General features: G+C 40.1%; 2 protein-coding genes and 1 long non-coding RNA gene across 3 annotated transcripts; 2 read left to right on the top strand and 1 right to left on the bottom strand.

Moving 5' to 3' along the window:
- Nucleotides 1-12,496: 12,496 nt before the first annotated feature.
- HSDL2 (hydroxysteroid dehydrogenase like 2) lies at nt 12,497-31,005 on the top strand. Its single transcript, XM_069001781.1, has 11 exons — nt 12,497-12,558; nt 15,319-15,482; nt 15,897-15,995; nt 16,118-16,232; nt 21,121-21,224; nt 22,149-22,247; nt 27,091-27,285; nt 27,796-27,867; nt 29,452-29,640; nt 30,136-30,264; nt 30,709-31,005. Exons 1-11 carry the CDS (start codon nt 12,542-12,544, stop codon nt 30,819-30,821), a joined length of 1,296 nt encoding a protein of 431 aa, XP_068857882.1. The 5' UTR covers nt 12,497-12,541; the 3' UTR covers nt 30,822-31,005.
- Nucleotides 31,006-36,839: 5,834 nt separating this feature from the next.
- LOC138103288 (uncharacterized) lies at nt 36,840-44,195 on the bottom strand. Its single transcript, XR_011147689.1, has 3 exons — nt 44,131-44,195; nt 42,239-42,275; nt 36,840-37,389 (listed from the first exon to the last, which is right to left on the bottom strand). It is a non-coding gene; the product is annotated as an uncharacterized lncRNA (long non-coding RNA).
- Nucleotides 44,196-61,893: 17,698 nt separating this feature from the next.
- On the top strand, nt 61,894-106,627 carry PTBP3 (polypyrimidine tract binding protein 3). Its single transcript, XM_069000787.1, has 15 exons — nt 61,894-61,962; nt 65,389-65,481; nt 76,578-76,649; nt 79,216-79,379; nt 80,222-80,368; nt 83,349-83,513; nt 86,957-87,067; nt 89,216-89,390; nt 92,481-92,558; nt 93,205-93,335; nt 95,949-95,982; nt 96,608-96,700; nt 97,228-97,444; nt 98,480-98,557; nt 99,260-106,627. The coding sequence occupies exons 3-15, from the start codon at nt 76,625-76,627 to the stop codon at nt 99,390-99,392; spliced, it is 1,551 nt and encodes a 516-aa protein (XP_068856888.1). The 5' UTR covers nt 61,894-61,962; nt 65,389-65,481; nt 76,578-76,624; the 3' UTR covers nt 99,393-106,627.
- Nucleotides 106,628-110,774: the final 4,147 nt, after the last annotated feature.

The following is a 110,774-nucleotide window of genomic DNA, read 5'->3' as shown; positions in this document are numbered from 1 at the left end:
AACACCCAGCTATGAGGACTCAAAGTCAAGGACAGCAGGGTGGGTGGCAGTTTCCTCCATAACTGCAGGAAGACAAGTGGTCTGACTTGCAGAGAACTGGTGTGACAAGTGGAGCTGGGGTATTACAACACACTCCTAGCATGCTGGTGGTTAGTAAATAAGGAGTCCTTCTCTCATGGCCATGCAGAGGGCTTTGTATCCCTGTGTTTTCAGTAGCAGTGCAGCAGAGCTGCACTGGTCTAGGCAGGATCAGAATAAAAGCCATTAAGCACCTCTGTAGACACCAGCTTTCTGTCACTATAGTGGTATGCTGCTATTGGGAAGCTCCTTGGAAAATTGCAAATAAATATGGAAGTGAATAAGTTTCTTGTCTGTTAGTTTGGGGTTTTTTTTAGGTTTCCTGTACAAAACACTGGAACTGTAATGTTTGAAAAGCAAATTCATTTACTAAGGCATGGCAAAGCAGCATCAGAACACGATCCATTTGATGATGCGTTTATTTAACAGTGGTCCTTAAACAGGAAGACCAAGCAGGCAACTTCTCCCTCACACCCGACAACTTCTTTTGATGTAAGGAAAGGTTTTAAAAGCAGAATCTGTGAAGCATCATATCTGCATTCCTGGAACACCTGTCATTAAATACACAAAATATCTCAAAGCAAAGCACTGCTGGTTAATTTGCCCTTCACTTATCTGCCAGTCCAAAAATTACTTGTGGGGGCACTGCATGATGCCATAAGATTTTGTCACTTTTGGAGAAGATTTCAGAACAAACTCACTTTTAGTAGACCGTGGTCCTTCATCTCTGTCAGTCGTTCGCCACAGCATCTAGTTGCATCCTGCTCAACAGTATTTCAGCATTTGTAATCCTGCTTTTAACACTGATCCGACATCCCTGCTCCATAGGTCAGAAACAAGGGCACTAGAAGGATCCACAAGAAGGGAAGGCATGGTTTGTTCTGGGACACTAATGAGACACAAGCCCACAAGGAGCCTGATTCAAACAGGAAAGCTTGAGGAGAGTGGCCTTCTGCTCCAGCTGCCTGGACTGCTGGCAATCCCTCTACTGGATTGCTAGGATAGGTGTTGCAAATACTTCTCTGCCTGACCAGGGCAGGGCAGACTTACACGAGTGCTCAAGCAGGCGTCTTTCTGGTCATGTAGGAAACACCAGACTGAATTAAAAGGGGTGACCCGGCAAGGAGTGTCCTAAGCTTGTTTCTGAAGTAGAAGGTTGTGTGGGAGAACCTGAGTAGCAGGGATTCAGGCATCACAGTGCACTGCAATGGTTTTGTCTTTTTCCAGTAATCACTGATTATCCGAAAACTCCTACCCTTCTCAAACTCCCTTTGAAGGTTCAACGCCCAACCTATAGCACACATGAGGGTATGCTCATTTTTCTTTGGATATCCTGAGGGAACATGGGGGAGTAAGTACCAGCACTAAAGACCACCCAACTCACAGTCCCTGGATTTTTTATGACTGCAGTTATTCATCAACTTTAAAAAAAACCAAAACAGTACAAAATAATACCTAACTTCAGGTCAGAGCTAGGATCAAAGTGAGTTAGAGTGTGATTGATTAAATGCAAAACAGATAACAGCTTATGAAAGGTTAGAGACATGGTAATGCCCACGAAAAATACCCAGCCTTTGGGTCACTTCTAAATTTTTCATACCCTGTCTGGGGCAGCTAACAACCTGACAGAACTACCTGTTAGCTTTCTCCACTGAGAACCTCAGGTTGTCACATTTAGCAGCCACCTTTCCTTCACCTGTGCGTGATGCTGAAGGATGCAGTGCAGATATCACAAGGATACTTTGTGATTTACAACCAAGCATATCAGAGCAGAACTAACTCGCTGCTGGTCCTTCCTTTGTTAGTTTTGCTGCTAGGCTGCAACTAACAATTAGTGTTAACACAGAAAAAGGTATATGAAGATCAGTCCCCAGGGTGCCTTTGGAAATTCTATACTGCTTCACCAGAGGCTTGAAACACCCCTGAGAATCCAGTCTGTGTGTTTTCAGAGTTGTCACCACACAATTCTGTTTTGTATTAAATTCCTATGAGTTTTGGTGGAACAGGACATATCTGTGGCAACAGCAGGTGAGTGTCAGCTCTTGCATGAAATATACAGGTAAAGAAGAGCAATTTAAACAAAAGCCTGAATTGTGAATATGGTAAAAGTGTGTAATACCAGCTCAACAAGAAGCACACTTGAAAGCAAGCAGGAGACTTGACACGACAAGTGTGTGCTAATTATATGAGGGAGATTTGTCTGAATGTACAGTGTGTAATTTCTCTACATAGGATAAGGACAATGGGATGTTTCTGTCTAAGAAACCATGGTGCTTTTGCCTCTGGCCTGTGGCCTCAAGTTATTCCCTAATGTCCTTTAGAACACAGAGAGTGGCTTTAAAACATAACTGGATCATGCTCTTCACCCAACTAACACTGCTAGCTATGAGTTCCTGAGCTCACAAAAGGGGGTGGCTCTCTGCAAATGATATATGAAGGCTGTAGCTGACCCGCAGTGCATCTATTTCTGTTCCCCTCTTAATGCTGGGTTGTGAGGGCAGAACTCCTGTTTTACAGGGTGCCTTACAGAGCTCACAGTGCCAACACAAAAAGATGGAGGGTGGGGGAAATCTTTGAAATGACAGGACTAGAGTCATGCGGGAGTTGAGTCTTTGCTCTGCCACAGAAATCCTGGGGCTATTTCCAATCTCTCATGCAATTGCCCATCTGTAGCAGAGTCTCATATATTGTGTCTGTGGGGGGATCTCTTTTTCTTCAAAGAGAAGAAAATAACTGCAGACAAGGTTGTAAACATGAAGATGGGGAATTATTTACTTAAGATATATCTGACTGTCACTGTCGCAGGAGCATTTATTCCTCTGGAAAACAAAATAACCAACTGAGCCAGTGTTTTCTCCCAACCTGGGTTGAAGCAACCATGGTATTATTTTCTTCCCTCCCTTTTTGGCCTGGTGACTTTCAAAGTTTGAGAGACCTGTTTCAGTGAATAGATGTGATCTAGACACTGCTTTTACAGTAAAGTCTGGTTCTCAAAATTCCCCTTTGTCAAATGAATTTGTTAAGTAGAAATAGTAAGCTATATATAAAAAGAACTGACAATATATGAATATGAATAATATGAAAAGTATGAATTATGTTTCTTGGAAAAAACCACCCAGCACACTGATTTTGTGTTATTTTTTCACCCAATACCACATCTCACACATACTCACAATCCAGGTTGTGACAAAGAACATGACTGAAGCTAATGATATTGTACTTATCCCCCACCCTGCTAAAACTTTAACCATTGATGAAAAGGTCTGCTTTCAGACTTGTTTCTTATGCCATGTGGCTCCTATCAGTGAGAGAAAGTGAGAACAGGGAAACAAGCTCAAAATTACTGTTCACATGTAAGAAATTTGATAGAACCCACTCTTTCTTTGCTTCACTGTCTAGTGAGCTAACCATAGAGCTTGAGCTCAACCATGCCATGCTGAAACAGTGTGCACACTTTTCTGCCTCCTTGGTTGTTAGGTTCTAATGTGTAGGCTTCCCAGTCCAACCTTGTTATCACAATTTCATTTCATAATACTTGTTTTAGCACTGAATAGCAAATGCCACTGCTGCACACAGACGTGCACAAGTGACTTCACCTTTGCAATGCCAAGTGCCTTCTGTGCACCCTTCAGGGCTCAGCTATCCCTTGCAGCCCTGCAGCCTTCCACCCGAACTGCTGTGTCAGTCTTTCTCCCTTCTCCTTCCTATGCTTTTGCCTTGGGCTTCCACTTGGGCAAGTTTCAGTGGGTTCTCATAGAAAGCAATTGCTCATAGTCTGAGAATCTCCTCTTTCTTCCCCTTGTGCTTCCTATCTGTTTGGTAACTTTAGTTTGTATAAGGGTAAAAACAAGAGTTATCAAATAGAAAAGCAGATAATAATCATGTAAATAACTTGTAAGCATTACCAGCCATAAATATGCATGAAGTGGAGTGACTGACACACACCACCTGTGACTGCTTAAATGTGATACTGTCAGCACTGACAGCATCATATACAGGAACAACCAAGAGGTAGCCTAGCTGGGTCCTAAAACCAAGGGCAGAGTTGACAGAGGAGAAAGACTGACAAGAATAATTATAGTCACTTTCCTCATCTTCACTGTTTGCTGACTCTGGAAAGGACACTCTTCTGGGGGCCACATTGCTTCACTTCTTGGCTGGCCACTTGTCAGGCACTTCCTTCTCTTTCTCTTCTTTTTTCCCTACAGTAACTTGAAGTTGATGTGTGGACCCCACTGATAAAACTGTGCAGGTAAATGTGTCTCAAAGAGGTGTGATGATACTGTCCCCAAACAGCTGGCAAGGTCTTATTCTCAGCCCCTGGTAGAAATGGTGGGAAGCAGAGCTACAGTTCCCCCTCCCCCCCCATAAAAGACACTGACTCTGTGTATTATTGCTTGAGCTTGCTATATGTAGTTAGTTAGAGCTTAACTTTGCTATTCAAAGCACCATCTGATTCTAGGACAGAATGCTGCACTGAACTAAGATTAAGCAACACTCCATTATATGGACTATATGGACTATATGGATTATATGGACATTATATGGACATTATATGAAGATTCACTGGGTTTGATTTTTGTCAAAGTTTTAAGTGTTCAGGCTAACCTTCTTCCAAACCAAATCTCTCCCTGACAATAAAGCATCGTGCTCTCTGATTATTTCAGTGGTTCAAATAAATATGACAGGTCCTGGTGCTCTATCACCTAGATGTACACACCCTCATTCCTGTTCTGGAGCAGGGTCTTTATACCAGGACCGAGGGAAGAGATGTGAGAGGCCGCAAGGCACAGACTGTGCTGCCTGCTCCCTCTGCCGGCACCGCCTGCTCCAAACTCTGGCAGAGGACCTGGACCTGCTGAACAGGTGGAAAAGAAGACGTCTAAACAGAGCCCTTGAGCACATGAGGCTTACATTTCTTTCGCAGTACAATGAGCCATCAGTCCTGCTCACTACTGTCAGCAGCCTGCAGATCGTGTCTCTCTTATGTACAACTTGGAGCTGTTCTCTTCATTTATCATCCCCCAGAAAACCTGTACCTTTCTCTCCAGTTACTCACAGAAGCAAAACAGTCACAGTTTTTTTAGTCACTTCATTTTTATGGGCCTCGAAATTGGTGAAATGAGCAATAGAGAAAAAAGAAACACACTTCTGACCTCATGTAAAAATCCTCTGCAAAAGGCAAATATCTGCAATAATTCTTCTACTACAGCATCCATTGTAGGTCTTGTCCTAACAGTGCACAGCGGATTTTTTTCAATAATTCAAGATCATCAGCCTTTTAAAATAACATCTGATAGGGGTGGTCAATTCATACAAGCTTTGTGAAAACCAGTACAGGACAGAACAAACACTGTTTGTCTCCCAGTCAGAGGAAAAGTTAGTGCTGACTTCAGCTCTTACCATACACCAGAAACATGGTGAGCATCCCATAATCCTGGGATTAGAACTCACATCTCATTAGATATCAGGTAATTTATAGTAGAGAAAACATTATAAGAAATAAAGTTCTATTAGGTTTATATCTCACAGTAACACAGTACAGTTTGCAGTCAGAAAAAAAAAAGTGAAAATGATGAAAGCTGTCCTTGAAACACCAGAATTTTGGGACATAATTTTTCTTTTAAGTCTTACAGCAAGTTATTTAAAAACCCCATGTTTGCTGTTGGGTATTATAATCAACCTGAGTTGTGACTTCTGTAGCAATTACAAAATCTATTGATCTTATACTGCAGCAATGAAAAATGGTGGTTTAAAACAGCATTGTAGTTACGTAACAAAGGCCAGTATTTTGCTAGTGTTTATTTAACAACTAAAAATTTAACTATAGCAGCATCTTTTCAAGACTCAGTGTTAGCACCATTCACCTATATTAGTAGAATTTCCTAATGTGGAAGCCATGAATGGCTTTAGCTCATCTAAAAAGAAGAAACAGAATCATCAGAAAATGAAAAGGATCTGGGCATAGGCTGTGCACAGGAAACAGTAATATCCCCAGAGTAAGATTTTTGAGTTCTTTTGAAATTCTGTTTTGAAATACATTTTACAGTTTTATCCACGTGATAAAAATGCTAAATCAGACTCTGTGATTAAATCTCCTACAATTCCAATATCTGAATTTTACAAGGTATTTCCATATATCTGTATCTATCTATATTTCACAATATTGAAGCATTTTGCTGTAAACGAGGAGGCTGATAATTGAAATAGAATTTACTTTCCCAGTCCATTTATAAAAACATTTCTGGTTATAATGATTAACTTAATGGATAACTTCTTTTTTTCACGATTGATCTGTTCTCTTCTGACTCCATTTTGAAGTTTGTTAAAGAAGGTTTGGAGATGTTTTGAATAGTGATACTTGTGGAAGTCACACTTACAAAAAAGTGTAGCAATTTAACATCATGAAAGTTCTGACATTGACTCCTGTCCAACATTACTTAACCAGTAAATATGTTTTCTGGAATGAGAGAACACTCCATAAGAGGAACAAATTACATCAGATATTATATGCTGCTACTTAATGAAATTATTGGATTATGACTGATTTAACTAAGAAAAGACCATATGACTCCGATCACTCAGGGGAGATGAAACAAATCAGGTTATTTTCCTACCAAGTCATCCTGGTAAAAGCAGTGACACAGGAAACACTGCTCGGAGATGTGCAGAGCAGAAGCCCAACACATTGACTGGATTCTTTCTGAAGCTAGCCTGGCTGCTAGAATGTCAGTAGCTGGTTAATAGAAGCAGGGCAAGCTTTTGCACCCTTCCTGTTCACAGGACATGAGAGTGCAGAAAAATCCAAGCCGTTCTTGCCTACCCGTTCCCTTGAGCCACAAGAAGCCAAAAGCTCCTCCAATCCCAGATCACAAAGCCAGAAGCCGCTCTACTGCCCCGTCAGCAGAGGCTCTTCTGGGCACCGGCACCTGCGTCCCCTGACAAAGGCCTTTGTCCCTCACCTGTGAACATTTTCACAAAGTCGGCACTCGACATGCTCATAACCACATCAGCTGTCACAGGAGGCTTTCCGAAGCCAGCGCTCCCACCCTTGGTCTTCAGGTCAATATACCAAGTGCCTCCACCATCACCTGGGCGAGAGCGAAGCGAGCTGAGAAGGCAGCAGAGAGCGCGGTCCCTCCCTCTCTGTTGCCCCCGTCGCACGGCCGCAGCCGTGTGCCTTTGGAGCGCTCCCATGGCAGTCCGCACGCCGGCGGATGCTCTGCAAGAAGCCGCCTCTTGTCCCCCGTGACGTCCCGAGCACCACGTGCTGGGGACGTGGCCAGGAGAGCCCAGAGGCTGCGCTTGGCTCACAGAGCTGGTGGCAGCTGGCGCTCCTCCTGTGGCCCCGAGAGCGCCCTGTCTGTGGCCACACCACCCCGGGGCGGGCGGCAGCGCCGGGACAGAGGCTCCGCGTGCGGCACGAGGGGCAGCAGCTCCCGGCGCCTGCCCAAGGGGGCCCGGAGAAGGAGCGTCCCACAGAGGGCAAGAGGAGCTGCTCTGCCTTGGGACCGGCCTCCAAAGGCTTCTGTTTGAACATACCCAGCGCCTTTTGCTAGGCAAGGCTGCACAAGCGATGGTCTTACCAGATAACTCAAACTGAAAGACACCTTGAGTACTTCTCACATACTCTTCAGTCATTGCCCCTTGAATAACTCTGAATGTCTCTGCAATAGGACCCGATGGCTCGGCTGCAGCAGATTCTGTCTTAACCTTGGCTCCATCTGCTCCTTCCTGCTGATGTCTGCTTAATTTCTTCTCCTCTTTGAATGCTTGGGCAGCACCTCCAAGAAATTAATTCTTCTGCAAAGGCTTCTAAACTCTAAATCAATTTACTGCTTTTGTTGCCAACTTTTGGAACTCTCTAAATAAACAGGGACAAGAGGTAAGATTAACATGAGAGAATTCACACATTAAAATCTACATAAACCTGCCTATCTAACACATAGTTAGCCCTCTCTACTGCATAACTGCTTAACTTGAGCAACCTTATGCAGTACGTGTCACTGCACCTGCATGGGCCTCTTCGGTACTCTCTAGTGGTTGGTCCCTTGTGGTGGTTTGGGGAGATGCCCCCTACTCAGTTTCAAGCAAAGTTCAGTTCAGGACGTGCAGAACCTCAGGCTGAGTGTCAGAGAAGATGTCATCTTCTCAGACAACTGCCAGGCAGGTCATAAAATACAAAAGCTTCCCACAAATATTGAGCAACATCTGTTTAACCCACCTGATAGCATCTTTTGACATATAAATGAGGGGTTAAAGGGGAGAATGATACCATCAACTTCCATCTGCAACAGAGATCAAAGGAAGGGACAGGGACAGCAAATTCTGCTTCAAGACTCAGAGCTTAAAGATCCAGAGAATTTTACTTAAAACACAGAGAATTCTGCTTAAAGACATCAACTTGACCAGCATTTTACTTTACCACAGTGAACATGGACATCTAACAACAAATGACAGCTTTTGCAATTTACAAAGCAAATCAAATTGAACAGTCCTAAAAATGCTGTTGAAAGTCTCCTAGGTGTCTTCAGTATCAAAAAATGCTTAGGTCTCTTCTGTGCGTCCCTAAAAATAACCTGCACTGGGAGCCCAGGGAATTAACACTATCCATCCCTGGCAGAAGGGTCCTAGGGTGATGCTCAAGGGGTATTTTCAACAGAAAGGAACTCCCAATTTTGCCTCCTCTGCCCTTGCCTTATCCCTATTTTGGCACTCCTATAAAACCTATTCTGGAGAGCATTCTTAGTTGCTCTCCAACTTGACACACTACAATTCTGAAAAAGTAAAAACAGTGCTTTAAAAAAAAAAAAATCTGTATTTCATCTAAGACTGTAAATCATGTAAATTTCATCTAGGATGCAAGACAGACTGGTTTTGATATAATTCAGCAAGACAGATCATATGACTCTTCTGCAAAATGTGCTATTTTTTGTTCTATTTCTTTTTCAGTAATATTCACCAGTGACCTTCACTATAAGAAAGCATTCTTCAAAATAAGGTACTGATCATAAACCATGAATGTTACCAGTGGTAGGTAACATTCTTTGACTAGCTTTAAGTACATAGGGTCTGCAGCCACTCCCATATATCTCACCCTCCAAATGAGAAAAGAGGTTTTGGCAAATAGCTTGAATGGAGTCCAAATTCTTGGACTTTCAAGAGAAAATTCTTCGTTTTTCAAGAGAAAAACCAAACCAATCCACTTGAAATCCAGAGAGCTTTCCATATTACCAGAATTGATCAACTTGTATATACAGTGGTTTTCCTACTACATCTTTCTATCTTCACTGCTACCATCAAAACTAGAAACCTTTCAAAGTTGCAAAGAAAAAAAGTTTGAAGTTGAGAAACCATGTCTTTTGCCGGTATGTAGTAAAAAAAGAAATAGTTATGAGTTGCAGAATTTCAACCAATTTAATTAATTATCATTTCATATAACTGTGTAATTATTTTATTACTAAGAAATAAAAACAAACAAAAACTCACCTCAACTCTTCCTCACAAGCCTTATTTGTTTCTAATAAATTCTTATTTTTTTGCCAAACTCGGGAATTGATTTTACTAGTAGTATATCCATGAGTGTCCTTAACATTAATTGTTAGATATCCAAATGTTATTTAATATTCCAATCAAATAGTGGGGAGTTTAAAATTAGTATTTTAACTATAATGGTTCTCCTGCTAAAAACTATCTTCTTAATATGTTGAAATAACAGCAATATTCACTAGGGTGCACACTTGTTAATGAACGAGGGAAACAATTTCATGCAGACCATGGGATGGGCATACCAGTGAGCTATGCCCCATGCGTGCTGTGTGATCTTGTACAAGTGGTTTTCCTCAGTTTAACTCACTTCCCAACTTTTCACGTTTCTACCTATTTCTATATTCATATGGATATATACTCATTAAAAGAAGTGCTCTAAGACTTGAGCGATGCTAAAAGGTTAAATGTCACTCAAAAACACGGGAGGCTTGAAGGAGGCAGCAAGTGTGTTGGGATTGTCACATGAAGGACACGCAGTGTTTTCAGAGCCGACTGCTGGCCTGAAAGGTCTTCTCACTGTCTTGAGGACACTCGGAGCCCCTCTGACAGTGCTCGCTAGGACCTTGCCCGCCACCTCCTCCCGCACGGCGGCGTTTCCTCCTCCCCGCCCGGGCTGCGGCCAGGCCAGCCCCGGCTGAGGGCTGGCAGTGAGGCGCAGCTGGCGGAGGGCGGCACTGGCGGAGCGCGCTGCGCGCAGGGGCAGCGCGGCAGCCGGGGAGGCGTCGGCGCTGCGCGGCTCGGGGCGCTGCGCAAGTTAAAAGGCGGATGGATGGGCAAAACACCCGGCCCCGCGAAATTAAAGGAGTCGCTCCTGAGCGAGACGGGCGCACCACGTTCGCCTGCGAGCAGCTGGGGGGTCAGGGGCTCAGCTCCAAGTGAATGCTGCACCATCGGAGGGAAGGGCGTTTGGGAGAGCAGGGGGGTCCCCCCTCGCCAGGACCGCGGGGTTTCTGCATCGTGGAGAGCAGAGCACTGGACTGCAAGCAAGCGTGCTCAGCCCACGGCAATCCCGTGCTCCCCCCCTCAGCACCCGGAGTGAGGGAGGGTGAGCTGCGGGGCTGCCGCATAAGCGAGCACCAGCAACACTGCTGAAACCCAGCGTTCGAGCCTTCCACTTTCTGTAGCGCTGTTCAAATGCTTTCTGCCCCTCATGCTACAAAAACCTTCGAGGAGGTAAACTGACCCTTCTGATAAAGAAAAAAGCGCCGTCACTCCAGTTCTCCTATTACGTACTGAAGAGAAGGAAAGAAAGCCAAACAACACTTGAGGGAAAGAAGGTTGAACCATGATGCCCAGGGGCTTCTCCTGCAGGTACTTCTGTGCATGGTTGAAAGCGGCAGCTCTCTACACACAGACACAATGGCTCACTTCCATGGAGCACACTGCAGGCCTGAGGCTTACGGTCTGGGCATGCAGCTATGGCAGTCAAGCCCTGCCTTGGTCATTCAGGCCAAGTGGCTGCCGGGAGAATGAAGGAAAAGTATGCCTGAAGACCTTAGCAAAGCACTTTCACTTCCATCTGTGCAGGATGTCAACCGGGAAAGCAGGTAGCATGGAAGATGTTATAGTTGCAAAGTGTTCAGACAGCCCTTGACCTCTCCAGCCTGCTCATGGCTCAGTCCTGCGGGAGTCTGCAGCCCTGTGAGACTGTGAACTGCTATGAAGCAAACTAATAACCACCATTATATCAATACACAAGGACTAGTGCATCTGCTCAGGCTCACTTTGATTTCTGTTATAGTAAAACCATCTGTCTCAATTCCTCCAGCAGGTTCAGACCTACTAGGTGATTTCCCCTTCTGCCATCAGCTCCCAGTGAAACCTGAAGCCCTCTCAGGGTGCTGCACAGAATCTCTATGTGAGAGCTGAAGGGGGAAAGACAAACAAAAGGTGGAACCTGGTGGAAGATTTGCCAACCATAGTAACAGGTGGGCAGCATGACAAGGACGGGAGGAGGTCAGAGTCTTCATTGGGCAACAGAGGGAGGAGGAAAAGTTGCATGTACAGGGCGTGGAGGCGAGGGCTGACCTTGCAGTTATTGTGAAACAAGAGAGGAACTAGGGGAGAGGTTGAAGGAGAGGATAGGTGTGGCTGGGTGAACAAAGACAGAGGCTCCCACTGCAGGCTTTCCAGCGAACAGGGAATCACAGAATCATTAGAGTTGGAAGACACCTCTGGAGATTATCTACTCCAACCACCCTGTCAAGGCACAGTGACCTAGAGCAGGTCACACAGCCTCCCTAGGCAGCCTGTTCCAGTGCTCTGCCACCCTCAACATAAAGAAGTTCTTCGTCATGTTTAAGTGGAACTTCTTGTGGCTTAGTTTACAGCCACTGCTCCTGGTGTCTCTGGGCACCACTGAAAAAATTCTAGCACCATGGTCTTGGCATCCAACTTAGAGATATTTATATGCATTAAGGAGATCCCATCTTTAGACTGAACAGGCCTAGCTCCTGCAGTCTGCCCTCATGACAGAGATGCTCCAGGCCCCAGATCATCTCTGTGCTCCTCCACTTGACTAACTCCAGTAGCTCCTTGTCTCTCCTGTCCTGAGGAGCCCCGAACAGGACACAACACTCCGGCAGATGAAATGGAGGCAAAGCTCCAGTGATTTGAGTGCCACTAGCAAGAGATCAAAGCAAAATTTCACGCATCCGGCGGAGAACGAAAGGATGCAGGAAGCCTCCCACTTCCACCCTTCATCCCGCGTACGCCTTTTTCCAGTCTCGGGGTTAGCTCGCAACCGCTGAGCCCACCACCCTCGCTCCTCGGGGCAGAGCGGCGGCGGGAGCGGCGCCGGAGCTGCCCCTGCCCCGCCCCGAGCGGCCGCGGCGGCTGCGCAGCGGAGCGGCCCCGGCCCGGCCCCGGCCCCGGCCCGGCCTCCCCGCGCCGCCCCGCGCCGCCCCGCGCCGCCATGCTGCCCAACACCGGGTAAGGTGCCCCCGCCGCGCCCGCCGGGGCTGCGCGCTGCCCGGGGGCTCTCGGGGCGGGCGGGCTGCGGCCGGTGGCCGCCGCGGGGTTCGCTGGACACCCCTGAGCGCTGTCTCGCTGCCCCCGAGCGCTGTCTCCTTGCGGGGCGTGCGGGACCCGCAGCCGGCCGAAGGCGAGGGGCTGTAGCCGAGGACACGCGTGTCCCCGCGGGCCTGCGGGGTCGGGCCGGCCGAGGGGCCCCGGGCAGCACCAGGGTCCCGGGGCGAGCAGTTCGGGGCGTGTCGTGGGCTTGAACAGCGCCTTGTAAATCAGGCAGTTTATCAGTAATTTTGTATAGAACATTTATATTAAAGTATAATTACTTATTATTATTACTACTATTGCTGTTGTTGTTATTGCTATTTTTGTTACTATTGTTGTTGTTATATAGTAGTATAGTATTCTAGTACTGTCTTACCTGGCAGTCAGATTTTCATCCTGTATAGGATCTTAATTTAGAAGAGTTTTTCTGCCTTTTGGCTTTTCAGAGGCCAGTACTGCTGACAGCTGGGAAGATAAGTTATTATTTGTTCCCCTGTGTTATAAACAGGATTATTGAATTCCTAACATCTGTGTAAGCTGTGAAAGTGTCCCTGATGTGACCTGAAAGTCTTTATTGGCAGTCATCTGTGGTGGGAAAGGAACCAGTCTTAATGAAGATTCCCAAGACCATAGGGCACAGACGTGAATTTGATGTTTTCTGTCTTATTAGCAGAATTCAACTCTCATGGCAGTGATGCAGATGTGACCTTCACAATACAGGTCATAAGAAATTTTAGACAGGCACATGCATTATAAACTTTAAACTATTGGGCTGCTAAGTGAATTAAGAAATAAATCCTTAGTCTTCCAAATATGACTAACTAATCTCCATCCTCTGAGCCTGACTAACCAACCAGTTTTTTACCTGTGAGGTTGCATACACATCCAGATTATAGCATCATGTCTTAAATATGCAGCAAAAATATTGTGATGGTGTTGAAAAATTTGCATTCACCCACTCCATTGAGCAAAGGGCCTGCTTTTACTAGCAGCGTAGCAGAAGTCTCTGAGCTCTTGATGCCCTTCACAAGCTTCTGCTGCAGGTGAACTTCGGTTTTCCTGATGCCACCCCAACATGCCCTGGTAATGTTTCTAATTCCTTCTTTGTGGCCTGTCTTTGCCCCCACTCCCTGTATCCTTTCTTGGGAGCTGAGTCACAAGTTCCCTGCATAGCCCTGCTAGTCTCCTGGTACACCTGCTTGTTTTCCTGAGTAGACCACTCCAGCCCCAGGCAGGGCTTACAGCCCCATCAGCTTTTCTCTGCTGCTCTCTCCTTCAGAACTGCCTCTCGCTGGACCCCATTTACCTCTTCCATGACTAAGGTGAATTCTGCTGACCTCATATTGGTTGGCTGAAGGTAGAAACTAGATTCTGGCCTTACTTTACTGAGTTTTACACTTTGACTATGTATTCCAGTCATAGTGGAATGTGCATGTGACTGAACTCCTGGCATTAGGTTTCTGCAGTTCACTGTTCTGTTTAGAATATTTTTCTTCCTGTGCCTTTCTAAGACTCAATTACGTAGATAAAAGCTGTTTGAAATGGCACCTTCAGGACATGATTGACTTTCTGAGATCCTGTAGATGCCTAGCCCTGCCTCTGCAGGGGGAGATCACTCCCCCTTTCTGCCCCATTACAATTTTCTGCCTTCTGAAAGCAAACATCCTCCTAGAGAGGGTTTATGAGATGGATGTTCTAAGGTTAGAGGGGAAAAAAACACATCTGAAACAGGTAGGGGAGAAACAATACAAAGTTTGGCCCAGTCTGAAAGGAAAACTAATGGAAGCTCAGAGCATAGGCTTTTATGACATTTGTGGTGCGAGCAAAAAGGTGAAGTCACTGTTGCACATAGTATATATTAATTCTTCAACTGAAGTTAAAAACCTGAACCTCCTGGGTTTTGCCACAGTGTTACAAAAAGCAGCATGAGCTTCATGCACAGCACTGAAACATACATTCCTACATTTGAAAAGCCTGTTGTCTAAAAGGCTTTATCATTGAATGTTTTTGTGGAGTTGATATTTCTCTTTTCAAAAATTCAGTGATACTGTGTTGGCCCGACATCCTTCTTAGGCTCTAAAACATGTTAGTTTCTCTAAGTTGATTGGACCTGTTTATTTGGAGGACCCATTGGACTACATGCAGTTACTGGGAAGGTGTTGAGGGTAGAAGAGTTAAGAGAAAAATTGCTATTTCTGAAAATAAAGGTTTTGGCATTTGCGCATGGCATTGTGGTTCCAGACTTGGTACTTTGTACCACATCGAGACATCAGTTTTTTGTGTTTAGAGCACTGTGATTAATAGGTTACAGAGATCCTGTGTAGGTGTGTCTTGTTAGAAACTGGCACTTTGTTTTTACAAATTACTCCTTTTCCACTGTTGCAGAACATAGCAGCTCTTTACAAAAAAGGAAGAAATGTAACTGGGTGACCTGTGTAACCTTCCTGCTTTATAGTGTTTGCAGACTTGGGGTGTGGTACTTCAGTGGTACTTTTCTGTAGCTGTAGTCATCTCTTTTGTGTTCCCAGGCTGTTTTCTGAGTAAAAGGATGGAGGCATTTGTCAGGTTGGGAGACTGTGCAAATTACATTTGCCCTTAGAGTCTGAAAAAAGTCAAATTATTAACAGCTTCTGCTTTATTGTCCTCTTCTTTACCCTCCACTTTCCCCTTCACCTTTAGGAAACTGGCAGGATGCACTCTCTTCATCACAGGTGCGAGCCGGGGCATTGGCAAGGCCATTGCTTTGAAAGCTGCCAAGGATGGTGCCAACATTGTGATAGCTGCCAAGACAGCTGAGCCCCATCCTACTCTTCCGGGAACTATCTACACTGCTGCAGAAGAAAGTAAGTTGTAACAAATGAAGGTGCTGGGTTGGATGTATACCCTTGCTTAATTATCATATCAGAGTGGAAAAATGCATAGACTGTCTTAGTTCCAGTTCACATTTACTGAAATAATCTTAGTGCTTCTCTTGCCTCCCAGGAATGCTGTAATGTTACTGTAAGGAAGATGGGTCTGTGTATATAAATGTAAAAATGCTATGCTACTTGAGATATATGAAATAAACATTCGCAGTGTTAAGATTTGGTTTTGGCTTCCTTGTTCTTCATACAGCATGTTAAAAGGTCACAATTTGAGAGTGTGATTTTCAGTGGCTTCTTGAAGCATGTCACTGCCTGAGAGATTCTCAGAAAGTTCATATTAGTTGTCCCATCTGAGAGTAAATTTTTAAATTTTTTAAATTTTTAATTATGCAGTTGAAGCAGCTGGAGGAAAGGCCTTGCCTTGCATTGTTAATGTGAGGGAAGAGCAGCAAATCATTAATGCTGTGGAGAAAGCTGTGAAGACTTTTGGAGGTAAGTTAAGGTGTAGGGGAGACATTAATGGGCAGATTGTTCAAACAAAAAGAAAAAAGAACAGCCTGCCCTATGAATTTTGTCTTCAAATGCTAATGTGAAATGGCTTACTTTAAAACCAGGGATTGATATTTTGGTGAATAATGCAAGCGCCATCTCTTTGACGGGCACTTTGGAAACAGCAACAAAGAAAGTCAATCTTATGATGGATGTCAATGTACGAGGAACCTATCTCACGTAAGTGCTGAGAGAAGGAAGCAAAGCAATTGTAACAGAATGTATGGTGTTATTTCAGCTTTTCTGAGAAATTCTGTAGCTGTCTTGCTGCCTTAGAATTTAAGTGCAGATATTCTGCATGTGCTCACAGGAAATTGGTCAGGTATTGGTCAACTGATATAAACTAATATTTCCAAGAATTATTTGCGAGTTGGAGTGAACAGGAGCCTTATTACTGCAGTCATTAAATGTTCACAAGCCCCTCTACGTGTGAAGGAGAAAAAACTACTTTGTTTCAAATGAAGCCCCAGCTTGGCTTTGTTAAATGCTGATGCTGTTTCATTTCAACCAAAATGACTAAATTTTTGCCTACATCAAGTCAGTATCCTATTTGTCAGTTTCTTTCTCAAAAGCATCTTTCTCATCTTTAGAGATGTTATATAACTCACCATAGTTAAAAGAGAAATGTTAAAGACATAACGTAATGATCCAAAGTGTTCTCCACCTACTTTCAGCTTATCAACTCTTATTATTTATTTAAATTAACATACCAAGATTTGATTTCACAATTCCCGGGATCCTTATTTTGCACATTTTTGGAGGTGGATTTAGTAGGTTGAATCATCTTTACATTTACAGGATGTCATTTAAAGTACCGTCTTAAAATTAAGACTCTGGTTATCACAGGGTTTAAAAAAAAAGGCCCTAGGATGATGCAGATTTCTAAATTCAGGTGTTGCTTGGTGTAATCAGAAAGTTTTGTATCAAAGTATTACCACAGAATCAGTGAATAGTTTGGGTTGGAAGGGGCCTTTAAAGGTCATCTAGTCCAATCCTCCAGTCTAGAATAGTCTTTGTCATTCTCGTTTGTGAGAGAGTCTGGTTGCCAGCTGTATTCAGTTGTATTGCTGTGGCAAGTTCCATCTTCTCCTCACCACCCAAGAGCAACAGTGATTTTCTTGATGTTACATCTAGCTATTCCAAATTAATGGGGAATTCTCAAGTGTATTTTTGGTCCTATTCTGCCTTGAAAAGATTAAAAATCAGATTATGTGTGCTCCAAGTGGAAGAGCATAAGAAAAACCAGTGCCTCTCAAGGGAGTGGTCTTTGTCATTACTTTTGTAATTCTCAATTGAGAAAACCTAGTGAAGGATTTTCACCCTTTCTCCTTGCTTTGTATGTTGATTCTGATTGTAATTTGTAGAGACCTACTTTCAGTTTAACGTTCAAAAAATTGCAATAGCTTAAAATGGTGTGGATTTTTTTGCCTGTGTAAAGGTGGTAGTAGGGAAGATGTCCCATCTGACAGAGTATACCTGTTGACATAGAATCGTGGAATTGCTGAATCATGGAATTTTTGAATCATGGAATGGATTGGGCTAGAAGAAACCTTAAAACATCGTCTACTTCCAAGCCCCCTGCCATGGGCAGAGACATCTCCCATAGACCAGGTTGCTCAAAGCCCATCCAGCCTGGCCTTGAACACTTCAATGGGTGGGGAATCTACAATTTCTTAGGCCACTTGTCCCACTGCCTTACCACTTTCAGAGTAAAGAATTTCTTTCTAATATTTAATCTCAACCCACCCTCTTTCAGTGTAAAGCCATCTCCCCATGTTCTCTCACTCCACACCCTTGTGAAAAGTCCCTCTCCCACCTTCTTGTAGCCCTTTTAGGTACTGGAAGGCTGCAGTAAGGTGACCCCAGAGCTTGCTCCTCTCCAGGCAGAATAACTCTCAGCCTGTCCTTGCAGGAGAGCTGCTCCATCCCTCTAATCAATTTGGTGGCCTCCTCTGGAGTTGTCTCAAAAGTCCAATGTCCTTCCTGTTCTGGGACCCCAGAGCTGGATGCAGTGTTCCAGGTGGGCTCTCACCAGGGCAGAGCAGAGGGGCAGAATCCCCTCCCTCCCCTGCTGCCCACGCTGCCTTGGATGCAGCCCAGGACACGTTTGGCTCTCTGGGCTGGGAGTGCTCATGGCTGGGTCATGTCCAGCCTCTCACCCACCAGCACCCCCAAGGCCTTCTCACAGGGCTGCTCTCCATCTGTTTATCCCCAGCCTGTGCTGATACTGGGAGTGTCCTGACCCAGGTGCAGCACCTTGCACCTGGTCTTGTTTAACTCATGAGATTCCCATGGGCCCACTTCTCAAACTTGTCCAGGTCCCTCTGGATGGCAGTTCTGAACTTCAGGTGTGTCAGCAGCACCACTCAGCTTGGGATCATCTGCAAATTTGCTGAGGCTGCACTTGATCTCTTAATCTGTGTTGTTGATGCAGACATTGAATAGCACTGGTCCCAATACCAACCCCTGAGGGACACCTTTTGTCACTTACGTCCATCAGGACGCTGAGCCATTGACCACTACCCTCTGGATGCCACTGTCCAGCCAATTCCTTATCCACTGAACAGTCTGCCCGTCAAATCTTCTCACTGCAATTTAGAGAGAAGGGTGTTATGAGGATCCCTCTCTAAAGCTATACAGACTAAATGACACCTGTAGCCCTTCTCTTGTCCACTGATGTAGTCCTTGCATCATAGAAGGCCTTATGGTTGGTCAGGGAGGACTTGCCCTTGAAGACCCTCTGACTGTCCCAAATCACCTCCCTGTCCTAGGATCACCTCCTTATTCTAGGAGGATCTGTTCCATGATCTTCCCAGGCACAGAGGTGAGGCTGACAGGTTGGTCGTTCCCAGGGTTCTCCTGTCCACCCTTTTTAAACATCATTACAATGTTTCCCTTTTTCCAGACACCTGGATCTTCACCTGATTCCACAGTTTTTCAGATATGGAGAGTGGCTTGGTAACTACATCAGCCAATTCCCTCAGAACTGTGAGATGCATCTGATCAGGCCCCATGGACTTGTGTATCTTCAGGCTCCTCAGATGGTCAGAGGAAGCACTTTGCTTAAAGTAGGAAGCACTTTGCTCCCCCAATCCCCATCCTGCTGTCCATCCACTTAAGAGGTGTGGGAAGAGAAGACTGAGGCAAAATAAGTTTCGAGTCCCTCAGCCTTCTTGTCATCAGTTGTCACCAGTTTTCCAGCCTTGCTTATCCCGGGATGTGTGTCTTTTCTGACTGACACACTTGAAGAAGCCCTTCTTGTTATTCTTTGGATCCCTCATAAAGTTCAGCTCCAGCTTCACTTTGGCTTTCCTCACCCCAAACCTACACAACCAGCCTGTGCCCATATATTCTTCCTGGGATACTTGTCTCTGCTTCCACTGGCTCTGCATTTGTTTCTTGTCCTTTAGTTTGACCAGCAGTTCTGTACTCATCCATGCCAGTCTCTTACCTTCCTTGCCAATTTCTTGTGCCATTGGATCACTAGCTCTTGTGCTCTATGGGAGGCGTCCTTAAAGATCTGTCAGTTCTGTTCTGCTCCCTTGTTTCTGAGGGCAGTGTTGCAAGGGTTCCTATTGACTAATTCCTTGAAGAACTGGAATTTTGCTCTTCAGAAGCTTAGGGCCCTGACTTTGCTCTTTGCCTGACCCATTTCCCTCTGGGCTGTGAGCTCCACCAGTGCATGATCTCTGCAGCCCAGGCTGCCTCCCATCATGGTGTCCCTGATTAGCTCACTTAGGGTTGTGACCATCAGGTCCAGTATGGTGTCCCTTTTGTTAGGGTTATTACCTGGATTAAGGAGTTATGCTCCATGCATTCCTGGAATCTCTGGGATTGCCTACAGCTTTCTCTGCTACTTTTCCAGCAGATATTGGGGTGGCTGAAGTCTCCCAGCAGGACAAGAGCCTGCGAGTGTGATCCTTCCTGTAGCTGGAGCAAGCAGGTCTCATCGATAGGCTACCCTTGGTCAGGGACCTGTAGTGACACCAACCACAAGGTTCCCTTTGTTGCCTCAGTCTCTTGCTTACCCACAGGCTTTTACCTGCTCATTGTTGATCTTCAGTTCACAGGTTGTTCTTCAGAGATGGCTTGTCACACTCAATCTGCCTCTTGATGCAGGGGGCAACACCTCCTTCTCTCCTTCTTCCCCTGTCCCTTCTGAGTAGGCTGTAGCAATCAGTGGATGCAGCCGAGTCATGGGATTCATCCCACCAAGTTTCAATAATGGCAGCTAGGTTTCTTGGTTCCTATGCATTAAGAAATTGAGACATCTGTTAGTGAACTGCTGCTGAAAAGAGCTGAGACCCTAAGACAGTTAAGCAAGTGGTAAATTATTTACTTTACTACTGTGGTGATTTTGCTGTTGAAGGTGTTGAAGTTGTTCCCTTTGTGGCTGAGAGTATGCATGGGTCCTGTTGGAATAGGTGAATAGTTGGTCACTAGTGTGGTGATGTTTTCACCCTGTGAAGCTTGATTAAAAATTCTCAAGCAGAGATCAAATACAAACATGTACCCTAGTTCTAGAAGTGAAGTCAAAAGACAATTTCTGTAAAGTAAAAGTTCTGATTTACAGAGATGTGTAAATTCAAAGTAGAATTCTCTCAGTGGAGGTTTTCAGTTTTCTTTAAAATATTTATAATAGTATTCTGCTATGCAGTATTATTTATTCAACATGGTTTTAAAGAAGAAATAGGTATGGCATCAGAAGAGAATATTTTTATTCTGCACTGTTAATTTTGGTTGTTGCCTTGTAGTGTTTTGTTGCCCCTACCAGAAGTATTACAAGGAGATGATGGCTTCTGAGTATCTGGAAAACTAGCTTTAGTCAAAGCTGATGCACTGGTTGGAGAATGTGGTTCAGGTTGCAGGAATGAATACTAGGCCAGAGATAAGTGATCTGGGACAGATTTTGTTTTGTTGTTCTTTATATCATTTAAATATTTGATATGAGGAGAGGGTTTGTCTTGGGCTCTTTATGAAACTACTGGTCTACTAGTATTGTTTTTGCTGTAGTTATTGGTGTTCCATAAAAGAAGAGGAGACTGATATGTCTGAATCTATCTTTCAGGTCTAAAGCATGCCTTCCCCACTTGAGGAAGAGTAAGAACCCCCATATTCTGAACCTTAGCCCACCCATGAATCTGAATCCCATGTGGTTCAAAAATCATTGTGGTGAGTAGCATTCAGAGCCTTTGTTGTTGTGAGAAACATGTAAGTACCTGGTAAAGTGTGCAGTAGTGCCTGAGCAGAATGCCAGATCATGTATCTTTAGCACTATATACAGAGTGGCACTAATGGTTCCTCAGAGCATTTTGTACCTGACCTACAAGAAATTGTTTTGTGGGAAAATGTAGGGCAGGTTTCATGGCATCATCCATCTTTTTTGTCTTTAGGGTAAGTCTGTGCTTTTCTATGGGAATTTTTAGGATTACGTAATATTTTTTTCTCCAAATAGAGACTGAAACCCAAAATTTCTTTTCTTACTGATTCAGCTTTACTTTTTTTACAGTGGATAAAGCTCAGTGTTGTCTTTTAATATGGAAGTTACTTTGAGGTGGAAAAAGAACTCCAATGTAATCTTGAAGTTAGTGTTGCTCATTTTAAAACTGCAGAAAAAACTTTCTATTTTGGACACTTGTCATGTTAAACTCCAGCAAGTTCCAGTTCTTTCCCCAAAAAAGTTTCCCTTCTCAAAGTAACAAGGATTTAGAATTTCTGTGTCCGACCCTTTTGTTTTCTGTAGGATGCTAGTTTGGTCCTTAACAGCTAGTATGCCTTAGGCATCTTGAAAAAAATTGATCACTCTTGTCAGTGTTCTGTTTATAAAAAGTGTGACAAAATCACCATGCAGCTAGGCTTAAGTTATTTTTGGCAAAACATGTGTAGCTTTCATTTTCTTTGCAATGAAAAGACATCAGAGTACAGTTTGTATCTGACAGGGGTGGGAGGTCGAAGGGACTCTAGGAAGGTACTGTTTTGTCTGAAAGCCCTGAATTTTCCATGTGAACCAATTACCTGTTTTACCTTCCTTTCATTATTAAAATTACATTTTACATAGAGTGTAAACTTCTATCTTTTTTGCACTTGTTGTCTTAGCTTATACTATTTCTAAATATGGGATGTCCATGTGTGTCTTGGGAATGGCAGAAGAATTTAGAGGAGAAGTTGCTGTCAATGCCTTATGGCCTAAAACAGGTGATTTTTTTTTTTTTAATATTACTAAAATACTGACTTTCTGTGTTTTGTCTGCTAAAGCTTGTTTTATTTGACATTAAATATACTTCAGACTTCTTCTGGAATAGATTCAGGTGACTGAGCAGTTCTTTTATATATTCTTTTTTCATCCTGCATGGGTTCTGGTTTTCATTCCTAGTTGTCACTAGACTATTGACACTTTGATTTAAACTCATGTTCTGCTAGTTTGAAACCACACAGTTCGTTGAAGCATATGTGTAGTGTTTGGCTTGCCTAGGCTTTTTCTGATGCACCCATTGTTTTGGTTTGGACAGAATCACAAAAATATTAGTGTGCTTTCATGAGTGGGAATTGAACATCTGTGTATGTAGTACTATTTAGAATTCCTTGCTAGTTAAATTGCAAGAGCTTACTGACAAGATAGATACCTCTGTACATGCGGAAATAATTTTTAAAAGGCCTATTCCTAGAAGTTTTGGCACAGTGCAATTCTGTGAAGAGCTGTTCACAGAACCATCTGATTGCAAATTACAGGAAATTAAAGAGCTCTCTGGAAGAAAAATGGCTCAATGCTCCCATGTTTTATTAGCTTCAATTTGTTTTCTCTGGGTCAGTGAGGATAAGGGCTGCTGTTTGAGGTTTGGCCAGCTGTTTGCCAAGGAGGCTGGTCTTTCCTACCCAAATACATCTATGGCAGAAATCATACTGATGTTAAAATCAATACCAGACAGAGGGTAATCCTGCCCTTTAGTGGTGTTAAGCCCAGTCATTGTGGTAGAAGACATTACAACAGTGTTTATTTCCTTAACTAGTGCAAGGAAGAAGGAAGAGGAGATAAAAATATGAACCAAAATCCTCTTCTGAGGATGGTGCTCCAGTTTAAGAAGTGTTTGTACACAGACAGTTTTCAGTGTTTTCCTGTTAGGAGCTGCAGGTCCCTTTTAAACTCTAGTGGGAACTGGAACTCTCTGATCTACTTTCTCTAAAGTGAGAAATACAAGAAAAACTTAACTGTTTCAGACAAAATCAGCTGAATTTCTTAGCTTAAGTGCTGTAGGTGATCATCAGTTTAACAGCTGGGTTGGTGTGCCTGACAGACTTGGTCCTTTTTCATTGGTCTGGATGCTTGCATCTTAAATTCTTCCAGTAAACGGATGCCTCATAATTCTGCTCACTCTGTGCGTTCTACCCATAGAAATATTTTGGTAAGAGATTGACTTCTAAAATTATATCATTCATGATAATTACATCATCACAAAACCTGTACTATGTTGAAGAGAGTAAGGTCTTCTTCTGTGATGTACTGAAGGCAACTACATGCATATAACTTCAGAATCTGGATTGCTTTCTGGTGGAGTCAAAGTTCACCTTTCAGGTTTCAAGTGTGTGTTGTATTTTTTTTATTTCTGAGGCAGTTAAAAGAAATATGCACTTGTTTCTGCATACTTGCTTTTTGAGTGCTGCAGGAAAACCTCAAAAAATTTTCAGTGGAGATTTCCCAGGGTCTGTGTCATCTGCAATAGAACCAAGAAACCTGATTCTTGGTCTTTAGCTCCCTAGACCTCACCCTTCCCCCCGTTTTGTCTTTAAAATGGCACTGCTAAATGGGTTTTATATCTCCTCAGAATCCAGTATGTGGGAGTAACTTGGTTTCTCATTAACAGAGGGTGACCTTTTACCTATCATTGTGTGTTTTTTGTCATTGGCTGATTTAACAATGTATATTGCCTGTGAGAGTTAGGGACAGTAAAGGAATTAATCCAGAGTGTCCCCTTCTGATAGAGATATGGTATGAAACTGCAGACAACCAATTTGACTTACTTTTTCATGGAAAGGCTGTTACAAGATTACCTGTGTCTTGTAAATGCACATATTCATGTGCTGCATAGACACATTATGTGCATCCCTCACAGCTTTCTTATTCCACATGTGCTGGAAAAAAACATCCACTACTATTGGGGAAATGAGTCAGTGGCTTTATGGGTCCTGTTAAAAGCTAAAGATTTTTTTTCTGCAGAGACCAGCTGGTTATACTAGGTATTTATTTTGCAATGTGGCTGTTTTCCCCCACCCATCTGAATAATTTGATCTCCTTTTTTTTTCATGGCAAGGGAAAAGAAGAACCTGGGAGAATTTCTCCACCCACTCACAATGGAAATTTTTTCAGAGGGGTGGCTAACTTTATAAGCAGAAGTTACATTAAGTCTTGCATTGCATAGTTGAATACATTATTTCTTTCTAGTTTTGGCTTAGGCTGCAGGACTCCAAATATCAGTAGTAGTACCAGTGTCTCAGATGTGGTCTGGTATTAAAGAATGTCTATGATTGTATTAATAAAACTTCTACCAAATCTGACATTCTTATGTGGGGAAGTGGGAAACCTAAACTAAATAAAGTTGTATCTTTCTCTTGAGAATTACAGTGCTGCCGTGTCCTTGGTAACATACCCATACCAGCTAAAGTAAGAGGAGAACACTGTGGGAGCTGGTACTGGTTACAGAGTGCAGCTAATACTTGTTCCCCACTGGATCCTGCAAAACGTGAGGCTTGGAAGTGCAGGAAAATGCCCTTTACAGATGAAAACAGTATATATTCTAATAAATGCTTTTTTAAATAAGGATTTCTCTCTGTGAGATGCTGCAAAGAAATAAAAAAAGTAGTTAGGCTTTCTATAAAATCAAAGGTATACAAGCAGAGCTTTTTATTTGCAGAAATCATGCCTGCTCATTCAGTGATGCCTCCATGAAAACTGATGTGACATCAAGTATAAAAGAAGATCATAGATGATCATAATGTGTGAATTCTTAAGTAAAAAAAAATGTGCTTTTGAAAGGTTTATCTTCCAAAAGTGAGAAAGTAAACTTCTTTATTGTGGTCATCTAGACAGATAGTGTTACAGATTTCCACGGTGTCTGAAATACAGTTGCAGAGTTCCTGATTTAAAAGTCCACTATCATCTCATACAAATATGTTTACCCTCAGTGTTAGTATGGATGCCAGATCTGTTCATTAACCTGGTTCTTTAAACACGTGAAGGTATGTTGGTAATAAGATGCCAGAGTTCTGCATTTACCTAAAAGTGAAAGAGGACGTCTGTCAAAAGGGCAAGGGGCAATCCCATCACTAAGAGTGCAGAGGAATAATTGAGGTGTCCTGGGACAGAACTGGAAGTCTCTTCATGTGCATTAGAGGCAAACCCACATCACTTTATATGAAATTGATGTAACAATGTACAGCCAGACTATGAGACAGTGCTGTTTGAAACCTTTTTGCTTCAATATATGCAAATAGGCTGACTGTGCTCAGAAAAATAATAGTTACCAGTAACAGAGAAGTGGCAGATCTGTGGGCCACGAAAAGTGAGCAGCTTAATGAATCCTTGGAATAAATATATTAACATCAACAAAACTCAATAAATTTCATCATGGTGTTTGAGAGAAATATTCTCTGAACTGTTGGTAGTTACTAAAAAAAATAAATCTTGCAGGGCAGATACCATTTCAGAAGACCAAAAAAAGGCAAATTTATTGACTTTTTTAAAGATGAGAAAAAGACCTAGGTAGACCTACATGTATGTACAGTATATCTATTTGTCACTTTTTATTTTGATGTGTATTTATAGCCGTTCACTCAATTTGAAAAAAAAAAGAAGCAGAGGTTGCTTGAAGGTAAATGAAACCTAGACAGTAATTCTCATCACAGAAGACTAAAGTAATGAAGTCAACAAGGACATCTACACCCTTGGGCACTCTTGTAGAAAACACTTGGACAGGAGCTCTCAGGCCAGTGCTGAAGACTTCTGTCCTTTTTCCCAGTACCTACTTTGAAAGATGAATGATCCTGCTAAGATATGTGTGTCCTGCACAGTGCCTATTTATTTGCTATTTAAGGAATGTTGGGATCATTTCTGTATCAAAATTACTTTGCATGGAATGGAAGCACTGAAAGGAGGACAAAAATTTGGTTTATCCTTCTGCCTCCCTGATCTTCTGGCCCCATATGTAGGAAAGGATTTGTGAATCTGTCTCAAAACTTGGGGATAGAGCATTGAGTTTTAAACAGCAGATGGGAAAAACTAATGAAGCAGAACATATGATGGAAAAACAGTAAGATGGCAAATGTCAAAAGCTACAACCAGACAGCCTTTCTGTGGAATAGGATGAAAAAAATGGATACCTCAGCCTGGAACAGCAAATCACAGGCTTAGACAGCAACATGCCACGATGTTAGTAGCTTCCATGGGAGAAACATAAAGAAGACTACTGGAATGGCACAGAAGTAATAGAATTGCTAAATAAAAGAAGCAGAAGCCAAGGATATGTGGATTTTATTCTTACGTCTAACACAGCCTTTCTGTGAAATACTGAACAAGTTATGTGAGGTTATGTTATTTGGTTTCTCATTAACTTAGGAGAAACACCTTAGTAGTTCATGGGAGTTATCAAAAGACTAAAATTGAGCATCAGCTTTCAGTGTGATAATCACCAAAGCAAATGCCTCTTTATAACTGGTGTGTCATACATCCACTTTGAGGAAAACAATGGTCCTGTTAGTTTTTCATGGGCTGAATAACTTGGTGGAAATCCAGGTGAGATGATAAATAAATAGAGGGATGTGAATGTCATAAAATGCTCTGGCCTTTTTGATTCCTGTAATAGTATCCTGGGTTTTAATTGTTGATTGTAAAGAATTGATAGTATGATTGGTAGTATTTCACAGCTTTTGACTTCCTAGAATTTCCTTTTGCCTGAAAGGAAAATAAAGTCTGTTTACTTATGAAAGAAATGAGAATTCCATATCATCAGTGTTAAAGCTTTGTTTTCATACCCTTCAAACTTTCTAGCCATACATACAGCTGCTATGGATATGCTGGGAGGAGCTGGAATAGAAAAACAGTGCAGGAAAACGGACATCCTGGCAGATGCTGCATATTGCATTTTGACAAAACCAAAAACTTTCACTGGAAACTTTATTATTGATGAAGTTCTGCTGAGAGAAGAAGGAGTTAAGGATTTTGATGTTTATGCAATTGCACCAGGTAAAAGAGATCTTTAAGGTGAGAAGTAGGTTCAGGAAGGAGGGGAGGACATATGGAGAATATTAATACAGTTTTGTTTCCAGGGGCTCTTAAATTAGTTTCTAAAAGAAGTTGCTTTGCCTCAGCTTTGAGAACATGCCTTACTGGAAAGCCCATATGGATCCACTGAGAGTTTAATAATTAAATGTCTATTAAATTAAATCAAGAACTTCTTTAATGAAAAGAAAACCTACCTGCATTGCAGGTGTATGTATTATTATTTAACAGCTCATAGATTTTTAATGCTTTTCTTCTCTGATGTTCTTCACTGCAACCTTAAAAGCCTTCTCAGTCAGATTTTAAGTGAACAAAACTCTAAACATGTTATTTCATGCTATGTTTTTCCTGCAACTTGTAGTTTATTTACTTATAAACTGAAGTACGGTACTACTTGACTGTAGTTTCAGATGAAATGGATTCCTGCTGTGCAACTTTACTTGGATTTACTATTACATTTTTCCTCCCTCTTAGGTCACCCTCTGATGCCTGACTTCTTCTTAGATGTTGAAACTGACACTACAGCTATGAAGCAAGAAAGATATGGTAGGGAAAGCACTGTGTATACAAGTCCATAATTTCCATAATGAATTTCACTTCACAATAATGAATGCCCTCTGTTTTTCATTTTTCTCCTATGAATTTGGACTCAAGCTATTCAGCAAAAACCCTTTTCTCATTTGGAGAGTAAGATTTATGGAAGTGACTGCGTACTTAGAACTGGGGAAAAAATAGTATCTCCTGGAGGACTTTCATGGTGTAAAGTCAATACATTATTTTGAAAAATTCTTTTTTAAACATCTGAGTTGTGGTAGTAGGGAGGTCACAGGTAAATATTGCTGGAAAAAGAAATTAGACTTAAAACAGCATATTTTGCAGGAATATCTCCTTTGCCTTGCTAATTTATACAAAAGAATATGACATAAAGCCTCCATGGCTTCTTAGATGAAATGTGCACAATTTACACAATAAAAATAACTCTTGGAGGAAATGTTGTTGCAGTGGGGTCTCCTGCAGCATGCATTAGACAGCAAGGCCCATGGAAAGAAATAGGAAGCGTTTCTTGATAGAAGTTTCAGAGATCTTTATTTTCCAGCCACCTGGCCCGGGGACTGCCGAAGAACTCGGCAATCACAGGACAACCAGGGTCCTCCCCCAGCAGGGGAACACAAAATAACCAATGGGAAACAGGATTAAGGGTACATGTGACCAGAGAGCAGGGAGACCCCGTGCCTAGGCCATGCCTCTACCCCAGGGTCCCCTCTCCCAGGAGAGAACTGTAGTGTGTCAAGTTGGAGAGCAACTAAGAATGCTCTCCAGAACAGGTTTTATAGGAGTGCCAAAATAGGGATAAGGCAAGGGCAGAGGAGGCAAAATTGGGAGTTCCTTTCTGTTGAAAATACCCCTTGAGCATCACCCTAGGACCCTTCTGCCAGGGATGGATAGTGTTAATTCCCTGGGCTCCCAGTGCAGGTTATTTTTAGGGACGCACAGAAGAGACCTAAGCATTTTTTGATACTGAAGACACCTAGGAGACTTTCAACAGCATTTTTAGGACTGTTCAATTTGATTTGCTTTGTAAATTGCAAAAGCTGTCATTTGTTGTTAAATGTGCATGTTCACTGTGGTAAAGTAAACCATTGATCAAAGCAGTAAATTGATTTCCACCTTAGAAGCCTTTGCAGAAGAATTTATAAAAATATGCATGTTCTTTACAAGACAGACTTGACAGAAGTATTTTGGGATGAAAGCAATGGTTAATAAAGACACTGATTTTTTTTCTTAATGTTGTCAGGAGTAGTGTATAGATTACGTCAGAAAACTGTTGTGTAAGCATCTGTAATAAACTGTAAACAGCCAGAATTAGAATTTTGCTGTGGTTATATTTTCACTTTTCTTTTGATCTATCAGGAATTAAAATTTATTGCAGAATTATGTTTAGTGATGTACACCTATTCAGATTCCCAAGTGGAGGAAGCATCCTTTATCAGTGTTAATACTGAAATGGTAAAAAAATCATTTTCCCTACTTTGAAGCTTAAAGCTTTTCAAATGGAGTTCTCTGCTCATGTTTTTACATTCATTTTTAAAGTGGTTTGCATTTGAAAGAGAAAAATAATCTTTCTCATAGGTGCTGCCCAAGAGGAGAAGAAATTAAGCAGACATCAGCAGGAAGGAGCAGATGGAGCCAAGGTTAAGACAGAATCTGCTGCAGCCGAGCCATCGGGTCCTGTTGCAGAGACATTCAGAGTTATTCAAGGGGCAATGACTGAAGAGTATGTGAGAAGTACTCAAGGTGTCTTTCAGTTTGAGTTATCTGGTAAGACCATCGCTTGTGCAGCCTTGCCTAGCAAAAGGCGCTGGGTATGTTCAAACAGAAGCCTTTGGAGGCCGGTCCCAAGGCAGAGCAGCTCCTCTTGCCCTCTGTGGGACGCTCCTTCTCCGGGCCCCCTTGGGCAGGCGCCGGGAGCTGCTGCCCCTCGTGCCGCACGCGGAGCCTCTGTCCCGGCGCTGCCGCCCGCCCCGGGGTGGTGTGGCCACAGACAGGGCGCTCTCGGGGCCACGGGAGGAGCGCCAGCTGCCACCAGCTCTGTGAGCCAAGCGCAGCCTTTGGGCTCTCCTGGCCACGTCCCCAGCACGTGGTGCTCGGGGCGTCACGGGGGACAAGAGGCGGCTTCTTGCAGAGCATCCGCCGGCGTGCGGACTGCCATGGGAGCGCTCCAAAGGCACACGGCTGCGGCCGTGCGACGGGGGCAACAGAGAGGGAGGGACCACGCTCTCTGCTGCCTTCTCAGCTCGCTTCGCTCTCGCCCAGGTGATGGTGGAGGCACTTGGTATATTGACCTGAAGACCAAGGGTGGGAGCGCTGGCTTCGGAAAGCCTCCTGTGACAGCTGATGTGGTTATGAGCATGTCGAGTGCCGACTTTGTGAAAATGTTCACAGGTGAGGGACAAAGGCCTTTGTCAGGGGACACAGGTGCCGGTGCCCAGAAGAGCCTCTGCTGACGGGGCAGTAGAGCGGCTTCTGGCTTTGTGATCTGGGATTGGAGGAGCTTTTGGCTTCTTGTGGCTCAAGGGAACGGGTAGGCAAGAACGGCTTGGATTTTTCTGCACTCTCATGTCCTGTGAACAGGAAGGGTGCAAAAGCTTGCCCTGCTTCTATTAACCAGCTACTGACATTCTAGCAGCCAGGCTAGCTTCAGAAAGAATCCATGTGTTGGGCTTCTGCTCTGCACATCTCCGAGCAGTGTTTCCTGTGTCACTGCTTTTACCAGGATGACTTGGTAGCAATGTAGCAGCTGAGATTTCACTGTGGCATTATGTTTTCCTGTGCACAGGCTTTCTCCAATTCCTTTCATATTCTGATAATTCTGTTTCTTCTTTTTAGGTAAATTAAAGCCAACGCTGGCCTTCATGTCTGGAAAATTAAGGATTAAAGGAAACATGGCTCTAGCAATAAAGCTCGAGAAGATGCTTTCACAGCTTAATTCTAAACTGTGAGGGGAAACCCATACTAGCACAATAGTGGCCTTTCATATATAACTGCAATGCTGTTTTAAATTTTTAGTCCTTGTTTTTCTGATGCAGTATAAGTAATATTGATAAAATGTGAGATTTTTATAGAAGAAATAACTCACTCTGATTAAGAAGGTGTCGATTAAACTAATTCCTTCCTGAGAATACACTTAGGTTCCAGGTGTTTTCTTTAATTCTGCTTCTCTGGACCAATGTAGAACACCTGAACTGAGTTTTTCCCCCACACAGTTGTTTGTAGACATACCCCATAGAAAAGGTGGGTAGAGCACATATCACCCTGCAGATCTGTGCTAGAAGTGCTATGCAGAATTTACTAAGCTGGCTTAGAAGTAGAAGCAATGTAGTCAGTTTAACAGGGCTTTAATTTCACCTGGTAAATTAGTATCTCAATTTTTTCTTTTCTTTCCTTATTTTATTACTTACACAAGTTCTCACACCTCTGTATTGCACTGAGTTAGGCTGCACAGCCATACTGAGTGATAAACAGGTTTTCTTCTTGTGCAAAGGTGCGCTTGCACACATGCATGCTTATGTGCTGTCTCTCTTCCCCTACCCCCTACATCCCTGCAGCCAGTCTTTTCCCCTTCCTTCCATTTGGCTGGTAAAGATTTAAACTCATTGGTAAAAGGACGCATGCCTCCACTTTGTAAGTGCCCGAGTACACACATGGGCTGCAGCTTCATGTGACAGCATCTGCAAAGCCAGGTGGACCAACATCTTAAAAATGTTTATTCATGGTGGCCAAAAAACTGCCCCAAATCTGGATCGTTCATTCTTCTGAGCAAGCTGAGAAGGTTTCAAGGCTTAGGATTTATTTCTTAATTAACTTAGCAGCCCAAAAGTTTACAACTTTTTAAAGCCTGTGCTTGTTTAAAATTGCTTATGACCTGCATTGAGAAGGTCACATCTGTATTACTTTCGTCGCAGTTCACAGTATCACAGAATGGTCAGGTTGGAAGGGACCACATTGGGTCATCTGGACCAACCTCCCTGCTCAAGCAGGGTCGTTCTAAAGCACATTACACAGAATTGTGTCCAGATGGTTCTTGAGTATCTCCAGTGAGGGAGTCTCCACAGCCTCTTGGGGCAGCCTGTTCCAGTGTGCAGTCAAGTGCACAGTAAAAAAGTTCTTCCTCATATTCAAGTGGGAATTCCTGTTCATCAGTTTCTGCCCATTGCCTCTTGGCCTATTGCTTGGTATCACTGAGAAGAGCCTGAATCCATGCTCTTGGCACCCTCCTTTCAGATACTTGCAGATATTGATGAGGTGAGGCAGTTGAATTCTGGTATAAAACTAATTCACCTCTGCCCTTCAGTCTCAGGAATCTTGAAAGAGAGTAAGATGGGTTCCTTTCTCACCAGGCACAAGGGGCTGAGGGTGCTGAAGGAGGGAGAGAGAGAGAGGAGGTGGCTTACCCCATGTTGGGCGTTATGGTAGCAGAGCGAAGGGTGGCTCTAGCCAGGGGGCAGCACCAGTGGGCTGTAATGTGGCCGCTTCCAGTCCAGCCCCCACACTGGGCTGTGCTCAGCGGCTGTGCTCAGCTGGGCCACCAGCACGGCCGTCAGCCCGAGGCTCTGTTAGGTCTGCGTGCCCTAACTAGCTACCAGTGCCACTAGTCCCAGGAGCTATGCCCAAAAGTTTCAGGCTCTACTGGGCAGTGTCTGATTGCTACCCCCATCGTGGTGTCTGAATTGGTCACCACTAAGTCCCTGGCTACTGGCCTGCTGACTGCAGAGCACTGTCAGTCTGCTGAGATCTGCCAGCTGAAGGTAGTAGAAGTGCTTGGCATACACCAGGACATGGAAGCAAAGGCTGTACATGCGACAGGAGGGAAAGAAGATTCAGCGCTGGAAACTAGAGTCTTCTGGAGGAAACCAAACATCTCAACTGATGGTTATAATGCATGCATACTGCTGGCTGCCGTTAATAAGTAAGTCCAGTGCTCTGCTCTCCACGATGCAGAAACCCCGCGGTCCTGGCGAGGGGGGACCCCCCTGCTCTCCCAAACGCCCTTCCCTCCGATGGTGCAGCATTCACCTGGAGCTGAGCCCCTGACCCCCCAGCTGCTCGCAGGCGAACGTGGTGCGCCCGTCTCGCTCAGGAGCGACTCCTTTAATTTCGCGGGGCCGGGTGTTTTGCCCATCCATCCGCCTTTTAACTTGCGCAGCGCCCCGAGCCGCGCAGCGCCGACGCCTCCCCGGCTGCCGCGCTGCCCCTGCGCGCAGCGCGCTCCGCCAGTGCCGCCCTCCGCCAGCTGCGCCTCACTGCCAGCCCTCAGCCGGGGCTGGCCTGGCCGCAGCCCGGGCGGGGAGGAGGAAACGCCGCCGTGCGGGAGGAGGTGGCGGGCAAGGTCCTAGCGAGCACTGTCAGAGGGGCTCCGAGTGTCCTCAAGACAGTGAGAAGACCTTTCAGGCCAGCAGTCGGCTCTGAAAACACTGCGTGTCCTTCATGTGACAATCCCAACACACTTTCAGGTGTCATTGGCCCTGTCCTTTGAGTAGTGTGTTATGTATGTGTTTACACGCTTCCCCTGACTCAGTTCCATTAACTCTTATGGGAAAATCTTCTCCACTACCTGTCTCACACTGTTTAGGAACATGTCTTTGGGGAATACTAGGTTTTGGCTGAATCTTCCTCTCATCTCGCCACTGAATAAACTGTCTCTGTAATGTACTTTTTTTCTGGAAGGAAGAAAAACATCAGTTATTTAATTTCTTTTCCATCTAAGAGACTTTCTCCTTATGGTATAAACCTACATAAGCTCATTTAATTAATAAATATTTCGACTAATTTAAGAGACATTACACCAGCCACAGTGAATGTATAGTATAGGCTTCCAGGTACTCCAGAGACAGTGGAAGTCTATTCAATACCACTAGCACTACAAGAGCCACTCCAGGGGTAGTACATGTGCTTTTAATGACTCTGCAGTGATTCTGGCAGGGACTATTCAGCAGCAGGAAATTAAGATATCAAGTGCCTGGCACAACATTTGTTTGTTCAGTATCAGGACTTTGAACTGAATTATAGAAGATTGCAGGTTTTTTTAGAACTGGAATTTGCAAATGGCAGTACATTTCATCCATCAATGTTTTAAACAGCCAAGTATCTACCTTCAGAGCATCTTCTGTGGAACAGCTGTTTATACAGACAGTATTATTTGCTACCACTCCTTAACAAACAGTCTGTTTAACACAGCAAGATTACATTTTCAGCTTACAAGGATGAAAATATTAACAACTTGTACTGCATATTGTAAAGTTTTATATCTGTTACCAAAATGGGAAAACCAAGGCAGTTTCATGAATAAGTTACAGTAAGTTATCTTGCACATTTCATTTAGCAGTTCATCAAGATTCATTTTAGTGTTTCCTTTTAGGATTTATTTTTAGCAGTGATACAGGCACAGGAGGGGGACTAGTCACCATATCAAGCATTTGCATCTGTTTCAACTGTTTCACCTTAGAGAAACTCCCCAAATTACGGTCCTAGTTAGTCAGAATTCCATTTATTTAATAAAAAGAATGTTTGAAATCAAGCTTTACTCACGACTCAAATAACCCATCTCTACTCTCTTGCTTGTGGCCTTATATTGGTTTCACATCTTGCACCAGCATTACCACTGCGTGTGCTCTAAGATTGTCCTTTTTCTCTCTTTTGCCTATACACTGTACTCCAGGCTTTTCCGGAACAGTCCAGGGCATTTGATTATCCTTAACTTATGTCAGTGTCCTTTCAGAACAGAGGAAGAAGGAAAAATCTGCCAGCTCAAGTCTTTTTTAAGCTATCTAATGGGAGATAAACTTTGATCTGGTTAATGACATCAAAGTCTAGCCAAATTAGTTCAGGTTTGTATCATTATCAGGTACTCCTCACTGTCTGTGACCACCAGTGGTCTACATGTGCATCCACAACGTGGCTCTCACAAAGGGGAGTAACCTACTTTACACACAGGCAAATGCATTTTTTGCAGCCCTTAGTGACACATCACATTGGGCAGAGGCAGAAATATGAGGAGGCTTAGAGAAGGTGGCACAAAGCACCACTATCAGGTGCCCTTGCAGTGTTACTCAGGGCATTATGAGGACCTTTCTGTCATGGAAAATGTATTTGTGGGCTCAGAGAGAGACACCTGTGTGTCATCTGTGGAGTTGTGAAGATCGTCCAGGAAATCATGATCTGGGATCTGATGAGAAGATGAAACAAAACATGGGCACTTAAAGATAGTGTTGATGTTCTCATGGGCCAGGTCTGTTCTCCATGATTTTTCTATTTAAGATTCCTACTCCTCCATATTTAAGGTGACAGGCAAACTACAACCAGAAGAAAAACAACCTCTTGCCAGCTGAAGCACTCCCAGTCTCTTCCTATCTCTTCTGACTCACAAGGGTATCTGTGGCTCAGCTGTGCTGGTGTAAAACTGTGTGGTCCTGCTATGAACCAGAATGGGAAATCCAAACAGAGAAATTAAGTCTTTTTTCATCAAGTTAAGGTATACGAATTCTGCAGCTTTGTTAAAATTTAAAAAAAAACAAAACCAAAAAGAAACAACAAAACCCCAAAACCACAAACCAAAAAAAACCAACCAAAACCCCAAACCCACAAAACACAACAAAATCTAAGCAAAATAGCAAAAAACAAAACAGTAGAAAAAGTTAATTTTTTTCCATAACAGTAGGAAATAAATAATGGAAGCTGGATATATAAAGCTGGGCATACATGGGTCTTTGTGCAGAACAGAAAATATACTGTGAATGTATACCCCTTCAACACTAACACTGCTACATTATTTTAAATTACTTCTTCAGTCTGCGGTTCTGATTTATCTGAAGTCGGCAAAGTCTTTACAGCTAGTCATATAAGAGTTTACTCAAATGGACATTTCAAACTATTTGGATAAAGCATTTCTGTCTGTAGGATCTCCTCTGTCCTAGAAGCATCTCCTTGCCATCTGCTGCTCTTGAGAATCTCCCTCTGATGTTCAGCTGGGTGCGTTTGTCCCAAAGACCTTTAACCTACCACAGTGCCCATGATGCCTCACTTAACCATGCAGCTGACTCAGATATTCTGTTACACTGGGATGATTAGTGTCAAGGTCAGTTATTTTTTCCTCAGAAACAGCTGGCTTAATTGCATGTGTCCTGTGATTATTACTGTGCAAACAAAAATGTGGAATAGCAAATATTCTGAGTTAGGATAAGGACAGTTAAAATGCAGAATTCTATCAGAATTCATTATCTAGTTAGGAACCACATTTTCCACTGCAAGTTATTTCATTATCAATTCTAATCAATTTTTGAATCCTCGAAAAAGGACTTCTATGATCTTGCTGCTATGGAAACATCTTTCTACACATTCCATAGTCTAAAATCGGTGTTGGTGGAAAGGATTGAGAGAAATGAAGTTCCATAGCAATGTATGAAAGCTTCAGAAACTTATAGTAGGATAGAAGGCTAAAGAGCTGTAAAATGGAAACTGCAGTCAACCTCATTAAAGCTTTTGCTGTCATTCAAGCAGTTTTCCTCTTAATGGCATGAATGAAGAATATATGGAGTGCTGTGGTGTGGTATGGTATGACATGGTAATGGTTATGGGTATGGTGTGGGATGGCATGCCATGGTATGGTGCAGTATGGTGAGGTATGGAAAGACCATTATGCTCACAAGTAAAGTGCACAAGCCTGCCTTTACATGTAATAGTTTCCCTTGCCATATGAGACTGTGTGTTAGTAATTCACCTTTGATAAGGGTTTTCTGTCTTCTCTAGGGAATTTTTGAATCAGTCTTTAAGGTCTAATTCTCTAGTTTTTTCTGTTTAAAACATTACTTCAGTGCTTACAGGCAAGACCCCCTTTCTCATATTCTTCTATCTAGTTTGGTCATACTGTGCAAGTCAATGAAGTTTATAAAACCTTTGAGTCTCACCACCAGCCTGACAAAGTGAAGCACGTGTGGTGAGCGATGGCTGCTGTTTATTTTTTTTTTTTCTTTTTCAAAGATCTTTGCAGTTGGCTTTGAGGAGGGGAGCTGCTGCTCTGGAAGATGTGTGGAAGCTGGGGAGGGGGCTGCAATGATTGACTCGGTAGAGCATGGTGCTAATAACGCTGAAGTTATGCGTTCAGTCAGCCACGGGCCATTTAAGAGTTGGACTCGATGACCCGTGTGGATCCTTTCCAACTCAGAATATCCTGTGCCTGTGAAGATCCTCTGAGCATGGCACGATGGATAGCTAGATCATTCTGTTCTCTCCCATGTACTTCAGGAAACCGGGAGGAGGAGGGAACGACACAGAATTTGACCACACGGGGGTGCGCGTGAGTAGCAAGGATGAGGCGGTCGTCGGCGTGTTTCGGGAAGCCAGACACTCGCGGGTAAAACCTCACTGTGCAGGGATTTCCGCTGACTTCACCTAGCAGTCAGTGAAAATAATCACCAGATTGCCTATATGTATTCTAGAAAGCACGGACGGAACAACTTCATGCTCGAAAAGCAGTCCCTTAAAAACACCACGTCAGACCTAGAGGATTTTTACCTACAACAGGAAGATAAAAGATCACATTTTATCACTTGGATAAAATAAAAGAAAACCAAAAAATCCAAAACCAAACCAAATCAAGCCAAACCAACAAAACCCCAAAAAACAAAAACCAAACCAAAAACCAAACCAAAAAAACCCAAAACCAACCAACCAACCAACAAAAAAAAAAAAGGAAGAGGGGAGGAAGGCAGTGAAGAGGCAGCCTGATTTCATTAGGAGCTAGTTTAGGGATGCCAGTCCAAGACACATCAAAGATACCCTGAAGATCTTAACTTTCATGTATGTACCGCTGCAACAAGGAAATGTTCCCTTAACAGCTAGCATAATGAGGACAATGCAGCAGCAGAGAATTAATCTGCAGAAGAGATCCTTATTGATTTCTTAAGCAAAGCAGAAAGCAGATCTTGCCAATAGCTCAATAGGCATGAAATTCTAAACAAAAAATTTTCAACAGACAGAGGAAGCCAGTCTGGAGCAACAGCATTCTGCAAAAATATTAATTATTAAAACTCATCAAAGGAAGAAGTGAAAGATATTTGAAACAGCTTGAAAATAAGTAACATCCATCAGTTTTAAAGCTGCTGGAGGCACTTTGTGCTGTTTTCTTCTCAGCCTGAGCTTAAATGAAGAAGAAATACATGAACGTGGGGTTTTTTTTTGGGGGGGGGGGGGGGGAACACAAGGTCATCTTGACCTATCTCACAGATAGAGCATATTTCTAAACCCTTGATGTTTTTACCTGACCTTGAAGATAAAAGAAGAATCTCAGAAGGACCATGCAGTAGAGAACTGTTTTTAAGTTATGAGAAAAGTTTAATCGTTCTTGACTTGAACACTTATGAATAAGGTCAGGAGGCTTAAGCTGAAAACATTGCAATAATTCCAAGGAGAGAACATCAAAGTCTCTTCCTTTTTTCTTATTAATCAGTAGATAAAGGAAAGCCTTCCATGATTTAAAAAAAAAAAAACAAACTAGTGGGAGACTTAATTATTATTAATTTGAAGCCAGAAGACAAGTCATACATTCAAGAGCTAACAGGTATGACTTTGATAAAGCAGTGGTGAATATGTAAGATGTGTATTCTCTTTGGTAAAATCTTGTTACATTCATTCAGCATGTATTGGCTGAAGCCAAGAGAAACTTTTTAGGAAGATATACTGGTAAGTGCTTTGGCTTTGCCTCTTGTTTTTAATAGACTAAAACCATGAAACCTGTAGGGAAAGAGTTGTACAAAACTATTTCATATTAAAAGATTGAGTGGCATTTCTCAGGGGTTGGTGTTGGGACCAGTGGTCTTTGAACATCCTTGGTGCCACAGAGAGTGGGATCGAGTGCACTCTCAGCAAGTTTGCCAATGACACTGAGCTGTGTGGTGTAGATGGTATGCTGGAGGAAGGGAACGCCTTCCAGAAGAACCTTGACAGGTTTGAGAGGTGGGCTTATGCAAACCTCAGGAAGGCCAACAAGGCCAACTGCAAGGTGCTGCACCTGGGTCAGGGCAATCCCAAAGACAAACCCAGGCTGGGCAGAGAATGAATTGAGGGCAGCCCTGAGGAGAAGGACTTGGGGGTGCTGGTAGCTGAGAAGTTTGACATGACCCCACAATCTGCATTTCATCTCTGAAAGCCAAATGTGTCCTGAGCTTCATCGAAAGCAGCGTGGGCAGCAGGGTGAGGGAGGGGATTCTGCCCCTCTGCTCCTCTCTGGTGAGACCCCAGCTGCAGTGCTGCACCCAGCTCTGGGGTTCTCAACAAAAGAAGGAGCTGCTGGAGCAAGTCCAGACGAGGGCCACAACCCCCACCATGGCAGGGGGCTGAACTAGATTTGTAGTGTTTTCCAAAATAAACTATTCCATGATTCTGTAATGAAGATGATGATCATCTATTTTGACAGAGGAAATAAGGAAAGTCCTAGTTGTACACGTTGATGAATACTACATCCATGGTGTCTAATCCTGCTAACACTTAAGTGCATCTTTGCTTCCAGTGTTTCAAACATCTCAGAGACACTCATAAAGCTGAGAGTTTATCTTTTGAATGAGAAATGAATGAGAAAAGAAACATTTTACCGATATGATAGAATTGTTTGGTTCATAGGAATCATAGCAGGATAAGCTGCTATCAGACTTAGAAATTTGACAACTTCATCTCCTACAGGTTTTCTGAATTCGTATATAGGATATTCTTTAGCTGCATTTTGAAAAAATGTCCAAATTACCATTTTCCATTTTCTATGCAACTCTCTCAGCCTCTTTTATAACAATATTACAGTTCCACCAGGCAAATGGATTGTAAAAAATGTGCTGCATAGCAGAATGCTTTTGATTTAAATGTATAGCAAGAAATTTCTGTGAAATAAAACCTGCATTAACAAAGCTGGCACTTGGCCACAATTGACTCTCTTCTGGTTGCTGCAGCCTGTACCACCTGCAAGGTTGTTTACTTATGGAAACAGGTGGAGCACAACTTGTGCCACTGCTGTCCTCGGGAGCCTCTGGTACAGGTACAGAATATATAGCCTAATCTCAGCTTCACGCTGCAGATCTTTTGTGTCATTTCTACTTGTTATAGAAGGATGACTCTTACAAGTGTAGTGCTGTAGCAAATTGCTCTAATACTTAGAGAGAATTCCAGTTTCCTACTTTATCTCATTTGTTCCTCAGCCTTCATACAAAAGCGTAACTGTCAGCGATGTCAGAGAAACATCCAAGTGAGGGAGTGAAGGGGTGAGGGAAGGCTACCTCGCTTCAAAACATTCCACTAACATTTGTAATTAGAGTCTACTTTAAAAAAGACAACAAAACACCTCCTTTGCTTACATCTTGAAATGAACTGTCAATGTAATGATATCAGAGTTGCTGCATCCTTGGTCTTCTTGGCACGTATGCAAGGAGGAGGGTACAATGCTTTCCTCCCTCATTCCTTGGACAAAGGATTAAGACTATCTGACTTTTGTGTTAAAATTTAGAAAAGCAAGTTATGATGACAGTTACTATGCATCCTAAACACAGAGAGCAAGAGAGTATTTGATTCATTAAAGGTTCTCTGTATAATTTTCTCTTCGATAACTTGCAAATCAAAGCTTCTAATTTATTAGAAATTGACAACAAAAATGGAACATTGTAGCTTTCACAGCAGTAGAGAAGATAGGTACTATAAACAGAATCAATCAGTCATTCCATGGGGTTAATAGATCTCAAGTATGGGTGAGAACCACAATTAGAACATGTACTATGAAGAATAAAGATTTCAAAAAGAAGATATTATGAATCATTTACTTAAAAAAAGACAAAAGTCAAATTAAAAGCTAGAACCAAAGAGAAACTTTATATATTACATGCTGTTTCTTTTGCTAACAGGTGTTTTATTTCTGCAGTGATGGTATAATAAGTTACAAGTTGTTAAGCAGGGACACTGAAAACCAAATATTTTCTGTGCAGCATTTCCAGCATCAGAACCAGAGATACCTACCTAATTGCCACCTTAAAACTTTAGCTCATCTCCGTTAGAAAAATAATTCATATTTTACAGTTAGCATGCAGTTTTAACAATGGGCTGTACAAGAAGGAACAATGCAAATAATCTGTATAATGTCACATACAAGAAATATTGCTGTATTTATCAAATGTTTTTGAAACCTGACTGAGAATTACATTCTGGTTTCACTGACTGTAGTCCTCCTGAAATATAACTATATATAACACTATATGAAGAGTTTTAAATAAAAAGCTAGTGCTTCACCTGAGAGCTGAGCTGCAGAACAGAAACTTGTAGCTGAGTCCCAATTAGTCCTTGTCTCAGCAGGTGTGTTTGGCCCCAATCGAGAAGATGAAAATGTAGTATCTTTGCACCATTTCATGTTATTTTTGGACTTCCATAGGGTTTATTAACCCTTGGTATGTTAATGGCAATGAATGTGGATTAGTTAGTCTATTTGCACTTTGCTAAAGGGTGAGGGTGAGAAAAGGTAATTCAGTTATTAAAGGATTTTCAGCAGAGGAAAGGGTTAATGAAGGCTGAGTGGTGTGCAGTGAAGAAGGGACTTTGAAAAGGAGTTCAGCAAAGCACTGCAGACTGTGATTCTTTTGGCAATCACTACCATGAGGCATGTTCCAAAGGAAGGACTTTTCTAAAAGAGAAAAGTAACAGGGAAATTACTCATGTCTCCCACATCACTGCCCTTCTGATGAAAAAAAATATTAATGGTAGTTGGAGATATTTATTGCCACACAGATCATGCACTGAATCAAAGCATTACTCTGTCACACTTTTTTTTAAAAAACCCACACAGACAATCTCATTGCGGTGTTTCAGAAAAGAAGGGAGCTCCTGAAGTAGCCCTTTAAGAGGCCTCTGGACAGGAGAGCTGCTTTTCCAGTCACTCCAAGTATGCCTGCCATAGGGGTCATCATCCATGACTGACTGGGTGTCTCGTCTGTAGCAGATTTGTTACTGCAGGTGTTCACAGAGTGGGGTTGAGGAGTCTCTCATAATCAGTCAAATCAATCTAGCTTAAAACCACTGGCCTCCTGAACTCAGATGTACTCTCATCAACCTTGCTTTTAGTGTAGGAAGAATTCTCTGCATTTGTTGCCACATTGGCATGGATCTGTGGCTGGAGACATGGGCACCTCCATATGTTCAGGTGGCATCAGGATCTAGGATCTCTGCCATAAGCACTTGACTGAGCAAGCAAAAAAGGGCAAGAGAAAGCAAAGAATAGGCACTGCTTGTAAAGGTATACAGATAGGTTGGTTTCCACTGAACCACCAATAATAGGCCATGAGAGTTTATGCAAAGACAAACTACACACATTCTGCTGAGGGGTAAAGGCAGCCGTCACCTTAAGGTGGATGTTTCCAGCAGCTGTTCTCAGTTACCTGCATTCAAACACATGATTTATTTTAAAATCTTCCTTGCAATCATTTCTGTCTGATAAGAAAGAAATTATCTCAGCTTTCAAATGTGTTCAAACATTCACTAACAACTGTAATTTCTGTTTCCTAAGCGTGGATTGTTGAGAGGATTCCTACGTGGAGTCACCTGCCTTACGTTTTCTGTAAAGGGGCCAGGGACTTTTGCTTTCCTGCTTGCACAGCAGCTGCTGAACCCACACAGTTTACTTTCAATATACTGGGCCTTGTGCTGCAGTAGTTGCACATTAGCTGATGTGATTTTTTTCCAACAGGGATGCAAATGACTGCAGGCAATGTTTCAGCTTAACCACAGCTCCCTTTTTGGACCTGCTCACAGTTCATGTTCCATTTCACTTTTTAAGTACCACTGGAACTTTTGGTCCTTACCCTGCTAGGAATATAAACTAAAGGAATAGTGCATCTTTTCTTCAGGCAGTCAACCTGCCCACTGTACTTACCACTTACTTCTGCTTGTTTCTTAAGTGGCAGACACAGCCCTCTCTCACACAGCCTCTACAATTACCTAGGAAACTACCATACATGGATCATCTCTGTGTAGGGCATCTCCATGAACCATGAAACATGGTCCCATACATTGAAGCAATAACACAGAGATAAATACAGCACCGTTCAGCAACTTTACAATCTGTCTACTACTGCCTGTGTCTGTCTGTGTGCCAGTCACTTGAATTAATATCCAGTGAAAACAGACATGTAAGGGTTATGCTTCAGTCTGTGACTGAACAAGTTGCCACAAGCATCAAGTGGGCTGGAATTTTCCTATATAACTCTTAAATCCTTAAGCAGCAGAGGCAAAATCAATCCTTTACAATTTACCACTCGATACTGAGTCACTCACTAAACATAAATGTTTGTAGCAACTCAGAACAATTCTAAGTCAGTCATTCATGAATGATAATACTTGTGGCTTAGCTCCTACAGTAACACAGTCTTTGTAATTTTGGCTTTTCTCTTTGTACTTCTGCAGATTTGCACTGATAATACCAGACTCACTGTGCAAATAGCAGAATGCAGGTTCTTTCTACCTTTCCCCTCAAGAGGCTGCTGCTAAGAATTTCATTCTGCATGTCTTGGTTCAGCTGATACCTTTTTTCAAAGCCTTATTACTCAATATAAAACAGCAGGTATCAGGTAACTATTAGATTATTGGAGTTTACTGTTGCTTATACTGCTTCAAATGGAACACTGGGAAAGGAAAACTCCTCTTTGCTAGCTACCAAACCACCAAACCCTGTTAAGATCCAGTCCTGAAAGTTGTTGAGAATTCCTCATTGAAAGTGAAACTCAGACTTGAGTGCAAGTGAACTCCAAACTTGAACAAGCCATCAAACTCAGTGAGGAGAAAGATAAACATTTGCTTGTGCTGTGCATTATATATGCATATGTGTTTTTGTGTTAGTCTTAAATTTGGTCTTCCAAATAATGAGAATGAGAATAAAAATATGTGCACAAAGGAAAGGCTGCAAGATCAGTAAACTAGTCGGTTTCTAACACGCTTTTTTTCCAAATGGAATCACTCCTTTGTAGCAGGTCCTGTGGATTCTGAGTATTAGATCTTCCTTATTTTTATGTATCAACATATGTCTTGTTCCTGCTCACGCTATAAAAATTAGGAGCAATACTACATGCTGAAAAGGCATCCTATGTAATCCTATTGTCTAAATCAACCAGTGACTCAATTAGTAACTGCATGCAGCAAAGTACAGGTCAGTATAGGATTTATCCTGACATTTGTCACTAAAATAAATAGCCTAATTTTATTCTGAGCATGCAAAGCTGAGCAAATAAAGCTAATTACCTTAGAGAGGTAGGGCAGCTGGCAGAGAAGGAAACAGTTGAAGGAAACAGCCTGTACCAGTTTCATTTTTTCCTAGAAGAAAGTGAAAACAAGTTACTTCAAAGAGAAACACCTCCCTCCACACACAGAGAGACACATAATGCTGTGTGTGAAGTGCCCACAGCCATTTGAAGGACCATGCAGCAGAAGGTGAACAATGGTTCACAAGGAGTAGGGGTTTCTAAACTAAGAAAATGTTCTTGTTATTACTAGACAAAGTTCTCCCTAGTGATAGGCAAAGCTCTGCTTGAACAGCCAAATGTTTCCTGTTACTATAGCTATCAACTCTTCCAGCCACAGTTCCAGAGAAAATTCAGGCTGTGAACCCTTCTACTGGGTGAGGCCAACAGCTTCAGCCTTCTGATACGTGCAGAAACCGCTCTGGGGAAAGGCACACTTTCTTTACAAAGAATTGCCTGAGAGGCCATCTTATGGAGCAGTTATTTTATAGATCAAAGGGAAAAGACAGGAAATGTGCCAGCAATCAGAATTACTATCTTCTGAGCTATGTGGTATTCTAATGAACAGGTCAAAGAAAAATGTTTAGAATATGTCCTAAGCTGTCAGCAGCACTTATCTGAACATTATTTAAAAAACAGTAATAAAAAAGAAAAATTAAAAAAACCCAAAGCAACAAACCCACAAACAAAACAAGCAAACACAAAATAAAATAAAGAAATAAAACTTTCCAAAACAAGGACATAAGCCGAGCCACTTGAAAAAATATCAGTTAGAAATTCAGGAGAAGAGGAATTCAAAACAATTTAAGAAACGTTGTTTTTTAGAATAAACATAAGGGCAGCCCTACCACAGTGAAATAATATCAAATACCAGCAGTGCTGTGTCAAAAATAAACACAATTTATTTTTGACAAGGGAAGTTAGTTAATAATAAGTCACAGGGAAACACAGGGAATGAAAAAAGCTGTGATGCTAATGCTTGGAGCAATGACTTAGGTTTATGAGTATTCTTGATGAACAAATATTTATTGGAGCATGAGAAATGTAAGATAAGCATTTTCAAATACACAGGATTAGGACAGAATCAAACAACTTCACACAAATATTAGTAATTAAGCTTATTAAAATAAACCCAGAACCTTACACAAAAGGATGACACAAAATTGTGGTTTCTGTATATCATTGTGTGGAAAAAAATCAGTCTACAAACAGACATAATGTGTGTTAAAATTAATCTAAAACAAGGGGACAAAATGCAAAAAACCCCCAAGCCCAGGAGAAGCTGGTAAAACAGTTTTCTTTGTTACCTAACTGACACCACAAGATTAGAAAATATTACTTCTAGTTAAGCCAAAGAGAATCTGAATCCACTGGCTTCAGTGGGTTTTATTATAAGAAAAAGCTGCCTTGGTATATGCAGTTATTTCCATCAGACACTGTGCAGGCCCAAAGATCTTAACACAAGGATCTAGCTCTGAGCTGGGACTATGGCCTGTGATAGTACCTAGTGACACCTCCAATTAACCACTCACCACTTTGCTGGTAAGGAACTGCACTCCTGAACCCTCAGTCAGCATCACCTTCCAGGCTCTAATCTGGGACCTCTTCAGGTTTCCACACATCCTCCCTAAGCTACAGTTTAGTTTTTGCATAATCTTATATTGAGATTTGGATTCTGAAGTTCAGCTGTCTGTTCACTGTGTTTGGCCATGTCCAAGCTCCTCTGTTTCCCGCTTCTGGTGGAAAGAACCGGTTTACAAGAATCCCAGAAAACTGAAACCCTCAGGTTCACATCTAAACCCTTCAGAATGCCTCAGTCCCATACGCACAAACCACCAAAGCTGATGGTGAGCTTTCTTAGTATTTCTAGACACATAGAATCATAGAAGGGTTTGGGTTGGAAGGGACTTTAAACACCATCTAGTTCCAACACCCCTGCCATGGGCAGAGACAACTTCCAGTAGATTAGATTTCTCACAGCCCCATCCAACCTGGATTTGGACACTTCCAGGGATGGGGCATCCACAGCTTCTCTGTTCCAGCACCTCACCACCCTCACGGTAAAGAATTTCTTCCTAGTATCTAACCTAAGCTTACCCTCTTTCCACTTGAAGCCATGCATTCTTGGCTTGTCACTACATGGCCTTGTGAAAAGTCTCTCTCCAGCCTTTTTGTAGGCCCCTTTAGGTACTGGAAGGTGCTGTAATTTCTCCCTGGAGCTTTCTCATCTCCAGGCTGAAAAACCCCAACCCTCTCAGTCTGTCCTTGTAAGAGAGGTGCTCCAGCCTCAGGCTCATTGTCATCGTTCTCCTCTGAACTCATTCCAGCAGGTCAATCCCCTTATGCTGAGGGTCTCACCAGAGCAGAGTAGATGGGCAGAATCCCCTCCCTCTACCTCCTGGCCACTCTGCTTTTGATGCAGCCCAGGATATGGCTGGCTTTACATTGCTGGGTCATGTCCAGCCTCTCATCGACACCAAGTCCTTCTCCTCAGGGCTGTTTTCAATCCATTCTTGGTCCAGTCTGTGACTGTGCTTGGCATTGCCCCAACCCAGGTACAGCACCTTGCACATGGCTTTGTTGAATTTTATGACATTTGCACAGGCCCCTCTCTCAAGCCTGTCCAGGTCCCTCTGGATGGCTTCCCTTTCTCTCCAGCATGTTGACTGTACCGCACAGCTTGATGTCATCAGCAAACTTGCTGAGGGTGCACTCGCTGTGTCACCAACAAAGATACCAATGCCCATCCCCAAGGAACACTACTCATCACTGGTCTCCACTCAGACATTGAGGCAGTGATCACAACTCTTGGAATGCAACCATTCAGCCAATTCCTTATCCACCAAGCGTAACATCCATCAACTCCAGCTTAGAGACAAGGATGTCACGTGGAAGAGTGTAAAATGCTTTGCACATGTCCAAGGTAGATGATATCAATCACTCTTCCTTCATCCATAACTGCTGTAACTCCATGGTAGAATGCCACCAAATTTTTCAGGCTTGTTCTGCTTTTCAGCAAAGCCATGCTGGCTTCATTGGTTTCACTTCAAAGAGAAAGTGAAAACCATTAGAATGACCCTAAACTTCTTATAGCACAGTGTTCTTCCTTACAGCTGAACTGTTTGCTTCTAAGAACCAGAATTCCCTTCTCTCCACCAACACTGAGATGATAAAAATTGTCAAAGAAGGCAAATAATCTGGCTCCTTCCTTTTTATAACAGTGCATTTCTCTTCTCCTCAGGTGATTGATACAGGGTGCTTACAGGCCTCTTCCACAATTTTCTGCTAGTGAACATGTGTTCTTCAGAAACAGTTAACTTGTTCTTTTCCAGCACATGTTTTGTGATAGTGAACAGAAGTCAACAGGTTTTTATTACTAGTCTTATGCCAACAGCCCTGTGCAGTTTTAATGTAATATCACAGTGTGAAGGTGAAGCAGGTGAAATGGGACTGTAGCTGAAAAGTTTTTTATAAAGCAGTATGCAGTGGTTCTCTTTGTGAAAGCAGTTCAGACCTGTACTGATGCAACTAAAAGCAAGCTCTTGCTTACAAGCAAGACATTTCAATGATAAACCTTTTGCTAGTCTCTGTATAGCGGCAAAAGGATTATTTAATTTTTTTGCCAGTACAGCTACATTTAACTGAGCTACGTTCAGCTATAGGGGTAAGTAATCTTCCTAGATTCCTTAATCTGCATCATTCATGGCAGCAAAACCTTTTCAATGCTGATCACACTGAAAGCACAGGCAATCTCATGACCGGGCTATTTCTATTTTGACTATGTTTCCGTGTTGCAGCAGTGGTAAGAACAACACTCTGTATTCACTTTGTGGATTCTGCATGCTTTAGCTTATGTATGCAATATACAGAAATCCAAGGAAAAAACATTGAAGGAATAGCTATGCTATAGTCTTCATAGTAACATATCTCAAAATAAGTTGATATATGGGGAACACTGATTGTAACATCTGCACGAGTAAATGCAGATGGCTAGAAAAATTTGTGACTAAGCCAACTGTCCACGTGTAATTTCTTATTTCTGTTTGATATCTCACTGATGCAGATCTTAAGTTTTTTTAAGAAAGCTGAGCCCACAGAAAACCAAAACAAAAAGCTGAAATAAACTCATTACTTTCTTCAAAGTGAAGCTTTTTAATAAGTCTGTAATAAATTACCAGTGACTACAACTAGCATAAAGGCTAGGCTGACAAAAAAGCAAAATCTGACTACATAACATATTAACTAAGGTGCAGCCTCCCCTTTGTACATTCACATACTCGAGCATACAAAAGACCAAAGGGCCAACGTAACACAAAGATTAATTAAAAAGACTCCTGCTGCATTCTTCCTTCATTTGATATGCTGAGGCTAACTGCAGACTGGGGCAGATCACCTGTGCCAAGCACAAAACTCACTGTTTCCCTATCCCAATGCCTTTGAAAACAAGGCATTTTTATTTCTACAACAAATTGTTTGTACAGCTTTGAACTGTGCAGGCTCTTAATAAATGTATTTTATTTTAATGCAGTCTGAAGCATCAGATTATGAGTAGCTGTTTATTCAGAAGAAATTATACATTATTTAAACACCTTGTGAGCCATCTAGTGTTCCTGTCCTTGTAATTTTCTTCAGCTCTATTTAGCTGGTGTTGTCATAACTATGGATCTTTCCTGCAGCATGGACAAGGAATGTGATGAAAGAAGCCTATCTATGGGGTGAAAAACACCATAGGAAAAGGGACTGGATTTCAGCATTTGTCATGCTGTCAGCAGTGGGGAGAAATAGGGTTGTGATATAACCATGCACTTCTTGATGAAGAATATATCAGAAAAGACACTTCAAAACAGGTAAAAGTGTTATACTCTATTTCAGTGAGACTAAGCAAAGCTGGTATGCCAGACAGCCTGTGAGATACAAAGGACACTGCTGGGTTTCAGTTCCAGCTCAGCTGTGCCACCTTGGGCAATTATTTCAATGCATATTCCTCTACCATATTTTATCTATCTGTATTGTGAACTCCACAGGACAGACCTTTTTCCCCACTAATTTCAAGACAGGTATCTGTGAAAATGGGCCACATTTTTAGCATAGTGTAGGAATATTCTAAAGCAGCAATTACCATTAATCACACCAGCTTTAATATGTCCATAGGAGAAGCGTTGCTGCCTGCTTCGAGCTGCCCTTCCACCTCCCTGGTCAAAGAAGCCAGAACTTGTCCCTGCCACGTGCTCTGAACTCATTTGTTCCAAGCGCGGGCAAAACCAAATGCAACTCCAACTCTTTAGCAGTGTCTGACTGGCCGGTCACCCCGGGTCCGCCCCCAGTTCTCCCCTTTCCCCTTCTCCGAATAAAAGAAGGACCCGAGAAGGGGCCCCGCCCTCTTTGGCTTTGCACCCCTTCTGCAAACATCTGTGTCTCTCTGTCTCTTATTGAAAGCAGGACTATAGCTTAAGCTGAGAGCTATATTTCTCCCTCTTTGCTTCTACTGGTGGCATCAGCTTTGCAGCTACCATTTGCCTCTTTCAGAGCTACTGAAATGCTGGATTGCCCGTGCTACCTCTCTAGGCTGCCCAAGGCTTTCTAAGGCAATAAACTACGAGAGCTAGCCGGTAAAAAGCTGTGCGTACTTCCACAGAGAAGGACCTAAATCTTGGGAAAAAGTGAGTATTCAACAAAGGCTGAGAAATAGTGTCTCTTTGGAGAAAGGAATTTTAAACAAAAATCAAGGTATTAAAACCAGGTTCCCAAAGCTTTAAAAGAAGGCTTGAAGCTTCAAATAACATCTTCATTCAACAAAATGTGCTTAATTATTAACAATTGTCACCAGGACTGTCTTGTACAAGTGTTTACAGAAATTACCTTCAGCAAGGTTTACATTGGCATGTTATTAGTGCCCACATGCACTGCGCTGCTAGAGCATACTAAAAGTTGAGTACGTCTCCAACTACCTGAGAAACACTTCAAAGCCTAAAAGTGCGCACCCTCCTCTGTTGTGCTGTAACCAGGATAAGACTCTTCCAATTTTACAACTTACTTTCTATAACATTTATCTTGTAATTCTGACATCTGTGAAGGAGGTAGTGTAATGCAGCATATCTGTCCATGGTTTACTGTTTTGCAGGTCTTTCAAGATGGAATATCTGTTACTTGAGTAGGTGAAATACACTTCAGATCTTCACAAAATTATTATTTCTCTTGCTTAGTGTGTATTTCAACATTTCAAGGTTGAGTAGGGTTCCCCCCCAGTTGCTATGATACCCTTAACAACTTCTACCCCAAATGCTACCATGTTTAAAACTTGTGTCTTGGAGCCCAGCTTGGGCTTGGAACCTACAGAGAGATCTGCCACCCAGACGAAACTTCAGTTTCTCTCTTCTCTTACCGTCTCTTTGCTTATGAGATGCAGACATGCAGCTTTATATTGAATGGAAAGGAAAACTAATGGCTGGAGGGCAGTTGTGAAACAGATGTTCCCTCTCTTCCTTCCTTCAACCAGCATGACTTTTATAGAGTAAGAATGAATGTCTGACCATGCCCTCAGTGTCATGATGGAGATCAATGCAAAGCAACTCTGCCAAAGCAGCAGGAAGTCTGAATGTCCTATCACTTTTCATACAGGTAACTGGCCTGAAAGAGTTTTATTTACAGCATCGTTACAAACACTTTAAAAGAACTCCAGAACTGTACTAGTGTTGGAAACACCCTGAACAATTCCGTTGTACATCCCTCTGGCAAAGACACATAAGCCCATCTATAGTGCTCTGCCCCAAAGAACCACTGAGACTAGTCCAGTTCTCTTCTGGGAATTTGGCAAGAGTTAGACAAAAAAAGTAACAATTTGTGATGTGACACTCTGGGTTTTGTTCTCAGTCAAGGTTATGCTGACAGGAATTAACAGGAGTGCTTACTACAGATAAGGTCTTACTATTCTGAAGTCTTCTAGAGTGAGGTGAAGCACGATCATTGTGACACTCCAATTGTCTTGGAAGGACGCAATTTCATAGGTAAAGAAACAGGCCAGCTACATGTTCAGTCCTGTTCATGTAACATGTGCTGCAGGTCCCACTGAGTTCAGTAATACTGACTGAACATTTGGGAAACTGGACTTGACCTAAGTGTGCATGGTTTGAAAACATTAACTTTTTAACACAGGTTTGTTTGTTAGCTTGTTTGTTTGTTTCTTGTGAGCATGTGTGCACATAGTTCTACTGGGGATTTAAAAGAATGGCCAGGTAACAAGAAATAACTGATTTCAGATGAACAGTGAATCTGCTCCAGGCTTGCAGGACTTGCCCTGAACATACCGATGATTATTCTTGCATGCACAAAGGTCTGAATATGTGGACTTACTGGATTTAAATTTTAAAATACTCACAAGTATGAACTGAGTAAATTACAACTGTAAGGATTCTCTCAAAACCCCATGTATTAGTATTTAATAGTCTTCAAAATAGTATTATTGTTAAAAAAGCTCTTAAGTAGTTTCTTTAATTTTACTACCTCTGGCTGGAGTTTTTCAAGAGGCATTTTCAGGTGTTGCCTCCTGAACATGAGAAAGTAAGATAAATGTTTCTCTCTGTCTCTCTGAGTTTACAACTGTATGCTACCTTGGCTTTAGTCACCTTCCCTGCCCGCTGCTACCAAGTACTTCTTGGTCATTTTTACAATAATAATAAAAGGCAAACTTATGGTTAATTAACTTGTTTCTGACACAATGCCCCTTCAAGACTTCTCAAAACCAGGGAAATTCGTCATTGCTACTGATACGACCAACCACATCTTATATTATACAAGTTCTGAAAACACAGTTTGAAACCAGAAGCAGAAATATAAACACAGTTAAGGATTTAGACCAGTGTCCCCAACTCAGAAATTAACTCTTTGTAACTTCAATCCAGTATCTCATAGAGCCTGAATTAAATCCTTGTATATCAGTGCAAAAGTCTTGCAGAATTACTCTCTGGTTCTTAAAGTACTGCTCTTACCATAAGTCAGACTAAAATTACTGCTATCCAGTGCATTATATAAATTTAAGTTCTATTTATAGCTAAATATGGTAGGCCACTCTTTTATACAACATTTTTTATTCCATCAAACTATAAAGGGCTCTTAATATCCCAATATATTTTAACTGAAATAAGGCACCTTCTCTAAATCTGAACTCTTCATACTATGGTCAAAGGATATTTGTACTTGAAAACAATGGGGAATAAATACTACCAGGTATTCCTACTCTGAGCTGTCCAGAAAGAGGAACACAAAGAAATGCCACAAGAAACATATAAAGAGAATGCATACTGCAACTGCTTGATGAAGTTTCTCAGTTGTCAGAGAGTTCTCCTGAAGAAGCAAAAATAAAAATCTGTTAGGAGAATGGTGGATTGCTTCACTAACCTACCTTATCCCATCAAACATTGGAACAGGTTTCCTAAAGAGGTTGTAGATTCCCCAGGCAAGAGGTATTTGGACAACGCCTTAACAAAATGCTTTAACTTTTGGTTAGCCTTGAAGGGGCCAGGCAGTTGGACAGGATGATCTTTGTATGTTCCTTCCAAAGAAAATATTCTATTCTGTTCTATTCTAGTCTAGTCTAGTCTAGTCAAGTCTAGTCTATTCCCTCTTGTTGCTTATCTGTAATGTACTAAAGGCTGAGTCCTGTGGGCCAGTTGCTAGGCAAACACAGAGTGCATGACTAGTCCTGCTCTGAGGAATGGGCAACCCAAAGAAAAGCAAGAGGCTGGGTACATGAAAGAGCAGACCAACAATGTAGTCATTAGAAGAGCTGTTGTAACTCTTTTATAAATCATGATTTTGACAGATGTCCACCACCTTTTGATAGCATTATCAGAGAGACCCAACCTTCCCAAATGAGCATCTTATCCCACCTGTGTTCAAGTACAGTCATACACAAAGTTGATTAGTCATTCCTTAGAACTATGGGAGAAAAAGGAGTCATTAAGAAAGAAAAAAGAGAGTGGAAAAGGATTCTCCTAAAAGCTGTGCCAAATCTCTATTGGTCAGTTCCAGTTCCCCACACTCACTTCATCCTCTGCTAGATTATCACCTTTTCTTTAGCACTATTAGGTCAAGTGTTTGTAAGATGGGACTAATCTGAGCTGACAGAAGCGGTCTTCTTAAATAAAACTAAGGGCACCTTTTTCATATTGTTTTCTAGTTCAGCCTAAAAGGCAAAAGAACTCCTCTTCTCATGTTCATTTTGCAATTTTCTTTTTCACCTGACAGTTAGTTAAAAAAAAGCAGAAGAGAACTATGAATGGAAATACATCTTCACATAGGCAGATGTAGCCCTGTAAATCTGCCAGGAATATGGATGGCTCCCTGAGCAGAGAGGACAGGTCTTATCAAAAGATCATTCAGGAGAGTCTACAAACAGTTTGGTATATTAAAGAAAGCCTAGGTTTAAGTCTAAGGGTACAAACTGTTAGGAGCAGCAATTAAAAGCTCTTCTGATGGAAGAAGTGTAAGACCAACCACAAAATTACAGATTTGGTCTCAGTCCTTCAGCACTTTTCTAGGCATTTAGACCATGACCTGATAAAAGACACGAAGAGACACTATGCTACAGCCTAGAAAGTTTTGGCATAAACATCTTAGTCTAGAAATTATTATTTAGACCCACAGGACTGCAAGCAGAGAGATTATTCTTCATGCCAGGAATCTCAGAAATTGCCCACATGGCAACTGTGGCCTGTTTGTGACCACATATGATCAAAATGCATGAGCAAAATTGAGTTCAAACTGCAATTCTGGGAACTCTTTGGTACCAAGTAATTCCAAAGAGTTGTGGAATAGAATTGTTAACTGTAGTCAAGAAATACATACTGCTTTAACAAGTAACACTGTGCAATTACAAATGATCCTTACTCTGGGTGTCCAGAAATCAAAGACAGCAGTTGTTTCCCTGGCTAAAACTCCTCACCCAGTCGTGTATATGCTGGTACGCTTAGTTATTTACAAAGTTCATGTGAGATAGTGCTTCTGTATCTGTTTGTTGAACAAAGCTTGGGGAGCTGGAAATAGTAATTTGCTAAATATAATGTGGGAATGAACTCTAAAATCATACTGGAGCATCTTAAGGGACAACTGACCAATGACAGATGTATAGAAAAAAACAAGTTGTAAACATGATACTCTTTCAAATTGATTGAAGTCTGTAAGAGACAATATGCATACTCAGAAAATCACAATTGGCTGTTACCTGCCAAAAATAGATTCTTTGAATATTTGGAAAGAAAAAATAATGCAAGTGTGCTAGACATGTAAAATCAAGAGCTGCTTCAATTTGTTAGAGCCATGCCCTGATAGGAAATTTGGTCCACTAACGAAACTTGCTACTGTAAACTCATCTATAGAACTGGAAGAATGTCAAGAAAATTCTTCAGGGAGAAAAAAAAGGTGCTGTGTGATAATGATATTACACTCTAACACTTACCAGCTAATTAACCATCTTGGAAGCTCTGCCATTTCCCTGACACTTCCAAATATGCTATAAACAAACAAAGCTTACCACTGGCAGGTATTGTTATGTCAAGCTGTAAAAGAAAGGCACCTGGAGGTGCTAACAAATTTATTACACAGGTGTTATGTCAAGATGTAGCAGGAAGGCACATGAAGGAGGTAACAAACCTGTTAATACCCATGTGGTGCTGTTCACACAAAGGCTTCTCTATGGAAAAGATGTGATCATTTCTCCATTATTAGGCACAGCAGTAGCCTCAGTGGAATAAAAATTGAGAAAACTTACAGAGTTTTACAGAAGAGGAGCTGTACCAGAAATCCATGTCACAGAATGTCAAGATGTAAGTACAATAAATTAGTGTATGTCCTAAAAAGTAGATGGTTAAAATAGGCAAGATAGGTGTTTCTCTTCAGTCAACAAACTAGTCAGCTAAGAAAACCTAGGCCAAATGATCTCCAATATTTAGAGTTTCATTACCAAAATTATTACATTCTGAGGATATTCTCATTAGCTACATTAGCTACATCATAACTCTAAGAACTGTTAAAACACAAAGCTAATAATGGTTTTTTTCCCCATCTGGGGAAAAAATGAAGAGAGAAAAACATGAGACAGAGTGTTTTGATGTTATCCAGAAGGCTTGGGGCCGGAATCTCTTTCAATTGAAGATGCTATCACTACTCTGTGTCCCATCAAGGGAGAAAAAGTAAGAATATTTCTTCATTCAAAAGCAATGTCTGCTTTTCCAACAGACATTCTGCTCAAAAGAAACTCTGACCATTAATTTTCTTCCGAACAGCCCTTCACCACTAGTGAAGATGAAAACCTTTCTTCTGGCTTCTCTTCATCTTGATATCCCATCTTCTTTCTGCCTTTAAAATAAACAGTCAATGGGAGAGCCCACACCCACTACGTCCCTGACAGGAACCTTGATGACAAATAGGCTTTGGTTGCCCTGACAAGCCTCTCCCAGAGCCTCCATCCACAGCTTCAGACTGGAGCTTCCATTTAACCTCATGCCTGGGCCTTCAGTCTCTGTTTAGCTACATCATAGGTACACTTGCCCCTTCTGTGCCTGAATCATTGTTTGGATTCACCTGCCTCTGGTGCCAGGGGACAGTGCTCTGTTGCCGAGGGCACTGCCTGGCCTGCCTTGTGGCTGCTCTCCTCAAGCCTTCTTTTGGGAAACAGTCTCTTCTTGCTGCTACCTGACCTTCCCATGATAAAAAGAGACTTGGCTTCCTAAAAGAGTCCCACTTGTCCTTACAAATAGGATGGTAACTTCAGCCTCTGCAAGCCCTCCTTAATAACAGTCCTTAAATGCTTCTCCCATCTGCTACATCCAGTAACATCTAAAAGGTTTGTAAATAGTGGCAGTGAGTAACTCAATCAGCATAATAAAAATGCAATAGGAAACAAGATGGAATATTCTCTCACTGTCTCCAAGTATGTATTATGTATTAGAGTGAGAACATACCAAAATTTTTGATGCACCCTCAAAACAGCCACCTCATTAGTGATGCATTACATACATACCCAAGATTCATACCAATTGGATCCTGGGAGAAGGGCAATGAAAAGGACTAAGAATTAGATCTTTGCTGCCATATTTACTGCGTGGACTCCTATTAAATTTTTCTACTTTTTTTTCTCAAGGACAAAGGGTGTCTCAAAATGGTCAGACACAACAGGAAGTGTTTGGTATTGTCTTATCAGCACTGAGAAATGGTTATCCTGAGAGTTGAAAGAGCAAGTTCTCCTCTTGCTCCGTGCCTGTCTTTTTTCTACTGATCCTCTTCTCTGTGATTCAAATGAGCTTAAACATGGATTTGGGGTGATATTCTGGGTTTCCTCGGAACTGGCCAATGCCAAATATTTATTTTAAAAACAAAATGTATTTACTTCACTGGGGGTGGGAGCTGCATGTTCCAAACTTTACAGATTCTGTCAGTTCTATGCACAAATACTGATTTTGGAGTGTAATTTTACATCCCAAATTTGCTAGATTTTATATCAGTATTTACTTTAAGGTCTGGTAACAATTTAAAATTTTATACCAACAGGCACAATTATAATATCTTTCAATTTCTGCCATTCCTAAATATTACATACCATTTCAATGCTCTTGAAATCCAAACTCTGCCAAGGCCTTTTATTATGCTCACCTGATCTTTTGCCACCTGCTAAAGCATCCAAAGGTCTTGCCAGCTCTGGACTAAATTGATTAGGCAATAGTTAACAAGTTAGTTATGTTGTTTCCAACACTGGTAATTTAGTTAGTTCATTCCATAAGACAGACATATATTAATTTGTTGTCATTTGCCAATAAATGCTATTTAGGTTTACTGTGATCTTAGAATGATTCTGCATTAAAATCAGGAGATAAAACATAGTCTCAAATGGTAGGTGAGTCCTAACTAAAAAACTGTTTCCCTCACGTAAGGATATTACAGACTTTATAGTGAAACAGTGTAGCTAAATTCTTTAATAGTAACTTAATCTTTGACTATGGCAAGAGCACATATAACACATTCTCACACTCACCTGAACAGAAATTTCTGGAGTTTATCTCAGGAAAAAAAAAACAACCAACCTCCCCCATCCCCAGACCTCCCAAAAGACAGCTGCTGCTGAACCATGGCCACACAGTGATTTCAGTCTGAACAGAACTCAGTTTTTTGATAAATACAGCTTTTAGTAACTTAGCAAAACAATTTTTCCCTGTTCTTCACTGCCAGTAAAATTCTGCTAAAATTCTGTACCCAGTTTTCTGTAATGCATCAGGCCCCTTAGTGGAAGACACAGAATTTTAAATCATGATATCCAAATGTGACTCTGAATGGTTCACTTAAAGGAACTGGTTTGGTCAGAGAAAGCATCTATTTTAGTTTCTCTCCAGAAGTGATTAGTAGAGTCAAAGATGCAGCTTGTATTTCTGACTATCAGTGCAGGGAGCAGTTTAGTGGAGTAGCCATAGCCTACCAGGAGCTGCCAGCCTGTACAGAGCATGGTAAAACCAGAGAGGAGTTGGACCGTGGAAGTCCACGGCAGCTCTCTCCAAATGTCTGCTCTGCTATACTACTGTGCTAATCCTAACCAAAAAGGTGGAGGAAGTTACCTTTTTAAATCCAGCTTGTGGAATGACCTTACAATTCAGTTGCACCAGAAGAGCTGAGGCACTGGTAAAATTGCAGAGAATCGGTTTAATCAGGACTGTTATTTCTTGAGCTAGTCTCCAGTTGAAAGCCTTTTGTTGTCAGGCTGGATCAAAGTTAAATGACCTAGTCAATGACTACCCTGCTAAGAAATCTCTTAGGGTTTTTTTCCAGGAAACTAAACAAAGAAGTTCCTACTAGAAGTGGTACTGTGTAGTATTCTGAGAAACATAATTTATCTGGTTACATAAACATAATATGATACAAAGAGCTGGAGTTTTCATAGGAGAATTACCTGAAAAACAACAATGAATTGAATTATTCTGAGTAAACAGGAGCTACATAAAATGGATAATAGGCCCTCATTGAACAGAGAGCAGCTTAGAAGACAACTTTTAGCCGCCAAATACTAATTTATGTCATAAATACTCCAACCTATGGAATTACAATCACAACTGCAGAACAGAAAAACAGGTAAATTTTTTTTTGGTTTGTTTTCATAGTATAGGCAAATGTTAGCAATATGGACAACAACAATATCAATAACGTATGAAGGAGAAAAGCACAGTAGGTGTCAGTTTCTTTAAACTTGATAGAATAACATCAAAGACAAGTAATTTTTGGTAAAATACTGTGCTGCTAAAAACAGATAAACATAGTTTGTTTAAAATAGATCAGGTTGACTAATTGCATCTGTCAAATTGTATTTGTATGCTGAGCAGACAAAATATTGTGCACCCAGGCCCTGATGCTATAATTGGATCTGTGCATACAGATCTCTGTTCTTCCTCGAAGTTCTATTTAATTAAATTACACTATATACCTCTTTAAAGTAAACAAGACCATCATTCAGTTTATATGTCTTTATAAAAGAGGCAGCTGGAAACAACACATCCATTCAACACAATCACATGCACCTAATTTATGGACAGCACAACACCACGGACTTCCCTAAAGTTGCAAGAAACATGAATTTGGCATAGATCAGGAAGAATACAGTTTAAATTAATGAGAAAAAGAGAAAAAGCAACAGACATAACCAATCAGGGAAGCAAGCAGAAAATAAATTAATTAGTAAAATTAAAATTAAATTATTAAAAATAAGTGGACCAATTAAAAACAAACAAACAAAGCCACAAACAAACAAAACCTTCAAACCCCAAACAAACACAAAACAACTAAAAGTGTGACAGGCAAAGTAGAAATATAACTTCCAAAGCTCAAGTTTGCTTCCTAGAAGTGTTTTCCCTCACATTATCTTTATCTCTCTCCCCTTCACTCCTTGCCTCCCAGGAAGGGAATGATCAAAGTTTTCTTCCTTTCTGTTGTTCCCTGCTTGTGTTAGCAACCAGCTCACAGGCCCTATCACAAAGGATTTATTTTCTTTTTCTATTATAACTATCTATCAAAATTTCTACTGGCTTTGTGAATTGCAGTTGAAAGTTAATTTAAAAGCATTCTTCAATGGCAGCAAAGTCTAGATTACTGGCAAAATGCACTTATTTCTATTTTTATAGTATACAGAGCAATTACAGGAGAACCCTTACAGTATTTTTAAATTACATTGTATATTTAACTTGTAACAAGAAACATGTGTGCTAAGGGATGAAACTGTATGTCATTTTTCACAATCTGACCTCTAAAGAAAAGTTCTTTCAAAGGACTCAAAAATCCTTAATTTTTAAATTTATATATGTATAAAAAATCTAACTACTAACATATATAAAATATATTCCAATACATTAGAAATAATGAATATATCAGCATATTCTCATATGTGTGTTTGTTCTCATATTAGAATATCTAAAAGAGATACATGTATATTCTCACCTCCTTTTCTCATAATAACTGATTCAAATATAATCTTTTCTGAGTCTGCTGTTCTGTCTAAAATTTATTTTTGAGCCTTGTGTTATGACTAAAATTCAGGGTTTTTTTCAAACGACTACTCCTCAAAGTACTTCTTTGATCATGATGATTTGTCTTGTTCCTGTAGTTTGTGGGGGAAAAGCAAACTTGTAGATATTCCTATATTCTTAGGAGTGAAGTCTATCAGACTCACAGGACATTCAAGAATTGTCATGTGACTGTCATCCGTTTGATTGAGGCTACACATTTCTTCAACAATATAGCCCAGAAAAGGAGTTAGCTCAGGGAAGTCCTCAAAGTCCACCCTACACAGGACATAACCAGAGGAACACAATTCCTTGCAGATATGTGAAAAGCGGATGTCTCTACCTGGTACCTCCAGGGCACCTCCTGCCCTTGGGCGCCCACTCCTAGGGTGCAGGATGCAAACGCAGCTCACTTGACCCACACGCAGCCACGGGCATGTCACCAGGCCTTGCCCAGCATCACTCAGGAGCTTGCCGCTCTCCCCTCCAGTAAGGGGACCAGGCATCTGCCCACTGTCCCACCTATGGATTTCAGAGGCACCAGGTCGAGCTGTTCTTTTGTTGTTTAGTTATTGCACACCAGAGGATGCGGACGTCTGAAACCCTGCTGTGGGAAGCCTGGGGTCGAGATGGTGAGGAAACCTGGTGTGACTGTATGAGTGTGGGGGTGTGAAGGGGCCTCGGTCCCAGCTCAGGTGGTGCAGGAGTGACTGCCAGAGTGGCTCCCGGTCATGTAATGAAGTTTCCTTAACATATGGCTCAGCGAATTTGCAAACCCACATGTCTAGCTTTGACACGGACAGCGCAACAGCCACCGCTGAGGCTGCGCCACACGGAGAGAGACACATGACCAGCATCCAGCTCGGGGCTGGTGTCTGACCCCTGCCTGGTGGCCGTCTTTCTCCCTCTGTCCTGGCTGTCCCAGGTTGTCTGCGGAACCTAATGGGCAGGAGGACACTGGGGACCTCGTGGGATGGTGGGATCCCTGAACTGTGGCAGCTGCCCTGACCTGTGGCTGCCCCCCTGAACCTTGCAGCGCTACGGGCTGGGGGAGGAGTGGATAGGAAGCTGCGCGGCAGAAAAGGACCTGGGTCGACAGATGATGAACATGAGGCAGCAGTGTGCCCAGGTGGCCAAAAAGGACAGTGTCTTTCGTCTTGGCTTGTACCAGCAACAGTGTGGCCTAGAGGACCAGGGCAGTGACCATCCCCCTGTACTAGGCACTGGCCATGAGTGCCTCAAGTCCTCAAGTCCTGCTTTTAGTTCTGAGCTGGAAAGACACGGAGGTTCCGGAGGGAACCCAGAGAAGGAAAACGGAACTGGGGAAGGGTCTGGAGCACAGGTCTGATGAGGAGCCGCTGAGGGAGCTGGGGTTGTCGAGCCTGGAGAAAAGGAGGCTCAGGGGAGACCGTGCTGCTCTCTACAACTCCCTGAAAGGAGGGTGTAGCCAGGTCGGGGTCGGTCTCTTCTCCCAGGCAACCAGCGACAGGACAAGAGGAAATGGCCTCGAGCTGTGCCAGGGGAGGACATTACAGGGAATTTTTTCACAGAAGAGGTTATTAAACTTTGGAATGGGCTGCCCAGGGCGGTAGTAGAGGCACGGTCCCGGGAGGTGTTTAATGAAGGACTGGACGTAGTGCCATGGTCTAGTTGACATGGTCATGTTGGGTCGCAGGTTGGACTCAATGACCTCGGAGTCTTTCCCAGCCTAAGTGATGCCGAGTGACGGGTGCGGTGTTCCCGTGCACCGGGGCGAGCAGCCGAACCCACGCCACAGCTCGGCACCGCCGCACAGCGGCGGCACCGCCGCACTGCGCAGGCGCCGCGGAGGGAGAGGCGGTGGGGAGCGGGCCCTCGGTGCGCCTGCGCCGCGCTCCGCTCCGGGGCGGCCCCGCCCGCCCCGCCGGGCCGTGCACGGGGGTCCCGCTCCCCCGCCGCGCCGGGGCTGCGCTGAGGGGCGGGCGGCGGCTGCTGCCCGCGGGGAGCGCCTGCCAGCCCCCCGAGGGTTTCACCTGGTGCCGCCTGGAGCGGGGCGGGGCGGGGCGGTGACCGGCACATCCCGGCTCCTTCTTCCTCTGAGCAGCGGGGGTGGAGAGAGAGGGGCTGGGGGAGGTTCCCTCCGCCCCCGTCGGAGGGAGCGGAGCGAGGGGAAAGGTGGGTGTTGGAGAGGGGCTGGGTTTCGGAGGGGCCGGGCTTGGGATATTCCCGAGGGCTGCTCCGCCAGGTACTTGTGGAAGGAGGAAGCCGGCGGCCGTCACCGACCTGGAGCTGAGGGGCCGGGCGCTGCCGCGGGGAACTTTGTGGTACTCAGGGCGTGCGGGTCTCGCTTCCTTTCTCTTCCTCTCTCTTCTTCTCCAGCGCGGTCGGAGTCGCGTTTTCCCCACGGCCGTGGTTTCCCGCCCCGCGGGGCCGTGGCCCCGCGCCCGGCTGCGGGCCGGGATGCGCCGGGAAGCGCCGCTCCGCTGGGCTGGGCGCGCTCCCGTCCCTCCGCGGGGCGGAGGTGGCGGCCGTCGCTCGGGGCCTGCGCTTGCCCGGTTTTTAAACTTTATTTCGGAGTTACCCCTTTTAAGGTGGCAGAGAATCCTTTGGCGCGCGGGTTTCTTAGCGGTGGGTCGCGGTGAGTTTTTGGGTATTTGCGGTTTTGCGTGGTGGTTGAAGTTTAGTACCCCAAGTTTGGGGGGTGCTTGTCTGTAGCAGAGAAAACGTGGAGCCGCTGCTGTTTGCCTTGTCGCTGGTGCCTGGTGGAAGTGCATATGTGGAAGCGAACTGATTGACATCTATTCTGCAGGGTTAATCAATAATCAGAATGGTTATTCATGTAATGCATTTTTATAGACCGTACTAAAAGCCTTGACTATGCAGCAGATTGTTACAAGTATGAAGTTTCTACAGCATGTCGTCCTCAGAAGATAACAATATTTTTAGCAAGTCTGAAGTATTGTGCTCCCATTGCTGGGATAGTGTGATAGTAGCTGACTATCTGTCATATGTCTTGATAAAGTTTCCCAACTTGAAACAAAGTAATAAACCCAAGTTCATTATGTGTACTGCCAACTTTGTTCGCTACTTTCTAAGTGAAATGTGATTGCTGATTATTTTCCTTTTACCTACTGATATTTCAAAATCCGAAGTCCGGGAAGCTTGTCCATGGTGGCAAATTCAACCATCCCAGGAAATTAACCATGCCTAATGTTTATTTTTTTCATCATAACAGTATGCAGAGGTGAAAATGGAAATGTTCACTGAAGTCAGCATTTCTTACTTCATGTAAAGATGTAGATGTTACATTAACTTAAACTTGCATTCTGTATCTTAGTGTCTTGTAAAATGTTTGCTGTTCTGAAAGTCTAGGTATTCTGATACAGAAGTTAAGAAGGCTTCTTTTTTTTCCTTGTAATTCAAAAAATTTTCTGACATCTTTTAACGCTGTTATAGTAGGAGCCTTTATAGGGAGCCATGTTGACAAGACCAGTTATGTATAAATGCTGATTAATCAAACAGCAAATAGTCTTAAGAATTATCTTTTTGAAGAATTTAATTTTAAAAATTTACTGCGTAATTTTGCTATGATTAGCATTTTTCACATTTGCTTTAAAACTGCATTTTGCAAGATTCCAAGAGAATATTCAGAAAGTTCTCAGTGGAGTGAGAATTTGTTTTTATTAATCTGTCAAATGTTCTTATGGAGGAACATGTAATTTTGTTTTTTCTTTGTTCTATTTGAGAATACAGTTGTTTTTATTCTTAGGTTGGGGAATTGCTGTCTAATGTGGGTGTATGGTTCCTATGCTGCCATACAACTAGTATGATGAGTCTCTTGTCCCAAGTATTAAAAAAAAAAAAAAAATCATAAAGGTTTTATTGTTTCAGTTGAGAAAGGAGGGAAAAAGAGTAATCTATCAGTTGATGTACTGCCCTGAAATACTAATAAAGATAGCTTCATGTTGACATTCTTTCTGGTTTGGGTAGAAATGATGCAAGTATGTGTAGTTCTTGAACTGTACAAATGTAACATCTCAAAGTAGAACCTCCCTAATACACTTCCTTTTCCAAGAGTAAAACAAAGACTGTAAGCATATTAAAGGTGAATCAACTGAGTGTTTTTAAAGAAATTTTCTGAAGTAGAGCCTTTTATGTGTTTCAGTGAAGATACAGGTGGTTGGTGATAACTGCAAGTTTGAGTATGTTCTGAGATGCAGAGTGCTGCCTGTGATGCTTCAGGAAGACCTGGGGCTTTGGGGTGATTTGGGGGTGGGTTTTTTTTGTCAGAAGATGCTAAATACCTTCTGAGAATTGAATTTCATTGGGTGATCTCCAAACTGAAAATGCAAGGTGCTACGATAGCTGTTGGTTAAAACTGCCTTAGTAAACCTAAAGTAAAACAAAATCTTTCATAAGCTGTCTTGTGGCTTATTCTCAAGGGCACTTAATCAAAAAATTAGAAAGAAAAAAGTAAAAGAAGAAAAATTGCACTTCCTTGCTGCATTAATGCCAAAATGAAATAGAGCCATTAATTTGTTTCTGTGGAATGCTGAGGCTAATTTAGATCCAAACCTTATATTTAGGGGTAAGAATACATGAGAGTGAACACAGAGAAATCATTTTATTTGGATCATAAAATTTCTGTAGAAAACTATGAGAATTTCAGTTTTATGTTAAAGAAATTGGGTCTTTATTTAAGCTTATTGCCTTAAGAGGAAAATGTGACTCAAGTTAAACTGATAAAATTCAAACAAACCAGAATGATGTGGACTGTAATTTTTTGTTGACTATCAAAAGCAGGCCAGATATGTACCTAGACCTATGGGGTTTTATAATTGAGGTTAGTGGCCTCCTTGTGGGTTAGTAAGTGGGGAAGATCAGGAACAACACTAAACACAGCAGCTGTATTTATATTTTCAAGTTAGATTCAGTCATTCTGGTACTAGATTAAGTCTTCAGGTTTAACAACACTTTGGAATTCTGGAAGATGATGCTTTTAAAGAGTCATCAACCACTTCCATATAATTATCCATACGTTTCTGGCTCAGGAGCCTTTTTTTGATTTATATTCTATATAGAGTTACATAATTTGCTTTTTTCTGTAGTTACTTCATAAATACCTGTTTTTAACCCACTTTGAGTTATGTGGTTGTGGGAAACAGTATAGCCTAGTATGAATGAAGTTATCCCTCCTTATGAGCTTGCTGTTCACTCACAACTTGTTTATTACTACTGTCTAAGCAGAAATGTGAAAATAGAAAAATATAAATAAATCTCCTAGTTTCCCTAGGAGTTGACAAATTGTCGTTCATTTGATTTGGTCTGTAGTCAAGAAAATTAATCTGCTTTGTGTACCCCATCTGGGGAGATAAGCAGTTGATTTGGGTTGTACCAGGGAGCATTTATCAGGTGTTCTGCTGACCTAATCCTGTGTTAAGTGATAAGCACAAGTGTGTGTTCATCAACTTTCTTTTAAAGGATATCCTGATTAAACATAATGTGGTGTCAAAACATGAGGATGGGAGTTAGTTATGTCATAAAATTATGCCTACAGTTGCTTTTTCAAGGTACAGTTCTTAATTCTTTTGCACTCGTTAACTGTTGCATGTAATTGCACTCTTGCTTTTGGTTTTCCTGCTTTTGACCACTGCATTTATTTTGTACTTTTAGTTTCATTTTGTGCTGCATATTTTTTATGAAAGGCTATATTTAAGAGGCATTTTTTCCTTCTTCTTTTCTCATTTCAGCATGTGAAAAGTGTGCCTATTTCTTCAGGTCTGTGGATGTGAGTTTTACATTGGAGTTAGAGGCAGCATTTTTGACACTGCTTTGCAGAGTGGGTAGGTGAAAAAGTATTTTGTCTACTCCTGTTGATACCACTCTTCCCTGCTCTTGCTGCTTCCCTCTTGGCTGAAGTTGTTCAAACTCAGGTGTCCTGCCAAAAGAGGAGCACCATCCTCAACAGCGCATTTCTGCACCTCCCTCATAGTGTAGCAACTGTCATACGTGAACTTCATGGTAAATTAAATTATTCTGGTACCATGCTGCTTTGCAGTTGTTAGTCACTGCACTGAGAGCCGTGAAAACACAAGGGTGAGGAATGACATGACTGCCTTTGCTCACTGCAGCCATAGATCAGCTTAAACTGACCAGGAAACCTCACCCTAAATTTCTTGTGAAAGCCTATGGAATGAATGCTCGTATAATTCAATAAACCAACCATTATCTTTGCAATTAACTTCCTTAATCACACTGAACTGCTAGTAATTTAACTTGTTACCATTCTTAATCCTTAAAAGACGTGGTGTATTGCAATGGCATTTAAAGTCAATGAGAAGATAGATCATTCTTTCTGACACTGAATAGCAGAAGCAAAGGAACCAGATTTGTGTTTGCATATGTACACTCTGTGGAGCTGTGCATACTTCACACGAGTGCACAGGTGTATGGTGAGCTCAGTGCTCTCTATTAGGATCTTACCATTTAAGTGAAGACATTACTATTTTCTTGGAAGGTGGATTGTATTAATGATGGGAATAAGGATGAACCAAAACCAGTTCACATATAGGTAGAAATCAAATCTTATCATGTCTGCTTTGGGTGGGACCAGACCATATAGCAAGATGGTAACCCTTTCCTTGTCTATAGGTTGCATGGTAGCTACAGCTGAAGTGGCACATGAGAAGGATGTGACAAAATTTTAGAATATTGCTCCAGCTTTTGATTCCAGCTTACTAGGTGGTTCCTGCACTACAATACTTTGGAAAAGACAATAAATATTTTTGAAGCGAGAATTCAAAGCACATTTTTGCACATGTCCAGAGTGATAACATATTTCATGGGCTGCATTTGAATGTGTAAATTATGCTTCAACACTGAGATACAGACTCTCTTGTCTTAAAGGTCTTTTCCAACCTAGATGATTCTATGATTCTTTGTGTCTTCAGGCTTTTAACCATAATGTTTTCTAGTACTAAAAACACTAACAATACTGTTGGGCAGTTAGCATAAATGCATGATGGTACAGTGATCCCAAAGACTACTGAAAATGAAAAGAATATAGTATCCAAGTATTTTATTGACTTGTAACATTAAGAGGTGACTTAGTTTAATTAATAAATTACATGTAATCCCTCTTGGCTTTTTTAGGCCTTCTTTGTCTTCCTGACTCTGTTCAGCTTAATTACGATTTTGCTTCTGTATGGGTTTCTTTTCCATTTCTGTAGGTTTTTTGCTGGTTCACTTCCTCATTTTATTATGCAAGATACAGCATTCATTTTCTCACTCTCTTGATTTGTCAGTTCACATGTTTCTATTTTATAGTCTCTAATTTGTCTTTCTTGCTCCATGGGTACAGGCAGGTTGTTTGTTCTGATCTTATGTTACCAGGAAAACTACTCTAGCTTCACGTCTATTCCTTCCCCATCATCTCAGTTAGCTGTCCTTTCCCAAAACGCAGTCAGTGTTGAAGTAATTACTGTGGAGTTATTCAGTACACGATATATGACCTTAGATATGGTGAAAGCTGTAGTGCAAAACTTAGTTTCTGTGGAGGAAACTTCTTGAACTCAAAAGTAGGTGATATGCTCATTTTTCGTTTGATTTCTGTCAGTGCTAGAAACTTTTTTTCTATGTAATAAAACCTCTTAGAAAAACTGAGTTGTCTTAATTGTCATTGGTTTGAAATTCTGTCATAGAAGATTCTCTTTCTATGTAATTTTCTTCTACTGTGTACAACCCTGCTTGTAAATGTACAATGGTTTTCTAAAATAGAAAACAAATGTATGGAAGTAAAATTAAGTGCTTTAAAACTATGAAAGTAACTTGAAAATAAGTCTTCATTGGTAAATGTTTTCTGCAATGTTCCATAACATACTGTCTGTAGGGAAATCACTTTGCTCATGGTAATTTTTCTCTTGCCATCACATTAATTAGGTTTCAACTGTATGTGTGTATATTTATATGTATGTACAGTATTGGGACTTCTATGCAAAGGTTACCCTGTCTATACTGTTCCTCTGTAGTCTCTGCTCTATGTAGCTTCTTTTTGCTGTATAGTGGTTGCTCTCTGTAGGGCTGAGGATTGGGCAATAAATGCAGTTTTTGTTGTAAAATCCTTAAGTAACAACATTATAATTCATTAGGAATTTTTTGGTTTTGTGAACTTTACTTAAGACAAACATAGGGGTTCATCTATTTTGTGTATAAAATTGGTATTTTTAGTACGTGTGTAACAAGTGTAGCCTAATGTGTTGTGAATGATGTTATGTTCTCTTGGAGGAGATATTTTTCATGGTACTGATTGCTGTTTCAGTGTGTACCTTAAAATACAAGGAGAGCAACTCAGAACACACAGACGCATACACAAAAAGAAGCAGAGTCTCAGCAGGATGCAGAGTTCTCAAAGCATGCAATCCAAAGACTAGATTTGAGCTGTCCTAGACTGAAAAGTGTTAGTCGTTTAATTTTCAAATAAATGGTAAAATTTAAAACTGTAGACTTTCCAAAAGTGGTAACTGTTTAATAACTGTTTAATAAACCAGCAGTTTATAGAACACAGAGTATTAATAGGGTGCATGGATTTAAATAATTGATAAAATTCAGGAGTTGTATTTGCTTCATAGGTTTTCTTCTCAGAACCATGTTTCTTGCATAGGTGGCTTTACTGTTAAATCACTTCACAGTATACTTTAATCAGGGAAAAATTATTTTTTTACCAACTAACTTGTGTGTTCCATTGAGAGGTGGAAGAAATGAAGATTGTTAGGGGATATATTACTGTGAAGTAGAACTGAAGGGAAAAGTTCGTATTGTGTGACTGGTGTAATATTTAGGTGAAGGAATAAGCAAGAATACTTGCTTATGTATACTGAAAAGATGAAGCATTCATTTTAACAAAAGATGTGGGTTTTCTGGATATGGGGGAGAATGTAAATGAAAATAGGGGTTTATTGATGCTGTGCTATCTCTTGAGTCTCCCAACAGGCTGAGATTATGACTTTTCCCTCATTTATGTGACTAGTGTATTAATACAGAAGCTTTCATCTAAAGGATGATCCTTACAGGAGCTAGTTTGTTACTAGTTGTTCCAAAAGATGAAGTGGAGGTGGGCCCGAGGAACACAGACCACTGCATGAGAGAGTTTCTCAGAGTGAGAAACTGATCAGAAACTTTGCTAAGGAAGCAAAGAGGAAACCAAATACACATGAGACAGAAAGGACAAGAACTGTGGGGTTCATAGGTGTGACATGTTTTCCTTGTGTACAACACTACTCTCCTGCAAAGCATTAAGGAGTAATTAAAAATTCAACTTGTGAGTAGAAATGTTGAATCGATTGTTGATCTTAAGGCAAATCTTTCACCTGCTAGAACAAGAGCTTATTCAAGTCATACTTAATTTATGTGATGCACATAATCAAACAGACTTTTATTACTTTCCAACCTCTTGACTTTAAGTGTGCAATTCTTAGAGCTTTTAGTCCTAGATTTAAATGATTGATCGTGCATATAAATTTTCAGTTTAAAACATAAGCATTCTTCTCTTGTGCAGGAAATATTTAATTCTGAAGCTGAAAATTCAGTAGTCAAAAACCATACAGTCAAGAACATGTGTCTTTAGAGTGTCACAGTTAAGTTCAGACTGGAAATTTTTTTAAAAAACTATTTGTAAGGCTCTGAAAATTTGTAAGTTAGATAAAGTAGTTTCATGCTTTTAAGCTAAATGATCAATCAGTTGAGAGTCAAATCTTTTTGGTAGCTTCCTAAGAATCTGTGATGGTTTTTGGATAGGTAGGTAGTGAGTTTCCTCCCCCTCAATATTACTTTCTTAAACTAAGCTGTGTATATTTAGTTCTGCAAAACAATAGGAATCAGACTAACAAAAGTAGATGTCTTTTATGCTGCAAGGTAGTAGAGCTGCTGATAAACACTGTATCCTGGAATCCTGTTTATGAATTTTTCTGTTTTCAGAAGGAGCTAGAGTTAAAAATGAATGATAAAAGGGATGCTTCAGATAGCAATTTTGCAGAAATTTTGATTGCTGTTGTGATCCAGCTAGTTGTTTTCTTTCTCTTTCTTCATGCTGTGCAAGTTAAATGATTTCCTTTGCAAGAGGAAAGAAAATAATCCACAGTTCATCACATTTTAATTTTTATCACAGTGTTTTTTTTCTTCCTTTAGGCTGTTTACCATTACCTTTGTGTAATTTGCTAACATCTTTCAAATTTTTTTTAATACAGTGTTGTTACAGATCTTTTAGCAGTTGATTTAAATGGAAGAATCTTTTTATAGCCTTTCACACGCACTACTTCTTTGGTTATATCCCTTCCTGGGTTTTGCTGTTACCGTATTGTTTGGCATTAGTGTTGTGTTTTTGTCCTGTTTCTTTCTGCTGTACTTCTTTCTCAATTTTAATCTTTAATAATAAATTATAAACCAGATTGTCCAGTTACGGTACTTTATAAGGCTATGTAAATTTTCTTCTGAACAAATTCCAGAGGGGCAGCTTACTGGTGGTTTATTGGGATCCTGGAGGTTTAGAGCATGACTTGTGCATAGCAAAGTATAAAATGATGCAAAACCCTACACAGTGTGGCATTGTATAGATACATTTGTGACTTCAAGTATAAAACCTTTAAATATAAAGCCAAGTATCGTCATCTGTACAGGACTTCATTCTGTATAGTGTTTATTTACAGATATGTTCCCATATTCAATTGCTTATTAAGAATTAGAATGAAGATTTTTAGTAAAAATTGTGTTGAGTGTTCTATTGATAATTTGAAAAAGATATATATGTGAAAGGAATGTATTGCAGTAACTTTAGTAAATTTTCTTAACAAAAAACCTGTGTTAACTCATGAGGAAATCTTAATCTTCATATATTTAAAGGTTAAACTAGCTAGGAAACACAGACACCAATCATTGTTTTTAGGTAAGTTTGTATTTATACTGTCGGAAAACAATATTATTGGAAATTGTAAATGAGCGATGATATCACAAAGAAAAGCAGTCATCTTTGATGACTGTATCAAAGAAAGCTCTGCCTTTGTGTTGTAATGCCTGCTGGGTCTCTAGAATATTTAAACTGGTACATGGCTTATTGTCCTTTTGGATGACTTTAAAGCCTTCATACTAAGTGAAGGTATTTCTGACTTTAAGAATTAAAATGCATATTTTATATTCATTAAAAAACTAAACGTGTCACTCTTAGTTTTGTAGCTCTTGACAATCACATGCTCAAGGTTGCTTTTGTGTATTTTGCATCTTCAAGAGGAAAATGATTATTTCCTTATGTTCTTGCCCTGTATCTAGCATAAATGCAAAGTACATAATGTTTTTCTCTTAACCCGTTAATTACTGTTTCATGAGTCTTTGAAAGTGTATAGAGTACCTTGTTGCCAGTACAGGAGGGAGCTTCAGTAGCTGACAGCAGAGGCAGTGTAGCTGCAAGCTGTGTTGCTGGCAGAGCCACTGAGCATTCAGGCCTACAGAAGAGCAGCTATCAGTGCTAAGACAGTGCTTCTAGGGTGACTGACCATCAGCAGCTTGAGCCTGTGTTGGGGGGGTCTTTATGGCAGAGGAAAGGAGGTTTGCTTATTTGTGATCATTTCCCATGATTTCCTTCTTCTTCAACTTACCGAAAGGGTAGGTTTTATCTATGTAAGGTCAGTTTATTTTTAATACAAATATATGCTTTTGAAATTTCCCGTAGTTTGTCTCCACTTTCTTTGAAATCTTGCTACTTTGGCACCAACAGCATTGTACTTCACATTAAATCCCCATTTTGGAAGTAGGAGCTGCATCTCTTTTGCAAACGTGAAAGAGGAAGAAAGAGTAAATGAATATAGCAATTATCTAGAGACATTGCTGTAGAAGATAATGGAAATTTTCACTCTTCTCATGACTCTTAGCTTTTGTTTTCAGAGTCAGATTCTATAAAAATTAATAAAGTATGCATTAGAACAGTTAGTTTAAATACAACAATGGTTTATCACTGGTATAGCGTGAAATTGTCATGTTTTGAAGTTTGCCCTTTTGGGTACAGTAATTAATTTGTTTTGCCATGTAGAATCTTGTAGAAAAATATACAGTTTTAATTTACATGCACGGAGAAAGGTACTTTTTGAAAGAATTATTTTCCCTTAAAATTGCCCATACTTTTTTTATTTTAGCTAGCCGTTTCATAATAAAACCTATGATCATATTCTTCCGTATTGTTGTCTTAAAAGTAATAGCATAGAAAGATGACTAGCTAAATTCTAGGAAAACCATCAATACAAATCTAAGTTTCTCTGGGACTATCCCATTTCTAATTAATTGAACTGTACTGAAGAATTCATGACCTCTAGAAAATTGGAGAGGAAGAAAATACTGCAGCTAAATGCTGAGGGAAGGGTAGTAAGGGTGTTACTTACAGCTTTTTTAAAAATCAAAAGATTGTTTATAGGATTCATTGATTCCAGAAATAATGCTAAATAGATACCTGTCATACTTTTAGAATGTGGACATGTTCTAAAGAAGGATTTTGCAGTATTAGACTTACCATTCTGTTTCCAACTATATGTGACTCACAAAGATTTTAGAAAATTAGAGTTGCTGATTTTCAGATGTTTGTTTTATGTTTTTGCTATGAATGCAGTGGGTTTTACACTGGAATTGCAGAATCATTAGCATAAATTATTATCAGTATTTTAAAGATCATAGGACAGATGAAGGAGTTTCAAGACGTGCCTGTTGCTGTAGTCAGTTGTGTAATATGCCTTATTTAGTCAGGGAAATTGACTGTGGTAGGTACAGAAGAATACTTTGTTTCATTAACTTGTCATTGGGTGCCACACTTTGTAGCGGTCTCTTATTGGACTGTTTACTCGGCACTATAAATGTTACCGGTTTTTAAAAAAATGTCCAAAATCAAACTAAGCTTTCTAAGCAACTGGTTTCAGGTTCCCGCTCAGTAATTCAAGGAAAGAATAAACTTAATCTAGCTATAGCTGTTCTATTGCGCTTACCTTACCTGTCACAAATTAATAATCACCAAAAAAAGCAAAAATGCTGCCTTGAAGTAGGAGAGGTGGAAAGTCTTGTGGTGTTAAAAAAGCAGTCTTAAGATGTTAGGAGATGATTAATGCATTTGGAATGATGGAGTGAGTGCAGGAATAGAGGAGGGTGTTGCAGCCTTGATTTGGTAGCTGTCCTTGTTTTGAACAACTCCATTTACATCATTTACCACAGATCTGAAAGAAGGAATATTCACCATGTAATTGGTACAATCCTTCTGACACTCAGAAAGCAGATGCTGCTTTCTGTGAGGTAGCTTTGTGCTTGGAGCAGTGTTTATCAGGGAAGGGTTAGGCAGCATGGTTACTTGTCCTGCCTGCCTGTTCACTTTCACTGTGTGGCCTCACAGAGAACTAGTGCAAGCAGCTTGCTGAGGTTAAGCAGCTGTCTTACCCCACACAGTTGTGCCGTGAAAACTGAAATGGTAGTGATGGCATGAGGGCAGTATGAACTCACATCCCTGCTTAAAGAAGGGCTTGTCAAGTGTCCATATATGAAGTGAGGACAAGGAAGGCTGTCAAGGTAGCTTTATAAGCAGGATTTGGCTGCTCTTCTGCTGTTTCTCAGCTGGACTTGAATAGGGAATAGCTAAGTAACTAGTGGAAAACTTGTATAGAGAGAGGAATTAGGGGCATGGTAGGACTCTCTAGCCTCTGTAGAAACATTCAATAAGGATTTTGTAAGACATTGTCTAGGGCATACTACCCTCTTGAGTGGACTTTTTCAGCACTCAAGGCCTTGCAAACCCTTTTACTGCGATCTGTGTCACCATATTAAATGCTCCATGTTACAAAGTATTTTAAAAATATAAGTTTTACCTTTATGTGGGGAAGAAAGAGATTGAACAGGAATTTTGTAATTTCTTTGTGGATTCTGTATGAGCAGAGTTGTGGAAGCATTGAAGAAATAAATGTTGTCTTTTTCATTAATCCAGAATGTCCCAAACATACGCATTTTGTACTTCAACTTGCCATGGTGTCAATTTATCTTCGCAGTCTTCTAGAATGTTTTTGCATTTGGTTTTCATTTTGCTTTCAGTCAATGACTGAGAAGGCTTATCAGTTTTAAGCTGGCTAAATAAGGAGATAATGAAAGGCATCTTTTTAGTATTCTTGTACTTGAGAAAAACCTTGGTCAGCCACCTGCAAAAACAGTGGCATTCCTAGCAGTTTTCTTATACTACACCCTTCCAAGGGGTACACTATAGTTAGTAAATGTGTTGTAATTGTATGGGTAGGTATATAACTTAGTACTGATATAAAACGTTAAAAATTGGAATAGTGTTTCAGTGGGGCATTCAAATAATAAAAGTATAATCAAAATCTCGTGTAAGATTCTAAGTTCTTCTGTAAGAAACTAAGTTTTGTAGTCAGGGCTCTAGACTTAGGAAGCCTGTGCCAGGCCAATTATTCTACAGTGTCTTTATTTAATGTTAATTGTTTAGTTTTGGTTTTTTAAACACAAAGATAGTTAAAAGTATTTTAATTTAAAAATACTCCTTGTATCAGGTTGAAGATATGAAGACAGTTACACATTTGAAATTATGGTGGTTCCCTGTATTGCAAGAAGCCCAAAGCTTTGCTGATCTGTTATTAAACCAAGTAGAACAGTTGCATAGGTAATGAGCTTGGAGTTTAAAGGAGTTCCTTTGCGTTTTGGCTGCTGTAGCATCTTAATGGTTGTCAGTGTAACAGCAAAATCTAGGGAACTGTTGTAGGATATAGTGATTGGATGATGTGTCAGTTTTAAGTACAGGCACATGTCATGGATGAAGGTTGTAATTTTGGTGTAATTTTTCTCTTCTTCAAGCTAGTTTAGTCCTCCATCCTAGAACAGCAGTTCATTGTGTGCTTCAGTGAGCTACAGCATCAGTTTTACAGATAGAGGTCAGTTGCACAGAGTTGTTACACAGGTCACTGCAGCCATCTGAACTGTGTTTCTTTGTGTGTGCTAAAAATGGAAGATGTTGGAAAATATTTTCTTAAAATGTCTGAGGTGTTTTATTCATAGTGTGTATAAAATTAAATATGAAATTGTAAGAATACATGTTGGACATGGTAATACACCATGTTTTTTCACAGTCTTTTGGAAACATGCAGAGATTTCTTCTGTTGAATAAATGCTAAGTTAAAAACCAAATTAAAGCTTCCATACAGGAAGTTATGGAAACATTTACATCAGAAGTGGTTTTTCTTCCTGCCCTCCAGTAAATAAAAGGAAGGTGCAGTGTAGTAAAAGACCATCCTTAATACTTTCTACCACATCTGCTCATATAGCTTTTGTTTAATTAGTATGAAATGCATTTTAAAATCAAAATATGCTCTTTAGGTACAATACCTGAGTGCTAGTATACTCAATTTACTGCTAATAAGTGAAAATTAATATCAATATTGCGTGTTAATTACATTCTAGTATTCGTGCAAATACAGCGTGATATGCATGACATCTAGTAACCATTTAATTGACATTTCTGTAAAATACAGTCTATATTTTTTAGTTCTCTTAATTTAAAAATTATTCTGCTGTTTGCCACAGTTAGATGTTGTATTTAAATATACTGTTAAGATGCAGTTTCATGGTTAAAAATAAGTCTCTACTGTTGTGGGAGAGGAATGGACACGCTCATTTTTTCTTCCATCCCACACTAACACCTGTGCTCCTTCATGAGCAGCTAAATTTGGCTGAAAAGCTTTTTAAGCACCCTAGCCTAGTCACAGCCTTCTGTTGTGAATGACTTTCCCACACTAGAGAAGCAGCAGGAACACATGGTTAACAAGGATGAAGAGAACCTAATTGCTCCTTTAAGCGCAGACTCCATACAAACCAGTACTCTGAGCAGTATTTTTGCAGCCAGTGCAAGCCAGCGTGATGGCTTATCCTTACCCCTTTCTTTGCAGTGGATCCTGCTTCTCGACCTCTCTTTCAGGTGAATATTCTAACTCAGCATAGGATGCTGGCAGGCTGGAGAATTGATTATACTCATAGGAAAACTCTTGGGCACTGGAGTTGGTGCAAGATAAACAGTTCATGCGCAGGTGGGAATACTGGACCAAGGGCAATGGGAACCTATCCTTCCACCAAAGTGGTGGGAAGCTGTTTCGATCAACATATTCCATCTTGTAGAACTACTCCCTTGGTCTCTATTTTACATTAAAATGCTTTTATGGAAGAGTGTGGTTAAAGTTTGAGGAAACTTAGCTTTCAGAGGTGTTGTGGTACCTTGTTTCATGTTGGCATTTTGAAGCTGATGCTTGGCTGGAATACTGCAGCAGTCTTAATGAGTAAACAGACATAACTGGCAGTTAGGTGCTGATTTTTGAAAGAAGGATCTGTAGTACTCAAACTCTTTTCTGTTGGTAGTTAGAGCCTCTAATTGTTAATACTCTTATAGCAAGTACTTTGATCTTTGACCTAAGAAATTGATGGTAAGTCATAAGTATTTTTTAAAAATGTAGTGAAAACCAGGGTTTTTTTTAAAAGTGTCATAGGTATGTTTAAATATGTCTCAAATTAGTTTTTGCTCAAGGTTCCTTGTGTCCTGTTGCAAATGCAGACTTTACCTGTGTGGCTGTGCATTTGTATTGCAGACCCAGAGCCTGCAGCCAGCTCATTTCTTGGTCTTTTAAAAAGTGAGCTGTAGTGGGATAGATTTAAGTGTGAAGTGTAACACTTTTGAATTTGCTAATTTCTTGAGACATGTGAAAAAGTTATGTTGTTAGCATTTCTTTTCCTGAAAAAATAAGTTCCTGGCAATAGTGGATAATGTATGTAGGAAGGGGGTGTTCTTGGGAAGACTAAGTAAAGGGAATTGTTGTACTTTTATATTGAGCTTTCTCTGTAACAGCTTGTACTAGTAATCTTGTCTTTTATTTCTTAGTGTGGTCCTGACAAGCTTCTTCTGGTGTCAGTAACAGACTTTTTACCATGAGCAATTCTACTCCAGCTACAGGTATACAAAAAAAAAAAAAATTGAAGTTCTTTGATTGTTCTTTCTCTGTGTTGGTTTTTTTTTCCTTTGTTGTTTTGTGTGTGTATGTTTACCTGAAGTTTTAGATCAGACAAGAACTTGAAAGTGAGAGAAAACTGGGTAGTGCTTTTGTTAGTATTACTTTCAGCATTAGGTGTGCTTAGAATGTTAATGACCAATGGTTGTATGAGTTAACTTTATGTCAAATAAATTAACTAAATCATGACATAGACAATTGCCTTTCAGCAGTGGTTTCCAAATAGCTTATTTTATATTGGGGCAAAGGACAGAGCTGATGACCACCTGATAAGTATCTAAGACTTGCTATATTTTTGGTGGGGAAGAAGGAGGAGTCTAGCGAGCTAACTTGAAGACTTTTCTTTTTGATTTCTTTGACTTGCATGTGTCAGATTGTTTATACTTACGCTGATCAATTCAGTGTGATGTCCAAATGTTTCTGCTTGGCTTGAAATAGCATTAGCTTACAGCTCAGCAGTGTAATCACTGAAATACATATCATTAATTAACAGTGCCATGACTGATCCTTTACAGTGGTATCCAAGATGTCTAAATGATATTAAACTTCAAAATAATATAGAGGTGTTTGGGAATTTTTGGGATATATTAGGAGACATTCTCATTAATTACTATATAACTCTAAAATTAAATATAATCTCTATCAAAATATATCTTTTTACCTAATACAGCTGCTTTCAGCTGCAGCATTTGTTTTTCGTTGTTATGTTTGGGGGTTTTGGGTTTGTACCTCCTATCTCAGGCTACTCAGGGAATACATTTGTACCAGTCTTGAATTGCAATTGTAATGAACTGGCCATTGTACATCAGGAATTGAATTTCATTTTGTTCATAAGGCTTCTTTTTGTCTGTCTGAAAGCATTTTTTACTTTTACTCAATTGAGTGTAAAATTCAGAAAAGGTGATTGCCTTTGGCATGCTTTAAAGAATTGTTGAATCAATTTTGAAATTTTGATGCTGGAAGATACAGATGATTATCACTCTGCATCAAAATTAGTATCAAACCCCAGCTGGATAAAGCAGCATGGTTTAAAAAACTATGAAGTTTTATATTTGAGATGTGCTAGCTTTTATTGCTCATTTAGTAACTCTGCTGAAGTTTCACAACATAAGAAGCATTTCAAGAGTTTGCTCTATGTTATCACCTCTGACAGTGTATCAGAACCCAGAAGATACTGCTTCTGCAAGAGTCTCTCATATTAAACTAAAGAAGAAATTCATACTAGGCTTCATTTCCTGCTTTCTTTAGTCAACCATTCCTTGACTTAGTATAAGTCAAGGACATCTTGTCCATTTTGAACCTGAAAAGTAACAAAATAGGTTGTTAGACTTTACTAGTAATATGTCCTGTCATGGCTTGGTACCGATATGTGTTTAATATGTTCATGTTTGTCTTAAAGTTCATATTTTTCAGAATGCATACAGAGGACATGAAGCCATTTAAAATTTCTTGATGGCAAAATCAATGCATAACAGAATTTTCAGTTTTGTAAGTGGGAGAATTTTTAAGTGTGGTGTGGTTGGGGCTTTGATCATCCAACTTGAAATTTTACAGGCTTCCACTAATAAAAAGACCCTCTGTAAACATCCTGATGTAGAATGACTTGTATGAACCAGCCTTAGCCTGTATGCAAAACCTACAGCAAAATCTGAAATATCTTATAAAGCTCATACAGAAATTTCTTCCCAATATTTTGTGTTTCTCCTTGGAAAGCTAAATGCAACAGATCAGGTGTTAAGGCTGTCTCTCTTGCCTCCATTGCAACTGCTTCTGGAACAATATGCCTATTCCAGATGTGGTGTTCTGCTTAAAAGTGCTCTCAAGGATACTGAGTAATGTTCTTGAAATGTAGTTGTTGGTCACTTACCAATCCAAATTGGTCACATAGAGTATCCAAATAGGCATTTGTTCAAAAAAACCCCCCTTCTGGCAATGTGTTGAAGTGGAAGACTTGAGAGTTTGTCTGGATTTCATGTTGTCTATCTTTTTCAAAGACTTTTGAAAACTGAAAATAATTTGGAACAGCAGGCTTTCTTTAATAAAATAAAAACAAACCCCAAACCTTGCGTTAGCAACTCAGTCACAGAAACATAAGCTGGTGATAAAAGAAAAATTAATGTATTACTTCCCAATTATGACTTGCCCCTCTTCTATGCAACTAACATTTGTAAATATCTTATGTAGGCATTTGGGGAGAAATTACTGGCCTCCATTAAAAAAAACCCAAAACATCAGTAAACCAAAACCAAATCATCAGAAAATAAACAAACAGTCCAAAGCAAAGCCAAACATATCACACCATCCCTTTGCTATCGAGATTTGGAATAGTTGATGATGTCTTCTTACACTGTCCCTTTGTTAGACATGAAATGTCTTTCTTAGGATTCAAAGGGCTATACCTAAGTCAGTGTCAGTGCTGAGGCAGCAGTTTCTCCTTTAGGTTTTGATATGTACACTGTGCAATGTGTTTGTCTTGTTTGCTTGTCTGTCTCCTTCCCTAAAATATTTTAGATAATGAGAAGAAAAAAAGTAAAGGAAACAGATCGCCATGTTCCCCTTCACGTGTCCTTCATATTCGTCAAATTCCAAGTGGTGTTACTGGAGCAGAAGTCGTTTCATTAGGCCTCCCTTTTGGCAAAGTAACCAATCTCTTGATGCTGAGAGGAAAAGGCCAGGTATGTTGTTTTCAATGTTTCATTTACTAGAGCAAAGCTGAAGGTGTGTTTCATGTTATGACAGTTTTGATCTTGTGGTTGACTGAAATGCTTGCAACAATGTCTAAATATTTCATTGATAGCTGAAGATCTTAATATTTTTAAATGTGAAAGGATGTTATGAAATTTAAGTTTTTAATATGCTTTTAGATTAAATAGTGAACTAGAAATTTGTTAATATTGCTAAATGTGATATCCACTTTCTGTAAGAGCATACAGATGATAAAGAACTTGATTGTCACTATTGATGATATATGTCTTCAAAGAGCCTGCCTACTTGAATTGCTAACATCCATGTTAAACACATCTGTTTAATCCTATTAGATGTGACAGAGTAGTTTGCATGATGAAGAAACACAGAAATCCTAAAAATAATAAGTGTTCATTCAAAAAATTGTCTAGGTTAATACAATGCATAAACTGATGGATGTTTATTTTTCTGTTTCAACTTCTTCAATCAGTATGCATATCAGCTACCTAGGTAATAATGCTTGGTTTCAGGAATTTAACAAATTGATTAGCAGTGTGGTATGCTTAGCAGCATTGCTTCCCATATGCCACACTTATTCCATGTCTTCTTAAATGGCATAGTGTACTTACAATGTAAAATTTTCTAAGAAAACCCATAATTGAATAAAACAGCCCCATAAACATGCACACACAAATGCATTCTAATGCTGTTCAAATCAGTACTGTACTTTTACATCATCTTTTTCTAGTGAGAGTGGGATTGGGAAAAAATGATGCTTTGTTCTCTCTTGTAAACAAAAACAGCATTGAAATCAGCTATGTATTGTTTGCAGGCATTTTTGGAAATGGCTTCTGTAGATGCTGCTGTTTCTATGGTCAACTACTACACTCCTGCTACACCTCACCTCCACAATCAGCCAGTTTATATTCAGTATTCCAATTACAAAGAACTTAGGACTGACAATCAACATAATCAGGCTGTAAGTATAATACTTCCATTTAACAGGATATAGTTGTATGAGTTGTGTACTGGTTTTGGCTAGGACAGAGTTAATTTTCCTCTTACCAGGTTGTGACAGAAAGTATTAAGGCGTTTTCTGCTTCTCACATTGCCCTGCCAGTGAGAGTGCACAAGAAGATAGGAAGGGTCTCAACCAGGACAGTTGATTGCAGCTGACCCAAAGGATGTCCCACACCATATCATGTTGGGCTCAGCATTGAAAACTGGGGGAAGAATGAGGAAGGAGGGATCTTCAGACTTGTGGCCTTTTTCTTTCAAGTAATTGTTATGCTCAGTGAAGTCCTACTTTCTTGGAAATTTTTAAACACCTCTCTGCCCATGAGAGGTAGTAAAGGAATTCCTCGTTTTGCCTTGCTTGCATGTGCAGCTATTGCTTTGCCTGTTCAACTGTCTGTAACTGAACCCATGAGTTTCCTCACTTCCACTCTTCAATTCCCTCTCCCACTGTGCTAAGGGAAAGTGACTGAGCAGTTCTGTGGCACTTTGCTGCATACTAGGGTTAAGCCACAACGCTAGTAAATAAACAGGCTACTACTCTTCACTATACCAGTAGACAAATTCTGAAATATATAATTTCAGTAACTTCTTACAGACAGGGACTTCTCAATATCTGTAAAATTACTGTGGAGGAGCTCAAGTTCAAAAGTAGTTCATCGTCATAACCATGAAATAAAGCAAAGGTGGCAGGAGGACTGCTTGTATGAACAAGGAGCTCCTGACTAAGCCAAAATGTAAAGGAGAGGCATAGAAAAGTTAGAATCATGGACAGGTGCCCCAGGAGGATTATAGAGCATTATCTGAACATGCAGGGATATGGTTAGGAAAGTCAAAGGCCACATGGAGTTGTCTCTGATGAGAGATCTGAAAAGCAGCAAGTATGGTTCCTTCAAGTGTATCAGCAATAGAAATAAGATTTTTTTTTTTTTTTTTTGGAATACATAGGCCTGTTGCTGAATGGGGCAGGGACAAAGGAGGTGGGAAAGGCTGAAGTACTGAGAGCCTTCTCATCAGCCTGTAGTGGTTAGGAGTTGCCCTTGGTATTACCAAGTACATGAGAATACTGGGAAAGTCATGATGAAGGAAGTAGAGAATAATCACATTAGAGAACATTTAAACTAATTGGATAAACAAAAAGTCTATGGCCCTAGTGAGATACACTTGTGAATGCTGAGGGAGCTGGTTGATGTCATTGCACTGCCACTGTACAATCTTGAAGAGGTCATGGCAGTTGGAAGAAGTTACTGAGGACTAGAAAAAAGAAAATCCTTCTTTATCCTATCTTAAGGAGGGACAACAAGGAAGATGAAAAGAAAGATCTAGGGAGCCACTGCCTGATCAGCCTTACTTTGGTCCTTTGGAAGGGAATGGAGCAACTCATTCTGGAAACTATCTCCAAACATTCTAAGGAGAAGAAAGTGGTTAGTCATAGTCCAGCACAGGTTTTTAAAAGGATGTTATGCCTGACCAGTGTGATGGCCTTTTATGGTGAGATGACTGGTTTGGTGGATGAGACAGGAGGATATTGTTTATCTTGACTTTGGCAAGACTTTGTGTTGTTTCCAATAACATCCCAATAGATGAACTGATTAATGCAGTCTAGTTAAGTGAACTGTGAGGTCATTTGAAAGGCTAACATGGTTGTGACCAGTGGCATAAAGCTGGGGTCCAGTCACTAGCAGAGTACCCTAGGGGTTTATACTGGATTTTTGGATTCCTGGATGAATTTCAATTGACCTCCCATTTAGATACATAAATTATATACTGTGGTGTGTTTATCATGATTTTTTTCTCTCTCTAATAATGTTGATAGTAGTGATTTGAGCATAAATTATTCATTTGTGCTGACACAAAAGTCACTGAAGTCTTGCAAGCTGTCAGTCTGGTAAATATTATTTGGCTCTTTCCTCATGTAAGAGTACTGGATTGGTTTGTTATCTGCAAAACCAAATAAATAACAAGATTTTTGTTTTAAGGATGTGGTTTGCAAAACAGCCTCAGGAAACACATATGTATATTTGCAAATAAGGCTCCTTGGGTCTCTTTCCAAGTATTTTCAACTTGGTATGTAGCACTTGCTTTCTTCTATAACAGCATTGTCTCCTTTTAAAAATAAGCTGTTTGGCACTTACAGTTGAGTTTTATCTAAATTTTAAAGAGACCCTAGTAGAGCAGTTGAATACTGTTACTGTTCTAGTGCCTAGGCTGAGGCCTGAAGTACAGATTATTTTGCAGGGTTATATTTTTCTGAAACTAGGTAACATGTGCTATGTGCCCTGTTTAGTCTGCCTTCCAAAGAAATACTGTAGCTGAGACATGGCTCCAGGTCACAATACTGCATTTGGGAAGGAACATCTCTGTGTAGTGCTGCTACTCACAGGAGGTATGAAGACCTTTTTTGGGAAAGCCCATGAAAAACAAGTGTAGAGACTCATGTAATCACAGAAATTGAGTTTGAGGAGTGAGATTTAAACCTGTTTTTTGGGGTTGATGGCTTGGCTCTGACAGAGGAGTAGGGTGTGCATTTTTAAGCTTATCCCCACCAAATTTTAGTTCCTGAAGAGAATGAACTCCTAGTAAAGCAGAGCAAATAGTTTCTGGTATGCTGACTGGTTAGTCTGTTACAATATTGTCATCAACAATATTGTTGGAAAAATGTCTAGAATGATAATAGTTTACAGAATCAAAGCAAGATCATGTCTGTATGACATTACAAAGTAGCAGCAGTTTAACTAGAAAAAACCCAGTTGTAAGTCTGTGAATTACACTGACTAGTTAAGGGAGGGGCATGGAAAGTAGGAGTTGTGATTTGAATCAATAATAAGAAGGAAAACTCGTGTTTTGAAGTTATGTTTTATGTGCTTTTCATTTAGGAGAACTTTGTTTCAGTATGAAGATTTGTATGTAAATTAATTGTGCTCTCTGCTATGACCTAATTTCAGAGACCCCAAGCTGCATTGCAAGGTGTGAATGCTGTGCAGCATGGAAACCCGGGTATTACAAGTGCTCTTGCTGCTGAAGGTGGGGTCCTTCCAAGTCACGGTTCTGTTCTTCGAATCATTGTTGAAAATGTTTTTTACCCTGTCACTTTAGACATACTGTATCAGGTAATGAGGATTGCTTAAAAAAGTCACAATCTGTTCCAATGTTCCTGTTGTAAATCCATTAATTTATTTTTTTAAGTACCTGTGGTTCCTGAATCTTTTGAATGAGGACTGTCTCTTTAAAATTATTTCCTGAATTTAGGGATCTAGGTTTGAAGTAGTTCTGAATAAATGAAGTTCAAGTAAACAGGGCTTCTGTACTCTGATTTTCATGTTGTCTCGTTTAGTTCCTTGCTGTGGAAGCAGCAACAAACTTCAACTGTCACTTCTGCTCTCATGATAAGCTAGTGAAATATTGAGTGTTATGAAACTGTGAATCCAAATTTTAGCACTCTTTCTGCTGAGTAACCTTTGGGGTTTGCATTATATTTAGGGTTTTATATTCAATTTTATAACTCAGAGCAAGTGATGTAATATGCAAATTTATTGGACAAATATTTTTGATTGTTCATCTTTAGAATGGCATTTGACTACCTCTGAAACCCTAGAATAATGGTAGGCTATAGTTATGAAGGACATTACTGTAACTTCTGCTAGGTATTTGGGCTATGCTGTTGAAAGCTCTGAGTTTAATAATTTTGAGACCACATCTTTGCATCCAGAGGATTTGTAGATACTTTACAAATGTTGCAAAGTTTTTCATACTTGAAGCTTTTATAATTAGTAGTAATTTTTGCCCCCCATATGGGTTTCTTAAATAATACAATTTAAAATAACTGGGATGATTTTGTAAGAACCTGCAGCCTGGGAAGATTTTTTTCCTGCTCTGCTAGGATCTCAAACAATAGTTGTTTTTAGCAACACTAGTTTTCCTCTTATCTCTTAAAATTTTCTGTTTCTCTGTGTCTCCTCATCGTGACATTGGTTAACTAGTATACATATTAGTTGTCACTTGGATGTAGCAATTTGATCTAAACCTTTTTTTGTATCTTTGAGTGTTGTTCACTCATTACTGAACCTGTGCAAATACTAAGTCAGCTGCTTAGGATTATTATTGCATTCAGAATAACCTGAGTACAAGCTCCTGTGGTTATGGGAGCTGTACTAGTTCTAACAGTGCAACAGCAACAAGGAAATTTATTTTAATTTACTTTCATTTTATTTTAGTCTATTTCAGTGCAGCACAACTATATTTTCAGTATTTGAATTGCCCTCACTCAACTACTTTTCCAGTATGTCTAAAAAATTTAGCAATATTTGAAACAGAATCATGTTTGGAGTTCTTAATAGGGGACAGTCTCCTCTAATTAAAGCATCACTTTGTGCCCAATGGCTACAATCTAACTTTTACTTTGTGTGATGAAGTTAATGGAAATTAGTATTTTCACTGACAATGATAGCATCTTATGGATCCCTAGTAGGCCAGCTGTCATCCCATACTTAGATTGTATTTTGTAAGCTGTCTTTCTTGTCAAGAAATTAACTTTTTTTAACCACAATTCACCTTAAAATATTTATCATAAGAAGCTGAAAATGTAGTGTTTTCTTTGCAGAAACAAAATTGATATATACAGTGTGTTTAGGTTTAAAATCAAACAGGAAGGAGTACATTAAATTTCATTACCTTAAAAAGGTCTGTTAAGTTTTCTGGATAAACACGGAAAAGCTTGAGAAGCTGTATTTAGGCCTTTCTTAAGAGGAAGTGCTTTATGAACAGGAACTCAAAGACTAATTTTAAATCACTGTGAAAAAGTTTCTGTTCTGTTTTCTATGACTAAATGATGACTGCAGCATTAGAATCTTGTTTCTGAGAGACGGAAAAACTGGATACAAAGGGTTGGGACATTAGTCTTGTATCGTTGACTCTAGGTCTAAGCGGCTGGCAAGAGATGCGTATCCTTATCTGTGGCCTTTCTTTACATTGCAAGTTTAGTATTTCTCAGGGGTTTCTGCTTTCCTGACTTTGCATTCATTCTAACAGTCTGCTTGAAAACTAATAGTATTTCTCAAACTCACCTTTCCTCTTTGACTGTTAATTTGGACATATATCATGCAAGTGCATGATATATCCTAGCTTTAATTTTGTCTTCACTCTTTGTGGCTTTGATTTTGCGTAGACACCTTCATGTAGTGCACACTCATTTTGAATGTCTATCTATTTAATTTCAACTTTTAAAAGTACTTCTGCAATGTTTATGTTTGCAATAAATCAAATACTATTTGATTATAAAGTATAGGGGTAGGTTCAAATCTAGGGCTTTGTCTTGCTTCTTTCCTCTTCATTTTCTAATTTAGGCAGTGGATCTTAATAAGCACATCAGCTATTTATGTTGTATTGTTGTTCAGCAGATTTGTGGAATTTGCCTAATGTACACAACATGAAGGGGGATACCTTGAAATGTAGTTTGCAGTTCCCATCTCAACTGACTTCCAGCAACAAGGCATAATATCGATAGAAATAGATCCATTAGGTCAATGGATGGCTCTGTGGTGTACTTGAATAAATTTTGGGGTTTTTGACCATGGGATGGTCTATTCAACACCTGTTCCACTGACACCTGATATGATGGACCTTTCTCGGAGGGAAAAAAGGGTTCTAGTGTAGGAGCTAATGGGGCTTGTTGACAGAGCTTTAAACTAGCTTGGAACAGGGAAGGGGAACGAGTATAAGCTAGAGAACAAGAGGCTGGAGAGGACCAGTGGAAGGGGACCTGCACTTCCTGTTCAATGGCAAATTGAATATGAGTCAGCAGTGTACAAGGTCTGGAGGGGGAAGCCTTATGGGGAGTGGCTGAGGAAACTTGGTCTGTTCAGCCTGCAGAAGAAGAGACTGAGGGGAGACCTCATTCCAGTTGCAACTTCCTCAGAGGGGAAGTGGGAGGAGCAGGTACTGATCTCTTCAGTCTTGTGACCAGTGGCAGGACTGGAGGAAATGGCATGAAGCTGAGTTGGGGGATATTTAAGTTGGATTGGAAAAGGTTTTTCACCTGGAGGGTGTTGGGGTCTGGAACAGGCTCTCCAGAGAAGTGATCACAGCACCAGCCTGACACTGTTGCAGAAGCCTTTGGACCATGCTCCAAAGCACATGGTGTGACTCTTGGGGTGTCCTGTGCACAGCTGGGAATTAGACTCGATTGATGACCTTCGTGGATCCCTTCCAGCTCAACATGTTCTGTGATTCTGTGACTTGTGAAAGTCTATTTTTCAAATCTCCACTCTGATTCATTATCCACATTTGGACAAATGCCTGTTTGGACTGTCCTTCCCTGCTCTTAATTGACTAGACATTGCTGAATCTTCAAGGAAATTTTATCCTTCTTTCCCATTTTTTTTAGCCTCTTCTTTAATAATTTTTTTACCTTAAACAAAATTCTGAGTTCACACAATTTTTGTTCAGCTCTCACAACAGAAATAGTTTTAAAAATGTATTTGAAATATTAAATGCTAGTTTTTAGTGTGCCTGAATTATTCATTGCTTCTTAAAGCCCATGTTTTTTCCTTAACAGATTTTCTCTAAATTTGGCTTTGTCTTGAAGATTGTCATGTTCCATAAGAACAATCAATTTCAAGCCTTGCTCCAATTTGCTGATGCAACGAATGCATATTATGCCAAAATGGTAAGTGTAGTGTATTCAGCTTGAGTTTGTTTCCTTGGTGGGGGGTTTTTCCCTGCTTAGGGACAGGGGAACCATTGGGAATATTTTGACTGTTAACTTTGTGATTTCTCATCATTCTAACATTCTTATTGCACATGAATAGCTTTGACATCTCTCTTTAGTGAAGAGGACAGCACTCTATCATCAAGTGCAAACAAATGTGTAACTTATACACCAAGAGATGCATGAGTCTATCAAAACAAAAATCACTGATAATATTCCTTGTCAGTCTTCTCGAGGCTGAACAGGCCCAGCTGCCTCAGCTTTTCCTTGTGAGAGAGATGCTCCAGTCCCTTAATCATCTTTTAAGCCTACACTGGACCTGCTGCCAGAGCTTTATGCCTCTTTTGAGCTGAGGAGCCCAGAACTGAACACAGCACTCTTGATGTGGTCTCACCAGTGCTGAGTAGAGGGGCAGGATCACCTCCCTTGACGTGCTGGGAATGCTCTCCATAATGCCCCCCAGGATGCCATGGCCTTCTTGGCCACAAGGACAGATTGCTGGTTCACTGCCATCTTGTGGTCCACCAGGACCCCCAGCTCCTTCTCTGTAGAGCTGCTTTCCAGCCGATCAGGCCTCAGTCTGTGCTCAGTTTGCCTTTGTTGAATTTCAGACAGTTTTTCTCTGCACACCTCTCCAGCCTGTCGAGGTCCTTCTGAAAGGCTTCACAGCCCTCTCAGCTATCGGCCACTCCTCCCAGCTTTATGACATCCGTGAACTTGCTGAGGAGGCCTCTGCCCCTTCATCCAAGTCATCTTTAGTTCTCATATAAAGGGAGCAGGAGGCAATCAATAGTCAGATGTGTAGAAAAACCTTAGCTATCTTTTCATGACACCTGTGATTCAAGTCCCCGGGAGGCAGACTAGAGACCTTTTAAGACCAGTGGTCGGGTCAGCCGATGGGTGCCTCTGTTCGCCGCTTCAGTGCGTCACCCGCGACAACTATGCACCACTTCTTCTGGGTGTTCTGGGACACGGAATCCATCTACTCTGTTGTTTCACTTGAAGCCATGCCCAAGTCTGAGGACTTAAATTGGAAAAGAACCTTAAGGTCATTGGGTCCAGTGATAAACCAAATGATGCCAAGTTCACTCCTAAACCATGTCCTGAAACAACATCTGCACATCTTTTAAATACTTCCAGGGATGGTGACACTTGCCTGTGCTAAAGCCTGCTAACCTGTTTGATGATGAAATTTTTTCTAGTATCCAGTCTAAACTCCCGTTGCAGAAGTTGAGACCATTTCCTCTTGTCCTGTCACTTGTTACATGGGAGAAGAGACTGATGCCTACTTCACTACAGGTTCCTTTCAGGCAGCTGTAGAGTGCATTAAGGTTTCCCCTGTGCCTCCTTTCTTCAGGGCAGACACCCCCAGCTCCCCTCCAGCACTCCTCACAGGCTTTGTGCATCAGATCCTTCATGAGAGTCCCTCATGTACAGGTCAATTCATGCAGTTAAAATTTCCAAATTAGTATTCCTATTCCATCTGATATTGTGTGTTGAGTGGGAGAGAAGTAAGATTAGAAACATAGGAAGCCAAGTCATGCTTAAAGCTATGTTTTGTCCAGTTGGCTCAAGGTGATATAATACTAACTAGAAGACTACACTAGAACTACACACGATGTTTAGGTAAGAATAGTGGCAGCATAATTTTCTACTTGATCTTTAGAAAGAGGACTTTAAAACCAGAAGGTGAGTTACTGTCTGGATACAGTTGCAAGGTGAAAACTGCATAATAGTGGAATGGTTTGGGTTGGAAGGAACCTTTAAAAGTTGTCTAGTCCAATCCCCTGGAGTGAGCAGGGTCACCTTCAACTAGATCAGGTTGCTCAGAGCCCTGTCCAATGGGCACTGACCACCTCTCAGGGCAACCTGTGCCAGTGTTTCACTATGCTCATTGTAAAAAACTTCTTCCATATAGCTAATCCAAATCGACCCTCCCAGTTTAAAACCATTGGCCCTTGTCCTATCCCAACTTGCCCTTCTTAAAGATCTCATCTTTCTTATAGCCACCTTCAAGTACTGAAAGGCTGCAATAAAAAATACGGACTTATAGTGGTGGCTGCCACAGTGTGTTTTATCTCTGAAAATATAATTATTTTTCTTCAGTCTCTGGATGGCCATAGTATCTACACTGGGTGCTGCACTCTGCATATTGATTTCTCCAAGTTAACTAACCTAACGGTGAAGTACAACAATGACAAGAGCAGGGATTTCACTCGCATTGACCTTCCTTTTGGTGATGGCCAGCGAACCATGGAGACATCCTTATCTACTCCCTTTGGTAAGAAACCTTTACCTCTAGTGCTTAATAGACACTGAGATCAGAATTTTTATGTGACATGTATGCTCTGGCTACATATCAGGTTCATAGAAGGGTACATTTTCCATACCTTTTTATTTGTTAGGTCCAGTAAAATTTATATGGAAAGCATGAAGTCCAAGTCATGATAAATGAATATCTGAAACAATAGCATGAGGAATACTCATGGGCGAATTTAAAGTGTTGTAAAAAAGCTGCAAAATACTACTAAAATGCTGTAAAATGCTATCATTGGTACAGGTAATGTAGTGAATACTGCATATCAGAATGGAAGTCATCACAAGTTGACACTGGCTGCCTAAAGCTGCTTGAAAAGAAGTGTTTTAAGGGTATTAACTACTATTTGTTGATATATTAGGGTAGTTGCATGCTGCAAGAAACAAAACTGTAAGAAAATTCAAAATTCTGTACTTATTTATATATGTCTGTAGTAATCTTCTAAAAGATAACATTTAAGAGATTTTCTTAAATTTTAGAAGCCACTTTGGCATAGGGGAGACAGTGTCTGCTTGAAGTGACACTGGAGTAGTGCTCACAACACAATTTGAGCGATTTTAGCTATTCTTTTCTCTCTCTAATGACAATGATTAGCAATAATACACAGCTGAGAACTGTCTTAGCTGTTTAATAGGTATCTAAGTGCTGTCCAATGGATTAGCACACTAAAAAGGGTGGGAGAATAATTTCCTATTTTCCTTTACTTTTCTGTGGCAGCTAGGGCAAATAATGGGTTTGGATTAATTTTTTGTATACTTGAGTTAGTTAGTTTAGATTAGAATAAGAAAGTGAGTTGCACTCACTACTTTCTTGATTTTTGTCTTTACTGCTCCCCTTAAAGGCAGGCCTTGGATCTTTATGTAATGAACAACTCTCATTATAGTCTGGGGCAGAGAAGGAGGGTGGAATTTGCCTTACAGGATTATAGAAATGTGCTGTTACAGGTCTAATACATTCAAATTAATTAGACTTGGACTTTTTGAAATGTCAGTGGAAGGGAAAAGTACAATTAGAGTAGTTTATTTCTGCACTTGCTTGTAGGGCAGAAGTAACTATGTTTTTGGAGAATAACACTTGTACACTTCTCCATATTTTCCCCCTCACTCTTCCAAGCTTCTCATTGCTAGGAGCCTTGTTTTCGTTTACTGTAAGAGTAAGAAGTGCTGGAATAGTCTGATGTCTGTACCAAAATTTGTCTGTGTGCATTCACAGTGAAGCAGCTGCACAAATATTTTAAAAAACTAGTAAAAAATAGCTGTAGACAGGGAGAAATAGGCTCATAGCCTTTCTGTCAGTGGTGACAACATGCACATACTGTCATTGGCATGCTCTGAGAGGCTTAGTTACAGAACATTAGGAAAAGATGTTCTAAGTCATGTGAGTACTTCCACTACCTGTTATTACTAGTGGATGTAGTTTTGATGTAGAATGATAAGATAAAACTGGTAACTCTCAGAATAATACATCTTTTTTTTTCCTGTAGACTAGAAGTTATCTTAATAGCAAAACTGAACTTCTCTTGAAACTTGTTTTTCCTCTCTTTTTTCTTTAATTTTCTTTTACTTTTTGTGGAAAAGATACCGCACTATAAACAAGCAGATTTTGTGCCTATTTTATATTTAAAGAGTTCTTGCATCCAGTGAGCGTAACCAGAAATACGTGAATTAGCTTGCTTAGAAAGGTAGGCTGATAGCCATGAAGCAAATGAATTTTTAAAAGAAATAAAAAAAGGCAACAGGGAGTTCCAGATCTTTCTTCATCAGCTCAGTTTGACAATTTTTACATTCCTGATTTTGGTATCAGGGTGCAACATGCAGGTCTTATTTGGCAGAATAAAAGCTCTTGATCTATTTCTTCTTTAGTGTTTCCATTACCTTTCTTGGATTGTGAATAAGTGATTAATAACTATATTGCCAGAACTTGTCAGTATAATGCACCAGTGTGTGTATTTCAAGAACATATTTACTTGCTGTGGTGTGATAAATGTATTCAGTTTTTTGTATGAAAGACACTTTGTTGCCACAGATAAGAGAGGGTGTAATGTGATGCACTATTCATGAATACTTGATCTGTGGTGTCTGTTCCATTTGTTTTTGTAATCCATAACAGATACTTCTTATGGTATTGTATCATCCCTATCAATAACCATTTGCTAGTTGCTCCATTTTAGTCAGTGGTGCGGAGGTTTGGGTAGTAAAACAGACATATTACCAAGCTTGTAGAATGTGTTTTCTGGTATTACATGCCCCATTTAAAAAAAAATAAAATCTGGTGTGTGTTTACATATGAACAAATCCACAGCTCAAACTTGTATCTAACTGCCTCTTAGAACACAGCTTTGTGTGTTATTCTGGTAGCACTTAACTCCACATACTAATGTGGAAATCACTGAGCTATCTTTGACACTGGGACTCTCCATATGTTGCTATTCCAAATCTGGTTAATGCTTGTGATTTCCAGGGGAACTATAAAAAACACTGGTTATTTATAAAGTTACACAAACTGGGAAAGTACATCTCCTTAAAATGCAGGGTATGTATACTTCATGCATTTCAGCAGCTAGTAAAATTCAGAATCTCAGATTAGTTGTAGATATTTGTATTGTTTAGCTTATACTGATCTTAGAAATATTCAGGAGTTGTATCTCATCACTGCAAAACATTTTTGACTATATTTACTTGCAGAAAATTTCTAGAATACATGTCCATTGTGTGAATAAAAACCACTGAACACAGTCATATTAACTTTAATGGATACTAATCTGTGCTGTGCTTTCCTATTCAAACTTGTCTAATATATTTTGCCCTGACTTCATTTTAGAGAATAATGTTGAGGCTGACCAGAATATTTGCCTTCAAAAGTAGCTGAAAATTGTCTTTGTAAAACATAGTCTTGTATTTCAATGAGAGTTTTAACCCAAACATTTTATAAACATCTGGAATCACAGATAAAGTCAATATAGCAACGCTGGTAGCTGATTCTGATTGCTGAAATCTCTTCTGTTTTCCAAAACTTTCAAAATCCGCTTTAATTAGATGTATCTGTTCTCTCTAGCCACCCAAAATACCATCTTTCCACCATATACAGGGCCTCCTGGGTTTGCCCCAGCCTTGGGCTTTCCTCAAGGTGCAGGTAAGTTTGTTTTCTAAAAATGTGATATTTGTAGTTATGGCTAGTGACCCATCTGAATGCATCTGTTCAGAGTCTTTTTTTTAATATAGCTATCAGAACACAGTATTAATTTGAGTATTTGTAATTCTCTATCTCATATGTATACTCAGTAAATGAGTTTTTGTAATAAAAACCGTATACTGATGTAGTGTATCTTTCAATAAGCAAAAAACTTAAATTCCATGATGAAGATTACCTGCAAGAGAAGAAATAAAGCATTTGTTTTTCTAAGAATCATAAAACTGCCGTGTCATTCAAAGCAAATAAAGGGAAGTCTCCTCTTTACTGGCTATCAAGTGAGAAATAGATAGTCTTTTAGACTGAGATCTTTTCCTTTCTAGCACAGGATAAACTTTTATGCTGAATTATTTTTCTTTTATCTTGGGCTGCAATTTATGTCCCCTTTTGTTTGGGTCTGTGTAGCTGAATATTTCTTTTTCTCTGAAAGGGAGGTGCTTCCTGCTTTATTGGTCAGATACTAGTAATAACTAAATTCTTTAAAAGCATTTGTAAATCGAATACTGATTTTTTTGCCAAATACAACCTGCTTTTATATTCTACATTTTCCACTTTGAGATGTCAAGTGATGCTATTTATATCCTTCCAGGTCCTTCCATTCCGCCTGTTCCTGGAGCACTTGGTCCTCTCACGGTCACCACGTCAGCAGCACCTGGACACATGACTATTCCTGGTATTCCAGGAAACTCCGTTTTACTAGTCAGCAACCTCAACCCTGAAGTAAGTTTGACTAGTGGAACTGATGCAAGTGTCACCTTGTACCAACTGCCAGAATCATTGCAAACTGACATTAGCTGAAGGAATAAGAAGAATTCTCCATGCTGATAATATAAAAAACAGGACAGCTCTATAGTCATTTTAGGTAGCTGGCAATATTAAAAACTCCAGTCATCAGTGAAAAGCTTTCTAACACAATTTACTTCAGGAACCCTATGTTAGCAGTGTAGCTAGTAATTGGAGAGAAGTCTGTGGCCAAATGTAAGAAATATTTGAAGATGTAAACAACATACATATGCTAATTTACTGATACATCTGTTAGTATGACTCCTCTGTGTGCTGTTTTATCTGTAAAGAAGGCAAAGAATTTTTCATTACACTGGTTAAAAACCAAGGAATTAGATGGAAAGAAGGGAAGAGAAAAGGAAATAAAAGCATGCCAAATCAAGAACCTTTCTAAATATGTGTAGGGTGTTTCTAGTTTTGCAACTTTTCCAGACTGAAGAAAAAGAATACAAGTGCACTGTTACTGACATCACTCTACATTTATTTTTAAAAGTTAATAAGTACATGTATTCACTTGTCATAGTACCACACAGCTGATTTTTCATATGGTGGTAGTAAAATTACAAAGGACAACTTGGAAAGTTATTTTTGTAGTGGAAATGACATAGGCTGGTCTATAATCTTACTCATGTTATTCGAACACTGATCAGGGCTTAATTAAAAGCAATATGCATCTTTTAACAAAATTAAAATCAAGCTTTACCAGGGCCATGACTTAAAACACAATTCTGTTTGACTGTTGATAAGCAGTCCTATTCCAGCGATCTAAAATTCTTGTTATACACACTCAATACATTTATTTAACTGTAAAACTGTTAGGAGTTGTTGGCAAAATGGAAGTTACCTTCATATTCTGAGGTTTAAAAATCTGTTCACCAGTTTCTTTAAGTAATTGTGTTTCTGTTTTCGTATTAACAGCCAAATTCACAGTAAGCATCAAAAAACCAGCTGCAGATAGGGCTGTAAGACAAGTCATGTTTTCTTAGATTTTTCAATGTAGCAGTGAGTTTCTGATGATGGCTGCGGGTGTGCTTTCTGCAGCTGACTATTTAAGATGATTTTCTGAATGTGTAAGGAGTGTGCTTCTCAAGAATAAGTATATGTGAAGCATAGGTTGGAGCTCTTTTTAGGACACTGATGCTTTACATTACAATAATCATAGCTAAGAATTCATGTAGAACTTAGTGCTGTATTGCATGATACAATAGCAGTGTATTAAGTAATGCGCAACTTCTTAAAAGGATAAAAATAAGAATGTATAACAGCATTAATTTCCAACAATTAATGCTGTTGTACATTCTTATTTTTATCCTTTTAAGATACTGTTTCTTGGCAGTTCTGTAACACTTGTCCTTCAGTATTGGTAGTCTGACCCCTGTCATTTCTTTTTCTCTGCATAGGAAATCTGGTTGACCTTATTTCAGTTCCTATTTCTCTCCTGTTGCAGGGTTTCAGTGTGCATTTAAACATGCCTTCATGGCCTTTAAATTATCTGGTTTTGTCTTTCACTCCCCCCCCCTTTTTTTTTTTTAAAGAAGATATACCGTGGTCTCATTTGAATAAGGAATTTCTTTATAAAACAGAGACCTCCATCCTGAATTAAAATATTTGGGCTAGAAGAATAAACTCTTGATGAATTTAAATTTTACACTGATTGTTCTCTACTACTAAATGCCCTTGATAAATGGGCATGGGCTTACACTTAGGCTGTAATATCTTCTATTTTTGAATAATTTAGGTATGTTTGGTGCACATTTGAGAAGTTGAGCTGAGAAGGAATAGTGCAAGAGAGTGCAAGTAGCGCTTCTGATATGCAAGTATTTTTAGTGCTGGCAAAACCTTTGCCTCAGTTGAAAAAATTTTGGCTGCATTAGAGTGTAAATTATCTTCTTTGGTGCTTGGTACACAAGAATTTAATTGAGAAACACTGAAGAAAAATAATTCCTTTCCATATTTAGCTTCCTGTTCACAGCTTCTAATTGAATATACAGTTTAAATACCACTTTCTATATGCTTGGTGCATAAACAGTTGAATTCTCTGTGTCTCTGTTTAGAATGTCATGGCCATGTAGAGGGATGGGGACAAAACTGAAAACAAAGCAAACACATTTTGAAGCAACTTGGTTTAGTTTTGTTGGTATTGTCTGTTTACAAAATAGAAAGGAGTTCTTTAATGCTTTATTTTTAGTTTAGCAAATGTCTTTCATTTTTTTTCAGGGAATGAGCTGCTAGCATACAAAGAATAAGGTCAAATAATAAAGCTGCTTAGAATATTAATAGCTTCTACAGCATGACGGAATGATTCTTGAGTGATGAAAATGCATGAGCTGAAGTGTTAGCTTGTTTACGTATTTTACATGTGCATAGCAAATGTGTATTAACAAGAGTGCCATACCCTGTGGTCATTGGAGGGAGTGGCTTTTGGAGAGACAGATTTATGTATTAGTATGCAGTATCTCTCCATTCTTTTTGTTTACCATGCACTTATGGAATAGATGTCTTTATTTGCATGGCTTTAGAAATAATATACTCATTTTATCATTTAAACAGGCCATCACACCTTATGGACTTTTCATCCTATTTGGTAAGATATGTCAAATATACCTTGAGACAGGGCTAGTGTTTCTTTTTATTTGTCTGACCCATGCTGGTTAATTCAAACTCCATTGTCCTGTTCATGTCCAGAAAATGCGCTGAGAGAATGCACTGGTTTTTAAATGGCAATAAGTGGAGTCAGAAGTTATAAGCCACAGGTAGCAAAACTGCAAAGCAGTTAGTGTCAGAAGAATTTCGGTGTGTGGTCCAATTTGTTTACTACAAAAAATGGGAAAGCAAAGTAAGATGAAAAAACAGAGGTTGCATCAGAGGAAATGCTGTACAGAATTGGCTCATACATCAGTTGCAGGGGGCAATGTTTGTCAGAATAATATTTTAAAATACCTCAATTAAGAGGACTTTGACAACTATTGCACTATTTAAAAACTGAACATAAACATGCAGTAGTAGTATGACTAGGATACTGGGGATTTTCCTCCACTTTTGAGCCTCAGAAAAAAATACACAAACTTTAAAACTCTCCTTATACTAATATTTTGACCAACCTGTTTAATGAGATGATTGTAGCATTAATGTTAGTCAAAAGAAACAGACTTGGCCTTGTGCTTTTCATAGTAGTGCTCTGAAAAAAATTCCTTTCTGGATTTCCACAGGTGTGTATGGTGATGTGCATCGCGTGAAGATCATGTTTAAGAAAAGAGGAATTGCTTTGGTTCAGATGGCAGATGCAAGCCAGGCTCAATTAGGTATTGATTTTTAAGGCACAATTATGCTTCAAGCTAACAGGAGTTTGTTATAAAGAAGGAATTTGCCACCTGTTAGTGAGTGACAAGCATAAACATTAAATTCATCACTGTGCTGCATTACTGCATACAAACTTTGATAATACTCTTAGAGGCTTTTAAAAAAAGGTCCTGTGAATCTCAACCTAGTAAATACTAGAATTAAAGCATACAATTTTCTTGTCATTTATTTTAACAATACATTATATTATTTTCCTGTGATTTATCTTATATCTAGCTATTTAAGAATAATCAACTGTTCTGTATTGAAATGCTGTTTTATGTTTTTTTGTCATTTGAACTGGAGATTATATTGCATCCTTATACCTTTTTTAAATGTAGTGTTCTGACATAGCCCACCTGGTTGATGTGGAAGTTGCAGTTTAAGTTCAGAATGTGAAATCTGACACTAAGTAGAAAACAGTATTCCAAGAATTGCCTAGATTTCCCCCTCCATTAATTCCTGTTCAAATTACATTTCCACTGGTTAGCTATCAACTACTTGAATGGACAGAAGCTTTATGGAAGAGTCCTGCGTGCTACTCTTTCAAAATACCAGACAATTCAACTTCCTCGGGAGGGACAAGAGGACAAAGGTCTGACAAAGGACTATAGCAATAGCCCTTTACATCGCTTTAAAAATCCTTGCTCTAAGAACTTCCAAAATATCTTTCCTCCATCTGCCACCTTGCATCTCTCAAACATCCCGTGAGTATCTACATGTGATCTTCTTGGAAAGATGTTTTTTAGGTTGTTGTCAAGTTACAAAGTCTGACATAAGTTTTAGTTTTCTTTCCTTGGCCTTTAACGATTTGTTCTGCTGTGGGTGCTTCTGGTATGTAATTAACAACACATGAATCCTTTAACTGTCCCTTTTTTATCATTAGCAAAGAGGATAACTGAGTGAATTACCTTCTTTGAATTTGATTAGTTTACATTTTCTTGAGAGTATGCTTTTGGTTTTTACATATTAAATTGTGTGTCATGAATTTTCACAAAGGTTAAAGATGTTTTTTGAGGTAATGTACATCACAACAAATTCATCATTGACGTTGTTATTTAATACAGGTACAGTTTTTAATAATTCTAACACTTCTTAAAAAATAGTTTCTACAGAATTCAGACCTCTTATGTGGAGAGCAAGTTGTAAGAAAGAAAAAAGTATTTAGTGTGCTCTTTAAGACTGAAATAATCTTTTTTATGTCTAGAATGTTGTCAACAGTGTGTGGAGTAACAGCCAAACAAAAGTTTTTACAGGCATCTCTTGTTAGGCAGCTGTGCAGGAAGGGAAAAAAAGAAACTACGGCATTTTGCCCAAGTAAGAAAAGAAATTATAACACGCTTTGAAAACAGCTTTCTGAGTAAAATGAAAATCTTTGAAAACTGAAATGTGAAGCACATTTGCACAAATTGAAATGCAAGATGAAATGTATTCTTTAAGATTTTACGAGATTTTTATGCAATCTGAATTTAACGGAGAAAGAAACAGGCTTGGATGAAAAACAATAGAGTGCATCTAAAATATTTTTGTAGCACAATGTGTTACTAAAATGTAGAGTAAAAGGCAAATGTTTTGGGCTGAAGTGTTGACATGGTTTGAATTGGTGGAGATAAATTTGAACAAATTAGCAAGAACTAATTTAGAAGCCAAAATTGAGATCTTGATATTATTAGAGAACTCTGTGCTCTTCTACAAGCTGGGGTGAGTTTTTCTTTTGTTTGTTTTTTGTTTTTTTCAATTAGGCCTTCTGTTACTGTCGATGATTTGAAGAATCTTTTTACAAGTAAAGGATCTACTGTGAGAGGCTTCAAATTTTTTCAGTAAGTTCTCTTGTAAAATTGCTAAGCAAGTTTTCACCCTGGAAAACAGCTAATTGCTTTTTTGTGACTTTCTATGTGTATGTAACTATAGGCGGGGTTCCATATATGTATAGCTATAGGCAAAAGCAGTACACCTATCACAATTTTTATGATACTTTTGATCTTAAAATTTTAAATGGAATACTTTGTTAGCGTTAACTAAACTAAAAATAAGCAGCCTTTTGACAAATTCCGTATGTGTTCAAAGTAAAATAAGTTTAAGGAAACTGCTCACTTCTTGAAAAAACACAAGTTGTGTGTATGTAAAATGCCATGTAAAAGATGACAGTGATGACAATGTATCTACATTTATTAAGGTTACTTGACATCGTTATTTTAGTACAATCATGCCTGCTAGAATAATCCCACCTATATGGACAATGCCACTATTTCTTAGAGGTTTTCAAGCCTTATTTTGATCTAGCTTTTTGAAGTCCAGAGTAATGAAAGAATGACATGGCTTTAAGCCATAGATTTGCAAAATTTATGTAGTTTTGTTGTCTTTACATTTTAGCAGGTGCATAAATAGTTCTTTTTTTTTTTTGCTGTACAAGTGTCCAGTGTGTGTGATATGGCTGAGAAAAAAAAACCACTTATGTCACTTTTCTGTGTTGGCTAGTGAAAATTTGGTTAGGATTAATAATGGTTTTTATTGTACTTCAGGAAAGATTGCAAAATGGCTCTTATCCAGCTGGGCTCTGTGGAAGAAGCAGTTCATGCTCTCATTGAGCTTCACAATCATGACTTTGGAGAAAACCAACATCTCAGAGTTTCCTTCTCAAAATCTACAATCTGATTTTTCTGTGAACTTTCCCTTTAAGGCTGCATAATGGTTTAGTAAAATCTTCAAACAGAGACTGAGACAGCTGTGACCAACTCTGTCTCTTAAAAAAACCCTCATTCATACACAAAGAATTAAGTGATAATTTTTTCTGATTCTAGCTGCAAGTATGTCATACCTAGAAAGATTCTTCTGTGAAATAGTTTAGGAAAAATATTTATCATCAAATTTCCTACTTAAAATGGTATTTTGAGAATGTTTTTTCAGCTTTTGTTTGAAATCAGCCTTACAAAAAAATGTAGAGTGCTTTTACATATACCAAACGAGTATGTTTAATGAAATGGTAAATGTACTCTGTGCAGATTAAACACTAATTTGAATGTGAAATAGTGCTCGGGTTTCTTGAAGAAAAGCAAACAGTAACTGTGAGTATCCTCTAGGTAGTATTTATGTTACCAAGGTGTGTGTTCATACTTTGGAAAATCTTTACAAATAACTTGTTTATAAAAGTAAAAAGTCTGTGCTGTTCTTATAGATTAAATTATTAGAGAGAAGGCAGTGCCTTCTCTCTGTGGAATAAAAGGTGTTTGACAAGTTTCTTCAAGATGTATTGGAGAATTAGGTTGACTTGACCATGGGTTGGAACTTTGATGTCCTATTTCTGCTATGAAGGGATATGTAATAGTACCTTGGAGAAAGTAAAACAAGAAAATGGTCCTGATTTAAAATAATTTTTTACATTTCTCTAAATACTTAAGTGTTTGCAATCTTACGGAAAATATTCAGGTCTATGATGGTTTCTCAAGTTTCTAAGAAGTTATTTTTGCTAAGGTCATCTTTCAGGGCAGAAAAATTAAACCTCGAGATTTTTTACCACTCTAAAGTCTAATACTTAAATTACTGTGTATTTACCTAATTTCTTATTATGTGCCTTACTGTGTGTGTATGATACAATAGATTAGAGTGTTACCTGAAGTATCTTGCAAAAATATTGTGGGCTTTGTGAAAATTCTCCTCTTCATCTTTTTGAAAACATTTTCCATGATACTTCAAGATACTTTTTTTTTTTTTTCATTAATTAACACTTTGAATTCCAGTTCCTTGTGTTTTCTTATGGAGATTGCATATAGATGGGAATGAGGTTTCATTCGTTGTGTAATCACGTAGGGATTCTTTAAACTTACCTAGTTGCACTTCTCTGGTGGTAGTACTTCACCGATAAAAAATTCACATCCAGACAAAATAAAAAACCCAAACAAACCCATATAGGAAAGCCAAACAGCAAATCCAGTTCAGTTTCTGGACTTTGTCTGACTTTTTGAGAGACACTGGCTGTATCATAATATTTTCTTTCAGGTTTCTGCATTTCTTTATTGGTATTAAACTTTAGGTAATAGAATGTTACCATTCTTTCCTTTGTAAGTATGTTTGATACTGAATCTTGGTTTCTCTTTGGGGAATGAGCTGAGATGCACTTAAGTTTGGTCATGAGTTTACAGATGAATACTAATGACTTCTGATAGCATTTTTAAGAGCTAAATCTCATTTTAAGGGCTTTTTTTTCCTAGCATTTTCTTTTACATAAATTAACTGAAAATAAATTTAATTTGACTTTACCACATTTTAGAGACCTATTCTTTCAAACATGGTATTTACTTACTTCTAACTATTGCAGAGTGTTTCTGCTGTAATGTTTTGCCACTCATAATTGTTTTCATTCATCTGAATTGTATGAGTTTATTTTTCTAGAAGAAAGAGTATGTTTCTACCATGATCCGAGTATTCTGTAGTGAGCTTTCTCAGATTTTCCCTCTGAATTATTTTTGCAAAATCATCCCAGTAGTAGCTTGCCAGCTCCTGCTGCAGCTGCACCCTGAGCTACCTCAGCAAATGTGTTCCTCAACAGTAGCAGCCAATCTGACTGTACAGATGTAGCTATAACAAGTGCCATACAACACAACTATATGAATATGCAGAATGTACAATGTACTGGAAAGTTCAACTGGCTTAGGAATAGTATTCCCCTTAGGGATGTTACCTTTTGGATTTCACAGAATCATAGAATGCTATGGATTGATCTTCGTGAGCGTCTCACAGGCCCACCTCACAGTCTGTCCAAGTCCTTCTGGATGGTATCCTTTCCCTCCAGGTGTATTGACTGTACCACACAGCTTGGTGTTGTCAACAAACTTGGTGAGGGTGCATTTGATTCCACTGTCCATGTCACCAACAAGAGTGTTTAACAGCTCTGGTAGCAGTGCTTATCCTTTCACAACACCACTCATTATTGGACTCCACTTGGACATCAAGCTGTTGACTACAGCTCTTTGAATGTGACCATCCAGCCAATTCCTTTTCCAGGTCCACGCATCAAGTCCATGTCTCCAGTTTAGAGACAAGGATATTTTGTGGGACAGTGTCATGCTTTGCACAAGTCCTGGTAGATGACATCAGTTGCTCTTTTCTTATCCACCATTGCTGTAACTCTGTTGCAGGCCACTAAATCTGTCAGGCATGATTTGCCTGTAGTGAAGCCATCTATGTCAGAATCTTACTGGGAACCAAGGTAGGACTCACAGACATAGTTCCCTGGGTCTACCTTATTTCTCTTTTTCCAAATGTAGGCTATATTTCCTCTTTTCAAGGGAAGCTTTAGTTTTCACAGTTTCATAGACTTAGGCTGCTCAGAAAACCTCTTTTCCTCCCGGGCTACATGTCGTTATTTCCATTCTCTGTAGCCTTTCTTTCAGTGTTTGAGTTCATCCAGGAGTTCCTTGTCCATCTAATGTCATCCTGATGTTTTTACCTGACTTCCTCTTTGTTGGGATAATCACTCCTGAGCTTGGAGGAGGTGATCCTTGAATATCAACCATCTTCCTTGGGCCCCTCTTCCCTCCAGGTGTTTATCCCATGATTTTCTACAAAGCAGATCCCTGAGGAGGCCAGAGTCTGCTCTGCTGAAGTCCAGGTACAGAGCTTTCTGTGCACCTTCCTTGCTGCCCTAAGGATCTCAAACTCCATTTCATGGTCTTTGCAGTCGAGGCTGCCCTTGAGCTTCACATTCCCCACCAGCCCCTCGTCATTGGGAGAAACAGGTCTGGCATAGCACCTCCTCTCCTTGGCTCTTCTATCACTTGGAGAAGGAAGTTATCATCATGGCACTCCAGGAAGCTCTTGGATTATGTGCTGCTGTGTTGACAGATATTAGGGTGGTTGAAGTTCCCTATGAGGAACAAGGTTTGTGTACATGAGGCTGCTCCTCTCTGTCTGTAAAGGGCCTCATGTTCTCTGTCTTCCTTGGTCAGACAATCTGTAGCACACTCCCACTGTAAAGTCACCTGTCCCTTGCCTGCCTTTAATCCTGACCCATTAACTCTCAGTCAGCTCCTCATCCATCCCCAGGTGAAGCTCCATGAACTCCAGCTCATTATTGACATAGAGGGCAACACAACCTCCTTGCCTACCCTTCCAGTACTTCCTGAAGAGCCTTTATCCTTCCATTCCAACACTCTTTAGAGCCATCCCACTGTTTGTCCATGACATGCAACTGAGATCATAGCCTGCTGGCATGCCCACAGCTCTAACTCTTCTTGTTTATTCTCCTTCCTTTGTGCTATTGCATAGATGCTTTGGAGTTGAGACCCTAATGAAGCTGAGTTACTGGCTGGAGTGGCTAGAATTTCTTTGTGTTGTTCTTCAGGTGCTTTTCTGCTGACCTGTGATCCCTCTTCAGGCTCTGGATATCTGTTGCTGGCACTGGCACCAAATTGGGGAGTGGGGTAGACTGAGGTTCTCTTCCCCCCCAGCATCTTTAGTTTAAAGCCCTTCTCACCAGCTTGGCAACCCTGTGGCAGAAGATGCTCTTCCCCTCTTCTTACAGGTGCACCCCATCAGCCCTCAGCAGACCCAGTTTCTGAAAGCAAGTTCTATGGCCGGATCAGCCAAACCCCTGGCTGGGACACAGCCTCAGAAGCATTTGTTGATTCGCCAGATTTGATTGGCCCTTTCAAATACCTTCCCTCTGACTGTGAGCACTGATGAAAAGACTGACAGAATCTTAAAAATTTTTAACTTAGGGAAAATCTGAATGTGGGTATTTATTATGTTTGCTTTTTGGTTTTGTGACACAAGTATTGTGTATCTTTTTGATTCACCTTTATTGTTCTATTTCTTCAACAGAATTATTCTTGTCAACACACTTCTAGATTTGTGTGTATCTGAAAGATGCTGCCTCTTAGGGAGATCTGCTTTTACAAGATGTGCAGACAAGCTTTGTAACTTGACAGTACATTTTAACATTTGCTTAGCAGCATGAAGGCACTAGTTAAGGCTAGTTTTTCCCATCTAGTGTTCTGCCTTGAATAATTGAAAGCACAAACGTAACCCCTTAGTTATCACAATGCATTATTAATGAAGGATCATGGTAAAAGAAATATTTTTTATACTTTGTGCTTGACTCATTAGTGCCTGACTGCAAAAGCGCAGTTGCATCTCAGTTCTTGATTCTCTAAAGCATATAATAGTAGATCCCTTGATATCTGTGAAAAGAGCAAGATTTGGGAAAGAATGGTATTATTCTACAGATTCTTACAGTGATGTAGATAGAAAGGAACCTCCAAAGGCCTTGGTCCTACTTTTCAGTCAGATTATGGACAACTTTAAGCAGTTACTCAAAGAATTGTCCATGTAAATTTTAAAAAATCAAATGGAACAAATTCTTTGTTCTTTGCTATTCTGTTGGGCAGTCCTCACTGTGAATTTGCTTTCCTAATATGTAACTAGGCTTTAAACATACTGCATCCTATGTCTTTTGCCTTTTTATCTGTTAACTGTATAACTCTGAAGAGGATTCTGGCTTCATCTTCTCTATACTGTGGCCTTAAGTTGTTAAAGATAGGTTTATAATTACTTTAGCATATGTTATTAATGTCTGTTTAAATAATTGGTGAAGTATCTGATAATGTGCACAGTGTAAGTTGGGCACATGATGTGATTCTTTGGGGCTATCCTGTGCAGGGCCAGGAGCTCGACTTGATGATCCTTGTGGGTCCTTTCCACCTCTGCATAGTCTATGATTCTATGACTGTATGGTTATGCCTTTGTATATGTCATGCCCTTGAATCCACTCTTAGTTACCTCCTAGTCCATTCTTTTTGATGGATGCACACTTGATTCAAAGTGTAATAAGGCCTTTGTAACAACCCAGGAGCAGCTAAGTGCCTTTTCAAATGATCCTTGATTTGTTATATAGTGGTAAAACTTCTGCTTCTTCGAATTTCTGCATAACTCTTGAAATATCAGAACCAGATTTTTAAACTTTGACTCATAATTTGACTCAGTTGCCTTGTCTGCTGGTCCTGTAAGTTGCACTGGTTTTGTGTATTGATAAATTGAGGTCCTTTTTATTTGGAAGATATTCCACATATCTGTGGAGATTTGCCTATTTGTGACATTACTGATTACAGACAGCAAACTTGTGTCTGTATGCCTAGAAAACTATTAGTGTTTGTGGATAGTACTGCCAGTGAGAACTGTGTGATCAATTATTTTTCCCTCCTCTGATTTATGTCAGTAGGAACATGATAAGTTGGGGATAAGAGATGTAGACCTACTACTTGTCATTTTATGCTGTTAGCTTATACTTCTCTTTTTGAAATGGGAGGTCAGCTTCCTACAAAAAGCATTGTATTGCCTTAACCTTTGGCCCTGATATGTTGTTAGGCAGAGCACAACTATTGAACTGTTGTAACTATTGTTACTGTTGTGCTGAAAGGATACTAGTCAGATTACACAGAATTTTGTCTTTAAATTAACTTCATCTTCTGTAGCTTTGCTGTATACAAGATTGTTTGCCTGCTCTTTTCAAAGCAAATCGTAATAGTTAGAATAGAAAATTTCTGAAGTATTTAACTTCAGAGTTTTATTGATGGGGGATGTGATATAGGAACAAAATTGGACCAAAGTTTTTGTGCCTTCAGTAGTTTTATATGTAGAGTTTTTCATATTTGTACATGTCTTAAGTATAATAAATACATTTTCCCCCTCTGGAAAATGTATATTTATATTGTGGAAAATTAATATTGTCTACTGACTATACAAGAAGTGAACTGCAGCTGTTTCAATACATATTTAATTATTCTATTGCCTTTCCCATTTCAGCTTTTTCTTTTGTACTGCAATATGTAGAAATCCAAGCATAACTCAATGTTATTTCCAACTTCAGATAATAATGACATGTTGTGCTAGGAGCACTCCCAAAGAAATTAAATGCTAACATAATTGAAGGTCCTTGATAAATGAAAAAAGCTTTTACGTTAGCAGATTAATGTCATCACTGTAAGCAGTTTTTCAGTTCTTGGAAACTCTGCTTTATTTATGAGTGGGAAGCTACCACACATGAACTTCATTTGAAGCACTTTCCAATTCTTTTTGAATATGTTACCCACTTTCTGCAGAAGTTCTGCAGCAGCACAAGACAAAAGTTGCTAACCAAGCAGATTCTTGCATCAGAATGTCATTGCACTCACTGACCAAAGACTGTTCTGGTTTTACTGAGATATATGAAAACCTGTTTTCTCTCACACTCTTTTCTGATGGGAAGACCCAATGCAAAGTGGCCTCTATTTGAGACTATTACTGGTGGTAGAAAGAGTGGAAAATGAAACTGTAATGTGAACCAAATGGTGTGAGAGAATGCAAAAAGTTAATGCATTGCTTTTAGTCCTGTACTCAAGACACAATAAACATCTCTAAAAATTGCTGTCATTCCTTCATTTTACATGATCTGTTCATAGAAGTTCCTTTTGGTTTATAAAAATGTTCCTCTAACACAAGAAAATACTGTAAATATCTGTACCATCATGTTTTGTTTGGTTTTTGGTTTTCTTGTTTTTAAATCTGGCAAAAGAGTGTTTGGGGAAACAAATGGAAATGTAAAATGTTTTTATATAAAAAGATTGTCTGTATATTTTAATAAGCAACAGCTTTCATTTGTAAAGCATCTTGTGGCATTGCATGAAAAGTATTCCATGTCTGTGGAGATGACTTAAAACTGAAAGAAGATGTAAGATGTATTAAAGAAACCTATTTTGTGACTGTGTAGTGCATGGTGAATTTGATTTTGTTTGTGCTGTAATATATTCTGGTTTTTTAGGTTAGTGTGTTTTCTGATTACATGATAGCTATACCTAACTCTTTTCCTAACTCTAGTTGTTGTAGCATGTCTTTTAATAAATGTAATTATGGCTGTACTCTCTTACATTTTCCTGTGTTCTTATCTATTGCTTTGGGTTTTTCTGGTCTTGTAATTGTGCAGCTAATAACACCTTATTTTCTGTTTTTCCCTTCAGCATACATGGGCATCTAAGCAAAAGCTTTTCATATCAAAAGTCTTTTAAGAGGGTTAATGCGCATCTTCAGCAAGAAGTGAAGGTCAGCAACACCTAAACTTTCTCATGAGCAGGGCAGAAATTCTTATTTCAGTAGGATGGAAATCTGTTCTATAACTCTAAGCCAATAGAGTAGTTGATGACTACTTTATTTGTGACAGGGATGAGGGGCTTCAGTGATGAGAGATGTGGGACCTTATCATTAAAAACTCTTTTGTTTGTCTTTTACTGTGCTGTACTCTTTTCTAGTTGTGCCAGTTTGGGCAAATTTGTAAATACATCCTCTGAGAGAAGGCAGGTTACAACCAGCCCTCCCCCACCAGGTTTGGGAAAAAATAAATTTTCCTCGAAGGAAAGTGAAAGAGATAAAAACTATTTATTTAACAAACACATGGGAAAAGGATAATAATGCTAAATAATGAAACCTCTTGCTCTGCTGAGAGAAACCTGGGAAAATTTCAGAGTCCTTCCATAGATCTCTCTCTCCCCCTCCTTGGAGCTGGGATGGGGTAGTGGGCCCACCTCCAGGGCCAAGGCCTTGGTGGAAATTCCTCCCAATGTATTCTGATGTTGAAACAGCCCAGCAGAGGAAAAAAAAAGGAAAAACCAAAGTCCCAGGAAACAAAAGTTCAACTCTGTCTCTCTCCAGAGAAAGAGAAAGGAGCTGAAAAACTGGCTGAAAACAAGCCGGGTGCCTTCCCCACTCTCACTGCCACTGCTGCAGAAGCAGACAGGTTTTATCTCTGTGTCCTTGGAACATGAAAACAAGCTGCAAACTGTTTTGAAAAAGTACACTTCTCTTTCCCCTCTCAGGCATAGAAAGGCACAAAATTAATTTCTGGGCGTAGGGCAGCAATACAGGATACAACACCATAAAGTCACCCCAAGACACTAGTCCTAGGATCCAAATTCATATCTGTTGCACAAAGATTTTAAAAAATGTGGCCAGCAGCTGAAAAAGATGGTCTGCTTTCAGTTTCCTGTTTCTCAACTGTCTTGTAGATTGCTTTTCTTTCATACTCCTTTGGTTGCCCTTCTCTGTGTTGCACAACACTAATTTAGACCCTCTTATTCTTGCATCCAAAATTCAGGATTGGTGGGAAAGAGATAGTAGTCTAAGGCCATAGATAGAAATATGAGGGGACTGCAGTACCTCTTTCTGAGCTAGAATTCTCAGCCAGTCTGGCAAGGATTTAATTGTCTCCCACCCAGTAAATTACGCTATTACCAGTCTCTGAGTGCAGGTGCCTTTATAAGGAGAAAAATCTGATTCAGTTTAGACTGAATTGCAGGTTTCAGCAAAATGCTTATTCTCCAAGGCTACATATGAAGTCCCCATGTGTAACTCTTTATTTTGTCTGTGATACTTATATATTTGATGAGCATTCTGGGGAAAATGCTAGCTTTTGGTGGCCATAATCTGCTTATTTTTTGACCAAGTCTGCCTGAGAAGGTGTGAGAAAGTGAAATTCCTGCCTGTTGTCTTCTCCCATTACTCCTTAACCAAAAAATAAATCCCATCTTGAATTCTTGTTTGCTGTTGTTAACCCTGCAATATAATCACAGTATTTTTTTTCCCTAAGCAGTTTATATAAGTGTCCATCTTGGAAAATGAAAACTAAAATACAACTTTTAGATAGAACAGATATAAATGTTTTTATACCAGAATTGGTTCTAGTACTTGCAAGCGGAAAGACAAAGGGCAGTAACTGGTGCATTTACCAACATCTAGTTTCTTATATGGTTTGGATCAGTCCCAAAAGATTTCTCTATAGCCCCAGGGCTCACCCATTTACAGAGGTGGAAAGAAGATAATGTGTGCTTTGAAAATAAAATAAAAATTCCCACTTCCATTTTCTTAACTGTGCTGAGATATTTGTACTTGAGTTCTTTGGCATGGAGCAGGTGAGTACAAGGCTGTCCAAACAAAAGATAATGAAAGTGGAATTTGTGGTAGAATACGTAGGTGAGAGAAGGTGTGGGAGGTAGATACTGAGGGAAGAAGAGACCTCAGAAAAGCAAATTGTCCCAAAGAACATTTCCAGACCAATGCCTTTGCTGTTGACTGTAAACTCAGGTGCTGCAAAAAAACCAGAGAGAAACAGTCCAGTGACAATGAGAACAAGCATCTTAAGGGTAGCGTTAAGGTAGCAGTATGAGTTGCCTGGCTCCAAAAGAGCTCTTACAGGGAGGCTAATACTTTAGTCTCAAGTTAGTGATCATTCTTATTCCATAGTATTTCATGCTTAGTCTAAGATAGTTCATCAGGGTAACACTTTTAGGTCCTGTGTTTCATTTCCAATCTGCTTCAAGCACAGCTAGTCTGTCCTTTTGTGAGAATCAGAGCTTTTAGGGGAAGCAAAGCATGTAATTTCTCCATTAAATCTACTGTGTAAAATGTTTTTCTAGCTGTGCACCTAAGGGAGATACAAGAAGGCTGGAGAGGGATTTTTCACAAGAGCAATAAGACAAGGGCAAATGGCCTTAAGCTGAAGGAGAGTAGGTTTAGATTAGATACTAGGAAGAATTTCTTTACTAGGGGGGTGGTGAGACCCTGGAACAGGTTGGCTAGAGAAGTTTTGGACTTCCCATCCCTGGAAGTGTTCAAGGCCAGGTTAGATGGGGCTTTGAGCAACCTGGTCTGGTGGAAGGTGTTGTTGCCCATGGCATGTGGGTCAAACTGTGTGATCTTTCAGGTCCCTTCCAACCCAGGCCATTCTAGGATTATATGAACTGTCTCTTGTGTGTGCATATTATTTGTACAATGAAGGCTCTGTAAGTTTGTATTGAGGGTTTTCTGTGGGTTTTTTTCCCTCCAGGGCCCATCTTGGCTTGCAAAGCCACATTACTCAATGCTTGGAAACTTTTTTTAAAACAGGGTGGACTGAAGGATGTTGCATAATACTGCAGGCTTACAGCTCTGTGGTTGGATACAGGTTCTATTTCTACCCTGCTATGGTGCTGCCTAGCACACACCTAGAGAATATATTCAGTAAGCATCACTGCCTGTAAAAATAGAATTTAAGCTCTTTTTAAAACAAATATGATCTCAACACAAAAAAAATGACAAAGGCTAAAGAAATTGGGATAACTCTGCTATTCAGTACTATGTATTCTGGTGATCTGGGAGAAACTGTCTGTAGCCTCCATAGTCTATTTTAGTCAATGCAGTGTGGGTGGGTGCTGGAAAGGAGAGTTGTGGGTTTTTTTCTAATTAAAAGCTTTTGACAAAAACCTGAAGTTGTCAGGTTTAGTTCTTATCAAAGACCACGACAATGTTACTGGCTGACTTTTCAGCATTACTGATCTCTTTTTCTTTTCTTCCCTCCTCCAATTCTCTCCTGTGGCCAAATTGTCCAAAAGCAGTGTGAGATTTCATAGCAGCAGTACAGTACATCCAGCAAAATGTCATTTTTGTATATGCAGAATTTGACTCATCTGGTCATCAGATTTGAAGTATTTTGTGAATTGTGTAACTAAAGTTCCCCATTTTGAAAATTAGTTCTTCTATTTAAGGTCACAATAAATTTCTGTAAACAGTTTGCTACCCAAGTAGTCTCTTCTATGACATCTATTAACTGAAAGTGGTTTCTACACTTTTCTTCGTACATGATGTTTGGTTGGGTGACATGCTCTTTTCCTTTTTGTGTGTATGTTCTCATTATGACTGAACAGCTTAAAATTCTGTCTTGCTGAGGCTTTAATTATCTTGTCAAAAGCATACAGGGTTTACACTGTTGCTCTTTGTTTTTCAACAAGTTTATCCTCTTTCTCAGAGCTTTCATTGGTCTATCAGATACTGAAGTGAAGATTTTTGACAGCAGACCTCTCCCAATCAACTCCATCATTGTTGAGTGTGTTTGTTTCAACAGTAGATAACTATGCATTATGCTATTAGAGTATAAGATCTTTCAGTGTTAATTCAACCACACAGATATGAACGTTAATAAATGACACCACACTTCTTGATGCTGAGACTTGATATGGTATAAGTGTCTTTTTTTCTGCT

The sequence above is a fragment of the Aphelocoma coerulescens genome (assembly GCF_041296385.1).
Source record: "Aphelocoma coerulescens isolate FSJ_1873_10779 chromosome Z unlocalized genomic scaffold, UR_Acoe_1.0 ChrZ, whole genome shotgun sequence".
NCBI lineage: Eukaryota > Metazoa > Chordata > Aves > Passeriformes > Corvidae > Aphelocoma > Aphelocoma coerulescens.
The sequence above is the reverse complement of the archived record's forward strand: the minus strand, read 5'-3'. Positions and strand labels throughout refer to the sequence as shown.

Bases quoted from the DNA above. Each gene is read 5' to 3' on its own strand.
- PTBP3 (XM_069000787.1), top strand. From the start codon at position 76,625: ATGAGCAATTCTACTCCAGCTACAG. The intron at 76,650-79,215 runs GTATACAAAAAA...AAAATATTTTAG, and splicing joins CAATTCTACTCCAGCTACAG to ATAATGAGAAGAAAAAAAGT. The intron at 93,336-95,948 runs GTAAGTTTGACT...TCATTTAAACAG, and splicing joins TCAGCAACCTCAACCCTGAA to GCCATCACACCTTATGGACT.
- HSDL2 (XM_069001781.1), top strand. The intron at 15,996-16,117 runs GTAAGTTAAGGT...CTTTAAAACCAG, and splicing joins AGCTGTGAAGACTTTTGGAG to GGATTGATATTTTGGTGAAT. The intron at 27,868-29,451 runs GTAGGGAAAGCA...TCTTTCTCATAG, and splicing joins TATGAAGCAAGAAAGATATG to GTGCTGCCCAAGAGGAGAAG.